The sequence below is a fragment of the Oncorhynchus mykiss genome, chromosome 15 (genome assembly GCF_013265735.2).
Source record: "Oncorhynchus mykiss isolate Arlee chromosome 15, USDA_OmykA_1.1, whole genome shotgun sequence".
Lineage (NCBI taxonomy): Eukaryota > Metazoa > Chordata > Actinopteri > Salmoniformes > Salmonidae > Oncorhynchus > Oncorhynchus mykiss.
The window spans coordinates 42,144,534-42,288,712 of record NC_048579.1 but is presented as its reverse complement, the minus strand read 5'-3'; the positions used below and the strand labels follow the sequence as shown (position 1 = coordinate 42,288,712).

Here is a 144,179-nt window from a genome sequence, read left to right as displayed (position 1 = left end):
AAACATTCTCGATGATGATTTGTGCCGTCTCTTTATCAGAAGGAAGCTTAGCAAGGGGAATAAAATGAGCCGCCTTAGAGAACCTGTCGACAACCGTAAGAATAACAGTCTTCCCCGCTGACGAAGGCAGTCCGGTGACAAAATCTAAGGCGATGTGAGACCACGGTCGAGAGGGAATGGGAAGCGGCCTGAGACGGCCGGCAGGAGGGGAGTTACCGGACTTAGTCTGCGCGCAGACCGAACAAGCAGCCACGAAGCGACGCGTGTCATGCTCCCGGGTGGGCCACCAAAAACGCTGGCGAATGGAAGCAAGCGTACCCCGAACGCCAGGATGGCCGGCTAACTTGGCAGAGTGAGCCCACTGAAGAACGGCCAGACGAGTAGGAACGGGAACGAAAAGAAGGTTCCTAGGACAAGCACGCGGCGACGGAGTTTGAGTGAGTGCTTGCTTTACCTGCCTCTCAATTCCCCAGACAGTCAACCCGACAACACGCCCCTCAGGGAGAATCCCCTCGGGGTCAGTGGAGGCTACTGAAGAACTGAAGAGACGAGATAAAGCATCAGGCTTGGTGTTCTTAGAGCCCGGACGATAAGAAATCACGAACTCGAAACGAGCGAAAAACAGCGCCCAGCGCGCCTGACGCGCATTAAGTCGTTTGGCAGAACGGATGTACTCAAGGTTCCTATGGTCAGTCCAAACGACAAAAGGAACGGTCGCCCCCTCCAACCACTGTCGCCATTCGCCTAGGGCTAAGCGGATGGCGAGCAGTTCGCGGTTTCCCACATCATAGTTACATTCCGACGGCGACAGGCGATGAGAAAAATACGCGCAAGGGTGGACCTTGTCGTCAGAGAGGGAGCGCTGAGAAAGAATGGCTCCCACGCCCACCTCTGACGCGTCAACCTCGACAACGAACTGTCTAGTGACGTCAGGTGTAACAAGGATAGGTGCGGATGTAAAACGATTCTTGAGGAGATCAAAAGCTCCCTGGGCGGAAACGGACCACTTAAAGCACGTCTTGACAGAAGTAAGGGCTGTGAGAGGAGCTGCCACCTGACCGAAATTACGGATGAAACGACGATAGAAGTTCGCGAAGCCGAGAAAGCGCTGCAGCTCGACGCGTGACTTAGGGACGGGCCAATCAATGACAGCTTGGACCTTAGCGGGATCCATCTTAATGCCTTCAGCGGAAATAACAGAACCGAGAAATGTGACGGAGGAGGCATGAAAAGAGCACTTCTCAGCCTTCACAAAAAGACAATTCTCTAAAAGGCGCTGGAGGACACGTCGAACGTGCTGAACATGAATCTGGAGTGACGGTGAAAAAAATCAGGATATCGTCAAGGTAAACGAAAACAAAGATGTTCAGCATGTCTCTCAGGACATCATTGACTAATGCCTGAAAGACAGCTGGAGCGTTAGCGAGGCCGAAAGGAAGAACCCGGTATTCAAAGTGCCCTAACGGAGTGTTAAACGCCGTCTTCCACTCGTCCCCCTCCCTGATGCGCACGAGATGGTAAGCGTTACGAAGGTCCAACTTAGTGAAAAACCTGGCTCCCTGCAGGATCTCGAAGGCTGAAGACATAAGAGGAAGCGGATAACGATTCTTCACTGTTATGTCATTCAGCCCTCGATAATCTATGCAGGGGCCCGTCCTTCTTCTTAACAAAAAAAAACCCCGCTCCGGCGGGAGAGGAGGAGGGGACTATGGTACCGGCGGCAAGAGCTACAGACAAATAATCTTCGAGAGCCTTACGTTCGGGAGCCGACAGAGAGTATAGTCTACCCCGGGGGGGAGTGGTTCCCGGAAGGAGATCAATACTACAATCATACGACCGGTGTGGGGGAAGAGAGGTGGCCCTGGACCGACTGAACACCGTGCGCAGATCGTGATATTCCTCCGGCACCCCTGTCAAATCACCAGGCTCCTCCTGTGAAGAAGAGACAGAGGAAACAGGAGGGATAGCAGACATTAAACATTTCACATGACAAGAGACGTTCCAGGAGAGGATAGAATTACTAGACCAATTAATGGAAGGATTATGACAAACTAGCCAGGGATGGCCCAAAACAACAGGTGTAAAAGGTGAACGAAAAATTAAAAAAGAAATGGTTTCGCTATGATTACCAGAAACAGTGAGGGTTAAAGGTAGCGTCTCACGCTGAATCCTGGGGAGAGGACTACCATCCAGGGCGAACAAGGCCGTGGACTCCCTTAACTGTCTGAGAGGAATGTCATGTTCCCGAGCCCAGGTCTCGTCCATAAAACAGCCCTCCGCCCCAGAGTCTATTAAGGCACTGCAGGAAGCTGACGAACCGGTCCAGCGTAGATGGACCGACAAGGTAGTGCAGGATCTTGAAGGAGAGACAGGAGTAGTAGCGCTCACCAGTAGCCCTCCGCTTACTGATGAGCTCTGGCTTTTACTGGACATGAAGTGACAAAATGACCAGCAGAACCGCAATAGAGACAGAGGCGGTTGGTGATTCTCCGTTCCCTCTCCTTAGTCGAGATGCGGATACCTCCCAGCTGCATAGGCTCAGCACCCGAGCCGGCAGAGGAAGATGGTAGTGATGCGGAGAGGGGGGCAACGGAGAACGCAAGCTCCTTTCCACGAGCTCGGTGACGAAGATCAACCCGTCGCTCAATGCGAATAGCGAGTTCAATCAAGGAATCCACGCTGGCAGGAACCTCCCGGGAGAGAATCTCATCCTTTACCTCTGCGCGGAGACCCTCCAGAAAACGAGCGAGCAAAGCCGGCTCGTTCCAGCCACTGGAGGCAGCAAGAGTGCGAAACTCAATAGAGTAGTCTGTTATGGATCGATTACCTTGACATAGGGAAGACAGGGCCCTGGAAGCCTCCTCCCCAAAAACAGATCGATCAAAAACCCATATCATCTCCTCCTTAAAGTCCTGATACTGGTTAGTACACTCAGCCCTTGCCTCCCAGATTGCCGTGCCCCACTCACGAGCCCGTCCAGTAAGGAGAGATATGACGTAGGCGACACGAGCAGTGCTCCTGGAGTAAGTGTTGGGCTGGAGAGAAAACACAATATCACACTGGGTGAGGAACGAGCGGCATTCAGTGGGCTCCCCAGAGTAACACGGCGGGTTATTGATTCTGGGCTCCGGAGATTCGAAAGCCCTGGAAGTGGCCGGTGGATCGAGGCGGAGATGGTGAACCTGTTCTGTGAGGTTGGAGACTTGGGTGGCCAGGGTCTCAACGGCATGTCGAGCAGCAGACAATTCCTGCTCGTGTCTGCCTAGCATCGCTCCCTGGATCTCGACGGCTGAGTGGAGAGGATCCGAAGTCGCTGGGTCCATTCTTGGTCGGATTCTTCTGTTACGGTGCGTGAATGAGGACCCAAAAGCGAATTAACGTAAACAGAGCTTCTTTAATAACAAAACATACGTAGGCTCAGATGGACCGGCAGATTCCGACAGGACAGGACAAGGTTGCAGCAAACATGACGATAGTCTGGTTCAGGCATGAATAACACAAACAAGAATCCGACAAAGACAGGAACAAAAACAGAGAGAGATATAGAGGACTAATCAGAGGGAAAAAGGGAACAGGTGGGAAAAGGGGTGACGAGGTAGTTAGGAGGAGACAAGGAACAGCTGGGGGAAAGAGGGGGAGAAAAGGTAACCTAATAACGACCAGCAGAGGGAGACATGGTGAAGGGAAAGGACAGAAACAAGACACAACATGACAATACATGACAGGGACTAATAATAAGATAAACAATGTAAAGCATACAGGATCTGTAGAATGTATATAGGTTCGGAGCTTTTGTGAAATAGCATAGTTACAAATAGAAATCAAACTGGTTGGACATCAGAAATAGAGGAAGGACTACGAACAAACAAGAGAGAACTATTGTAAAGTAGACTGTGTCTGTAGAGTATATATAAGATGTATGGATTGAAGGTAGAAGCAGAAGTGTTTATTAGTTTACTCCAATTGGGGGATCGGTATATAAAGGTATATTCTTTAAAAAAGTATGTATGTCTATATAGGTATGTGTATGTATATATATATGTGTATATATATGCATGCGTGTATGGATATATATATTTACCCCAAAAAACATGATTGGAAATGATGCAGACAATTACATTGGAAGCAACTTTCTTTCGGCAATATTAAGCTGATCCACCCTAAAAAAAAGAAAGACAGAATCGTTATTGTCTTTAACGGAGAAAAATACCAAAGAACGCACTCTCATTCACGCGCTTGGAAACACCACAGCCAAAATGGCAGCCACCTAGAAAAACTACAATTTCTGGCTCATATTTCCAAAATCCAGCCTGAAACTCTTTCTAAAGACTGTTGATATCTAGTGGAAGCCGTAGGAACTGCAATCTGGGAGGACTTCGCCTTATAATAAAAGTGACAGCCATTGAAAATAGTGATCGGCCTAATTTTTTGGGGGGGGGGGATTGGTTGTCCTCAGGGTTTTGCCTGCCATATCAGTTCTGTTATACTCAGTTCAGTTATACAGACATGATTCTAACAGTTTTAGAAACTTTAGAGTGTTTTCTATCCAAATCTACCAATGATATGCATATCCTAGCCCATATATATCCATGTCCAGCCTGTAGATAGCCAAAGAGAATTTACGAAAGCACCCGAATGTCCATTGAGAAAGCACAACGACTATACCATGTAGCTAAGCTAAGAATGATGAGAATAATAAAGTCAATAAACATTGGGTAGTTAGATAGCCTACAGTTAATATACTGACAAGTTTGATGTAGAACTACTAACGTTAGGTAGCTAGCTAACATACCGGTACGTACTGCTGTAATGATATGATATGCTATGTGGTTCATAAGGACAGCGTAGCTAACAAATTGTCAGACAACAAAACGTGTAAGGTAACTTATTTGAAAAGGCATTACTTTATTACATTGAGTAGCAAGTTACCCCTTGTTCGTTAGGGTAAATCTGGTCTGTGATAGGAGTGGGGGTTTTCACACCTAGCTCGGCTATCGTGTCCAAGACATCGTAGTAGTGCAGTGGTTTGCTCACATCTTGTTTATTTTTTGTATTTTTCGTCCTTTTTGTATATATTCCAATTTATTTTTCATTCAAATCAAATCGGTTTATATAACCCTTTGTACATCAGCTGATATCTCAAAGTGCTGTACAGAAACCCAGCCTAAAACCCCAAACAGCAAGCAATGCAGGTGTAGAAGCACTGTGGCTAGGAAAAACTCCCTAGAAAGGACAAAACCTTAGAAGACACCTAGAGAGGAACCAGGCTATGTGGGGTGGCCAGTCCTCTTCTGGCTGTGCCAGGTGGAGATTATAACAGAACATGGTCAAGATGTTCAAATGTTCATAAATTACCAGCATGGTCAAATAATAATAATCACAGGCAGAACAGTTGAAACTGGAGCTGCAGCACGGCCAGGTGGACTGGGGACAGCAAGGAGTCATCATGTCAGGTAGTCCTGAGGCATGGTCCTAGGGCTCAGGTCCTCCGAGAGAGAGAAAGAAAGAGAGAATTAGAGAGAGCATACTTAAATTCACACAGGACACCGGATAGGACAGGAGAAGTACTCCAAATATAACAAACTGACCCTAGCCCCCCGACACATAAACCACTGCAGCATAAATACTGGAGGCTGAGACAGGAGGAGTCAGGAGACACTGTGGCCCCATCCGATGACACCCGGACAGGGCCAAATAGGAAGGATATAACCCCACCCACTTTGCCAAAGCACAGCCCCCACACCACTAGAGGGATATCTTCAACCACCAACAGACAAGGCCGAGTATAACCCACAAAGATCTCCGCCACGGCACAACCCAAGGGGGGGCGTCAACCCAGACAGGATGACCACATCAGTGACTCAACCCACTCAAGTGACGCACCCCTCCTAGGGACGGTATGAAAGAGCCCTAGTAAGCCAGTGACTCAGCCCCTGTAATAGGGTTAGATGCAGAGAATCCCAGTAGAATGAGGGGAACCGGCCAGGCAGAGACAGCAAGGGCGGTTCGTTGCTCCAGAGCCTTTCCGTTCACCTTCACACTCCTGGGCCAGACTACACTCAATCATATGACCCACTGAAGAGAAGAGTCTTCAGTAAAGACTTAAAGGTTGAGACCGAGCTTGCGTCTCCCACATGGGTAGGAAAACCATTCCATAAAAATGGAGCTCTATAGGAGAAAGCCCTGCCTCCAGCTGTTTGCTTAGAAATTCTAGGGACAATTAGGAGGCCTGCGTCTTGTGACCATAGCATACGCGTAGGTATGTACGGCAGGACCAAATCAGAGAGATAGGTAGGAGCAAGCCCATGTAATGCTTTGTAGGTTAGCAGTAAACCCTTGAAATCAGCCCTTGCCTTGACAGGAAGCCAGTGTAGGGAGGCTAGCACTGGAGTAATATGATCAAATTTTTTGGTTCTAGTCAGGATTCTAGCAGACGTATTTAGCACTAACTGAGGTTTATTTAGTGCTTTATCCGGGTAGCCGGAAAGTAGAGCAATGCAGTAGTCTAACCTAGAAGTGACAAAAGCATGGATACATTTTTCTGCATCATTTTTGGACAGAAAGTTTCTGATTTTTGCAATGTTACGTAGATGGAAAAAAGCTGTCCTTGAAACAGTCTTGATATGTTCTTCAAAAGAGAGATCAGGGTCCAGAGTAACACCGAGGTCCTTCACAGTTTTATTTGAGACGACTGTACAACCATTAAGATTAATTGTCAGATTCAACAGAAGATCTCTTTGTTTCTTGGGACCTAGAACAAGCATCTCTGTTTTGTCCGAGTTTAAAAGTAGAAAGTTTGCAGCCATCCACTTCCTTATGTCTGAAACACATGCTTCTAGCGAGGGCAATTTTGGGGCTTCGCCATGTTTCATTGAAATGTACAGCTGTGTGTCATCCGCATAGCAGTGAAAGTTAACATTATGTTTTCGAATGACATCCCCAAGAGGTAAAATACAGATAATCTTACAGATAAGATCTAAACTAGGCCAGATCTTGTCCGTGTAGACCAATTTGGGTTTCCAATCTCTCCAAAAGAATGTGGTGATCGATGGTATCAAAAGCAGCACTAAGGTCTAGGAGCACGAGGATAGATGCAGAGCCTCGGTCTGATGCCATTAAAAGGTCATTTACCACCTTTACAAGTGCAGTCTCAGTGCTATGATGGGGTCTAAAACCAGACTGGTTTAAGAGATATCATAACCGCCATCAATCAAATATTGTCCTGTGCAGCCATCTTCATCGACCTGACCAAGGCTTTCGACTCTGTCAATCACCGTATTGTTGGGGCGGCAGGGTAGCCTAGTGGTTAGAGTGTTGGACTAGTAACCGAAAGGTTGCAAGTTCAAATCCCCGAGCTGACAAGGTACAAATCTGTTGTTCTGCCTGTCGTTCTGCCCCTGAATTAACCCACTGTTCCTAGGCCGTCATTGAAAATAAGAATTTGTTTTGAATTGCCTAGTTAAATAAAGATAAAATAAATTGTTAGACTCAGCAGCCTTGGTTGACTGCCTCGCTTGGTTCACCAACTACATCGTAGACAGAGTTCAGTGTGTCAAATCGGAGGGCCTGTTGTCCGGACCTCTGGCAGTTTATGGGGGTGCCACGCAATTCTCGGGCCGACGATGTCGCTCTTGCTGCGGGTGATTCCCTAATTCACCTCTACGCAGATGACAGAGGTGTCTTTGCAGGGCAAGTTGGTCAGGATAATATCTAACAGGGTGCCCATGTTTCCTTGATCATTTGTGTGAGATTGAGGGCACCTCACACAAATTAGTTTAGACTGCTGGGGTGTTAAGCATATCCCAGTTTAGGTCACCTAACAGAACGAACTCTGAAGATAGATGGGGGGGCAATCAATTGACATATGGTGTCCAGGGCACAGTCTGGGAGCTGAGGGGGGTCTACAAACAGGCGGCAACAGTGAGAGACTTATTTCTGGAGAGATTAATTTTTTTAATTAGAAGCTCGAACTGTTTGGGCATAGACCTGGAAAGTATGACAGAACTTTGCAAGCTATTTCTGCAGTGGATTGCAACTCCTCCCCCTTTGGCAATTCTATCTTGATGGAAAATGTTGTAGTTGGGTATGGAAATCTCAACATTTTTGGTGGCCTTCCAAAGCCAGGATTTAGACACAGCAAGGACATCAGGGTTGGCGGAGTGTGCTAAAGCAGTGAGTAAAACAAACTTAGGATGGAGGCCTCTGATGTTGACATGCATGAAACCAAGGCTTTTTCGATTACAGAAGTCAACAAATGAGAGTGCCTGAGGACGCGCAGGGCCTGGGTTAGCCTCCACATCACCAGAGGAACAAAGGAGGAGTAGGATGAGGGTACGGCTAAAGGCTAGCAAAACGGGTCGTCTAGTGCGTTAGAGAATAAAAAGAGCAGATTTCTGGGCGTGGTAGAATAGATTCAGGGCATAATGTGCAGACAGGGTTATGGTGTGGTGCAGGTACAGTGGAGATAAGCCCAGGCACTGAGTGATGATAATCACAGGTGTTGATTGGGAGAGCTAGCTAAGACAACAATGGGTAAGACAACAACAGCTAATCAGCTAAGGCAACAACAACAGGTAAAATGCAGATGAATGGGCAGAGAGGGTCGGTTAACTACACACAGGGCCTGAGTTCGGGGCTAGGACCGACAGATAAACAAAGGTAAACAAAGTGGAGTACCGTGATAAATGAACAGTCCAGCAGGCATCAGCTATGTAGCCAAGTGATCATAGGGTCCAGTGTACAGCAATAGATGGAACAGGGAAGCCGCGGGGTAGTCGTTGCTATGGTAGCACGCGGGAGACAAGGCGTTTAAAGTTAGCAGGCCGGGGTAAGGAGAAGCGTGTGCTCCGACATCGGCAAAAGCAGACGTAATTCCAGCGGAGGAATTACGTCTGCGGACCAGTCGTGGCGGAGCGCCGTGTCGACGAAGGGACCTGGCCAGATGGCGAAAGAGGTATTGTAGTTGTGGTAATTTGGTTTACTAGCCGGGAGATGCACCTGGCTCAGGGCTAGCTTCGGGGCTGGGTCACTCAGTGGCAGCTAGCTAGCTGTGATGATCTGGAGAAATGGTCCAGGGTTTATGGCAGGAATCCAGCATTGTAGTGGAGAAAAACAGTCTGAGGCTGGCAGGTATTATCCAGGCAAAAAAATGGCTGGTGCCTGAACAGAGGGGAAAGGACACTAACAGTGGCTAACAATGGCTAAATAGCTTGTAGCTAATTAGCTTCTGATGGCTAGCTGCTGATGAAAGTAAGAACTTGCAACCTTTCTTATGGCTGCAGGGGCAGTATTGAGTAGCTTGGAGGAAAGGTGCCCAGAGGTGCCCAGAGTAAACGGCCCCCTTCCTCAGTCCCTGTTGCTAATATATGCATATATGTATTAGTAGTATTGGATAGAAAACACTCTGAAGTTTCTAAAACTGTTTGAATGATATCTGTGAGTATAACAGAACTCATATGGCAGGCAAAAACCTGAGAAGAAATCCAAACAGAAAGTGGGAAATCTGAGGTTGGTCGATTTTCAATTCAGCCCCTATTGAATACACAGTGGGATATGGATGAAGTTGCACTTCCTAGTGCTTCCCCTAGATGTCAACCGTCTTTAGAAACTTGAATGAGGCTTCTACAGCGTTGTGGGGCTGAATGTGAGCTGAATGAGCCAGGTGTCTGGCAGAGAGCCAAGTGCTGGTCATGTGCAATTCACATGATAGCAACCTGCGTTCCATTGCTTCTCTACAGAGAGAGAAATTCTCCGGTTGGAACGTTATTGAAGATTTATGCTAAAAACACCCTAAAGATTGATTCTATACTTACTTTGAAATGTTTCTAAGACCTGTAATATAACTATTTGAAGTTTTTGCTCGACGTTATGCTGGACCTGCACGAGCGTTTGGATTTGTATACCTAAGCCCTAACAAAAGTAGCTACTTGGACATAAATAATGGACATTATCGAACAAATCAATAATTTATCGTGGAACTAGGATTCCTGGGAGTGCATTCTGATGAAGATCATCAAAGGTTAATTATTAATTTGATCTCTATTTGTGCTTTTTGTTACTCCTCTCTTTGGCTGGAAAAATGGCTGGGTTTTTCTGTGAGTTGGTGGTTACCTAACATAATCGTTTGTGGTGCTTTCGCTGTAAAGCCTATTTGAAATCGGACACTGTGGTGGGATTAACATCAAGATTACCTTTAAAACGGTATGAGATACATGTATGTTTGAGGAATTTTAATTATGAGATTTCTGCTGTTTTGAATTTGGCGCCCTGCACTTTTACTGGCTGTTGTCATATCGATCCCGTTAACGGAATTGCAGCCATAATAAGTTTTAACTACCCTCCAAATGAGCTTCAATGACATATATCACTCCTTCTGTGGCCTCCAACTGCTCTTAAACGCTAGTAAAAACAAATGCATGCTTTTCAAACGTTTGCTGCACGCACCCGCCTGCCCGACTAGCATCGCACTCTGGACGGTTCTGACCTTGAATACGTGGACAACTACAAATACCTAGGGTTCTGGTTAGACTGTAAACTCTCCTTCCAGACTCATATCAAATGTTTCCAATCCCCAAATCAAATCTAGAATCGGTTTTCTATTTCGCAACAAAGCCTCCTTCACTAACGCTGGCAAACTTACCCTAGTAAAACTGATCCTCGATTTTGGCGATGTCATCTATTAAATAGCTTCCAATTACTCAGCAAATTGGATGCAGTCAATCACAGTGCCATCTGTTTTTCTACCAAAGCCCCTTATACCACTCACCACTGCGACCTGTATGCTCTAGTCGGCTGGTCATCCCCAAAGACAACACCTCATTTGGCCACCTTTCCTTCCAGTTCTCTGCTACCAGTGACTGGAACAAATTGCAAAAATTGGTGAAGCTGGAGACTTACATTTCCCTCACTAACTTTATAAATAGATATTGCCAGATGTTCACTGTTCAAGGAACAGGCCGTGGAAGCTTTATTGCTCGTAAAAGTGTCCATAACCAGAGGTAATTAAACTGTTCTGTGTTATTTTGCTCCATATCTGCCTGTCTTGTTGTACATGGAACCTGTCTCACATGCATTAACCTTTCTAGCGCAGGGGTTCGGCTAGCGGAGCACCTCGACAACATTCCGCTGAAAAGGCAGCTTGCGAAAATTCCAAATTAATTTTTTGAAATATGTCACTTTCACACATTAACAAGTCCAATGCAGCAAATGAAAGATAAAGATCTTGTTGATCTACCCATCTTGTCCGATTTAAAAAATGCTTTACAGCTAAAGCACAACATATGTTAGCACAACATTATATTAGAGCAACGCTAAGTCGAAAAAAAACACAGCCATTTTTCCAGCCAAAGGTAGGAGTCACAAAAAGCAGAAATATAGATAAAATGAATCACTAACCTTTGATGATCTTCATCAGATGACACTCATAGGACTTCATGTTACACAATACATGTATGTTTTGTTCGATAATGTTTATATTTATATCCAAAAATCTCAGTTTACATTGGTGCCTTACATGCAGTAATGTTTTGATTCCAAAACATCCGGTGATTTTGCAGAAATACTCATAATAAACATTGTGTTATTCACATGATTAAAATAGACTTCTCCTTAATGCAACCACTGTGTCAGATTTTTTTTTAAATTACGGAAAAAGCATAATCTGAGAACGGCGCTCAGAACCCAAAACAGCCAGAGGAATAGCCGCCATTTTGGAATCAACAAAGTTAGAAACAACACCATAAATATTCACTTAACTTTGATGATCTTCATCAGAAGGCACTCCCAGGAATCCCAGTTCGACAATAAATGACTGATTTGTTCCATAAAGTTCCATAATGTATGTCCAATTAGCCACGTGTTGTTAGCGTGTTCAGCCCAGTAATCCATCTTCATGAGGCGCGAGCATTTCATCCTGACAAAAACTCGAAAGGTTCTGTTACAGTCCTATAGCAACATGTCAAACAATGTATGGAATCAATCGTTAGGATGTTTTTAACATAAAACATCAATTTTATGGTTGTTACTAGATTCAATGGTTTTTTACTAGATTACTTGTAGTTTTTCATGTTTTCTGTCTGTAATTTTTTTGTAATGACTCTGTGTTGCCTATCTTGGCCAGGGCGCTCTTGAAAAAGGGATTTTAATCTCAATGAGCCCTTCCTGGTTAAATAAAGGTTCAATAAAAAAAATAAAAAATAAGGTTCCAACCGGAGAATTCCTTTGTCTTCAGAAAGGCACTGGAACAAGAGGTAACTCTGTCGGGAGCGCGCGTCATGAGACCGAGGCACTATTCCAGACCACTGACTCAAACAGGTCTCATGAGCCCCTCCTTTATAGCAGAATCCTCATTCAAGTTTCAAAAGACGGTTGACATCTAGTGGAAGCCCTAGGAAGTGCAACCTCATCCATATCTCAATGTGTACTCGGCAGGCCAAGCTTCGAAAAACTACAAACCTCAGTTGTCCCACTTCCTGGTTGGATTTTTCTCAGGTTTTCGCCTCCCATATGAGTCCTGTTATACTTACAGACATCATTCAAACAATTTTAGAAACTTCAGAGTGTTTCTATCCAATACTAATAATAATATGCATATATTAGCATCTGGGACAGAGTAGGAGGCAGTTCCCTCTGGGCACGCTATTCATCCAAAAGTGAAAATGCTGCCCCCTATCCCAAAAGGGTTAACTAAAAAAAACTTAAGATGTCAGCTGCTAATTTTCAGATTTACACCACATCAACACAGCCATTTTCACTGCACTATCCTATGCTATCTCTTGCTGCCAAGTCATGAATTCCCTGGGGGTTAGCCTTGCAATATCTAAGTGTTGCGACACATAGCCCTCTATATTTAAGTGTTTCAGGTACACTCCAATAGGTGTCTGCATCACATACAGTATCTTCTATTGACATTATCTTCTATTGTTTGTCCTCATGTGTCTGATTTTCAGCATAAAGTGCTCTGTAGCCACTTAGTGTGGACACCAGGTGAGAACACACTCACACAATAACAGTCTCTCTTCTCCACTTCATCCCTCTCCCCCTTCTCCCTAAATTCTCTAGGTTATATCAGCTGTTTTGGTGAACCCCTCCCGCATCTGAACTGGCTGACACAGAGGGCACAGCATGATCAGAGGTGAGAGGTCACTTGGTCAACAGGAAGTATTATTAAAGAGATGCTTTGCATTGAAATACAGACAGAGATGTAGTAGTCCCAGAGTTAATGATCCAAGGTCAGTTTTGCATTTCACCTCCTGATGATTATGTGACGGACCGTGTTAGAATAAAAAAAAACAAAGCTTAATCATGCTCTCTCTCTATCCATCTGTCTCTCGTCTGCAGAGATGTTTTGATGTGAGAGAGGAAGCCAGTCCGGTCATCGCCACCTCACCCGCTCTTAAGATGACCTTCGGGCCGACTGGGGGCCCAAGGCTGGTTAGGAGACACCACAATTGTGATGAACTAAGAGCATATAAGGGTAGCACTGTAATTCATGAATCATAGGCTCTCTGCCGCTGTTCTTACTTCTTTCCCTTTCTGTTTTCTACACCTCTCTCCCCACCTCGTCTTTCTTCCTCGTTTTATAATGCACACCATATGTGCATTGAAGTACAGATTGAACTTGTATTTATAATATTACAATTATCTTAATTATAATGCATTTATAACACCTGGATGATGAATTTCTTTCAATAAAGCGTTTCACATTCTCTGAAATTAAATATCTCATTGAAATACTGTCCTGTGTCCTCAGATTAATGCAATGAAAGGAGATAGATATGCATAGTTTTTTTTCTGTATATATGAATTACAAATAAATCATGTTTCTAATCTATTGCATAGATACAATGTGTAATCATTGATGTCCCAGGAGCAGGAGTGGTAAACACTGTTGAAGGGTATAATTGTAATACATACATGCAGACACAGAATCATTCAAATAATGGAGTTTGATATGACTGAAAAGGAATGTCTCCGAGAGTCATACCTGAACCGCAACTTTATTTGCCAAGGAAGAGTACATGATCAGTGAATATAATCAATGTAAAGGCTACAATGTGGGAATGTCATGCATGGCAATAACTACAGTACATTTTGTATATAGGACTTGCATCCTTGTGTCAGGCGTTGGGTGTTGCTGGTGCATGAAGTCAGGCGCAGGAGAGCAGAAATAAGTGAACAACACACTTTAATAAAGGCAAATGCACAAAGTAACAAACCCAATGTGCGAACAAAATAACGGTTGCCACTAAACACGGGTAAAACAGCACCCGGGAAATAAACCAGCCGGAAACGTACCGACCTAACAATAAACAATCACGCACAAAGACATGGGGGAAAACTGAGGGCTAAATACACAACACATAATGAGGGAAAAGAAACCAGGTGTGTGGGAAAACAAGGCAACACAAATGGAAAATGAAAAATGGATCAGCGATGGCTAGAAGACCGGCGACGTCAACCGCCGAAAACCGCCCGAACAAGGAGAGGCATCGACTTCGGTAGAGGTCGTGACTCCTTGGCACTATTAAGTTATTATATTCTGCTCGATCCATAGGCTTCATAAATGCCTTTCAAACTTGATGTTGATACAACAACTATAATAGCTGAGGTTCATAGATTGGTATGAATATTAGTTCAGAAGCTAACGTTTTAGGGTCTGTTGTAATAACATATTAAAACATGTAATGACGCATTCACTGACTGTTGTCTGCCTGGGCTTAACCATACAATTTTGGTTTGTACTCTGTGTTATACTCTCTCTATCTCTCTGTTTCTCAATATACTAACTGCACGGGAAACCCCCACCAGGGTGGGGGTTTAAGATAAACACACTGATAACCCATGAATATACACTGCTCAAAACCCTTTGGGATGGGCTACAAAGACAAAGAACTCTGTCAAGAACCAATGGGATGGGATGACAATGGGATGATGGGATGACAACAATGGGATGACAACAGGCTGGAGAGGACTGTCTATCACCTACGAACAACCAACCAGGAGCCAGGACTACTAGAATCTACCTACGTCATTTCAATGTATAAATATACTGCCCAAATATGTGTTACGCCCTCTTTTCCGAAAGCTCCCTAAGGGTTGGACGATAAGAGCCGTGCTGCACGTTTGCCAGATATCGCTATGCTTGATTAAAGGCCTCAAATATACCGTATCCGCCTTGTCCAGAGTCTCATCTTGGTCTTGTTTCTCCAATAAATAATCATTGACAGGTCCATACACAGATTGGCTACATATTGTAGCTAGCTACACATCCATAGGCATAGTTATTTTTATCCTCCACTACACAGTAAGCAAGTAAATAGTTAGCTAGCTATGTTACTTCAGCTGCATTGTAAGGCAAGCTTACACAATTGTACATTCAATTTGCAGTAAACACTTTAGCTAGCCTGATTCTTTACATCCACTGTTTCACAAGACGACAGCCTGGTTTGCTGGTTGTCTCAGGAGACCCTAAAACATTAAACAACATAAATTACAAATTCATTCTCCTAACACTAGCCAGCTGGCTAATGTTAGCTAGTCAGATAATTTACCAAAAACGCTATATAGCAAGTTAACTTTGACAAACAAATAAGCACAAACGTTTGTCTCTACATTCCTCTCAATTGTAAATGTTTTGCTTGACTCGTTATGACGTTATAATAACTTACATCTGGTTCCACCGTAATCTTTTGTCAGCCATCCTTGTTGAAGAACGACAAGGCAAGGGTGGTTAGCGTCAAAATTCGTCATTGGAACCACTCGATATGATTAGTCATAAAAACAACCTTAGAACACTCATTATGCGTTTGGGTCCCAACTCCCTCTTGTGGTGGTCTGGAGCAATGAAGCTGTGACGCTGGTGTAAGCTCAACTTTTAAAGGAGGAACCACTGTAGGTACACAGTGCTACAGTTGAACCTGTTAAGGGCCTAAACCTTCCTAGGCACGCAGTGCCCGCATTGCTACAGTCTAAGCTGTTAGTGGGCTAAATCTTCCTAGGCACGCAGTGCCTGCAGGAGCCTAGTCTAACTTTCAGGTGGCTAAACCCCCCTATCCATTCATTTGTATTCACCTTACGACTCTAGTCTTCCCAAGATGTCAGAATGAGTAGTGTAAGAACTTTGCCAACCATGTTTTTATGTGCCGGCTCCTGTTCCACTGATTCAGATTCTCCAGTTTGACTATAAATCGTTGTGAATCCTGCCGACAAAGCCAACTGTTAGGTGCTGAACAAACAAAGTAAAACATTAAAAACAAGTTTATTCACCCACTGGGTCATACATGCTAGAACCTTTGTGGGTATGGAAGTATATATGTGTGGGATAGGACCTTTCCTAACCACTTCATCTGACCTGACCTCGGCCGAATTCCCCGCTCCTCCCCAGTGGCGATTTTAGCAAGTAAATCTTGGTGGGGCAAAAAAATTATAATTTTGGGATGCATGCCAGCAAAGCCACTACACAACACAACACTGTACAATACATTAATTGCACTATAACGGTGACAAACGGTGCCCACAAACTGTTAGGGCCTACATAAAGCTGTCCCGACAGCAGTCCTAACACCTTATCACTGCTACACCTGGCGGAGCCTTGTCTGGCTGCGAAACAGTTCCTCATTTACTGCCTTTTAAAAATATGCTGATAGGGCTGACTTGCTTAAACAAATGTGGTTGCTACTGATTATTGAGATGTACAAACTATGGCATAAGGGGAAGACAAGCGCATAAGAGGCAATACGTAATTCCATTTAAGACATTCATGAGCGAGCTAGGACGGATGTAGTCAATATAACTATTTGTTCAGCACTTTTAAAATGTACAGCGATATAATTCAGAACATGGGCCGTTCTTACAGTGTTCTCGCTGAACACCAAGTCAGAACCATAGGATAAATAAAGGGGGCTTATAAGCAGACAATGAAATGTCAGGTATACTCCCTCTCTGGCGCTCTAGGTCACCAGGCTGCTCCTGGCCGGAAGGTGAGCGCATACTCAGCAGCCGTCTGATTCCCCTGCTGTAGCTGAAGCAGACGCTTACCTCCATATCTGCCCTCCGCGGGATGATTGAAAATGCATTTAAACAGAGCCATGAACCGCTCATAAGAATCTAGCTCTTCCTCTCCTCTCTCCCAGATCCTAATGGCCGACAGTCGAGTCCTTGAACCGGAAAAGGAGTGGAGAGTGGATAGATGGTGATGTTGTGGGAGGAGGCAAGGGTCAGATCCATAAAGTTTCTCACTGCGCCAGAATCCACTAAAGCTGTAGACACAGTACATGAGGGACAGTCAGCCAAAGAGTCTAGCAAGAAAATCTGAATCTGGAATACTCAGTCCTGGTCCAAGGGATGGAACTTCACGTGACTGTCCCTCTGCTCTAGTGGATCCCAGATTCTGAAGTACCGGACACCGCTGGATCTGGTGCCCTCCTTGCCCACAATACAGACAATAGCCCCAGCTGTATCCGTCTGCGTCGTTCTGCCTTGGAAAGGCGGGTGACCCCTACCTCCATGGGTTCAGGCTCTGATCCCGAGTACTTGCCGAAGGAGGGAGAGAAGCGCTGAGAATGCCGACACTCCCAGAGAAGGTTATCCAGGCGGATGGCCATCGCAATGAGTGCGTCCAGGTGTGAATCATAATGATTAACAGGTAATGATTAACACGTAAGGATGAGTGCCAGGTGTGCATAATGATGTTTCCCAGGACCGGTGGTTAGTATTCTGGCAATGTCGTACGCCAAAGGGGAGGAGCAGGAGAAGATGTGACAATACACCCCCCCCCCCCCCCCCCCGGCGAATGTGGAAATCACGGATGATGTTGGGGTCCAGAATGTACTCCACCGAAACCAAACATCGCTCCACTGGGCCATATCCCTCCAAGTCCACCAGATACTGGTGCCGGCCCCTACGACGTCGGGAGTCCAGTAGGGATCTGACAGCGTACACCGGACCCGTCTCAGCTGGTTCGTTGGGCTCCTACACCTCGGCCGGTTTGTCAGATTTCCGTGCCTCAGCGGAGGCGACCAGTCCTCTCCTGATCCCCGGGATCGTCCCTTTGGTCAGCGACCAATTTATTAGGGTGAGGCACATGGGCTACTAACAGCTAACTACACAACATACACTTAGTATTACTTTCTTAGCTACAGTTTACATATCTCCCTGGCATATTATATAATTTATGTAGCAGCATGCAATACATTTTTGGACTCACCTTGTTGTGCTGTGCTCACTTGAACAGGAAGGTGGCACGGCGGTCTTTCGTGGGCAAATTTTGTCATCAAACTTTGTCATTAAAGTCTGGCATTCTCTGGATTTATAGTGCTGTCAAGAACTCAAAGAAAAAAGAGCACTGTCAGTGATCTTCAGGTCGTAGCTCTAGAAAGAGGTCCGAGTTCCGAATGTACAATTCCGAGTTGGATGAAAGTTCAAAACGTATTTTCCCAGTCGTAGCTCGTTTTTCCCAAGTTCCCAGTTGTCATGAACTCACTAAAGTCAGATTTTGCAGTTCCCGAGTTAACATTTGTTCTGAGCGCGGCACAAATCATGCTTCATTGACAGCATGGCCAATGTTGAATGTTTATAATTTTAAATTAGGAAAAGAGACCCTTAATCTTAGACTTGGGACCACGCAGCCACTCCACTGAATAGCAGGCTAATGATAGCTTTGCAATGCTTGCAGTTAGCCACTGATTCCTTCCAAACCACTCATTGTGGAATTTGCGATTTCCAACTACCAACAGTCCAATCAATGCTACTGTAGAGATAATGTGATTTGACATAATTTTATCTGTGGCCAATGACCGTGAGCCTTCTTGGATGGGCACTTCTAATGTAACTCTATGGCAGCACCCAAGGGGCTTGAATTTTCTACCTCTGCCCTTAGACTTGGTGTTCACATTGAGTCCCCATGAGTGACAGAACACTGAGCCAATCACTGTGCAACGCTCCGTATTTTCTGCTGGTTTGCCCCACCACCACAGAAAGCACTGAGCTAGACTGAAACCTTTTGCATTTTGGAGCTGCCTTACTCAATAAAACAAAAAAGAGACCATGTTTGTATGCGGCTTTATAACTCAATGATATATATATATTTTTTAACATTGTTTGCAAACTGATATATGACACGTATTAATACCAAAATAACATGCAAAACAGGAGAGCCCTGCTGAAAGTGTAGGGCTCAGAGCCCCACCTGCCCTGAATGACGGTTCGCCACTGCGCCTCCCCAATCTCTGACTGTCCTATCTTATCAGTGACTGAAACCAGACTGTTGCCCTTTGCCTCCCTCCATAGGATACATAAGAGTTAACAATACCATGTTTTGACAGAATGTATACTTTCTGCACTCCCCCTTTCCATACACCTAGTTCTTATCCACCCTCCATTGACCCCAACATATACATTCATTATACATGTAAAGTAATCAATAAGTTCTCGTTTGGTAACATGAACAAGTATATTTCAAGCTAGAACCCAACAATGTGGATCATTGTCACATTATTTGATATACTGTTTACACTTCAGTAAAAAATAACACCATGGTTGCAATGAAAGGTAGATGTGTAAGTGTGTAGAATGTGTTTGTTTTTGGTCCAAGACGGTAACTTAACCAACTTTATGTAAATTAGACAAAATAATATTTTCTGAATAAAGGGTCAGGGCATAGCACTTTCCATTCAGCTTCAGGCAACTTTAATGTAGGGCTTGTAGTGACTACATCTATCCGTCACACCCAAACCAATGCAGCTCAGTGTTGCTTATCCAATGTTCACTAGATCTGTTAATGTAATTACAACCAACAAAATGTTTAGTACATTTTTATTAAAAGTCAATTCATTGTGGCTAAGTAATAATAGAGCTCATTGCAACTACAAAGATGTCTGTGTATAACTGGAAGAAAAAAATACAGACACACAATTACAAAGTGATACATTGTAAAGTAATACAGTATGTTCTTCATAATCCAAGACAGAATACAGGTTGACTTGATGGCTACATACACAGTACACTTGGAATTAATAATATCAAATATAGTATAGTGTCTGCACTGAAACAACTGATCCATTACGTAGTGTGGTAAATTAGTTTACATTTACCAAATCTCTTATTCTGAACGGACCCTTTCTACACCAGCAAAGATTCTGGTCATTGACTACAATTCCAATGTGCAAAGTAAGATGCAGTGCACTGTTGTTTATCTGGAATTGAGTATTGAACTAAGCCAAGCATCATGCTAAAATCTCTGATGCTGGAGACTCACATCTCCCTCACTAGCTTTAAGCACTAGCTGTCAGAGCAGTTTACAGATCACTGCACCTGTACTTAGCCTATCTGTAAACAGCCCATCTATCTACCTCATCCCCATACTGGTATTTATTTATTTATTTATTTTGCTCCTTTGCACCCCAGTGCACATTCATCTTCTGCCGATCTACCATTCCAGTGTTTAATTTCTATATTGTAATTACTTCGCCACCATGGCCTATTTATTTCCTTAACTTACCTCATTTGCACTCACTGTATATAGACTTTATGTTTTATTTTGCTCTACTGTATTATTGACTGTATGTTTTGTTTATTCCATGTGTAACTCTGTGTTGTTGTACAGTGAGGCAAAAAAGTATTTAGTCAGCCACCAATTGTGCAAGTTCTCCCACTTAAAAAGATGAGAGAGGCCTGTAATTTTCATCATAGGTACACTTCAACTATGACAGACAAAATTAAGAAAAGAAAATCACATTGTAGGACTTTTAATGAACTTATTTGCAAATTATGGTGGAAAATAAGTATTTGGTAAATAACAAAAGTTTCTCTCAATACTTTGTTATATACCCTTTGTTGGCAATGACAGAGGTCAAACGTTTTCTGTAAGTCTTCACAAGGTTTTCACACACTGTTGCAGGTATTTTGGCCCATTCCTCTATTCAGATCTCCTCTAGAGCAGTGATGTTTTGGGGCTATTTCTGGGCAACACGGACTTTCAACTCCCTCCAAAGATTTTCTATGGGGTTGAGATCTGGAGACTGGCTAGGCCACTCCAGGACCTTAAAATTATTTTTACGAAGCCACTCCTTCGTTGCCCGGGCGGTGTGTTTGGGATCATTGCCATGCTGAAAGACCCAGCCACGTTTCATCTTCAATGCCCTTGCTGATGGAAGGAGGTTTTCACTCAAAATCTCACGATACATGGCCCAATTCAATATTTTCTTTACACGGATTAGTCGTCCTGGTCCCTTTGCAGAAAAACAGCCCCAAAGCATGATGTTTCCACCCCCATGCTTCACAGTAGGTATGGTGTTCTTTGGATGCAACTCAGCATTCTTTGTCCTCCAAACACGACGAGTCGAGTTTTTACCAAAAAGTTATATTTTGGTTTCATCTGACCATATGACATTCTCCCAATCTTCTTCTGGATCATCCAAATGCTCTCTAGCAAACTTCAGATGGGTCTGGACATGTACTGGCTTAAGCAGGGGGACACGTCTGGCACTGCAGCATTTGAGTCCCTGGCGGCGTAGTGTGCTACTGATGGTAGGCTTTGTTACTTTGGTCCCAGCTCTCTGCAGGTCATTCACTAGGTCCCCCATGTGGTTCTGGGATTTTTGCTCACCGTTCTTGTGATAATTTTGACCCCACGGGGTGAGATCTTGCGTGGAGCCCCAGATCGAGGGAGATTATCAGTGGTCTTGTATGTCTTCCATTTCCTAATAATTGCTCCCACAGTTGATTTCTTCAAACCAAGCTGCTTACCTATTGCAGATTCAGTCTTCCCAGCCTGGTGCAGGTCTACAATTTTGTTTCTGGTGTCCTTTGACAGCTCTTTGGTCTTGGCCACAGTCGAGTTTGGAGTGTGACTGTTTGAGGTTGTGGACAGGTGTCTTTTATACTGATAAAAAGTTAAAACAGGTGCTATTTATACAGGTAACGAGTGGAGGACAGAGGAGTCTCTTAAAGAAGAAGTTACAGGTCTGTGAGAGCCAGAAATCTTGCTTGTTTGTAGGTCACCAAATACTTATTTTCCACCATAATTTGCAAATAAATTCATTAAAAATCCTACAATGTGATTTTCTGGATTTTTTTTCTCATTTTGTCTGTCATAGTTGAAGTGTACCTATGATGAAAATTACAGGCCTCTCTCATCTTTTTAAGTGAGAGAACTTGCACAATTGGTGGCTGACTAAATACTTTTTTGCCCCACTGTATGTGTCGAATTGCTACCATTATCTTGGCCAGGTCGCAGTTGCAAATGAGAACTTGTTCTCAACTAGCCTACCTGGTTAAATAAAGGTGAAATAAAAAATAAATAAAATGAATAAATAAATCATTCATAGCATACAAAACATACACTGCTCAAAAAAATAAAGGGAACACTTAAACAACACAATGTAACTCGAAGTCAATCACACTTCTGTGAAATCAAACTGTCCACTTAGGAAGCAACACTGATTGACAATAAATTGCACATGCTGTTGTGCAAATGGAATAGACAACAGGTGGAAATTATAGGCAATTAGCAAGACACCTCCAATAAAGGAGTGGTTCTGCAGGTGGTAACCACAGACCACTTTTCAGTTCCTATGCTTCCTGGCTTATGTTTTGGTCACTTTTGAATGCTGGCAGTGCTTTCACTCTAGTGGTAGCATGAGACAGAGTCTACAATCCACACAAGTGGCTCAGGTAGTGCAGCTCATCCAGGACGGCACATCAAGCTGTGGCAAGAAGGTTTGCTGTGTCTGTCAGCGTAGTGTCCAGAGCATGGAGGCGCTACCAGGAGACAGGCCAGTACATCAGGAGACGTGGAGGAGGCCGTAGGAGGGCAACAACCCAGCAGCAGGACCGCTACCTCCGCCTTTGTGCAAGGAGGAGCAATGCCAGAGCCCTGCAAAATGACCTCCAGCAGGCCACAAATGTGCATGTGTCTGCTCAAACGGTCAGAAACAGACTCCATGAGGGTGGTATGAGGGCCCGACGTCCACAAGTGGGGGTTGTGCTTACAAGCCCAACACCGTGCAGGACGTTTGGCATTTGCCAGAGAACACCAAGATTGGCAAATTCGCCACTGGCGCCCTGTGCTCTGCAGAGATGAAAGCAGGTTCACACTGAGCAGATGTGACAGACGTGACAGTCTAGAGACGCTGTGGAGAACGTTCTGTTGCCTGCAACATCCTCCAGCATGACCGGTTTGGCGGTGGGTCAGTCATGGTGTGGGGTGGCATTTCTTCCCTCCATGTGCTCGCCAGAGGTAGCCTGACTGCCATTAGGTATCGAGATGAGATCCTCAGACCCCTTGTGAGACCATATGCTGGTGCGGTTGGCCCTGGGTTCCTCCTAATGCAAAACAATGCTAGACCTCATGTGGCTGGAGCGTGTCAGCAGTTCCTGCAAGAGGAAGGCATGGATGCTATGGACTGGCCCGCCCGTTCCCCAGACCTGAATCCAATTGAGCACATCTGGGACATCATGTCTCGCTCCATCCACCAACGCACCACAGACTGTCCAGGAGTTGGCGGATGCTTTAGTCCAGGTCTGGGAGGAGATCCCTCAGGAGACCATCCGCCACCTCATCAGGAGCATGCCCAGGCATTGTAGGGAGGTCATACAGGCACGTGGAGGCCACACACACTACTGAGCCTCATTTTGACTTGTTTTAAGGACATTACATCAAAGTTGGATCAGCCTGTAGTGTGGTTTTCCACTTGAATTTTGAGTGTGACTCCAAATCCAGACCTCCATGGGTTGATAAATTTGATTTCCATTGATAATTTTTGTGTGATTTTGTTGTCAGCACATTCAACTATGTAAAGAAAAAAGTATTTAATACGAATATTTCATTCATTCAGACCTAGGATGTGTTATTTTACTGTTCCCTTTATTTTTTTGAGCAGTGTACATGCTGTCGCTACATAACATACAAATACACTGAGTTAAAAAATAAATAAATAAGAACACACCCCCTCCCCCCTTTGCCCTCAGAACAGCCTCAATTTGTCAGGGTATGGACTCTACAAGGTGTCGAAAGCGTTGCACAGAGATGCTGGCCCATGTTGACTCCAATGCTTTCCACAGTTGTGCAAAGTTGGCTGGATGTCCTTTGGGTGGTGGACTATTCTTGATACACACAGGAAACTGTTGAGTGTGAAAAACCCAGCAGCGTTGAAGTTCTTGACACAAACCGGTGCGCGTGGCACCTACTATCATGCCCCATTCAAAGGCACTTACATATTTTTTCTTGCCCATTCACCCTCTGAATGGCACACATACACAATCCATGTCTCAAACATCAAGGCTTAAAAATCCTTCTTGAACCTGTCTCCTCCCCTTCATCTACACTGATTGAAGTGGATTTCTTTGTGTTTTTTCCCTTTATTTAACTATGCAAGTCCGTTAAGATCAAATTCATATTAACAATGATGGCCTACCCCGACCAAACTCTCCTAACTTCCGGCGCCGACAGAGATGACCGCCTCGCTTCGCGTTCCTAGGAAACTATGCAGTTTTTTGTTTTTTACATGTTATTTCTTACATTGGTACCTTATTTCTTACATTGGTATCTTAGGTTTCATTACATACAGTCGGGAAGAACTACTGAATATAAGAGCAACGTCAACTCACCATCAGTATGACCAGGAATATGACTTTCCCGAAGCGGATCCTGTGTTCTGCTTTCCACCCAGGACAACGGAATGGATCCCAGCCAGCGACCCAAAACAAAGACGTCGTAAAAGAGGGAAACGTAGCGGTCTTCTGGTCAGGCTCCGGAGACGGGCACATTGCGCACCACTCGCTAGCATACTACTCGCCAATGTTCAGTCTCTTGACAACAAGGTTGATGAAATCCGAGCAAGGGTAGCATTCCAGAGGGACATCAGAGACTGTAACGTTCTTTGCTTCACGGAAACATGGCTCACTCGAGAGACGCAAAAGGAATCGGTGCAGCCAGCTGGTTTCTTCACGCATCGCGCCGACAGAAACGAACATCTTTCTGGTAAGAAGAGGGGCGGGGGCGTATGCCTTATGATTAACGAGCTAACTTGCTGTGAGCGCTTCTATCTGTCCCGGGATCCTGCCAGATTCCATATAGGGGGAGAGACGCGAAATCACAGCTAGCCTAGCTGGCACGGTGGTCTCAAATAGGAGCCGCTATTAAACGTTTCCAGCATTGCAGGAGCTGTATTTACCTTGCTTTGTTCCGGGACAATGTGGGCCGCGCTGACTTCCAATGTAGCAACTGTTTGCCTGCGGAGGACTACAGGAGTGAAGTAGCTACTCTTAGCAAGAAAGTAGCAGACCTACATAAGCTACTGGGGAACCCACGCCTACCTACTTTTTCTTTTACCCCAGTAGCCAGATGCTGATATGGTCTGGTGGAAGTTTGGCCGCCGTGTCGGCTCTAGGCAGGGTTCCATCCCCGAAGGGATCTCCCCCTTCCCTGGAGAACAGAGCTGATCTCGACCCAACCAACCAGCCATGGAAATACGTCACATGGAGGTATGTGACGTTGAAGGAGGGGTCGTCTTGCAACGGGGGTCTCCATGGAGATGATGAGCCCGGAACTGACACAGACAAGAAACAGCTCTGCCGCCCTGGATCCAGAGGTTCCGGCACCTTCGTCCTTGGTGGCTTCCCAATCAAGATCTGATCCGGAGGTACCTGCGTCTTCATCCTCGGCTCTGTCTCCCTCTCCGGTGGCTTCTACCTCGAGTTAAGCTCCTCGGAGCTCTGAGACCGGCCCATTCAACATCACCAGCTGTCATCATAGGCAGCTCTATGGTGAGAAACATCTCGGTCCCCAAGGCAAAAACCCTGTGCTACCCAGGAGCATGAGTACAGGACATAACAAGGCTGCTTCCAACTGTTCTACCACAGATCCCGAGAGCATTTCAAGGCTGCGTTGAAACAATGACTGGTAAATGATCCAAGACCAGCTCAGTTAATCCCTACCATTGTGACAATGAGTCGTCATAATGCTGCATCAAATGTACATGATCGTAGGGGCATTTGGTAAACACAATGTAAGTTATTTAATTTATGCACCCTAATTGCACTTAAAACATATGTTTATCCTACAGCTATTGTAAGCAGTTATCACAAGCCTATAAACCATAGTTACACTGTTAGCACTGAGGCGGTGTGCAATAGTAGGAAGACCACTTTATGCAGCTCACCCTGCACTATCAGCTCCAATATAAAAAACATGAGTAAGTCTACCTCTGATAAGCTTCCCAGTAAAGCATTAAAAACAATCAAGCAACCCAGAAAAGTGTTAAAAGTAGCGCATATTAACATATGTAGCCTAAGAAACAAGGTCCATGAAGTCAATTTTTTATTTTTTATTTCACCTTTATTTAACCAGGTAGGCTAGTTGAGAACAAGTTCTCATTTACAACTGCGACCTTGCCAAGATAAAGCAAAGCAGTGCGACACAAACAAAAACACAGAGTTACACATGGAATAAACAAGCGTACAGTCAAAAACACATTAGGTAAAAAATAAAGTCTATATACTATACAGTGTGTGCAAATGGCGTGAGGAGGTAAGGTAATAAATAGGCTATAGTAGCAAGTAATTATAATTTAGCAAATTAATACTGGAGCGATAGATGTGCAGATGATTATGTGCAAGTAGAAATACTGGTGTGCAAAAGATCAGAAAAGTAAATAAAAACAACATGGGGTTGAGGTAGGTAGATTGGATGGGCTATTTACAGATGAGCAATGTACAGCTGCAGCGATCAGTTAGCTGCTCAGATAGCTGATGTTTAAAGTTAGTCAGGGAAATAGAAGTCTCCAGCTTCAGCGATATTTGCAATTCGTTCCAGTCATTGGCAGCAGAGAACTGGAAGGTGGCCAAAGGAGGTGTTGGCTTTGGGAATGACCAGTGAAATATACCTGCTGGAGCGCGTGCCACGGGTGGGTGTTGTCATGACCAGTGAGATGAGATAAGGCAGAGCTTTACCTAGCAAAGACTTATAGATGACCTGAAGCCAGTGGGTCTGGCGAATATGAAGCAAGGGCCAGCCGATTAGCGCATACAGGTTGCAGTGGTGGGTAGTATACGGAGCTTAGGTGACAAAACGGATGGCATTGTGATAGACTGCATCCAGTTTTCTGAGTAGAGTGTTGGAGGCTATTTTGTAAATGACATCGCCGAAGTCGAGGATCGGTAGGAGAGTTTGGCAGCATGAGTGAAGGAGGCTTTGTTGTGGAATAGAAAGCAGATTCTAGATTTAATTTTGGATTGAAAATGTTTAATATGAATCCACATATTCTAAGTCAGAACTGTCCAGATTAGTGATGCTCGTCGCGGGTGCGGGAGGCGAACGGTTGAAAAGCATGCATTTAGTTTAACTAGCATTTAAGAGCAGTTGGAGGCCACGGAAGGAGTGTTGTATGACATTGAAGTTCATTTGGAGGTTAGTTAACAGTGTCCAAAGAAGGGCCAGATGTATACAGAATGGTGTCGTCTGCTTAGAGGTGGATCAGGGAATCACCAGCAGCAAGAGTGACATCGTTGATATATCCAGAGAAAGGAGTCGGTCCGAGAATTGAACCCTGTGGCACTCCCATAGAGATAGCCAGAGGTCCGGACAACAGGCCCTCCGATTTGACACACTGATCTCTGAGAAGTAGTTGGTGAACCAGGCGAGGCAGTCATTTGAGAAACCAAGGCTGTTGAGTCTGCCGATAAGAATATGGTGATTGACAGAGTCGAAAGCCTTGGCCAGGTCGATGAAGACGGCTGCACAGTACAATCTTTTATCGATGACGGTTAGGATATCTTTTAGTACCTTGAGCGTGGCTGAGGTGCAGCCGTGACCAGCTCGGAATCCGGATTGCATAGCGGAGAAGGTACGGTGGTTTTCGAAATGGTCAGTGATCTGTTTATTAACTTGGCTTTTGAAGACTTTAGAAAGGCAAGGCAGGATGGATATAGGTCTATAACAGTTCGGGCCTAGATTGTCACCCCCTTTGAAGAGGGGGATGACCATGGCAACTTTCCAATCTTTAGGGATCTCGGATGATACGAAAGAGAGGCTGAACAGACTGGTAATAGGGGTTGCAACAATTTTGGCGGATCATTTTAGAAAGATAGGGTCCAGATTGTCTAGCCTGGCTGATTTGTAGGGGTCCAGATTTAGCAGCTCTTTCAGAACATCTGCTATCTGGATTTGGTTGAGGGAGAAATGGGGAGGTTTGGGCAAGTAGCTATGGGGTGTGCAGGGCTGTTGACCGGGGTGGGGTAGCTAGGTGGATAGCATGGCCAGCCGTAGAAAAATGTTTATTGAAATTCTCGATTATCGTGGATTTCTCGGTGGTGACAGTGTTTCCTAGCGTCAGTGCAGTGGACAGCTGGGAGGAGGTGCTCTTATTCTCCATGGACATTGTCCCAGAACTTTTTTGGAGTTTGTGCTACAGGATGCATATTTCTGTTTGAAAAAGCTAGCCTTAGCTTTCCTAACTGCCCTGAAAAGTTGCATATCGCAGGGGCTATTCGATGCTAATGCAGTATGCCACAGGATGTTTTTGTGCTGGTCAAGGGCAGTCAGGTCTGGCTATATCTGTTCCTGTTCAACATTTTTTGAATGAGGCATTCCTATTTAAGCATGCTGAAATTCTGTGAAATAGCATTGTAGCTGGTCTAACACAATTTTTTCCAGAAGCTTACTAAGGGTTGTAACAGGCTGATTGGTTGGCTATTTGAGCCAGTAAAGTGGGCTTAACTATTCTTAGGTAGCGGAATGACTTTAGCTTCCCTCCAGGCCTGAGGGGAAACGCCCTCTAGTAGACATAAATTGAAGATGTGGCAAGTAGGAGTGGCAATATTGTCTGCTATTATCCACCGTAATTTTCCATCCAGATTGTCTGACCCCCAGTGGCTTTTCACCTCTTCATTTCTTGTCTTTCATTATTTGGTCCGTTATACTTGGATGTGTAATGTCAGCGTTTGTTGCTGGCACGTAATCCCTAAATTTGCTTATCTTGCCAATGAAAAAGTCATTAAAGTAGTTTGCAATATCAGTGTGCTTTGTGATGAATGAGCCATCTGATTCAATGAAGCGTTAGTAAAACTAAATGCATGCTTTTCAACCGTTCGTTGCCTGCACCCGCCTACCCAACTAGCATCACTACTCTGGACGCTTTTGACTTAGAATATGTGGACAACTACAAATACCTAGGTGTCTGGTTAGACTGTAAACTCTCCTTCCAGACTCACATAAAGCATCTCCAATTCAAAATTAAATCTAGAATCGGCTTCATATTACGCAACAAAGCATCCTTCACTCATGCTGCCAAACATACCCTCATAAAACTGACCATCCTACCCATCCTTGACTTCGGCAATGTCATTTACAAAATAGCCTCCAACACTCAATAAATACTAAATAATACTCAATAAACTGGATGCAGTCTATCACAGTGCCTTCCGTTTTGTCACCAAAGCCCTATATACAACCCACCACTGCGACCTGTACGCGCTCATTGGCTGGCCAAGCTTCATAGTCATGCCAAACCCACTGACTGCAGTTCATCGATAAGTCTCTGCTAGGTAAAGCCCCGCCTTATCTCAGCTCACTGCTCACCATAGCAGCACCCACCCATAGCACGCGCACCAGCAGGTATATTTCACTGGTCACCCCCAAAGCCAATGCCTCCTTTGGCAGCCTCTCCTACCAGTTCTCTGCTGCCAATATCTGGAACGAACTGCAAAAATCACTGAAGATGGAGACTCAAATCTCCTTCACGAACTTCAAGCACCAGCTGTCAGAGCAGCTCACAGATCACTGTACATAGCCCATATCTCTACTTGCACACTCATTTTCTGCACATCTATCACTCCAGTGTTTAATTGCTATATTGTTCTTATTTTTGCCACTATGGCCTATTTATTGCCTTACCTCCCTTATCCTACCTCATTTGCACACACTGTATATATACTTGTTCTATTGTATTATTGACTATGTTTGTTTATTCCATGTCTAACTCTGTGTTGTTGTTTGCACTGCTTTGCTTTATCTTGGCCAGGTCGCAGTTGTAAATGAGAACTTGTTTTCAACTAGCCTACCTGGTTAAATAAAGGTGAAATAAGGACACTCAACATGCACAGGACTTACACAAATGATTGATGATTGGCTGAGAGAAATTGATGATAGACTTCAGTGCAGCTTTTGACATTATCGATCATAGTCTGCTGCTGTGTTATGGCTTTACACCCCCTGCTATAATGTGGATAAAGAGTTACTTATCTAACAGAACACAGAGGGTGTTCTTTAATGGAAACCTTTCAAATATAATCCAGGTAGAATCAGGAATTCCCCAGGGCAGCTGTTTAGGCCCTTTGCTTTTTTCAATTTTTACTAACGATATGCCACTAACTTTGAGTATCCATGTATGTGGATAACTCAACACTATTACACGTCAGCTACTATAGCGACTGAAATGACTGCAACACTCAACAAAGAGCTGCAGTTAGTGTCAGAGTGGGTGTAAGGCATAAGTTAGCCCTAAATAGTTCTAAAACTAAAAGCATTGTATTTGGAACATAACACTCACTAAACCCAAAACCTCAACTAAAACTTGTAATAAATAATGTGGAAATTGAGTAAAGTGATGCTCTGCCTTCCTAACACTATCAACAAAGCAGGGACTACAGGCCCTAGTTTTGTTGCACCTTGACTACTGTTCAGTCGTGAGGTCAGGTGCCACAAAAAAGGACTTTGGAAAAGTGTAATTGGCTCAGAACAGGGCAGCACGGTTGGCTCTTGGATGTACACAGAGAGCTAATATTAATAATATGCATGTCAATCTCTCCTGTCTGAAAGTGGAGGAGAGATTGACTTCATCACAACTTTTATTTATGAGAGGTATTGACATGTTTAATGCTGTCTAAACTACTGGCACACAGCTCGGACACCCATGCATACCCCACTTGACATGCCACAAGAGGTCTCTTCACAGTCCCCAAGTCCAGAACAGACTATGGGAGGCACACAGTACTACTGTACATAGAGCCATGACTACATGGAACTCTATTCCAAATCAAGTAACTGACATAAGCAGTAAAATTTGATTTAAAAAACAGATAAAAAAAAAACACCTTATGGAACAGCGGGGACTGTGAAGCAACACAAACATTGGCACCAGCGCGCGCACGCACGCACCCACACAGTACTGTAGATATGTGGTAGTGGTGGAGTAGGGTCCTGAGGGCACACAGTGTGTTGTGAAATCTGTGAATGTATTTTATTGTATAAAATTGTATAAACTGCCTTCATGTTGCTCGACCCCAGGAAGAGTAGCTGCTGCTTTGGCAATTGAGCCGACATATTGTCTCTGCTAACACGGGAACGTTTACCTAACGCTGTAACACTGAACTTCCACGATACTGATTGATTAGAGCCCGTCTATGACAAGGTATAATGAATTTAAAGTAATGAGAAAACTATCCCTTTAAGCTGCTTTAGTAAAACTATCCAACAGAATGCAACTAAAAGAGGATATAATTAATTAAAGTGCATTTAGCGAGTTTCACCGTGTTAATTTATTCATAAGTATCCCAGACTACTCTGATAAATAGGGAAACAGAAGACCGAAGAGGACGCTCTATTCTTGGTGAATGACTCAATCATGACTTTACATTGTATAATGCACAGGTGTTAAACTCATTCTATGGAGGGCCGAGTGTCTACGGGTTTCTGCTCCTCCTTTGCACTTGATTGATGAATTAAGGTCATCAAATAGTAAGGAACTCCCCACATCTGGTTGTCTAGGGCTTAATTGAAAGGACAAAAAACAAACACCTGCAGACACTAGGCCCTCCATGGAAGGAGTTTGACACCCCTGATGTAAAGGGTTACAGTGCATTGCGAAAGTATTCGGCCCCCTTGAACTTTGCGACCTTTAGCCACATTTCAGGCTTCAAACATAAAGATATAAAACTGTATTTTTTTGTGAAGAATCAACAACAAGTGGGACACAATCATGAAGTGGAACGACATTTATTGGATATTTCAGACTTTTTTAACAAATCAAAAACAAAAAAATTGGGCGTGCAAAATTATTCAGCCCCTTTACTTTCAGTGCAGCAAACTCTCTCCAGAAGTTCAGTGAGGATCTCTGAATGATCCAATGTTGACCTAAATGACTAATGATGATAAATACAATCCACCTGTGTGTAATCAAGTCTCCGTATAAATGCACCTGCACTGTGATAGTCTCAGAGGTCCGTTAAAAGCGCAGAGAGCATCATGAAGAACAAGGAACACACCAGGCAGGTCCGAGATACTGTTGTGAAGAAGTTTAAAGCCGGATTTGGATACAAAAATATTTCCCAAGCTTTAAACATCCCAAGGAGCACTGTGCAAGCGATAATATTGAAATGGAAGGAGTATCAGACCACTGCAAATCTACCAAGACCTGGCCGTCCCTCTAAACTTTCAGCTCATACAAGGAGAAGACTGATCAGAGATGCAGCCAAGAGGCCCATGATCACTCTGGATGAACTGCAGAGATCTACAGCTGAGGTGGGAGACTCTGTCCATAGGACAACAATCAGTCGTATATTGCACAAATCTGGCCTTTATGGAAGAGTGGCAAGAAGAAAGCCATTTCTTAAAGATATCCATAAAAAGTGTTGTTTAAAGTTTGCCACAAGCCACCTGGGAGACACACCAAACATGTGGAAGAAGGTGCTCTGGTCAGATGAAACCAAAATTGAACTTTTTGGCAACAATGCAAAACATTATGTTTGGCGTAAAAGCAACACAGCTCATCACCCTGAACCCACCATCCCCACTGTCAAACATTGGGCCTGCTTTTCTTCAGCAGGGACAGGGACGATGGTTAAAATTGATGGGAAGATGGATGGAGCCAAATACAGGACCATTCTGGAAGAAAACCTGATGGAGTTTGCAAAAGACCTGAGACTGGGACGGAGATTTGTCTTCCAACAAGACAATGATCCAAAACATAAAGCAAAATCTACAATGGAATGGTTCAAAAATAAACATATCCAGGTGTTAGAATGGCCAAGTCAAAGTCCAGACCTGAATCCAATCGAGAATCTGTGGAAAGAACTGAAAACTGCTGTTCACAAATGCTCTCCATCCAAACTCACTGAGCTCGAGCTGTTTTGCAAGGAGGAACGGGAAAAAATGTCAGTCTCTCGATGTGCAAAACTGATAGAGACATACCCCAAGCGACTTACAGCTGTAATCGCAGCAAAAGGTGGCGCTACAAAGTATTAACTTAAGGGGGCTGAATAATTTTGCACGGCCAATTTTTCAGTTTTTGATTTGTTAAAAAAGTTTGAAATATCCAATAAATGTCGTTCCACTTCATGATTGTGTCCCACTTGTTGTTGATTCTTCACAAAAAAATACAGTTTTATATCTTTATGTTTGAAGCCTGAAATGTGGCAAAAGGTCGCAAAGTTCAAGGGGGCCGAATACTTTCGCAATGCACTGTATTTTTAACATGTCAGCCTAGTTGTATTATTCACATCCCTTTCCCCATGCTGGGCCTGTGTTGATAAGTATTCCATAAATAAAGTTACACAAGTTCAAACCGATCACTCATGAAGTTATGAAGTAATGTGAGGAAAGTTAGTGTGTCATGAGGGGAATATGGGTGTCCCCCCAAGCACAGTGCAAGGCCCTTTGCTTTCACAGGTATCATATCAAAGCAATAATAAACCAAACATCTTGAGTCATTTCTCATAGCTTCTATTTGAAATTGCATTCAACAGTATTTGGTGTGTGTGATAATAGGGGCAATGAAAACACACACATGTTTTCATAGCCCCTATTATTTACATTCACAATTAATAGTCATTAATTAATCCTGAAACCAAATGCCAGAAATAAAACTCCAATAAGACAGCTCAAACATATATTTTTAAGTAATAACACTTTGATATCAAAATAGTACACATTGTACAGCATGTAGTAATAATGTAATAAGTAATATGTCCTTGAGAAAAAAAAAAAAAACAGTTTCACTGTTCAACTTGGCAAGGAATAGATTATATCATATAAATATACACAGACAAGATCTGAACACACACTGACAACCTCAACATGCAAATCAATTGAAACTGTGGCCGGGATTCAATATGTATAGCTGAGCGTTAGACAGCCGACAATATGTTATCCAAAGACGTTTTCCCCGGCGTTCGCCGAGATCGCATTCATGGTCAATGCTAGCATGTCGACTCAAGCATCATTTACCTTTGAAAGTCCATTATATTGCGCTGCTCTAACGCGCCTTGGATTGAATCCTGGCCTCAGTCATGAATAAGTTCCCATATACACAGTCAGGGACAGGCTTGCATGAACCTTCCAAATGATATCTCCGCAAGATTCACAATATAGAAAACATTTACACCGATGGAGGAAACATGCTGACAATATGTTTGTCCATGACACACACACACACACACATAGTGTCTGAGTGACTATAACTCTTCCTTGGTGCTCTTGTTTAGTCCGTGTGTGCTTGTTGACATCGACTCATCCTTTAGCCACCTGTTGAAGACGGCGACGGGGTCGATGTTCCAGTGTTTGTGGAAAGAGATGGGCACCTGGTGGGCTAGGAAGTCTCTGGAGTAGTCTTCAGGTCGTGCCTGGAGGGACAGAACAATTATTTAAAAGCTAATATCGAGGTTATTGACTTGCATTGGTTGTGTCACAAATGCTAAAAAGTTTGCATTTGGAGACAAAACCAAAGCATGGATTGCTCTTTTATTTTGTCCATAGACTGCTTACCAGTGGTGTAAAAAAGTACACAATTGTCATACTTGAGTAAAAATATAGATAACTTAATAGAAAGTTACTCAAGTAAAAGTGAAAGTCACCTAATACATACTACTTGAGTAAAAGTCTAAAAGTATTTTGTTGTAAATATACTTAAGCATAAAAAATAAAAGTAAAAGTATAAATCATTTCACCATGTGTTCTCTTGATAAGTGCGTGAATTTCACAATTTTCCTGTTCTGATAAGCACTCAAAATGTAACGGGTACTTTGGGTTGTCAGGGAAAATGTATTGAGTAAAAAGTACAATATTTCCTGTAGGAATGTAGTGAAGCCACCGGACACCGCACTCCAGACTGTTGTACTACTCATAAACAGGGCTATTAAATACACTGGTACAATCAGAGAGAATTTCATAAACAGGGCTATTAAATCAGAGAGAATTTCAAAGACTAGTATCTTCGTTACCAAGGCCTTGCTACAACAATCAATGTTGAATTGTGAAATGTTGGTATTATCAGGTTAGAATAATGGGTAAACAGTATTAGGTCTTAAGTAACTTATTAGATAAAGGTAATGGGTTAGGGTAGTTGGTATGAGGTAAGGGTAATGGATAAAGGTATAAGGTAATGGCTGTCTCCCTCAGTGCGTTTTTTGATCATCCAAACGTTGTTATGTCGTGCAGTGGATGTACGACATAATAGCTAATACATATTAAGGATTTGCTATCTGAAGGGTGTTCTCACTTTACCACTTGTATAAATTAAGTTCTATCTGCTTTGATTTGAATTTGTCAGAAAAAATAGCAGATAGCAGAAAGTGCTTATTTGTCAAATATGCCATAATCTGTGGTCGAAGATGCCTTCAATGTGGTTAACAAAATTTGATTTGGATATTTTCACTCCATAATACTTGTCATTTGGGTATAGAAAATCTTAGATAACATGTTGTGTATAAATATGAACCAATTGCTTCATATTTTCTACAGTGCATGCCAGTATGCAGCGTTCCTATTGGCGTGGAATCTTCTTCGTAGCAGTGTTCAGACAGTACGAACAGTACAGAGCTACGACAGAACATTCTGACAGGCTAGACTTTTGTTTGGGACAATTTGGTGTTGTCGGGAGATCACAAGTGCAGTAAATCAGCTATTGTTGACCTTGCGACACCGAGCGACTCTGGAGCTCCCGTTTTTCGTGTACGACAATAACGATCATGAATAGTATGTGAAGCATGAATCGTGTCAATAAAATAAAACTGTGGGTTCCTGGCATAAGGGTAATGGGTAAGGTCAGTGTTTTACCTGGTGGAAGAGGGAGCTATGTGTGACAGGGAGCCCCAGAGCGTTGAGACACATCCCCAGCACCATGTCATCAGGGGCGTCATCACGGTAACACTTGCAGTCACTGGCCAGGAGCCTCACTACCGCTGCCCTACTGAACACCATCCTGACAGGACACAACACACACACACCCCAACACACATTAGCTTGGGGAGCGTTCTGGCACAGAAAATAGTTGAGCACCTAAGTGGACAATCCAATACATTATTATTATTATTATTATTATTAATATTATTAACGGCACACGTCAACATTACTACTCTGACCAACACAGTTCAGAGAAAACAAGGTGGATTGAACCTGTTAAAAAACATTATCCCACGTATGAATACAGCAATGTACACACAGTTAAGGGTAAACAAATATGTTTTGAGCAAAATAGTGGAGTTGGAGTAGGCCATTAAAGGAATTGATCTGATGGTGCCCTCTGTCATCGGCTTCCCCCCTTGCTTGAGGAACAATAGAGAACAGAAGAGAGACCCCCACCCCCCCATTTTTGCCATGTAAGAGGACACCTGGACCACCTACTGAGTAAATCAGGTGATAAAAGTTTGTGTTCAAAATGTCCAGTAAAGAGCGACCCTTAGCAGAGCAGTCTGGTTAATTTCACATGTACTGTACACACACATCCCACAAATAAGAATGAATGGCCTGATTGCAACGAAGATTCGGAACCTGCGGGTTACCTGCAAGTTGCCACTGGATTTCTTAACACGCTACTAAACGGGAGACTACAAGGAGCTCCGAGCTAAAACAAGTCTGGTTGCAATGAAAAAAAACCCTCTGCAATAAACTACTAGACCTGCTGATCTGACGCTGTTATGGTGTCAAACCAGCTTGATACTAGACAGTGAAAATGACATGGGAAATGGTCAGTCTGCCTTCACTTCCCGTCCCAATGAAAAATCATCCTATTAGGAACAAGGACATCGCAATATGAAAAAGATGAACGGAAGAATGTGACATATTACAACTGAAATAAAATGATCAGACTGGGAATGTCATTACGACAATTATAAATTTGCGAAAATAACGTTTTTGAAATCCAATTGTTAATTAATTAGCCGACCACATTGTAAATGAAAGTGATATTGATTGCAGCAATGTGTGTGATAGACAATATAAATATCATAAAATGAAACACTTGGCATCTGTTTCTTTGGATAATGACTTCCAAATAATAACAAATTACTCATCCTACCACATTTCCTTCCAATTCAGACATTGTTTCTTCAATAAAGTAGACTACAATAATGACTATTTTGTATAGTAGGTTCACTATTGAGTTTTATCAAGTTGTTCTACAAATAGCTTAAAATAAAATCATCTCCACTATCCTCACAATATAAGAATACAATATTATTTGATTCAAAATACGACACAATCACAATTTTGTTTCAAATATCAAATGTGTAGCCTTACAGCTCAGGAATATTTCCTTTTCCACTCTTGATAAGAAATGGGCATTTTCGATTCAGACAAGTAAAATCATTAATTGGTTTACATAAATTGGAAAGGGTAGGCTACATTGCCATAGTAGATTTTCCGTGGTAAACAAGGACATTAAATACTTTATTTCAGTTGTACAGAACGATTGTCAAATCGATAAATCACCCTTAAAATTGCAAGTTCCGATGATGCTACCCACCAGAGGGCAAAATCATCTTGAAAAATGTTGGTTGAATTAAAGATAAGAGAGACATCCGGAAACCAGGCTTCCCATCTGAAACGGTGCATACATTATGACAAAATTTATGACAAACGTTTTTGTTCACATTGGTCTTCGCCAGGGTTTTTTTTGGCTGTTCGTGGACACAATTATTTTTCTTGAGGTAAGCTGAACTTTGGTAGCCAAAGTCTACGCCCCTTCGTCTGTGATTGGTCAACAGTAAGGATTCTTCAATTAAGTGTTTGTCATTCAGCGAGAGACGACTTGTTTTCATGCAAATTTCACTTGAGAAATACTGCCCCAAACATCTTAGTTAGATGTAAAATTGCGCAACTAAGACATCGGCAAATTCAGACTATTTTGAGGAAGTGTACTGGCAACGGTGTCTTGAGGGACAAACAGCAAACCTAGTATGCAGACCCTTTATGGAAATGGTAAGTTGGTGGCGGATGATGGTTGCAACTGATATCAGCTGTAGGGTGATTTTAGCTCATATTGATGGTATTGATGGTTTAACGAGAGATCAACTGGCAATGATCTAGGTGGCCAATCGTGGTTGCAATAGGCCAATTTGACCACATTTATGTCGGTCTTATATTCAATTATTGTTATATTTTGATCTAATAATCCAGTCAAATCCATGGCAATGATTTGAAGTGAGAATGCAAAATTTTACCAGAAACTCATTACAGAGAAACAAGGCACAGGCCACTCAGAAAAAATACAAGTAGTTGAAGATAAGTATCTGTAGAGAAAACTGCAAACACGGGTGTTTGAGAGATTGCTAATGGATTTGTTCTAAATATAGTTCCTCCTGCAGTTTATACACAGTTCAACACCAACCCCACCACTACTACACTTCCTCTAAAACAGTGGTTCCCAACTCCGGTCCTCGAGTACCACCAAAAGCACACATTTTTGTTGTAGCCCTGGACAAACTCATTGAAGGCTCGATGATTCATTGACAAGTTGAATCAGGTGTGCTTGTCTGGGGATACAATAAAAACATGCACTGTTGGGGTAGAGGTCTTCATGGGTCCAAAAAGTTGGACCCGTTCTGAAATGGATCCGTGACTTTCCCACCCGACCCAATATGCATAAATGAATAAAACAAATAAATGGAGACCCGTTCCGAAATGGACCCGAGGACAGAGAGACCCATTCAGATCCGAGAGTAGAAATCAAGAGACCTTCGAATGCCAGAGCCATCAATAAACAAGCAATATTGGCCAAATGATCGACAGTTGTGTGCTTAAAAACTGTCTATAAAAATAAAGTTTTGTTGTGTTTCGATGTGTAGCATATTAAAAACTGTATAGCCTATTGTTTTATTGTTTTTTACTTTCCTAAAACAATAATTGTCCACCTCACGTTTCAGCTGTAAGAGATTTGAGCAGAAATGCATCAAGGCATTGCAAGCATATAGGCCTATAGGTATACTGTATGATAAAAAAATGTTCAAATATGAAGGAAGAGAAGCTTAGCCCTAGAGACAGAGAAAGATAGAGATACAGTGCCTTGCGAAAGTATTCGGCCCCCTTGAACTTTGCGACCTTTTGCCACATTGCAGGCTTCAAACATAAAGATATAAAACTGTATTTTTTTGTGAAGAATCAACAACAAGTGGGACACAATCATGAAGTGGAACGACATTTATTGGATATTTCAAACTTTTTTAACAAATCAAAAACTGAAAAATTGGGCGTGCAAAATTATTCAGCCCCCTTAAGTTAATACTTTGTAGCGCCACCTTTTGCTGCGATTACAGCTGTAAGTCGCTTGGGGTATGTCTCTATCAGTTTTGCACATCGAGAGACTGACATTTTTTCCCATTCCTCCTTGCAAAACAACTCGAGCTCAGTGAGGTTGGATGGAGAGCATTTGTGAACAGCAGTTTTCAGTTCTTTCCACAGATTCTCGATTGGATTCAGGTCTGGACTTTGACTTGGCCATTCTAACACCTGGATATGTTTATTTTTGAACCATTCCATTGTAGATTTTGCTTTATGTTTTGGATCATTGTCTTGTTGGAAGACAAATCTCCGTCCCAGTCTCAGGTCTTTTGCAGACTCCATCAGGTTTTCTTCCAGAATGGTCCTGTATTTGGCTCCATCCATCTTCCCATCAATTTTAACCATCGTCCCTGTCCCTGCTGAAGAAAAGCAGGCCCAAACCATGATGCTGCCACCACCATGTTTGACAGTGGGGATGGTGTGTTCAGGGTGATGAGCTGTGTTGCTTTTACGCCAAACATAATGTTTTGCATTGTTGCCAAAAAGTTCAATTTTGGTTTCATCTGACCAGAGCACCTTCTTCCACATGTTTGGTGTGTCTCCCAGGTGGCTTGTGGCAAACTTTAAACACTTTTTATGGATATCTTTAAGAAATGGCTTTCTTCTTGCCACTCTTCCATAAAGGCCAGATTTGTGTAATATACGACTGATTGTTGTCCTATGGACAGAGTCTCCCACCTCAGCTGTAGATCTCTGCAGTTCATCCAGAGTGATCATGGGCCTCTTGGCTGCATCTCTGATCAGTCTTCTCCTTGTATGAGCTGAAAGTTTAGAGGGACGGCCAGGTCTTGGTAGATTTGCAGTGGTCTGATACTCCTTCCATTTCAATATTATCGCTTGCACAGTGCTCCTTGGGATGTTTAAAGCTTGGGAAATCTTTTGTATCCAAATCCGGCTTTAAACTTCTTCACAACAGTATCTCGGACCTGCCTGGTGTGTTCCTTGTTCTTCATGATGCTCTCTGTGCTTTTAACGGACCTCTGAGACTATCACAGTGCAGGTGCATTTATACGGAGACTTGATTACACACAGGTGGATTGTATTTATCATCATTAGTCATTTAGGTCAACATTGGATCATTCAGAGATCCTCACTGAACTTCTGGAGAGAGTTTTCTGCACTGAAAGTAAAGGGGCTGAATAATTTTGCACGCCCAATTTTTCAGTTTTTGATTTGTTAAAAAAGTTTGAAATATCCAATAAATGTCGTTCCACTTCATGATTGTGTCCCACTTGTTGTTGATTCTTCACAAAAAAATACAGTTTTATATCTTTATGTTTGAAGCCTGGAATGTGGCAAAAGGTCGCAAAGTTCAAGGGGGCCGAATACTTTCGCAAGGCACTGTATGCCAGGGCCATGTTTCCAACATGCATTTCTTTATCCTGGTGAAATAGGCTACTACTGCTATACAGATATTGGAATAATAATAGGAGGCTATTTTGAAACATTTTCTACCAGAATATTTTTGTATAAAGATCAGCATTATATTGTTAGATTATAGGAGTAACTCTGGTAGGCCTGAAACAGTCTTCCTCACCTCAAGTTCAACTGACAGTTGGAGCGCCGGTGCCCACTGTCTTCATATCATAGGCCTGCAGTAGGGTTATAGCCTAATAATAGCCATACCACACAAAACCGTCACAAAAGTTTCTTATTTTTTATTTACTTAAAAAATGTTTAGCCCCTTTTTCTCCCCAATTGTGATCTTGTCTCCTCGCTGCAACTCCCCAACGGGCTCGGGAGGCGAAGGTCGAGTCATGTGTCCTCTAAAACATGACTCGCCAAACAGCGCTTCTTAACACCCCCAGCCATACCAATGTGTTGAAGGAAACACCGTTCAACTTTTTTTTATTTAACTCGGCAAGTCAGTTAAGAACACATTCTTATTTACAGTGACGGCCTAGGAACAGTGGGTTAACTGCCTTATTCAGGGGCAGAACGACAGATGTTTACCTTTTAAGCTCAGGGATTCGATCTAGCAACCTTTCGGTTACTGGCCCAATGCTCTAACCACTAGGCTACCTGCCGCCCCAGGAAGAGTCCAAACTTTTTCCATTTAAGAATGATGTAGGCCATGGCGTTCTTGGGGAACCTTCCATGCTGCAGAAATGTTTAGTATTCTTCCCCAGGGCACTAAACATGACTTGGTTTTTGCTCTGACATGTACTGTCAACTGTGGGACCTATGTGCATTTCCAAATCATGTCCAATCAATTGAATTTACCACAGGTGGACTCCAATCAAGTTGTCGAAACATCTTTAGATGATCAATGGAAACAGGATGCACCTGTGCTCGAAATAGCAAAGGGTCTGAATACTTCTAAATTTGAATTTTTTAAAATCTACAAAACGTGTTTTGCTTTGTTATGGGGTATTGTGTATATGTTGATGAGGATTTTTAAAAATGTAATCCATTTTAGAATAAGGCTGTAACGTAACAAAATGTGTCAAGAGGTCTGAGTACTTTCGGAATGCCCTGTATAAGATTTCCTAAGCCTGTGTTAACCGTAGACCTTATTTTCGGCATTTATCCCAAAACTCTATTAATTTCTCCCATGTGAATGGCTGAACAAACCAGAGGTAACTCATTTCCGAGTGGACCTTTAAGCTGGTGCTTAAAGCTAGTGCGGGAGATTCTGGGAGAGTCTCTAGCTTCAGTGATTTTTGCAGTTCGTTCCAGTCATTGGAAGCAGAGAACTGGAATGAAAGGCGGCCAAAGGAAGAATTGGCTTTGGGGGTGACCTGTGAGATACAGTGGGGCAAAAAAGTATTTAGTCAGCCACCAATTGTGCAAGTTCTCCCACTTAAAAAGATGAGAGACCTGTAATTTTCATCACTTTTTTTTTTCCCTCCAGAAAATCACATTGTAGGATTTTTAATGAATTTATTTGCAAATTATGGTGGAAAATAAGTACTTGTGAAGACTTACAGAAAACGTTTGACCTCTGTCATTGCCAACAAAGGGTATATTACAAAGTATTGAGATAAACTTTTGTTATTGACCAAATACTTATTTTCCACCATAATTTGCAAATACATTTATTAAATATCCTACAATGTGATTTTCTGGATTTTTTTTTCTCATTTTGTCTGTCATAGTTGAAGTGTACCTATGATGGAAATTACAGGCCTCTCTCATCTTTTTAAGTGGGAGAACTTGCACAATTGGTGGCTGACTAAATACTTTTTTGCCCCACTGTATACCTGCTGGAGCGCGTGCTACGGGTGCTGCTATGGTGACCAGTGAGCTGAGATAAAGTGGGGCTTTACCTAGCAGTGACTTGTAGATGACCTGGAGCCATTGGGTTTGGCGACGAGTATGAAGCGAGGGCCAGCCAACGAGGGCATACAGGTCGCAGTGGTGGGTAGTATATGGGGCTTTGGTGACAAAACGGATGGCACTGTGATAGACTGCATCCAGTTTTTTGAGTAGAGTGTTGGAGGCTATTTTGTAAATGACATCGCCGAAGTCAAGGATGGGTAGGATGGTCAGTTTTACGAGGGTATGTTTGGCAGCATGAGTGAAGGATGCTTTGTTGCGATTTCCCTTGTCAATTTCTTTTCACTATAATCTTTTTACTCTAACTTTCATTTTACCTAATTAAAAAAAGGCCTCCATCTGTGCAATCAAGAGTAGCCTATAGGCCAAGGCTCCTCTTACTCTCTCTCTCCTCAGCAGCAGGCGCACGTGAGGTGAGAGGCCGGGACCAGTTTCAGTTGGACATAAGCTATACGTTTTATTGAGTTGCAGTTAGCTGACACAGACAAGCTTGCGCAGTTCTCATCACATCAGACATATTCAATTATCAGAGGACAGGTCCAATCAGGCCTAGTCAGCAAATCTATTTTAGTTGCACATACAAGAGACATGTGACAGTTACATCAGATCTGACCCAGATCCGAGACAAAAGTAAGAATTTAGGACTTGGAACCGCTCAGGTCCCTGGGCGGGCCTCGGAATTTCGGGTCTGTTGGAATCATGAAAACCTCTAGTTGGGGGTCCTCGAAGATCGTAGTTGAAAACCACTGCTCTATAAAGATGGGTTCTGTTTCAATTAACATAAAATTCTGCATCCAAAATGTCTGTGTCAGAGATGTTAGCTGAGTCCCAAAAGGCACCCTATTCCCTACAGAGGATTAATACAGCATTTTTAACCAGGGCCATCAAAAGTACTGCACTATGTAGGGAATAGGGTGCCATTTGGGATGTAGAAGCTGTAAGTGACTCACCCCCCTCCTCCGGTGATGTAGCTGTAGCCTCCCTGGCCCAGCCCGTAGCCGTACCTCTCCCCTAGACACACCGGTTCAGAGGGGTTGTAACAGCTCAACAGCATCTGCAGTCTGGGCAGGCTGGGGAGGGCATACACTCACACTCATCAGGTACACATGCATGTACAAACAAACACGTGTGCATGCATGCACCATTCACGCATGCACACACACACACATATATTCTCTCTCATCACACAATACACACACACTGGTACAACAGGTAGGATATTCCTCATCAAAACCCCCCACTTAAATTTTGACTCCGCTGCTCTCTACATCTGGTAACTTAACTTCCACACTAAATAAAAAAGAATCAGTTTGCCGACTGTGCCCTCAGGAGGCAGTCTTGAAGAGTTCTTACGTTTTTTTTATTTGACAGTTTTTCACTGCATCAGGGGTTTTGGCATAAGTGAAGACACACATTTTGGAGGAACTATCACTCAGACACACCATCGGCCTTAGTGTCTGTCTGTGTGTGTGTGTACACGTGTGTGTGTGTGTGTGTGTGTGTATATACTGACAGCTTTACCTGATGAGTGTGTCATCATCCACCACCAGCAGCCAACTCGTCTTTGGCACCGCATCGCTGATATACCTCTCCAAGATGGCAAACGTCTTCCCACAATGACCTGTAGAACAACACACACAAAGTACCGTTTATTTTTCTGTATGACGCAAGATTGCATTAAAGGGCTGAATCTTAATTTGAGAACTAAAACTAGAATTTGAGATCTAGAACTAGAACCATTGACATCAATGCACAATTGAGGAAAATAATTGTGCAGGTCGATCACAATTTAGGGTTGACTGTGGGATATACAGTGCATTCGGAAAGTATTCAGACCCCTTCCGTTTTTCCACATTTTGTTAAAGTTACAGCCTTATTCTAAAATAAGTTGAATAAAACATTTTCATCAATCTACACACATTTTTGCAAATATATAAAAAATATTGGTCTGTGACAGTGGTGCGCAACTGGGTTATTTTCATTACTTTGCATAGATTCTTCATGATTCGTGACATGAACGGGGATCCCTGGACGGTTTATCTCATTGGGGATGCCTACTCGGGAGAACAGCATGACTAACTCATGTGCGATTCCCTTGGTGGCCATGGTGCGCAGGGGAATGGCTTCCGGGTACCTGGTGGCATAATCCAGAATAACCAGGATGTATTGGTGCCTTCCGTTGCTCCGTTGGTCCCACCAGGATTGTGTCACAATCGGTTTGTGTGCGTCTCATGCCCAGTCAATTTTTGTGACTCCAATCAATTTGAGTGTCTCTGTGCGTTACCTGATTCGGACATTTTCTGAAATTACAATGCAACAATATGATATGTAGGTCCTTTAAATGAAGCTTTCTGCAATATTACACATATTGCCATGGGGTGATGATACATCTTTGCAGTTTTAAAGTTAATTTCCTGCAATTCTACACATTTTGCCAAAACGTATGTCATGTTAATGAAATCGGAGTGAGAGTGACTGACAAAATCAATGGGGGCCCCTGGGCACCTGCTCTGCATGCTCGGTTGGTATTCAGCCAATGATTACTAGATACCTGGCTAGACTAACTTACCACCCAAAAATTATTAGCTGACATTTTTCTCAGTAAATTCATTGACTGACTGTCAGTGACTGACATAATGAGAACAATTACACCTTGTCTATTCTACTATTCTAACTTTCATCAGTAAGTTGAGACCCTGAGTTCTAAAAAATGTAATACAAATATTTATAATGAGGGATACCTGGAGGAAATTGGATCTCTTTTAAATAAAAATGGATGGCCTTCCCTTCAATAATTATATATTTTATTTTTTACCTGACCCTCCCTGCACGCTTGAAAAAAACAAACAAGTGACCCTGCCCTACACCAACAATAATAATTAAAACATATAGTGGATAGCAGAGAACACCATAACTCCTAGGACAGACCAGAGCCTTAGATATGCACTTTTAGAAACTGTTATTTGTCTTACAAGCATTACATGGCAACGTAGCAATTTTTTTAGCGTAGGGCTGCGGGCCAGAAGGTTGTGTGTTCTCAGAACGCAGAGGACAAGGGTAGGGTGAAAGATCTCCTTTGTACACTGAACAAAAAATATAAAAGAAACATGTCAATTGTTGGTCCAATGTTTCATGAGCTGAAATAAACGATCCCAGAAAAAGCTTATTTCTCTAATTTTGTGCACATCCCTGTTAGTGAGCATTTCTCCTTTGCCAAGATAATACATCAACCTGACAGGTGTGGCGTGTCAAGAAGCTGATTAAACGGCATGATCATTGCACACCTTGTGCTGGGGACAATAAAAGGCCACTCTAAAATGTGCAGCTTTGTCACACAACACCACAGATGTCTCAAGTTTTGAGGGAGTGTGCAATTGGCATGCCAACTGCAGCAATATCCACCAGAGCTGGTGCCAGATAATTGAATGTTCAATGCTCTACCATAAGCCACCTCCAACATCGTTTTAGAGAATTTGGAAGTACGCCCAACCAGCCTCATAATCGCAGAGCCGGGCTTCTTCACTTGCGGGATCGTCTCAGACCAGCCACCCGGAAAGCTGATAAATTCTGCACAAACTGTCAGAAACCGTTTCAGGGAAGCACATTGTGTTTATCATCCTCACCAAGGTCTAGATCTGACTGCATTTTTGTGTCTTAACTGACTTCAGTGGGCAAATGCTTAACTTCGATGGCCACTGGCACGCTGGAGAAGTGTGCTCTTCACAGATGAATCCCGGTTTCAACTGTACCAGGCAGATGGCAAATGCCGTCGTGTGGGTGAGCGGTCTGCTGATGTCAACGTTGTGAATAGAGTGCCCAATGGTGGCAGTGGGGTTATGGTGGGGCAGGCATAAGCTACAGACAATAAAAACCATTGCATTTTATCGATGGGAATTTGAAAACACAGAGATACCGTGATGAGATCCTGAGTCCAATTGTCGTGCCATTCATCTGCCACCATCATCTCATGTTTCAGCATGATAATGCACAGCCCTATGTCATAAGGATCTGTACACAATTCCTGGAAGCTGAAAATGTCCTAGTTCTTCCATGGCCTGCATGCTCACCAGACATGTCACCCATTGAGCATGTTTGGGATGCTCTGGATCGATGTGTACGACAGTGTGTTCCAGTTCCTGCCAATATCCAGCAACTTTGCACAGCCATCGAAGTGGAGTGGGGCAACATTCCACAGGCCACAATTAACACACTGATAAACTCTATGTGAAGGAGATGTGTCGTGCTACATGAGGCAAATGGTGGTCACAATAGATACTGTTTTTCTGATCCACGCCCCCAACTTATTTTTTTAAGGTACAGTGGGGCAAAAAAGTATTTAGTCAGCCACCAATTGTGCAAGTTCTCCCACTTAAAAAGATGAGGCCTGTAATTTTCATCATAGGCACACTTCAACTATGACAGACAAAATTAGATTTTTTTTCCTCCAGAAAATCACATAGTAGGATTTTTATTATAGATAATTTGATTGAAACCACAGGTGCACCTGATATTGCACATCCAGCAGAGAATCAGGGATGAGGGGTAGCATCTGGCAATGTAGAAATTTAACCTGTTGCGACTCTAGGGGCAGTATTTTCATTTTTGGAAAAAAAACGTTCCCGTTTTAAACTGGATATTTTGTCAGGAAAAGATGCTAGAATATGCATATAATTGACAGCTTTGGATAGAAAACACTAACAATTCCAAAACTGTAAAGATATTGTCTGTGAGTATAACAGAACTGATGTTGCAGGCGAAAGCCTGAGAAAAATCAAATCCGGAAGTGCCCCATATTTTGAAAGCGCTGCGTTCCAATGAGTCCCTATTGAGCTGTGAATGTGCTATCAACCAGCTTAAGCTTTCTACGTATTCCCCAAGGTGTCTACAGCATTGTGACGTAGTTTTATGCATTTATGTTGAAGAATAGCCGTAGGCGGCTACATTGCGTAAATGGTCTCCTGATGGCTCCCAGGGTGACTATCGCGTAAAATACAGAGGTAGCCATTACTCCAATCGGTCCTACTGAAAAACGAATTGTCCCGACGGATATATTATCGAATAGATATTTGAAAAACACCTTGAGGATTGATTATAAACAACGTTTGCCATGTTTCTGTCGATATTATTGAGCTAATTTGGAATATTTTTCTTAATCGATTACAAATTTCATGACTTTCCCCTAGACTAGATAAAAATTGAAAAATAATGACCCTCCCACATTTTTGTCCGGGTCCCGGTTCTGAAAATGTCTAACAGTCCCTAAGCAACCATTTATGTCGCTTATGCCTGGAGCCTGCACTGGATACCGATACCAGGTTAAGTATTACAATACTAGATACCAAAATGATAAAAATTCTAGCATTGATGTAATCGTAGACAGACTCACTGTAGGGCTCCCGAGTGGAGCAGCATCTCAGTGCTAGAGGCGTCACTATAGACCCTGGTTCGATTCCAGGTTGTATCACAACCGGCCGTGATTGGGAGTCCCATAGGGCGGCGTACAATTGCCCCAGAGTCGTCCGGGTTAGGGTTTGGCCGGGGTAGGGCGTCATTGTAAATAAGAATTTGGTCTTAACTGACTTGCCTTGTTAAATAAAAGGTTTTAAAAAATTAAAGAAATAACTGTAGATAATGGTGGCACTACTTCTGTTGTTAAAATCAGAGAAACCAATAATGAGATGGAGACATTAGACAAAAATCCTTCTGCAAAACCATAAATGAGACTCATACAAAGTAATTTTACAATTAAATCTCAACTGTTTTAAATGTAATTTGATACAAATCAGCATAAAATTGCTCATCCTAATGCCATAATATTGGGTCAAATTACATCAAAGTTCAAATAGGGTGCTACCATTTTAAGGCCAGCATCACACCCAAATATAGATTATTTTTATCTTAATCATATCACAATCAACTTTAACCATTTGAATGTGGACACAAATAAAATAGGTGTCTGGTCAAAAGTAGTACTCTATGTAGGGAATAGGGTGCCATCATCAGCCTCGGCTCTGTGGGATAGTGTGTGAAATACAGAGTGTTGGCGTCCAGATACACTCATTTACAGAAAATTACAGCACAAGCATTCCATTACACACCATTCCCTTCCCCATTGATATGTGAAATTGTCATAATTAAGATAAGATAAGAATCAGAATAGAGCAAGGTTAAAAGCTCACAACCCTATTCAAAGCTTACTTTGACCTCTTCTATCAAACTCAAGTCAATGGATGGTAATTTACTCCCAGAGCAGTGGTACTGGTTGAATCTGAGGTTTCCATTTTAATTCCTAAACTATCCTAAAATGTGGCCATTTCCACCTGATAAAACGAAATCCTGAATTAAAATGACCCATGTTGCAATCATGAAAAAACAAACAAACCTGGTCTTTGTCGTTTGACATTGAGAACCGTGGAAGAGATGAGAGCTGAAGTTTTAGTAAATGTGCAGATTCCGTATCTCAGTCACAAACAAGACACTCAATTAACAACCTCATAAGGAGTGGAAAAAAAGAGCCCCACAGCCCTTTGTTTCTTCCCAAATGTTATGATAGCAGGATCAGACAGGAAGCCAAATTATTCTTGTTTAAATAACACCACAATACAACGTGCCGTGCTTTGGTAGACTGGTATAACGTACCTTGCTGTACCTGTCGTATCAGACTCGCCATCTGCCAGAGTTAAAGGGACACTCCCAAATAAAGGTTTGTCAGACATGTCCATGTAATCTTAATAATTATGATCTAAAAGGCTAAACGGATCCTAGACTGGCACTCCTACTCTGAGATGCCCTGGACTAACTCACCTCTCTCTGTGTTGGGGACTCCTAGGTCAATGGTAGGTATGGAGGGGTCAGTGTGGTCACTGTAATACTCCAACAGAGATGCCTCTCTCTCCCACGTCTTCTTCACCACTGGGACTGGGGCAGGACAACAGGGCGACAGGTAAAACAATACAGCTCAACACTTTCACAATACAATAGTAAGTAGAATCAGGCTTCGGTACACAGAAAACGTGCAGCAATTATTAATAATGAATGTTAAACACATTTAGTCTTTTACAGAACTTTTTGAAATAAACATTTCAATAGATGTTTTTGAAGTTTTTTTCTTGTTCAATGTAAAAGAATTGGGACCTGTAAAAATAAAATAAAAACACAGAGAGAGTCAAAAGCATTAAAGGACTGGAGGCAACTGAGGGGGAAAAATAGTCAATTACAAAATACTATTTTTTCACATTCAACCCTCATGCCATAAATACATCTAATGTCCCTTTTAGTTATGTCTGTGTGTTAGTTGAGGATGACTGTAATTATAATCAGAGCAAGTAGCTGTGACCGACATGTCAGCTGGAGCTTATGTAGAATTTTCCAGATGGTTCCGAAATTCTAACGGCAAAATGTTATCCGTCTCATTAAGTTTTAATGGATTCCTGGTACTTCTGACCCAGCGTTGCTATGAAAGCTACATAACAGTCAGGCTGTCGGGGGGGGGGGGGTACCAATCCACCTCTACGCCGTGACAAAGCAAGTTTGTGACTGACATCTTGTGCTGAGAGTTAAACCAGGCCACCACAGAGTCAGTACTTTACCAGGCACACATCTCAAAGGCTAAATATGCCTTCCATCCCTTAGAAGAATAGAGCAAATGTTGACATTATGGACCCTGTCTGAGTTTAACCACCTCAGAGCTTCAGGTGAGCTTCAAATGTCTGACTCACCTCTCTCGCTATGAAACTTCTTGCAAGTTTTCACAGCAACAAAGATGTCTTCCTTCTTTACAGGCTCCCCCTGTAAGAAAAGCAGGAATATAAGAATTAGACATATTTTAGGGCCCAGAGTTTTTCCTGGGCAGGTCACATGATCAGGAATAACACTGGGCCCTAGTTATGGAACATACATCCCAAGAGGGGAGCTGTTATCATTGTTGAAGCACCACTAACTTTTTCAAATTCCCTGCCCGTGTTGAAGAGACCTTGTGAATCTGGACAAGTTCCTCCAGATGACACATGCGGTATTATTAGGTTATTATTTGAGAGTGAAATGTAAATTGACCATGTTAATTTAAGTGATCAGGTCTACTACATGTCTGTTTGTGGCTCTCAGGCTGATGCCAGAGGGAGGCCATACACCCTGCTTATAGTCTGTCCTCTGCCTCTCTGTGAGGCTCAAGGCTTTCTGCCTGTGTCTCAAATGGCACCCTATTCCCTATGTAGTACCCTACGTTTCACAAGGGCCAGTAGGAAATTGGCCAAAAGTAGTCAAATTGGCCCAAAGTAGTATACTATAAAGGGAATAGGGTGCAATTTGGGATGCAAACCTATGAGTTATCTCTGTCTTCTCGGCATATTAGAGCTCTGGCCAGGTTAGTGGGAAGATGTCGAGAAAAGGTAGGAGGGAGGAAGGGTAGGAGGGAGACTAAAAGGAGAGAGCCAGCATAGTCATAGATCAGATGGGGAGAAAGGGTAGGAGGGAGAGTAAATGGAGAGAGCAAGCATAGTCATAGATCAGATGGGGAGAAAGGGTAGGAGGGAGAAAGGTTAGGAGGGAGACTAAATGGAGAGAACAAGCATAGTCATAGATCAGATGGGGAGAAAGGGTAGGAGGGAGAGGAAATGGAGAGAGCAAGCATAGTCATAGATCAGAGGGGGAGAAAGGGTAGGAGGGGGGAAGGGTAGGAGGGAGACTAAAAGGAGAAAGCCAGCATAGACATGGATCAGAGGGGGAGAAAGAGAAGGGGGACGAAGGGTTGGAGGGAGACTAAAAGGAGAGAGCCAGCCAGAATAGTCATAGATCAGATGGGGAGAAAGGGTAGGAGGGAGGAAGGGTAGGAGGGAGACTAAAAGGAGATAACCAGCACAGTCATAGATCAGAGGGGGAGAAAGAGAAGGAGGGAGGAAGGGATGGAGGGAGACTAAAAGGAGAGAGCCAGCCAGAATAGTCATAGATCAGATGGGGAGAAAGGGTAGGAGGGAGGAAGGGTAGGAGGGAGACTAAAATGAGAGAGCCAGCCAGAATAGTCATAGATCAGATGGGGAGAAAGGAAGGGTAGGAAGGAGACTAAATGGAGAGAGCCAGCATAGTCATAGATCAGATGGGGAGGAAGGGTAGGAGGGGGAATAAAAGGAGAGAGCCAGCCAGAATAGTCATAGATCAGATGGGGAGAAAGGAAGGGTAGGAGGGAGACTAAATGGAGAGAGCCAGCATAGTCATAGATCAGAGGGGGAAGAAAGAGAAGGAGGGAGAAAGGGTAGGAGGGAGACGAAAATGAGAGCGCCAGCATAGTCATAGATCAGCAGGGGAGAAAGGGTAGGAGGGAGACTAAAAGGAGAGAGCCAGCCAGCATTGTCATAGATCAGATGGGGAGAAAGGGTAGGAGGAAGACTAAAAGGAGAGAACCAGCATAATCATAGATCAGAGGGGGAGAAAGAGAAGGAGGGAGGACGGGTAGGAGGGGGAATAAAAGGAGAGAACCAACATAGTCATAGATCAGGGGGGGAAGAAGGGTAGGAGGGAGGAAGGGTAGGAAGGAGACTAAAAGGAGAGAGCCAGCATAGTCATAGATCAGGGGGGGAGGAAGGGTAGGAGGGCAACTAAAAGGAGTTAACCAGCATAGTCATAGATCAGCAAGGGAGAAAGGGTAGAAGGGGGAAAAAAGGGTAGGAGGGAGACTAAATGGAGAGAGCCAGCAAAGTCATATATCAGAGGGGGAGAAAGAGAAGGAGGGAGGAAGGGTAGGAGGGAGGAAGGGTAGGAGGGAGACGAAAATGAGAGAGCCAGCCAGCATTGTCATATATCAGAGGGGGAGAAAGGGTAGGAGGGAGGAAGGGTAGGAGGGGGACTAAAAGGAGAGTGCCAGCATAGTCATAGATAAGAGGGGGAGAAAGGGTTTGGAGGGAGTACGAAAATGTATGCACTCTGGAATTAACTTTAATCAAATCGCATTTTAATGGGAAAAAACATGAATCGCTACATAATTTAGTAATTTTATGTCAAAACACATATCAAATTAGATTTTGCTTTACTACAATGTGAAAACAATTTAAACTGAGCCATGTTGGTTTAAAAAGCTGACTCTTCCAAATTAAAATGGATCACTTTTTTTTTTGAGCACTCACTCTGGTTAAGAGTGTCTGCTAAATGACTAAAATGTCATTTCAATGTATTAAAGTTAGAGAGGAATGGTAGGAGGGAGGAAGGGTAGAAGAAAGACTAAAAGGAGAGAGCTAGGATAGCCCTGGATCTCTCTCCCTTAGGGGAATGAGAGAGGAGAAAGAGTAAAAGGAGAGAGGGCACCTTGTTCTCTCTGAGCACTTTATGGAATATTCAGACCAGGCTGAAGAAAGGCAACACTTCCAGGGGTACAAGGCAGACACAATGAAAGGCATCAAGAACAGAGGGAATATATTAAGCGCATCTGAGCGCAAACTAATAGGCCAGAGCTCAACACAGTGGTTTGTGTTGGGTGGGCAGCGGCGGTCCTCAATGGCCATGTTGGCATCACATTTTTCAGCTCAACACAGTGGTTTGTGTTGGGTGGGCAGCGGCCGTCCTCAATGGCCATGTTGGCATCACATTTTTCAGCTCAACACAGTGGTTTGTGTTGGGTGGGCAGCGGCGGTCCTCAATGGCCATGTTGCTGGCATCACATTTTTCAGCTCAACACAGTGGTTTGTGTTGGGTGGGCAGCGGCGGTCCTCATTGGCCATGTTGCTGGCATCACATTTTTCAGCTCAACACTCCACACCTGATTCAAATGAACTAATAACTACTTTTTATTTCAGCCCACAATTGGATTCATCAGGTGTACTGCTGTGGGGCTGGAGAAAAGGTATGACACCAACACGGCTCGAGGGTTGCAGCTGCCCGCCGATGTGAGACGGAATTCCAGTATAGAGGCTGTAGCCTGCTGAAGAGTGTCTCACCCAGGAATGTAAAGTACTGGAAGAGGATTTGACGGTTGTTTAAAATATCGCTTGAGGGAGAAAAAAGATTTGAGCAATAAGGTCATCCTGAGATTCCTCTCCAACTTTCTGATAGTTTGCATGCATGAAGACTGACACAATCATTGTTCCTGGGGGGTGGAGCAGACTTGGGTCCAAAGCATGTATCCTTTCCCCCCAAAATACTTGGATTTAGTGGGTGGGGTTGGCACTTTTGGGACTATTCCATTGGTGCAATTCCATTTAAACCCCAATCAAGTGCACCAAGTAAGTAAGCTGAAACAAAAAAAGTACTATTATTTCGACCTAGATCTATGGTGAAGAATAGACCTGTGATGTACAGTATGCACAACTTGGTACCTACACACAGAGGAGCAGGTCTCCTGAGCGTGGTAGCACAGTGTTGGGCAGTGGGAGAGTGTTCTGGCTCAGTACACAGCTCTGGGACTGCCGTCAGACGAGGCCCTTGGCCATTCTCCCAGATATACAGAGCTACCTGCAACAACATGGGAAGATACTGTTACTGTTTTTTTCAGCTGCTCATGCAAACACATTTTCTTCTAGAAGCAAGCCAAAGTCGGTAGCTGAAGTCGACGCCCCTTCATCGGTGATTGGTCAACAGTAGGGATTCTTCAATGATGTGTTTGTTGTCATTCAACGAGAGACAAATGTTTCATGCAAAAACAATTCACTTGAAAAACACTCCACCAAACGTCTTAATGTAAAATTGCGCGACTAAGATCTTCTCGACAAAATGTCAAAATTATGACAGATTTCTTGAGTCAGAATTAATCTAAGTTGACTATTTTGAGGAAGTGGCTACGGCGTCTCAAGGTGGACAAACAGTACTATTGCAGCCTTTTCTTGTTTTTCATGCAAAGGTGGTATGTGAGACGCCAGCCATACCGAAGCATGCAGAAGGCTTTACGGTCACATTGGAAATGACTGTATAAAATACTAATACAACAAAATATTTTGTTTAACAAGAAATATATATTTTTTAAAAGATGTCAAAATTATTTGCACCCTTCTGTTCAATACTTTGTGCACCCTCCAGTTGTGAGGATAATGGCACTTAGCCTTATTCTATAATGTTTTATGAGATTGTAAGAACACACTATTGCTCTATACAGAAACCTTCCTGATCCTTGATATCCTTCGGTCTGCGTTTATGGACTGCCCTCCGCAATTCAAACCACAGGTTTTTAATGGTGTTCAAGTCCAGAGACTGTCCAAAATGTAGATTTTGTGGTCAATTACCCATTTCTTTGTGGATTTTGATGTGTGCCTGGGGTCATTGTCTTAATGGAAGTTTCATTTGCGACCAAGTTTCAGCCTCCTGACAGAGGCAACCAGGTTTTTGGCTAAAATGTTCTACTACTACTAGAGTTCATGAGGTCGTTAACCTTAAAAAAGGGCCCCAGGACCAGTGGAAGCAAAACAGCCCCAATAACATCAAAGATCAACCACCATATTTTACAGTATGTATTAGGTTATTTTCCGCACATGCATCCTTCTTTGCACCCCCCCCCCCCCAATCTTCTTCACTGTGCGTGGGGACAAGATGTGTTCTCTACCAGGCAAGTGTACCACTGTTCCAGTGGTTTTAAACTACTTCAAACCCAAATAGTGGTAGGTGGTATATTTGGTTTTTCAGTTGTTTTCATGTCCTCATTGCCTGATTTATGAAAGTCAACAACCATTTGTCTCTTTTCATTTGTGAGTTCTTTGGATTTTACATACGTGTTACCTCTTCTTTTTTTTTTATCCCCCAGTGAAACAGGAAGCCATGAAATGCCACAATACAGTTCTGTAAATTGAGATGAATTAAAAGGTCCTGCACAGCCAAAATCATGTTTTGCTTCTACATTGATAAAGTTTGATCATAAAGTTACTGGTCGCCTCCCCCATGTCAAACACTTGAATTCAGGTGGGATTATTAAAAGGAATTTTGTGACATCACAAAATCTCTCATTTTAATACACCAGTGGTAATATCTTATTCTCTTACCTAATTTAAATTATTACCACATTGTAACCAACATCGCAGAAGGCGTGTTCGCAGAGAGGTGTGGTTTACATAGCTAAGTAGCTAGTCTACTGGTGCCAAAATGTAACTTCAGGGTGTCAGCGAATATAATTAGAGGTTTTGTGTGCGCTTTGGGGACCTTTAACAGAATGTGACTGGCAGAACGTTTGTTGTATGTGGAAGGTGAGGGCTGCAGTAGATATCTCAGATAGGGGGGAGTGAGGCCTAAGAGGGTTTTATAAATAAGCATCAACCAGTGGGTCTTGCGCTGGGTACACAAAGATGGCTAGTTTACTGGGGATTATAGAGTGCAGTGATGTGTCCTACCGGTGATCTATAAATTACATCTCCGTAACCTAGCATAGTCTAGATTTACCCTTAGCCTGCAGCTTCGATCTGTGCTGAGAGTATGTCTAAAAAAATAGCAGTACAACATTTCTTAGAGTCAAGGGCAGTGGCGATATCATTAAGGTTGCAGTGACACATCCATAACCTGAGCAGAAACCAGATTGCATACCAGAGAGAACACTATAGACATCAAGGAAGACAGTCAGGTGATTATTGACAAGTTTTTCCGGCAGGGCAGGATAGAAATGGCCTATAACAGTTAGGATCAGCTTGATCTCGCCCTTTAAATAAAGGCTGCCTTCCAAGCATTGGGAACATCCCCAGGGAGAAGAGACAGGTTAAAAAATTAAGAGATAGGCTTAGCGATGATAGGGGCTGCAACATTAAAGAAGGAAGGATCTAAACCATCTGACCAGATGTTTTTTTAGGGTCAAGTTTAAGGAGCTCTTTTAGCACCTCAGACTCAGTGACCGCTTGCAGGGAAAAGCTGGGGGAAAAGATGGAACGGCACTAGGCCTAGTGGCATTAGAAGGGCTGGGAGATGAAGCTTTGGACGGGCAAAGAGGCATTGCTGAGTCAAATAGGAATCTTGACTTAATGAAGTGGTTATTAAAGAGCTCAGCCATTAAACAGGGGACATGGGTTGGGAACCCCGTGAGGTGAGATGGCAATAACAGGGGACATGGGTTGGGAACCCTGTGAGGTGAGATGGCAATAACAGGGGACATGGGTTGGGAACCCTGTGAGGTGAGATGGAAGGCGTGCATGGTGAGACTTTTGGAATTGACTGTTGGATACGCCAGTTGCCAGCAAAAGTTTTTTAATGGGATCTCTCCATACGTGGCGTGGGATTCTGAAATATCTGACCTTTTCCAACAGTCTGACTTTAAACATCTGTACGAAAACTAAATTAAGGGAGACATAAACAATATTAAAAAAACAACTGAAGATGTCATATGAAAAGGAATGGGTGGAGGACATTAATCATTAACCTAAATTGAGAATCTTTTATTTGATTAAGAACTATTTCATGTGTGAGGGATATGCTATGTACAGCCTACTAACTAGCAGGAGATCCCTATGTGCACAGGTAAGATAAAGGATTATTGCCCCTGTGTATTGAAACAGGACGGTATTGTGATGAAATGGAAGAGGAGAGACTTTGTAACTACTGTTACCTTGAAGAGGTAGAGAATGAAATTCACTCAATACTCTATTGCACTTTTTTTTACCACGATTTACATGAGTGAAAAGCCAGGTATACCATGACATTTTGTGGCTGAGTGATGAAGAAAAAGTGAAATGTATTTTTGTCCATTCTTATATTCACGTTTGCTGAATTTTTAGATAATGCTTGGAATAAGAGAAAAATGGCAACCTATAATGAAATTACATATTTAGTTCTAGACGTAGAGAACCAGTCAAAAGTTTGGATACACCTCCTCATTCTATGGTTTTTTCATTATTTAAACACTATGATATAACACACATTGGATCACGTAGTAACATTGCACACTTGTCATTCTCTCAACCAGCTTCATTTGGAATGCTTTTCAACAGTCTTCAAGGAGTTCCCACATTTGCTGAGCAGTTGTTGGCTGCTTTTCCTTCACTCAACTCATCCCAAACCATCTCAATTGGGTTGAGGTCAGGTGATTGTGGAGGCCAGGTCATCTGATGCAGCACTCCATCACTCCTTTGTCAAATAGCCCTTTTGGGTCACTGTCCTGTTGAAAAACAAATGATGGGTTGGCATATCGCTGCAGAATGATGTGGTAGTCATGAAGCAAGTCGCTTCTCCTTATGTGTGTCCTTTAGTAGTGGTTTCTTTGCAGCAATTCGACCATGAAGGCCTGATTCACGCAGTCTCCTCTAAAAACATTTGATGTTGAGATGTGTCTGTTACTTAAACTCTGTGAAGCATTTATTTGGGCTGCAATTTTTGAGGCTGGCAACTAATGAACTTATCCTCTGCAGCATAGGTAACTCTGGGTCTTCCATTCCTGTGGTGGTCTTGGGGAGAGTTCTCTTTTCTTTGTGAAGGGCAGGGCGCCCTGGAATGGGTTCGCCCCAAGAGAACAATAGAACAATATATGTAAGGAGGTATGTAAGGGAAGTCGGCAAGTCAGATCCGTAACTTCGGGATAAGGATTGGCTCCAAGGGCTGGGTCGGTCGGTCTGGGGTGCGAAGCAGGGCTCGAGCCGCGGCTGGGGGAGCAGTTGTCTAGCTGTGAAACAGTTCATTCAGCCTCATTTACTGCCTTTTAAAAAAACATAGCTGATATGGCTGACTTGTTTAAACAAATGTGATTTCTACTGAGATGTACAAACTATACAAACTATGGTAAAAGGGGACGACAAGCGTAGGGTGTTGGAGGCTATTTTGTAAATGACATCGCCAAAGTCGAGGATCGGTACGATGGTCAGTTTTACTAGGGTATGTTTGGCAGCATGAGTGAAGGATGCTTTGTTGAGAAATAGGAAGCTGATTCTTGATTTAATTTGGGATTGGAGATGCTTAATGTGAGTCTGGAAGGAGAGTTTAAAGTCTAACCAGACACCTAGGTATTTGTAGTTGTCCACATATTTTAAGTCATATTTTAGTTTCACTTGCATTTAAGAGCAGTTGGAGGCCATGGAAGGAGAGTTGTATGGCATTGAAGCTCGTCTGGAGGTTAGTTAACACAGGGCCAACGAAGGGCCAGAAGTATACAGAATGGTGTCGTCTGCGTAGAGGTGGATCAGAGAATCACCAGCAGAATCACCAGAGCGACATCATTGATGTATACAGAGAAAAGAGTCGGCCCAAGAATTGAACCCTGTGGTACCCCCATAGAGACTGCCAGAGGTCCGGACAACAGGCCCTCCAATTTCACACACTGAACTCTATCAGAGAAGTAGTTGGTAAACCAGCCTTGGTTTCTCAAATGAGAGGCAGTTGGGTCTGCTAATAAGAATGTGGTGAATGACAAAGTCAAAAGCCTTGGCCAGGTCGATGAATACGGCTGCACAGTAATGTCTCTTGTCGATGGCGGTTATGAAATTTATTTAGGACCTTGAGCATGGCTTACAACAAGAGCAAACAAGAGCAAACATTTAGCTACCAAAATAAAAGTGTCTTTCAAGCTCAATGCCAATATTTATACCAAGTCATTATCTGCTGTTAGCTAGCTACTGTTTAGGAAGGCTAGCCTTTCAAGAAAGCTAAAGTTAGCTAAGCTTGATACCAATTCTGTTTTTGAAATTAAAGATAAATGACGTACTCTGAATTGTTTTATTTTCATGGAGTAATGGTGACTAACCCCACTGTAGCGACTGTGTTGGTATCACAATCTGGGGTGTTAACTACGTTGCTATACAAGCGTTAATTGACATGGTAATAGCCCGATAGTAATTGCTGAAATGTTGAAAAAAAACGGACCCCTCTGACACTGTACGTTAAATTATGACGTAACGTACTGCACACATTATGCAACTCATTCTGTGTCAGACAGCCTCTTTCCACCGGGTGTAGCGCTTCTCTCGCAGTTTAAAAACAAGAAAGGGACAGGGTAAGGGGGATACCTAATCAATTGTACAACTGAATGCATTCATTTTTTGCAGCATCATGACTCTCAAAAGCTGTTGTTTACTTCTGAAGATAACTTTAGCGCCACCCTAAAAATCTGATTCAAATTCGACACAAACCTTCAAATAGGTATGTAATGACACATTATACACATTCTTTATAGTGTTTTATTTACATTTTAGGAGGTGATAAATTGGATAGATCGGGTAAAAAAAAAAGCTTTTTCCTCACTTCCCCACCCGCCATTTTTAAAAAGACCCGACGGAACTCATTGCCTCCTTCAATCATGCAGAGACGGGCAGCATGAAGGTCTCGTCTTTGATTTTGCTGAAAAGGGGAGAAATTGTGATTTACCATGGTATTCATATTACAGTTGACCTAAAAGTATTACGTTTTCTGGGCGCTAAAATAAGGTAAATTGTACGGAATAGTGCGATGTACAAAAGTGCGTTAGTTTCCGCTAACATTAGTTCACTAATGCTTAACAAGTTGTCATGGCAGATTATTTAGTCAATGGTAAATGTGTGATTTGTACCAACTTTACAATAAGTCTCAAAGAAACGTAGCTAATTAAAATTAAGAAATTATACATATAGCACACAAAAGCTATTTTTAAACAAGAATAAAGATAATATCTCTCAATAACATGAACTAGCATAACTACAAATAATGTATGAATAAAAAAACTAACATACTGTTAATATTAATTAAGCCTTTACTAACATGAAACTGTCCCAACAGACCATTTTATAAATGAATAGTTTAGATGCTGGGACTAAAGGTTATATATTAACTAACATGAAATATCAGCTTTATAAATCATTTATTCATGCATTTTTGATGGCTTAGTAAACATACATACAAATAATTAATACTTCGAAGATATATAAATTAATGATTTATTCTGCTTAACTAATGCATTAACTAATGTTAATATATCCTTATTGTAAAGTATTATTCCCTGTCTTTCATATCTGAGGCTGTATCCATGAGGCAGAGAAATGTGACAGGCAATGTGAGTCCAGACAGTTGGAAGAAAAACCCAGCCGAGAGAAGGATTGAGAGAGTGGGAGGGAGAGAGAAAGTCATACAGTGAGTGCTATTCTATTTCTCCCCTGAATGAAGGACGGAAGATGCTCTGAGATGAGGCTTAAAAAAAAGAAAGAAGGAAGAAGAAAAAGAAAGAAGGTTTAAGTTACAAGACCAGAATGTCCCTCAGACAACAATGTGACAGCCAGCTGGGCTTAAGGAGGAGGTAGCTGGAAACTGCTTCTAATGGGCTATTGTCGGATGTAATGAGTTTGTGACACCAGGTTATATTTAAATTATAGCATCTACTAGGCTTAAGACAATGTTCGTGTATAGAATCTCCTGTCAACAACAGCAGGAAAGGACAGGGGACAGCAGAGAAGGATAATACAAGTTGAAGAATATCGAGTTTATGACACTGCACATTCATCCAATTGGCGACAGATTTTCATGAGAACATTCTAGAATTCTCATAAAGAAACACACCAGTGGTGTGTTTCCACCAATTGGACTTGTTGCAGGCAAAAACCATGGCGTGATGATTTAGTGTGCACACAATGTACATTGAACAAAAATATAAATGCAACATGTAAATTGTTGGTCCCATGTTTCCTGAGCTGAAATAAAAGATCCCAGAAACCTTCCATATGCACAAAAGCTTATTTCTCTCAAATGTTGCACACACATTTGTTTATATCCCTGTCAGTGAGCATTTCTCCTTTGCCAAAATAATTCATCCACCTGACAGGTGTGGCATTTCAAGAAGCTGATTAAACAGCATGGTCATTACACAGGTGCATCTTGTGCTGGGGACAAAAAAAAAGGCCACTCTATGCAGTTTTATCACACAACACAAATGTCTCAAGTTTTGAGGGAGCATGCAATTGGTATGCTGACGGCAGGAATGTCCACCAGAGATGTTGTCAGAGAATGGAAATTTGAATACACAGAGATACCGTGACAAGATCCTGAGGCCAATTGTCGTGCCATTCATCCGCCATCATCCCCTCAAGTTTCCGCATGATAATGCACAGCTCCAAGTCACAAGGATCTGTACACAATTCCTGGAAGCTGAAAATGTCCCAGTTCTTCCATGGCCTGCATACTCCATAGATATGTCACCCATTGAGCATGTTTGGGATGCTCTGGATCGACGTGTACAGCAGCATGTTCCAGCTCCTGCGAATATGCAGCAACTTTGCACAGCCATTGATGAGGAGTGGAACAACATTCCACAGGCGTCACGACTTCCACCGAAGGTGGCTCCTCTTCCTGTTCGGCCGGCGCTCGGCGGTCGTCGTCACCGGTCTATTAGCTGCTGTTGGTTAATGTTCACCGGTTTCTTGTTTGGGGTTTGTTTCAGGGCTATTTAAGCCTTCTATGCCCGCCTGCGTTTGTGCGGGTTTGTTCTCTGTTCTGTTTGTGGATGGTTGTGTTTGGTTATTTTTTGGAATGTTTGGTGTCCTGTTTGGGTCAGTCATTATTTTCGCCTGTTGTTTTTGGTGTGACCTTACTTACCAGAATAAATACTTGACAACAGGCCACAAACAACAGCCTGATCAACTCTATGCGAAGGAAATGTGTCTTGCTGCATGTGGGAAATGGTGGTCACACCAGATACTGACTGCTTTTCTGATCCACGCCCCTACCTTTTTTTAAGGTATATGTGACGAACAGATGCATATCTGTATTCCCAGTCATGTGAAATCCATAGATAAGGGCCTAATTAATTTATTACAATTGACTGATCTCCTTTTAGGAACTGTTACTAAGTAAAATCTTTGAAATTGTTGCATGCTGCGTTTATATTTTTGTTCAGTATACTTTTACCACTTAAATTTTCATGTACCGAATACAAATCTAAAGTTCAATGTGTTTCCATCGCATTTTCAACTGTACCGATAGTTTTGTCACAAAAACTGTTCCATTAAATAGTAAATGTGCATACTCTGATCTTGGCATCTGCACTCTAGCCAACAGCTCTCAGATACAGTGCCGGAAGGCTAGTCTACATGATGACATTATTATGGATAAGAGCAAGGATATTTGTATTTGTCAAATAGCAGTCAAGCATCATGTCACCAGAATAAGACCCTCAATATTTTTTGGGCAAGAGCATCAAGATCACTGTGCGCTTTCACCACCCTGTGAAGTTCATCATAACTTATTTAATCTATAGCCTAATAGACTGAATGGTTTCCTGATTCGTAGTGGGAGGACCGCACACCATATCATTGCGTGACTTCAAGTTTATCTCAATATGCTATTATTTCAATATTTGCGCATAAAAAGGCGTTTCCACCACCATTGCACACATAATTAATCTTAGACACAAAAAGATCCTACCATGTTGAATGAAAAAATTATTTGTCTGCATTTATCAAATTGTACCGAAACGTCCTGTTTCCAACAGATCTGTCATGATTAGTTTTATACGGTACGACTTTAAGTGCATATAAAACTGTGGATAGAAACGTGGTTAGTGACACACATTATGATCCGATAACAACATCTGCTTTACTCCATGCCATCATAAACTGTAGCCAAAATATTAAACTAATCATTTAAATTACTCTTTAATTAAAAGCATTTTCAGTAGAACCAAGCATTTCGCTACACCCGCAATAACATCTGCTACATATGGGTACGTGACCAATAACATTTTATTTGAACTCTTAACAATAATGCGGTCGTATATAAATCTTACCTCATGCTTCAGATCGATAGTGAAGTCAGACTTGAGTGGATCATCTCTCACTTTGTTTGCGAGCCTGGAACATCAAATCACTGTCTATTAGAATGTGCATTTAGAATTGAATAAAATATGATTATTTTCCCTAGACCACTAGGAATGTAACAATGATTGATGATATAATGAAAAAAACATTATATTGTCCAGCAGAGAACATCATTGCTGATATGTGGTTGCTATTCAGGTTTCTAAAGACCACTAGGGAAGAAACATGATCTATGTTAGCAGTGAATACTATAGGTCAGGTATTCCTAAACTATACCCCCCAGGGGTACGCGCAATGCCGTCGGGGGTACGCCAAATAAAAATGTGATTCACGTAAAAAAAATATATTACAACACCTACTATTTGAAGGGTTTTTCTTTATTTTTACTATTTTCTACATTATTGAATATTAGTGAAGACATCAAACCTATGAAATAACACATATGGAATCATGTAATAACCAAAAAAGTGTTAAACAAATCAAAATATATTTTATATTTGAGATTCTGCAAATAGCCACCCTTTGCCTTGATGACAGCTTTGCACACTCTTGGCATTCTCTCAACCAGCTTCACCTGGAATGCTTTTCCAACAGTCTTAAAGGAGTTCCCACATACGCTGAGCATTTATTGACTGATTTTCCTTCACTCTGCAGCCCAACTCATACCAAAACATCTCAATTTGGTTGTGGAGGCCAGGTCATCTGATGTAGCACTCAATCACTCTCCTTCTTGATAAAATAGCAATTACTCAGCATGGAGGTGTGTTAAGTCATTGTCCTGTTGAAAAACAAATGATAGTTTCACTAAGCCCAAACCAGACGGGATGGGGTATCACTGCAGAATGCTGTGTTAGTCATGCTGGTTAAGTGTGCCTTGAATTCTAAATAAATCACTGACAGTGTCACCAGCAAAGCACCCCCACACCATAACACCTCCTCCTCCATGCTTCACGGTGGGAACCACACATGCAGAGATCATCCGTTCAGCCAAACCGCGTCTCACAAAGACACTGCGGTTGGAACAAAAAATCTCCAATTTGGACGAAAGGACCAATTTCCTCCGGTCTAATGTCCATTGCTGGTGTTTCTTGGCTCAAGCAAGTCTCTTCTTCTTATGGTGTCCTTTAGTAGTGGTTTCTTTGCAGCACTTCGACCATGAAGGCCTGATTCACACAGTCTCCTCTGAATAGGTGATGTTGAGATGTGTCTGTTACTTGAACTCTGAAGCATTTATTTGGGCTGCAATTTCTGAGGTGCAGTTAACTCTAATGAACTTATCCTCTGCAGCAGAGGTAACTCTGGGTCTCCCATTCCTGTGGCGGCCCTCATGAGAGCCAGTTTCATCATAGCCCTTGATGGTTTTTGCACTTGAAGAAACTTTAAAAGTTCTTTACATTTTCCAGATTAACTGACCTTCATGTCTTAAAGTAATGATGGACTGTCATTTCTCTTTGCTTATTTGAGCTGTTCTTGGCATAATATGGACTCAGTCTTTTACCAGATAGTGCTATCTTCTGTATACCCCCCTATCTTGTCACAACACAACTGATTGGCTCAAACGCATTGACAAGGAAAGAAATTCCAAGGTAGGGTTAAAGGATGGTAGAGGGAGACTAGTGTTTAAAGGAGGGTAGATGGAGACTAGTGTTTAAAGGAGGGTAGATGGCAGCGTTGAACCCTAGTCTCCATCTGTAATTCAAACAACAACAAAATGGCCACTGCCACTTTTTGGTAAACAGCTGAGCGATGTGCCTGAAGAAATGTAATCACTCTCTCACGTATAGTTCTAACTATGTTTTAAAGCTATGACGTGTTTGTTTTCAATTGACATTGTTTACAAACAATGGAGTAAAACAAGCTTATATTTTGGGTTCTGATTGGATAAGACAGTTGAATGAGGCATTCATAAGTTATAGTTTCCAAGAAGAAATAGCTATATAGTTAATTTAGAAGTCGAAAAATGTATGTACAAATCACAGATTGCAACTATAAAGAAAGGTAGATGGAGACAACAAAAGTTAAATGAAGTTAGATATAGATTAGGACCTGACCTGTCAAGCAGGGGGATGCTAAGGGCCCAGGCAGCAGAGAAGTCTGGGTATTTAAAGATGGAGGGGTTCTCTGCAAAGGCGTAGTGGTGGATGATGGTCGACTCCTCGTCATGGAGAGGTTTACCCAGGAACCACTCCTGAGGGATGGATGTGACATCATCAGCATCATGATGACATAGCTGCTAACGCGCCACACATCTGGGCTGTATTCATTGAGATTAAGAATTATAAACGTTGCAGAAATAAATGTAATAAAAAGAGCAAGCTTTATTCCCAATTCGACATGACAGGCAAATGTACGTACGTCTTTGTTAAAAAAAACTACTGCTTCCATGCATACACTTCTTTTAATCTGATAAACGGAAGCATACAGTATCTCTGAGGGGAGTCTACCAGTTATATTAGTAGTAGTTGTTTTTAAAGTACCCAAAACTATTTTCAGACTTTATTTGACCATGGTAAAGATGGTCCCTGCGTTAATACTGAATCGAATTCACCCAAAATTGAAGTCACACATACAGTGTGTATACAAAGTGAGTCATAAGGCCACCTACATCCTCTCCTCATCCCTGATACAGTGCTCGGAGCAATGTGTGTACCCCGCACAATGACACCGCCTGTATATAGCCTCATTATTTTAATTTTAGTGTACATTTTTTTCATCTTTTTTTTTAAACTTTAGTTTATTTAGTAAATGTTTTCTTAAAACTGCATTGTTGGTTAAGGGCTTGTCAGTAAGCATTTCAGGGTAAGGTCCACACCTGTTTTATTTGTCGCATGTGACAAACTACAATTTGATTTGATTTGTGTGATGAGATAATAATGAATTCTATTTCCCACTTGGAATTGGGATCCCTTACAGGTTCCAGGCTGTCCCGGCTAGCAGATGGAAGGTTCACTTAATAATTATGCATCGTTTTTCAGAGTGAGAATAACTTGGACCTCGGTTCTCTGTTTAGGTCTGGTGTACCACCGGGAGGTGGAATTAGTTTGATGGTGTTCATTGGACGGTGTCGGGATGTACTAATCAGGATGGCCGTTGGATGATTTTTGTCTCTTTCTCATGCTTTGGTTTAAAGCCTGTTTCAACTGTCGAGGCTTATCAAAATACAAATCTTAGTAACAAAAACATCATTTGTGAATTCCCAAGATTACACATTTTATGTTTGACAGTAGGAGAGTAATTTGAAAATCTTATAAAACCTACACAAATTATTGATGGTAACAAACTCCAGAAAGTTTAAGCATTCACTTTGCTGCAGTCAATAGGATGTTACTTTGAAAAAAATGAGGCAACACTATCAACTGTCGTTATCTGGTTTTATCCTCACAATCCACTTATTAAAAACAAAAATTGATATTAACTCAATAACACTGTGGAGGACAAAACCTGTTCTATTGGCCTTCTGTTTCTGGTTTAAAACAAGTCGCTAATCAACCGGCAACACCTGGATCCTGAACCTCAGGGAGAGAGCAGCTCTGGAGACGAGCGCGGAGTAAAATTGTTAATATCACCTTAATAAGACACAAAACACTCCCTGCATCTGTGCTGCTGCTAAAAAACAATCATAACATCATTATTATCAATGGGCCTCCGGTGAGCCGGGCGGCTAAAGCTGCTCATACTGTGTTTGTAAAAGAGTCCATTGTTAATCCCAGACTCTAGTCACTGCGGTTGGCTAGGGTCTGAGTTTCCGAGACTAGGTCCAGCCCACTGACTCTATTACAGCAGCTGAGACAGACGGCTAGTGCTCAGTCATTGGCCAAGGAGAAGTGATGTACTGTGATTAAGGTACCAAGTAAAGGTAATTTGGGCCAAAATGTTAGTATGAGATCCATTAGACACTCTGTGGCACATACAAGAATGCCAGTGTACTGGAGTTTAGGCTTCACATCTAAAGAGTGAGAGAGAGACAGACAGACACACACAGAGTGGTCATTAAGTAGAGATATAATTATTACAATCCTAAATCTGTGGGTCACTTACTTTTCTCCTGTCAAACTTCCTGAGGGCCTGGAGCAGCTTGGTCACCTTGACGTTAGTTTCCTCTTCCAGAAACACCAACCAGGATGAGTTCTTCCCAAACAACGAGGAGAGGCTAAGGAGGCAGAAACATCGTCAGGGTCGCCAGACCTTTACACAGCTTATTGAACCAGTGGATACATTCATGATATGACCTATTTGTTTTGATCTTGTAGCAAAAGGCCAGCCTCGTCCTAGATCTGTTTGTGCTCTTGCCTACTCCATCATTGTTGTCATTGTTTGGCATGAAAATTCAATAAGGAGTTAGCAAGAGAGCCAAAACAGACTGGCACCCAGGCTAGCAAAAGGTCGAACAGGGCATAAGGTGACAGCTATAGGTCATATGGTATCATATGGTAGGTAAGGTTATACAATAGGAGAAACAGTCATTCAAACTAATTAACTATTGTGTTTAGACCTTGTAGTATATCATGCTGCACAAAGTAAACACAACTTTCATAGAACCTCAAATATTGCTACAAGGTTATTTGCGAAAAAATGGTTAGTAAAGTTAGCAATTATTTCCCCCTCTTTTTTTACCTGACCCTATCAGATGGAGACAGCCATACGCTTTTCAACAACGGATTTGATAAAAATGTCATATTTAAATGACAACCAATGTAATTTGCTAACGAAGCCTCATATTGCAGAAGCCATTTGACAAACATTTGAGTGCTGAAAGAGACGAGTAGATCAGGAACAGGCGTACCTCTCGATGGTCAGCGTGCGAAGCTGCACACAGCGTGCAATTTAAAATGGGCTACAGATATTGCCTGGGGTTATTCGGCATGCAAAATGACTTGCAGATCAATGACTGTCAACATAATTACATTCTTAGTTTGACACTGAAGGAGAGGACACAGTTGTCACAAAATATGAGCGATATTTTCAGAAGGTAAAAATAAAGTAATTTGAGCCAACAAAAAAAAAAAGAGCAGCCGATTCGTAAAGTTTGAATAGATTTTGACTGATAGATGCTACATTTGGATTGGTTTGGGATCCCGCAGGCCATGCACTCATATCTTAAACATTTGAACCGGGGACCAATGCCTACCGGTGAATCGTTATGTCCCTAACTGTACTTTATGGAATATGGAAGTCTTTGTGGATGTTGCGGCTCTTTTGAAAGCTGACAGGCCCAAGCACTTACTAAGGCAGCAGAGGAAGGATGCTCCAGTCTCCCTCATTGTCTGTCAGACTGTGGAGGAGCAGGACTGGAGGGGGTGTCTGAAAAGAAAAACGGTGTTTAAGTCAAGCCAGAAAGGGAAACCCTTGTTACTGTACAGCAGTGGGACCTCTGGAAGTCTTTACTGTACAGCAGTAACATAAAGACGTATTTAAGAGTAACCAAGGGAGTCTTAACTTAAGAGCAGAGTAGCTAAGGAAGTCTTAACAGAAGTAACCCAAGGAAGTCATTTCTTTAGAGTAACTAACAAAGTATTTACTTTAAAGCTAAGAGGTAGTCAATTTAGAGCAGAGTAACCAAAGGAGTCGTTAGTTTACAGCAGGAGGAAGGACAACCTAAGGAACCTTTGGAAGGACAGTCCTCAAAGAGTCTGGTTTTAGTTAGAGACAGCAGAGACACATGAGACACATTACGATAAGTAGCATATATAGAAAAATGTGAATTTTGAAATGAAATAAGTTTGCTAATATGGGTGACTGTTTATTGGACAATTGATGGCTACAATCATCAAACTACTAGTAGTAGTTTAAAGGATCATGTTAGAAAACGGTGGAGCACATTGATGCTATGAACTTATCGCATCAATTCAGGCAATTTATCACAATATGGATTTTTTTCCATATCACCCAGCTTTACTAAGTACCTATACAATGGCTATTCTAAAACAAACAAGCTGTGTGAAGCCTAATGGTACTGCCCTATGCACTGCTCGAAAAATTGCTTTTGGAGATGAAAACACAAACTTGGTTTCAATCAAACCTTCTCTGATTCTGAGTTGAAGGGCATGTGAGGTAATCAGTAGTGCCCTGAGGTAGTCTCACACAGAGAGGAAAACAAGGGTTCATGACTGTATCCACTCCACTCAGCAGACTGGAGACCAAGGGGGACCATGCTGCTCACAGACACACAGCCTCTCTCCAGATTGATTTAAATACTCATGCTACTCAACAGCAATGTCCCACAAACACCTACCATCCCACCATCATAGTACTGGACTGTAACTCATTAACCCTAGTCTGTGTCCAGTGTGTTAGCCATATTAGTCAGCCGGGGGTTTGCCAGCAGCTCCGTCAAGCCCCATATACACACCAACAACATAACGAGGCTCATAATGGTATGTTCACCCATCTAAACTTGACTTTCAACTCACCTTAGGTAGTAAGAAATAAGTCCGTTCAAACACCAGGCAGGCGGCAAGGCCAAAAAGCCATGGCTTTACGCCACTTCTAAAAAAACGATTGCCAGATTTGAGAGGAGAGTGGCATGAGGAAGCAGAGTTTGGGTGATGGCCACTGTGTGTGTGCAGACTCATAATCAGCAGCAGACTATTTGCATTGAACCCCCCCTTTGTTTTTACACTGTTGCTACTCACTGTTTATTATCTATGCAGTCACTTTACCTCTACCTACATGTTCAAATTACCTCAATTAACTCAACTAACCTGTACACCCGCACATCGACTCAGTACCGGTACCCCCTGTATATAGCCTCGTTATTGTTATTTTAGTGTTTTTTTTATTTTTATTTTATTTTTTAAACTGCATCGTTGGCTAAGGGTTTTTGTAAGTAAGCATTTCACAGGAAGGTCTCTACACCTGTTGTATTTGGTGCATGTGACAAATTATTTGATTTGATTTGAGCAGGAGAGAGATAGAGAGAGACAGAGACAGAGCATGATGTGGTTGTGGAGAGTGTGGACATGGAGCAGAGCAGAGGAATGGGAGGCTGATTGAGAGGTGACTCAGGGTCAGAGAGACACAGCCATCACAGAGACACAGTATGCTTTAATCATGGAGTAGACTAGGTGGGATGTGTGTGGCAAGGGTGGGGGAGCTTGGTCCCAAGACTCCAAAACTGCCAAGCTACAACAGCCACAGCCTCCTTACTCATCAAAATCAAACTTTATTTGCCACATGCGCCGAATACAACAAGTGTAGACTTTACCGTGAAATGCTTACTTACAAGCCCTTAACCAACAGTGCAGTTCAAGAAGAATAAAATATTTACCAAGTAGGCTAAAATTAGAAGTAATAATAAAAAGTAACACAATAAGAATAACGAGGCTATATACAGGGGGCACCGGTACCGAGTCAGAGTGCAGGGGTACAGGCTAGCTGAGGTAATCTGTACATGTAGGTGGGGGCGAAGTGACTATGCATAGGTAACAAACTAACAGCGAGTAGCAGCAGTGTACAAGAGGGGGAAAGGTAGCCAAGGGGGGGGGGGGGGGGGGGGGGGGGGGGGGGGTCAATTGTCTGGTGGCGATTTTTATGTATTATATGGCTTGGGGGTAGAAGCTGTTGAGGAGCATTTTGGTCCTAGACTTGGCGCTCCGGTACCGCTTGCCATGCTGTAGCAGAGAAAACAGTCTATAACTTGGGTGACTGGAGCCTCTGACAATTTTATGGGCTTTCCTCTGACAACGCCTCCTGGATAGCAGGAAGCTTGGCCCCAGTGATGTACTGTGCCGTCCGCACTACCCTCTGTAGCGCCTGAGGTGGAATAGGTTTTGTTGTGCCCTCTTCACAACTGCCTTGGTACGTTTGGACCATGATAGTTCGTTGGTGATGTGGACACCAAGGAACTTGAAACTCCCAACCCATTCCACTACAACCCCGTTGATGTTAATGGGGGCCTGTTTGGCCTACCTTTTCCTGTAGTCCACAATCAGCTCCTTTGTCTTGCTCACATTGAGGGAAAGGTTGTTGTCCTGGTACCACACTGCCAGTTCTCTGACCTCCTCCCTATAGGCCATCTCATTGTTGTCGGTGATCAGGCCTATCACTGTTGTGTCGTGAGCAAACTTAATGATGGTGTTGGAGTCGTGTTTGGCCACGCAGTCGTGGGTGAACAGGGAGTACAGGAAGGGACTAAGCACACACCCCTGAGGGGCCCCAGTGTTCAGGATCAGCGTGGCAGATGTATTGTTGCCGACTCTTACCACCTGGTCAGGAAGTCCAGGATCCAGTTGCAGAGGGAGGTGTTTAGTCCCAGAATCCTTAGCTTAGTGATGAGCTTCGTGGGCACTATGGTGTTGAACGCTGAGCTGTAGTTGATGAACAGCATTCTCACATAGGTGTTCCCTTTGTCCAGGTAAGAAAGGGCGGTGTGGAGTGCGATTGAGAATGTGTCTTCTGTGGATCTGTTGGGGCGGTATGCGAATTGGAGTGGGTCTATGGTGTCCGGGAAGATGCTGTTGATGTGAGCCATGACCAGCCTTTCGAAGCACTTCATGGCTACCAACGTGAGTGCCATAGGGCGGTAATCATTTAGGCAGGTTACCTTCGCTTCCTTGGGCACAGGGACTATGGTGGTCTGCTTGAAACATGTAGGTATTACAGACTCTGTAAGGGAGAGGTTGAAAATGTCAGTGAAGACACTTGACAGTTGGTCCGCGCATGCTTTGAGCTGGCTCAGCAGCTTTGTGAATGTTGACCTGTTTAAAAGCTTTGTTCACATTGGCTACCGAGAGCATTATCACACAGTCATCCAGAACAGCTGGTGCTCTCGTGCATGCTTCAGTGTTGCTTTCTTCGAAGCGAGCATAAAAGGCATTTAGCTTGTCTGGTAGGCACGCGTCACTGGGCAGCTCGCGTCTGGGTTTCCCTTTGTAGTCCGTAATAGTTTTCAAGCCCTGCCACCTATGGCGTTCTGCATTAGCATCGAACAGCCCCCGTGATATGCAGCTGTTCAGGGAAGCTAGAAACCATTATACACAGGCAGTTAGAAAAGCCAAGCCTAGCTTTTTCAAGCAGAAATTTGATTCCTGCAACACTAACTCAAAAAAGTTCTGGGACACTGTAAAGTCCATGGAGAATAAGAACACCTCCTCCCAGCTGCCCACTGCACTGAAGATAGGAAACACTGTCACCACTGATAAATCCACCATAATTGAGAATTTCAATAAGCATTTTTCTACGGCTGGCCATGCTTTCCACCTGGCTACTCCTACCCCGGTCAACAGCACTGCACCCCCCACAACAACTCGCCCAAGCCTTCCCAATTTCTCATTCTCCCAAATCTGCTCAGCTGATGTTCTGAATGAGCTGCAAAATCTGGACCCCTACAAATCAGCCGGGCTAGACAATCTGGACCCTTTCTTTCTAAAATTATCTGCCAAAATTGTTGCCACCCCTATTACTAGCCTGTTCAACCTCTCTTTCGTGTCGTCTGAGATTCCCAAAGATTGGAAAGCAGCTGCGGTCATCCCCCTCTTCCAAGGGGGTGACACTCTTGACCCAAACTGCTACAGACCTATATCTATCGTACCATGCCTTTCAAAGGTCTTCGAAAGCCAAGTCAACAAACAGATTACCGACCATTTCGAATCTCATCATACCTTCTCTGCTATGCAATCTGGTTTCAGAGCTGGTCATGGGTGCACCTAAGCCACGCTCAAGGTCCTAAATGATATCTTAACCGCCATCGATAAGGAACATTACTGTGCAGCCGTATTCATTGATCTGGCCAAGGCTTTCGACTCTGTCAATCACCACATCCTCATCGGCAGACTCGACAGCCTTGGTTTCTCAAATGATTGCCTCGCCTGGTTCACCAACTACTTCTCTGATAGAGTTCAGTGTGTCAAATCGGAGGGTCTGCTGTCCGGACCTCTGGCAGTCTCTATGGGGGTGCCACAGGGTTCAATTCTTGGACCGACTCTCTTCTCTGTATACAGTGCCTTGCGAAAGTATTCGGCCCCCTTGAACTTTGCGACCTTTTGCCACATTTCAGGCTTCAAACATAAAGATATAAAACTGTATTTTTTTGTGAAGAATCAACAACAAGTGGGACACAATCATGAAGTGGAACGACATTTATTGGATATTTCAAACTTTTTTAACAAATCAAAAACTGAAAAATTGGCCGTGCAAAATTATTCAGCCCCCTTAAGTTAATACTTTGTAGCGCCACCTTTTGCTGCGATTACAGCTGTAAGTCGCTTGGGGTATGTCTCTATCAGTTTTGCACATCGAGAGACTGAATTTTTTTCCCATTCCTCCTTGCAAAACAGCTCGAGCTCAGTGAGGTTGGATGGAGAGCATTTGTGAACAGCAGTTTTCAGTTCTTTCCACAGATTCTCGATTGGATTCAGGTCTGGTCTTTGACTTGGCCATTCTAACACCTGGATATGTTTATTTTCGAACCATTCCATTGTAGATTTTGCTTTATGTTTTGGATCATTGTCTTGTTGGAAGACAAATCTCCGTCCCAGTCTCAGGTCTTTTGCAGACTCCATCAGGTTTTCTTCCAGAATGGTCCTGTATTTGGCTCCATCCATCTTCCCATCAATTTTAACCATCTTCCCTGTCCCTGCTGAAGAAAAGCAGGCCCAAACCATGATGCTGCCACCACCATGTTTGACAGTGGGGATGGTGTGTTCAGCTGTGTTGCTTTTACGCCAAACATAACGTTTTGCATTGTTGCCAAAAAGTTCAATTTTGGTTTCATCTGACCAGAGCACCTTCTTCCACATGTTTGGTGTGTCTCCCAGGTGGCTTGTGGCAAACTTTAAACAACACTTTTTATGGATATCTTTAAGAAATTGCTTTCTTCTTGCCACTCTTCCATAAGGGCCAGATTTGTGCAATATACGACTGATTGTTGTCCTATGGACAGAGTCTCCCACCTCAGCTGTAGATCTCTGCAGTTCATCCAGAGTGATCATGGGCCTCTTGGCTGCATCTCTGATCAGTCTTCTCCTTGTATGAGCTGAAAGTTTAGAGGGACGGCCAGGTCTTGGTAGATTTGCAGTGGTCTGATACTCCTTCCATTTCAATATTATCGCTTGCACAGTGCTCCTTGGGATGTTTAAAGCTTGGGAAATCTTTTTGTAACCAAATCCGGCTTTAAACTTCTTCACAACAGTATCTCGGACCTGCCTGGTGTGTTCCTTGTTCTTCATGATGCTCTCTGCGCTTTTAACGGACCTCTGAGACTATCACAGTGCAGGTGCATTTATACGGAGACTTGATTACACACAGGTGGATTGTATTTATCATCATTAGTCATTTAGGTCAACATTGGATCATTCAGAGATCCTCACTGAACTTCTGGAGAGAGTTTGCTGCACTGAAAGTAAAGGGGCTGAATAATTTTGCACGCCCAATTTTTCAGTTTTTGATTTGTTAAAAAAGTTTGAAATATCCAATAAATGTCATTCCACTTCATGATTGTGTCCCACTTGTTGTTGATTCTTCACAAAAAAATACAGTTTTATATCTTTATGTTTGAAGCCTGAAATGTGGCAAAAGGTCGCAAAGTTCAAGGGGGCCGAATACTTTCGCAAGGCACTGTACATCAATGAGGTCGCTCTTGCTGCTGGTGAGTCTCTGATCCACCTCTACGCAGACGACACCATTCTGTATACTTCTGGCCCTTCTTTGGACACTGTGTTAACAACCCTCCAGGCAAGCTTCAATGCCATACAACTCTCCTTCCGTGGCCTCCAATTGCTCTTAAATACAAGTAAAACTAAATGCATGCTCTTCAACCGATCGCTACCTGTACCTACCCGCCTGTCCAACATTACTACCCTGGACGGCTCTGACTTAGAATACGTGGACAACTACAAATACTTAGGTGTCTGGTTAGACTGTAAACTCTCCTTCCAGACCCATATCAAACATCTCCAATCCAAAGTTAAATCTAGAATTGGCTTCCTATTTCGCAACAAAGCATCCTTCACTCATGCTGCCAAACATACCCTTGTAAAACTGACCATCCTACCAATCCTCGACTTTGGCGATGTCATTTACAAAATAGCCTCCAATACCCTACTCAACAAATTGGATGCAGTCTATCACAGTGCAATCTGTTTTGTCACCAAAGCCCCATATACTACCCACCATTGCGACCTGTACGCTCTCGTTGGCTGGCCCTCGCTTCATACTCGTCGCCAAACCCACTGGCTCCATGTCATCTACAAGACCCTGCTAGGTAAAGTCCCCCCTTATCTCAGCTCACTGGTCACCATTGCATCTCCCACCTGTAGCACACGCTCCAGCAGGTATATCTCTCTAGTCACCCCCAAAACCAATTCTTTCTTTGGCCGCCTCTCCTTCCAGTTCTCTGCTGCCAATGACTGGAACGAACTACAAAAATCTCTGAAACTGGAAACACTTATCTCCCTCACTTGCTTTAAGCACCAACTGTCAGAGCAGCTCACAGATTACTGCACCTGTACATAGCCCACCTATAATTTAGCCCAAACAACTACCTCTTTCCCTACTGTATTTAATTTATTTATTTATTTTGCTCCTTTGCACCCCATTATTTTTATTTCTACTTTGCACATTCCCCCATTGCAAATCTACCATTCCAGTGTTTTACTTGCTATATTGTATTTACTTTGCCACCATGGCCTTTTTACCTTTACCTCCCTTATCTCACCTCATTTGCTCACATCGTATATAGACTTGTTTATACTGTATTATTGACTGTATGTTTGTTTTACTCCATGTGTAACTCTGTGTCGTTGTATGTGTCGAACTGCTTTGCTTTATCTTGGCCAGGTCGCAATTGTAAATGAAAACTTGTTCTCAACTTGCCTACCTGGTTAAATAAAGGTGAAATAAAAAAAAATAAAAAAATAAAAACATCCGAAGAGGGTCAGGGCCAGTGTAGTAGGATTCAATCTTAATCCTGTATTGATGCTTTGCTTGTTCGAATGTTCGTCTGAGGGCATAGCGGGATATCTTATAAGCGTCGGATCCCGCTCCTTGAAAGTGGCAGCTCTAGCCTTTATCTCGATGCAGATGTTTCCTGTAATCTATGGCTTCTGGTTGGGATATGTACGTACAGTCACTGTGGGGACGACATCGTCGATGCACTTATTGATGAAGCCAATGACTGAGGTGGTGTATTCCTCAATGCCATTGGATGAATCCCGGAAGATTTTCCAGTCTGTGCTAGCATAACAGTTCTGTAGTGTAGCATCCGCGTCATCTAACCAGTTCCGTATTGAGCGAGTCACTGGTACTTCCTACTTTAGTTTTTGCTCGTAAGCAGGAATCAGGAGGATAGAACTGTGGTCAGATTTGCCCAATGGAGGGCGGGGGAGAGCTTTGCATGCATCTCTGTGTGTGGAGTAAATGTGGTCTTGGAGTTTTTTCCCCCTGGTTGCACATGTGACATGCTGGTAAAAATTTGGTAAACTGATATAAGTTTTTCTGCATTAAAGTCCCTGGCCACTAGGAGCGCCACTTCTGGGTGAGCATTTTCTTCTTTGCTTATGGCCTTACAGGTTCGGTTGAGAGGTCTTAGTGTCAGCTTCGCTTTGTGGTGGTAAATAGACGGCTACGAATAATACAAATGAGAACTCTCTTGGTAGATGGTGTGGTCTACAACTTATCATAAGGTACTCTTCATCAGGCGAGCAATACCTCGAGACTTCTTAAATATTAGACATCGGGCACCAGCTGTTATTGACAAAAAGACACACCCCCCCACCCCTCATCTTACCAGAGGTAGCGTCTCTGTTCTGCCGGTGCATAGAAAATCCCGCCAGTATCTCAGTGAAACATGAGATACTACAGTTTTTAATGTCCCGTTGGTAGGATAATATTAATAATAGGCCATCAATTTTCTTTTCTAACGATTGCACGTTAGCAAGGAGAATGGAAGGCATTGGGAGTTTACTCGCTCGCCTCCAGCTTCTCAGAAGGATCTCCGATCTTCGTCCCCTTTTCCGGCATCTTTTCATCAAGCAAAAGGCGTGGATCTGGGCCTGTTCCAGTGAAAGCAGGATATCCTTCTCGTCGGACTCGTTGAAGGAAAAAGTTTCTTCCAGTCCGTGGTGAGTAATCGCTTTTCTGATGTCCAGAAGTTATTTTTGGTCACAAGAGACGGTAGCAGCAACATAATGCACACAGTAAGTAAAAAAATAAGTAACACAAAAAGCCCCCCCAAAAAACACAATTGTTTGGGAGAATGTAAAACGTCAGCCATGTTCTTCGGCGCCATGATATGCACGCACACACAAAGTGACTGCAAGTGACACACAGCCACTTTTTATAGAAATATACAGCTGAATAAGTTTGACTATACACTGAGTATACCAAACATTAGGAACTCCTTCCTAATATTGAGTTGCCCCCCCCTTCCCCTCAGAACAGCCTCAATTCGTCAGGGCCTGGACTCTACAAGGTGTCAAAAGCGTTGCACAGGGATGCTGGCCCATGTTGACTCCAATGCTTCCCACAGTTGTGTCAAACTGGGTGGTAGACCATTCTTGATACACACGGGAAAATATTGTGAAAAATCCAGCAGCATTGCAGTTCTTGACACAAACCGGTGTGCCTTGCACCTACTACCATACCCACCATACCCCATTCAAAAGGCACTTAAATATTTTGTCCTGCCCATACATCCTCTACATGACACACATACACAATCCATGTCTCAAATGTCAATTTAAGGCTTAAAAATCCTTCTTTAACCTGTCTCTTCCCCTGAAGTGGAAGTGGATTTAACAAGTGACATCAATAAGGGATCATAGATTCACCTGGTCAGTCTAAGTCATGTTGTTAATGTATTGTATAACCCGTACATGACGTCCAGGTCCAGGGGGATATTGAGACAACACAGGGAGGCCAGCCAGATATATTACAGTTCAGATCACATCCAATCACTGTGTGATTATAAGAGTTTGTTTTGTCGATTGCTGAGGGACCCCTGTAGCCTGACGACTCACACTAAATTATTCCACTGCTCTGTCGTTCGCTACATTCGCTACATACTGAAGTCTGAGACTGCCATCATTGAAGTTGTTTGTGGTGACAAAGGGCACGAGGTGCTTTGTACAAAACAAAGTCCTCAGCGATTGGATCGTCTTTAACCAATCAGAGTATCAAAGCCAATGGCTCTTTACCCAAGTGTGTTCTGGCTCTGGCCCAACCCATCGGTTTCTGGACCAATCAGACGGCCCCGAATGTGTGGCATTCGGTGAAGGGTCAGGGAGGTACTCAGATCCAGACGCGTAGGAGAAACTAACATCCGTGGGTGTGGCGTAGCTTTTGGTCAGAGAAAAAAGTCTGGGTATCCAGACAAGGACCCCTGCTCTGCTCTACTGACCTTGCAAAGACATACATGGAAAATGCATCTCTAACATTTGCTTTTTATCAAGTTAACCTGAGTTTTCTGAAGTTTGCTATTGAGTGACCACAGTTTTCACTCACCAAATAACTAACTTGAACTGAGATTGGGTTAAATTACTTATGCAATACCCTGGTAGGTAACTGTCATATGTATTAGTCTATGTTCCAGGGTTCAGCTAAATGGACGGATGTAATGGTGGTTCTAACTAGGTGACATCTGAGAACAGGATAGGTTTAAAAAATGTAAATGATGTTCTCTTGGACTGCAGCTGATTTACATACTGAAGGCCTGAATGTGTTCAATTCAGGGCACAGTTTTTCTAAACATGTATTCAAGTCCAAAATTATCCTGTACTGTGTTAAATTCTTCTCCCCCCTTCAGATGTAGTCCCTCCTAATAAAAAAAAATAAAAAAAAACAGAATCAAGTATGCAACATATCACATTATATTTGCTAAAACAAATATTATATAATCCCATGACATTTGGTCTAAATACGGTCTTCCTCTATCTTTCTAAAACAGGATTGAGACAACACAGGATCATTTTGATCTGGAATAAATGTTTTGAATAATGCTGACAGAATACAATATGATGTAGTCTGTTTAACAAAGACAACCATGGTGATGTGTTTCATTGCATTACACTACTGGACAACAGACTATGCTACCAGTACCTAGTTTTCTCTACCGTTCAGAAGGGGCTGCGATCTGAGACAATGATCGTTTCCTTCATATCAAAAGCAATACTGACACCATGTGGCAACGAGCATGGACTGCACTGGTGCCTCTCGGTTAATTGACGCTGATTAAGTTTATTGTGAAAAGACATATCATTTATTTCCTTGGTTGACTGCAGTATCGATACAGAACTGAAACTCTGCTTGTTAATTAGATGTTAAAGGAACAATCTGCAGTTCAAACAACAACAAAGCAAACACCCCATCACTGTTTTGGTAAACAGCTGAGGGATGGGGCTGGAGAAACGTAACCACTCTCAATGGTTCTATTTAATTCATTTCAAAGTCTAGCTTTCTCGCTCACAAGCCCGCACTGCTATTTGATCTTGCATCCTCTGTCTCGCAAACACAGCTGACCACCTTCTTGAAATACTTCAGGCAGAAGCGTCAGCGAAAAGCAATTCAATGGCACGGATGGCGGTATTTAAACATAAAGTGTTGAACTTGACTCGGTTACACTAAGCTGATGGTTTTCCACTCTAATTATTCCAAAAGTGTAACAGATATGACGGCTGTATGCTCCACAGGGAGCGTAGAGGAATAAGTAGGGAAGTAACAGCCATGAGCCATAGAGAAGATGGTTGAAGTTAAGGGGATGCTGTTGTTTTTCGAAAAACCTGTGTGTGTATATATTACTATCCTTGTGGGTCCTGGAAATCCACAAAAGTCCCCACAAGGATAGTAAAACAAGGAATTCTCCATCGTGGGGACAATGAGGACAAAGGCTATTTTAGGCATAGGGGTTAGGTTTAGGGTTCCAATTAGGGTTAGAATTAGGGTTAGGGGTTAGGGAAAATGGAAAGGAAGTCAATTGTAGTTCCCCAAAGGGATAGTAAAACATTTGCTGTGTGTGTTTCTTTAAGTGGTGCTGGTGGTACCTGTGTGAGGCTCTGAGTCTGTTGTAACAGGTCTGCTCTCTGTCTCTCCGCCCAACTCATGTGGAATGAGTTACTCTGGCTCTGGATCACAAATACTATCTCTCGCAGGTCTGCAACAAACAGACAGCACAGGAACAGATCAGAGAGACAGACACACACATCAGGTTAGAAAACACAGCACAGGATGTGAAGTAGCGCCACACCAACACAACACATTCCCTTTCTTAAAGATATTCTAGGGATAATTAACAGCTCTCACTACCTTACTCTGACCTCCATTGTAGACTATCACCATCCCATGAATAAAAGTTTCATTTGGCCTGAGTGACAAAGTCCATTTATGTCACACACACACACACACACACACACACACACACACACGAACAGTAAATGATGATCAGTCAGATGGAGTTGGCTAATGCAGTGACAGAACCCAACAGATAGCTGAATCAGCCTAAAGCCCAGCTGTCCACTGTGTGCGGCAGAGGCAAGATGGGCAGAAACAAGATGGGCAGCCTAGTAAATATTATTGAGTATCTCCAGTGTGTAACGAGCCCGAGGTTAACGGGGAGCCTGTTGTAGCCGCTCGACAATATCTCTTTAACGGCCTCGATCGCTCTTTAGAGAAGTGGGCCGCCTCGGCGTGCGACACGTTTACATATCATTATTGTGACCTTTATAGGGCCCGTATTACAGGCCCCGCTAATGCAGTCGGGCTTCATGTGGAATCCATTTACAGAATAGTAATGATGGCATGGGGGCTTTCCCTGTGTGACGAATCACATCGGTGGCAATGGGAACGACTGTAAACTACATAAGCTCTCGGTCTCTCGCTTGCCAACGGAATAACAACCTGGCTAAAGGATTAATGGAGTGAGGAACGTGTGCAATTTTCACCCATCATACTGTTCAATGGAATTACACCCAACAACCCTCATCCAATCCCCTAAACTGTCTTTGACAAGTTTGTGATGACTGGAAACACAGTTGTCTCACACATTGGGAAAGCAGGCCACATCCAGCTGCTGTACTGACTGACTGGATGGATGGAACATGGGATTTCAAACCCGCACCCTTCCTTGAGATTGTTAGATCATTACCCTTACCAGGATATAAACCAGCAACCTTCTGGATAGTAGTCTGCCTCTCTAACCTCTTGAACTGGTCTCTGAATCTCTGGACCCTAGGCTACTGATGTCAGCCTATAAACACAGAATATGTCTATGGTGCTGCCCCAGTAGGGCAGCAAGCCACATCCAGGTGTAGACACTAGAGACTACATAGAAGTCGGCTTGGCCAGGTGTACTGATTGACTGCTTAGAGAGGTAGCAGGTGGCACTGGTGCTCCCAACTTAAAGTTAGGAGCACCTAAAATAATGATTTTTTATTGATTGAGATGCAGCCTATATTGGGCCTATATGTGGTGGTGAGTCGTCATTCAGGGAAGGTGGGGCAAATCCACATGGTTTGGTTTCAATACTTCAAAACCAAAGGGTAGGTGCAGGTAGTCAATAGACTGGTTTTGGTTAAATTGTGAGTTTATTAAATGGATCAAATTTGGAGCGGCAGTTTATTTTCCTGTGAGAGCGAAGTGGTTTTTAGCAGAGTGGTTAGAAAGGACGTGGAGGGCTAGAGCGGTGCTCCATGAGCGATGAGCAGGGTTTCCAATAGCTCCACTCACATACTCTGGTTCTGGTCAAACAAACACAGCAGACAGACCGATTGGACGTGGAGGGCCAGAGCGGTGATGAGCAGGGTTTCCAATAGCTCCATCACATACTCTGGTTCTGGTCAAACAAACACAGCAGACAGACCGATTGGACGTGGAGGGCCAGAGCGGTGATGAGCAGGGTTTCCAATAGCTCCACTCACATACACTGGTTCTGGTCAAACAAACACAGCAGACAGACCGATTGGACATGGAGGGCCAGAGCGGTGATGAGCAGGGTTTCCAATAGCTCCATCACATACTCTGGTTCTGGTCAAACAAACACAGCAGACAGACCGATTGGACGTGGAGGGCCAGAGCGGTGATGAGCAGGGTTTCCAATAGCTCCACTCATCACATACTCTGGTTCTGGTCAAACAAACACAGCAGACAGACCGATTGCCACGTTGGACATTTTAATTAGCCGCTTAAGTATTTGCACAGAATGTGGTCATAAAGATATCCGGCGGGAGGTTTGTTTTTATGTCAAGCTTTTTTAACAAACATTAACACGGGGGGTTTTAAACACAAACAAGTCATGGCAGCCAGTGACAGGTCTATAATCTTCCTCTGGCTAATGGTGGTGGCAGAGCGACACGGGGAGGTTTGTTTTTATGTAAAGCTTTTTTAACAAACATTAACACGGGGGGTTTTAAACACAAACAAGTCATGGCAGCCAGTGACAGGTCTGTAATCTTCCTCTGGCTAATGGTGGTAGCAGAGCGACACGGGGAGGGAGAGGGGAAGGAGAAAGAGCTGATCTGAGTACACTGGATGACACTTGAACCCATTCCCACACAGGGCCTGAGAAATCAGCAGGGGGTAAACACTGGATCGGTGTCTTTTTAACGTAGTGTGTGTGTTGCTCTGAGTGTGCAGCCTCTCTCCCCACCCTGGTTCACCACACCCCATCAAAGAATCCCAATAGATCAAGAGGCTTTTTTCCCCCTTTCTCCTATATACGCACACACACCGCCCTCCTCTGAAAGATCAACTTAGAGACAATCTGTCTCTCATACCTTCACACCACCTCTAAAAGCCCTTCTCCTGAGTCCGCTTAGTGTGTGTGCTGTCTGTTTGACTCTGCGCCTGTGTGTGATGTCTGTTTGACTCTGCGCCTGTTTGTGTGTGTGTGTACACATGCTGGTGTAATGTATTCTAAAGCCCTAGATGCCGTTCCACAACGGCTTAGCCTTCTGATACTGCAGCGAACAGCAATAATACAACAGCTGCCTGTGACTAGTGCGAGGATCAGATAAGCTACGTGCCAATCTCTCATTGTGTAGATAATACGTCCCCCCATGCCAAAGCAGAGGAGAAACCGGGGGTAAAAAAGAAACTAATTAAGAGTGAATTCACCGTCCCGGACGCCATACTAATGGGTTTCGATTAATCATCAAACAACGGAGAGGAAGGCAGCGTCCCAAATGGCATCCTATTCCCTACATAGTGCACTACTGTAGACCAGAGCTCTACAGGGCCTGGTCAAAAGCTGTGCACTATGTAGGGAATAGGATGCCATTTGGGACACACAGGATGAGAGGAAAGGATAAATCCTAGTAGTCTCCCCTTCTAACCTAATCTCCATCAGACCTTGTCCTCGCGTCCTATCCCTTTAGTCGCAAATGCTTTTCCACGTTCTTCTTCAAATGCCCCGACAGCCACAGCAGGCAGGCCCAGGGGAAGTGAGTGATCGATACATTTATTGAATTACGGCTGATTTGTTGATTTGAAATGGCGGCTCCCATGCCAAAGACATCGCAAAGCACAGAGAGATGCCTCTCAATGACAAACGGAAGTGGATTTTTCCGCTCTGTTCTGTGATGTATTTTGGCTGAGAGGGTTGTGCAGTGATGCCTAAGGGGAGAGAAGGTGGCTAGGGAGATAGCGGTGTCCCTTGGCACTGGTCATGCCGTCACACGGACAATCACGGACAGAAACACACAGACACACAAATGCTTGCACGGACGCACGCAAACGGACAGACGTGCAGGCACACACCCACACACACAGAGTCGTTAACCTCACACCATCAACAGATTATTTATTTTACCAGATCTTTGTCTGATCACAGAGCTGGCAAGCATATGAGTCTGCCGTTTGTTTCTCTCTTCTTCCTCTCGCTCTGTATTCCATGGGGCAGGGGGAAGGCAGTCCATCGATAAAAAGACAGTATCTGCCCTCAGATATATTGCCTGGAATGAGACGTGAGAGAGCTCTCCATTCTTATACTATTTCTCATCACATGGAGCCAGCCTTCCTACACTATCATCTCTGCTCAATGGCAAAAACACACTCACCCTCTCTCCTCACCGAAGGCACTGGAGTGTGTCGGAGTTGATATTCGTGTGAGTGAGAGAGAAATAGAAAGAGATGGAAAGAAGAAGACAGAAAGCAAACCCAAGTGTGTTTGTGGTGATGATCAGTGGACTTTACACAAGATCAGATAATGCGGAGGGACAGGATGGCAGGGGGTGAGGGGACAGGGGAGCATGAGGGTAGAGAGGGAGGGTGGCAGAAGGTACGGGGGAAGAGAAGTGCGTTCCCCCCTGGGATATCCTGCAGCGCCTATCATCCCCATCAGTGTCACGGAACAGAGAAGGTGTGAGATCCACTACAGCTCACTGGCATTTAACCCTTCACACAGCTAAGGGCCCGACACTTTCTCCACCCCCCCCCCCCCCCCCCCCCCACCCCCACCCCACCACTGTTAAACACACACACAGCAGCACACCTGGGGGAAAAATAAAAAAGGGATGAAATAGTATGGCTAACTGTGTTACAGCTATAGCGGTTTGGCCTGCCAGAAAATTGTGACTGCAAAAAGCAGACAATACAGAGAACGGGAAAGATCAAGGCAGGTCAATCATGCGATTTCAATTACAGCGATTTCTTTGGCAAATGAAAATCGGCTTCTGTTGAGAAAGACGGAGATCTACCGCCACCGGTGAGGCCATTAGCATGTTGTGAACAAAGAATGTGTCATTACAGATGCAGAGCTGTCCATTGTAGCAATCAGTGCAGAGAGATGTCAATAGCTTATTTCCATAAGCGGCGGGACCAGCGTCCTCACCGCCGATGCTGATTGGGTCTGTGTAGGAAGCTTCCACGCTCCGATGGCTCGCATCATTGGGCTCCCCCAGACAAGACACTTTGGAATTATCCTGCTCCAGAATTATCCATCTCTCCATAAAAACTAACTTCATGTTTCTCTCTCTCTTGCTAGGGATCCAATTGGGAGCTCCTAGGAGATGGGGCACACAGGAGAGCATTGAGCTGCTCAAGCGTGTCCATTATGCCAGATAGCGCCACAATCAAGGTACACATTCAATATGGCCATCTTTCAGGCCTACTGAGGGTTCGATTCAGTCGGATGGAGAGTATTTATATTCTACCGAGGGGCGTTTTGGCAGGCCACCAGCCCATGTGTCATATAGCAAGTGCAAACGATTTCCTCTCATACTGAGTTTTAATTGCCTGGTGCAGGGATCAATAGAAGCGCAGTGTGTTTAACTTTCAGCTTACAGCGGGAAAGGTCAGTGTCATAAATATCTCTCCGTGATTTGGAGAGGGGGAGTTAGGGAGCTAGGGGACAGAGAGAAATAGAGAATGACCTTATTACCACTCTCAGAAAGAGAGCCAGCCAGACTCAACACCTGAAGTTTGGAGAGGGGTCTGTACGCCTACTTTAATCACACTCATTATAAATGCTGCAGTCCAGGTCTCCATGGAAAACTCAGCAAATGAGTGTTGAAGGCAGCCTTAAACCCCCTACTTTGCATTAATAATTAAGGACCCAGAGGCTATTTAGTTCTAACAGATTCCAAATCCTCACTCCCATCATCTGCTTTTAAACCTCAACGCCTTTTAAGAGTACTGTGGATGAAGACAACATCATCATCGTCACCACTTAGTAGGAGAGAGGAGAGAGGAGAGAGGAGAGAGAGAGAGAGAGAGAGAAAGAAAGAGTAAGAAAGAGTAAGAAAGAGAGAGAAAGAGTAAGAAAGAGAGAGAAAGAGAGAGAAAGAGAGCGAGAGAGAGAGAGAGAGAGAGAAACTAGTGTGGGATATTGTTTTTAATATTTTGTGTTTGGTGGGAGTCATCGGTGCTGTCTTGATCACAGAAATAAAGAGCAGGTCAGATGAGTTCAGGAGAAAAACAGAAGGCAAACCGAGTTGGAAGACAAGAGTGGCAAGAGGCGAGATTTGCTTTGTATGATTTTTTCTCTCCAGAGGCACACACACAGCCGAGTACTTTTGACAAGTACTCCCACAGTGGCCCTGATGTTTAGTGTGTTGAAACATGTTAGACTATCATAAGTTGCTACATATTTTAGAGGAGAGCTTTTGGCTACAGTATGGTTTCTGTCAGCAACTTGTGAGCAGGCCTCCTAGGAGGACACAATGGAGGAGATCTCTAATCATGAGCTGGCTCCCTGCCAACACAGTCGCATGTACAGTGTGGCAAAAAAGTATTTAGTCAGCCACCAATTGTGCAAGTTCTCCCACTTAAAAATATGAGGCCTGTAATATTCATCGTAGGTACACTTCAACTATGACAGATAAAATTAGAAAAATAAAATCTAGAAAATCACATTGTAGAATTTTTTATGAATTTATTTGCAAATTATGGTGGGAAATAAGTATTTGGTCAATTATTAGGAAATGAAAGACATACAAGACCACTGATAATCTCTCTCGATCTGGGGCTCCACGCAAGATCTCACCCCGTGGGGTCAAAATGATCACAAGAACAGTGAGCAAAAATCCCAGAACCACCTTTTGCACGCCCAATTTTTCAGTTTTTGATTTGTTAAAAAAGTTTGAAATATCCAATAAATGTCGTTCCACTTCATGATTGAGCACCACTTGTTGTTGATTCTTCACAAAAAAATACAGTTTTATATCTTTATGTTTGAAGCCTGAAATGTGGCAAAAGGTCGCAAAGTTCAAGGGGGCCGAATACTTTCGCAAGGCACTGTAGTGAATGACCTGCAGAGAGCTGGGACCAAAGTAACAAAGCCTACCATCAGTAACACACTACGCCGCCAGGGACTCAAATCCTGCAGTGCCAGACGTGTCCCCCTGCTTAAGCCAGTACATGTCCAGGCCCGTCTGAAGTTTGCTAGAGAGCATTTGGATGATCCAGAAGATTGGGAGAATGTCATATGGTCAGATGAAACCAAAATATAACTTTTTGGTAAAAACTCAACTCGTCGTGTTTGGAGGACAAAGAATGCTGAGTTGCATCCAAAGAACACCATACCTACTGTGAAGCATGGGGGTGGAAACATCATGCTTTGGGGCTGTTTTTCTGCAAAGGGACCAGGACGACTGATCCGTGTAAAGGAAAGAATGAATGGGGCCATGTATCGTGAGATTTTGAGTGAAAACCTCCTTCCATCAGCAAGGGCATTGAAGATGAAACGTGGCTGGGTCTTTCAGCATGACAATGATCCCAAACACACCGCCCGGGCAACGAAGAAGTGGCTTCGTAAGAAGCATTTCAAGGTACTGGAGTGGCCTAGCCAGTCTCCAGATCTCAACCCCATAAAAAAATCTTTGGAGGGAGTTGAAAGTCTGTGTTGCCCAGCAACAGCCCCAAAACATCACTGCTCTAGAGGAGATCTGCATGGAGGAATGGGCCAAAATACCAGCAACAGTGTGTGAAGACTTACAGAAAACGTTTGACCTCTGTCATTGCCAACAAAGGGTATTTAACAAAGTATTGAGAACAACTTTTGTTAATGACCAAATACTTATTTTCCACCATAATTTGCAAATAAATTCATAAAAAAATCCTACAATGTGATTTTCTGGATAATTTTTCTCATTTTGTCTGTCATAGTTGAAGTGATGAAATGATGAAAATTACAGGCCTCATCTTTTTAAGTGGGAGAACTTGCACAATTGGTGGCTGACTAAATACTTTTTTGGGCAGGGACAACAGTTCACTGCATTGATTTTCAACAGACGAGGAGGCAGATGCAACTAGGAGAGGAGGGTGGCGGGTTTTGGAAGAAAGTGTACAGTACAGGCTGTAGATGCCCGTGTATCACACCTTCTGTACACTCATTGAGGTCTGCCCCTTGGTGCACACTCAGCATCAGATGCTCCTTCTGAAGAACTCAGAACTGTTGCAGCCACACAATGTCTTCTTGATCTCTGTCCAATGTTTGCCAATTGGATACCCATACATGCTCAAAAGTAAATAGGCCAGTGAGTTCAGAGAGTCCTAGCCTGATGCACATGCTTTCATTTAACAGTTTTTCGAATTCCAACCCCACAAACAATATCCTGCGCTTTCAGACTAGCTTAGCCTCCCTGGTGTGACAGAGCAAATTACAATGGCAGTGCCAGATTGCTCGGTTTGTTCAGATAACAGTGTCTGTGTGCGTTTCCATTCGGCTAAGGTGCCAAATGAGGGCATTATAAACTTGTTTTCATCTGCTTTTGTTTCCGCCTTGACCCAGTTGATTGAGCAAGCCAGCAGAGGTCTCGAGTTTCCCCTCCAAAACTCCTTGGCGGCTTCCTGGAGCCCTCCCCTCGATCGGAGCACTCTGCTATTGTATTAGAGCTCTCAAGCATGAAAGGCAAACATCAGATCCCTCCATTCGCTCTACTTATGAAATGTCTGCTGCCATCAAATTAAGAAGAGGAGAACTCCATTGAATAGCAAACAAGTGCAAAGCTGTATTGGGTTCATTCAACTTCCCAGGGTTAACTTTCCGCGCCACGATATCCTTCTTTAATAAGACAGGAATTCCTTTAACATCAAACAGATATCATTACGACCATTCACAAGATTTCTCCTCTATACTGTATGGGAGGGGATTTAATATCTACCAGACAACAGGATGTCTCTCAAAAATCCCTCGTTTAACAATGACGGGGAATAAGGTAGCATAGTAGTACAGAACAAGGCCTTCTCTTGCTCGTCTAAAATGTAAACATTGAGACTGTTGTGATACGTCAGTGTAAAGCCTCAGTGATTTGTTAATTCCAGTACATCTCATGCTGGATTACCCTCATTAGTGCAGATGCAGCTGAATATAAAACACATATCGCACTACAAATTGTGACCTACATGAATTAATATTGGCCAAAACACAGATACCATACAGCTCTCTCTGAAGGACTGTGTTTAAAATGCAGAAAATTGCTGATCAAAATAAATGTTCTACTACAGTTTTACCATGTTACTTTGGCCAAGTGTTTTTTATTTGCATGCAAAAATAATTTCTAAGAGGCATACTTTCAGTTTTTCCAAACTCACTCGCAAATACATTGGGAAAGTATTCAGACCCCTTGTCACGATTCCCTCCGGTACTTTCCATGCACCAGTTTCAGAGGTCTACGTCACCGGCCTCTAGGAACTGAACTGTGTCTATACACACACACCTGGTCCCCATTTCCTCACTGATTTATATTTGTATAAATGTGCCCTTTGGTTCACCAGTGGGTTGTTGATTATGTCTCTGTTGGTTGTGTGAGTACCTGTGCCTTGTTGTTTTGGCTTTCGTGCCGCTTGTGTTGTGCAGATGATAGCGGGTCTCGTCCTGTGTTGTATCACTGTGCATTTGCGTTTTCAGGTATTGTCCCGTGTATTTATTCAAGGTACTCCTAGCTCTTTTGTTTGGGTTTCAACCCTGTGTTTTGTATAGTGTTTGTTTGGTCTATAGTCCTAAAATGTGGCTATTTTTTTTTTGTTGTTGAACTATTACACATTCCTGCGCCTGTCTCCTGGTCCATTATGTCAACATGACACCCCTTGACTTTTTCTACATTTTGTTACATTACAACCATATTCCAAAATGGATTAATTAGTTTATTTCCCGCATAAATCTACACACAATACCGCATAATGACTAAGAAAAAACGGGTTAATTTATTAAAACTAAACAACTGAAATTTTACATAGAGTACCAGTCAAATGTTTGGACACAGCTACTCATTCAAGGATTTTTCTTTATTTTTACTATTCTCTACATTGTCGAATAATAGTGAAGACATCAAAACTATGAAATATCATATATGGAATCATGTAGTAAATGAAAAAGTGTAAACAAATAAAAATATATTTGAGATTCTTCAAAGTAGCCACCCTTGGCATTCTCTCAACCAGCTTCATGAGGTAGTCACCTGGAATACATTTCAATTAACAGGTGTGCCTTGTTAAAAGTTACATTTGTGGAATTTCTTTCCTTCTTAATGCGTTTGAGCCAATCAGTTGTGTTGTGACAAGGTAGGGGGGTATACAGATGATTTGGTAAAAGACTAAATCCATATTATGGTATGTACAGTTTAAATAAGCAAAGAGAAATGACAGTCCATCATTACTTTAAGACATGAAGGTCAGTCAGAGCAGAAAATTTCAAGAACTTTGAAAGTTTCTTCAAGTGCAGTCGCAAAAACCATCAAGCACTACGATGAAACTGGCTCTCATGAGCACCGCCACAGGAAAGGAAGATACAGAGTTACCTCTGCTAAGTTCATTAGAGTTAAAACCTCTCTGGGATATTCGGGATGGTAGCGTCCCACCTCAACAGACAGTGAAAGTGCAGGGCGCCAAATTCAAAACAACAGAAATCTCATAATTAAAATGATTTTGTATTTTGGCACCATTTTAAAGATAAACTTCTCTTTAAGCCAGCCACAGTGTCTGATTTCAAAAAGGCTTTATGGCGAAAGCACACAAAACGATTATGTTAGGTAAGCACCTAGTCACAGAAAAACACAGCCATTTTTCCAGCCAAAGAGAGGAGTCAAAAAACAGAAAGAGATAAAATGAATCACTAACCTTTGATGATCTGCATCAGATGACACTCATAGGACTTCATGTTACACAATACATTAATGTTTTTTTTGATAAAGTTCATATTTATATCCAAAAATTTGAGTTTACTTTGGCGTGTTATGTTCAGTAGTTCCAAAACATCCAGTGATTTTGCAGAGAGCCACATCAATTTACAGAAATACTCATCATAAATGTTGATGAAAATACAAGTGTTATACATGGAACATTAGATAAACATCTCCTTAAAGCAACTGCTGTGTCAGATTTAAAAAAAGCTTTACCGAAAAAGCACACCATGCAATAATCTGAGTACAGCACTCAGACAACAAAACAGCCAAACAGATATCCGCCATGTTGTGCAGTCAACAGAAGTCAGAAATAGCATTATAAATATTCACTTACCTTTGATGATCTTCATCAGAATGCACTCCCAGGAATCCCAGTTCCACAATAAATGTTTGATTTGTTCGATAAAGTCCCTCATTTATGTCCAAATACCTCCTTTTTGTTTGCACGTTTAGTACACAATCCAAAATCAGGACGCGCAGGCAAGTCCATGCGAAATATCAGATGAAAAGTTATATTACAGTTCGTAGAAAAATGTCAAATGAAGTATAGAATCAATCATTAGGATGTTTTTAACATAAATCTTCAATAATGTTCCAACCGGAGAATTCCTTTGTCTGTAGAATTGCAATGGAACGCAAGCTAACTATCACGTGAACGCGTGTGGTCAGCTAAAGGCACTCTGCCAGACCTCTCACTCAATCCCCTCTCATTCGCCCCCACTTCACAGTAGAAGCATCAAACAAGTTTCTAAAGACTGTTGATATCTAGTGGAAGCCTTAGGGAGTGCAATATGAGCCCACAGACACGGTTTTCGATAGGGAATGAGTTGAAAAACCTACAAACCTCAGATGTCAACCTTCCTGGTTGGATTCTTTCGCAGGTTTTTGCCTGCCATATGAGTTCTGTTATACTCACAGACATCATTCAAACAGTTTTAGAAACTTCAGAGTGTTTTCTATCCAAATCTACTAATAATATGCATATATTAGCAACTGGGCCTGAGTAGCAGGCAGTTTACTCTGGGCACCTTATTCATCCAAGCTACTCAATACTGCCCCCCAGTCTCAAAGAAGTTAACTGCACCTGAGATTTAAGCCCAAATAAATGCTTCAGAGTTCAAATAACAGACACATCTCAACATCAACTGTTCAGACAAGACTGCGTGAATCAGGCCTTCATGGTTGAATTGCTGCAAAGAAACCACTACTAAAGGACACCAATAAGATGAAGAGACTTGCTTGGGCCAAGAAACACGAGCAATGGACATTAGATGCTGCAATAATTGATGTGTCGGGGGGCTAGGGTCAGTCTGTTAAAATCTGGAGTATTTCTCCTGTCTTATTCTCCGGTGTCCTGTGTGAATTATGCTCCCTCTAATTCTCTCTCTCTTTCTCTCAGAGGACCTGAGCCCTAGGACCACACCTCAGGACTACCTGGCCTGATGTCTCTGATGCTCTCCCCAGTCCACCTGGTCGTGCTGCTGCTCCAGTTTCAACTGTTCTGCCTATGGAATAGGCCACTGTGTTCTCGTGGACTTTCAATGCTGCAGACAATTTTTGATACCTTTCCCCAGATCTGTACCATCGACACAATCCTGTCTCGGGTGCTCTACGGAAAATTCCTTCGATCTCATGGCTTGTTTTTTGCTCTGACATGCACTGTCAACTGTGGGACCTTATATAGACAGGTGTGTGCCTTTCCAAATCATGTCCAATCAAGTTGTAGAAACATCTCAAGGATGATCAATGGTAACAAGAGGCACCTGAGCTCGATTTCGAGTCTCTTAGCAAAGGGTCTGAATACTTATGTAAATAATGTTCTCATTTATTTCTAATATAATTGACCAAATTATACAAACCTGTTTTTCTTTGTCATTACGGGGTACTATGTGTAGATTTATGATGTAACCCATTTTAGAATAAGGCTGTAACATAACAAAATGTGGAAAAAGTGAATAGGTCTGAATACTTTCCGAATGCACTGTAAGAAGGAGGCTTGTGCTACCGGTGCTGGCACATGCGCAGGTCAAAGACACAGATACGTTTGTTTTATTGAATCGTCATGGTCACAGAAAGCAATGTCTGTTCTGTGACATGTTTATGCGATCCTGAATCAGGAAGTGGGCAGTTCCGTTGTTTAAATTTTATTTTGTACATTGTCATATAACAACAAGTAAGAGGGTATTGTACAGTGCAATCATACGGTCTGCAATATTGTTTGAATCAAGGGAGACATTTTAGAAGATTAGATGAGCAAACAGCTGAATAAATTCCTACTTTCTGGACCTTTAAAAGTGGTCCTTTCTATTGAACCATTTCTGGATGCATGGAGAATAATCAATGAGACTCACCTAGCTGGCTGTCATAGAGGACTTCCTCTGAATCCTGGTTCTGAGAAGAGAGAGAGAGCGAGAGAGAGATAAAGACTTATTAGAAGGCTTAGTGGCAGGGTTTACTTTTCATTTGAATGTAACAAAACAAACCAGCAGCTCCAAACAATTCATTTCATGTGACAGTCCCACTGTCCCAGTATTAACACTCCCCTAATTTCACTGCATTGTGTAAAAGAACTGTAACAACTACTGGAGAAGGAATAGGTCTATTTAGCAGTCTCAGGGGAGGATTCAGCATAACAGAATGTAAACACACCGGGCCATAGCCGCAGGAAGTCATTTGAGGGTGGGGGTGCTGCACTGCCGCCGACGGGGGTGCGATGCAGAACAAAAAAAACATTGCCCACACTGAAGATGTCTACATGGTCCGCTAGTACAGATCTAGTAAAGGCCCACTGTCCTACTTTTGTAGTTGAGTTTGATAATTATCTGTACAAAACACTTAATCTGTTAACACTTGTGGAATATAAAAATACTTGCTGTATACAGTATATGTTCTCCAGTTTCTTGAAATACTTTGCAAATGCAACTTATTGCTATGTGAAAACTGAAACGGTCTATTAATCATTTTTAGACTTTAGTAGATGCTCTCATCCAGAACAATTTACAGTTGTTAATGCATACATTTTCATATTGGTCCCCCGTGAGAATCAAACCCACAAGCCTAAGCGTTGCAAGTGCCATGCTCTACCAACTGAGCCAGATCATCACAAACCACTTGATGTCTCAATGTACTTAATTACTGTATTGGTCATTGTTTTTCTTCATGGTGATGGAAAGGCTACAGGTACAAACCTAGATGACCAACCTATGTACAACACAGTGCATTCATAAAGTATTCAGACCACTTGACTTTTTCCACATTTTGTTACGTTACAGCCTTATTCTACAATTGATTAAATTGTTCTACACAATCTACACACAATAACCTATATTGGCAAAGAAAAAACAGGCTTTTAAACATTTTTGAAAATATATTCAACAAAAAAAACTGAAATATGACATTTACATACAGTACAGTAAGTATACAGACCCTTTACTCAGTGTTTTGTTAAAGCACCTTTGGCAGAGATTACAGCCTCGAGTCTTCTTGGGTATGATGCTACAGGCTTGGCACACCTGTATTTTGGGGAGTTTCTCCCATTCTTCTCTGCAGATCCTCTCAAGCTCTGTCAGGTTGGATGGGAAGTGATGCTGCACAGCTATTTTCAGGTCTCTCCAGAGATGTTCGATGGGGTTCAAGTCCAGGCTCTGGCTAGGCCACTCAAGGACATTCAGAGACTTGTCTCGAAGCCTCTCCTGCGTTGTCTTGGCTGTGTGCTTAGGGTCGTTGTACTTTTGGAAGGTGAACCTTTGCCCCAGTCTGAGCAGGAGCAGGTTTTCATCAAGGATCTCTCAGTACTTTGCTCTGTTCATCTTTCCCTTGATCCTGACTAGTCTCCCACAGCATGATGCTGCCACTACCCTTCCTCAACTTGTATAACCTAAAGTTTGTTACTCATGTACTGTTGTTTAGCGATGCTACAGTAAATGTAGAAACCTCTCTGGGTTATTGGGAGGAATAATGGCCGATTCGCCATGTCATTAGTAGTTCCTAATTGTGTGGTTTTTTTAGTGCCTGTAGCATCCAGGGCTCCTTTGCTCCAAGCACTCGGCTCAATTAAGACAGTCAGAGAGCAGTTCCTCCATCGTGGCTGTCAAGTGCCTGTAGCTGCCTGCAACAGACCATGGAGGAATGAGGAAATCAATCACAGCATTGAAGAGATGTCTTTTCACCTCCCATCTTTCAGAAGAAGACAGGTCTCAGTCTTTGGGGAGGAAGGAAGACTGTATAGCCTACAGTTCTGGCAAGTCTCAGGAACTCTGCAGCAAGAGCACAGCGGTATTAATAGATAATGAGGAGGGGAGATAGAAATATATTTTTTGATTTATGACTACCTCTAGACTAACAATTACTCCACTCCTGGGCTTGGCAGGCCCCTTTGGAAAGCAGCACAATTTAAACAAGTCGTAAATTCACAGTGAGGCAGATGTGGCACTTTTTTTGGCATCACCGGGGAGACAAGCGGAGGGGTGGGGACAGTGAATGGAGCCATCGGAGGAAATCCATCTATTAACCTCCCTCAGGAGATGACCACTTGCAACCATTAGAACAACACCGACCAGCAATGGTAATTTAGCTCATAGAAAGAGATGTCCTCCCCCTGCCTGACACCGGTCACAACAGCACCTCTCTCTTAGTCATCTGTCACTCGCTTCTCCCTATTCCCTTCCTTCCAATATTCATCAAACTTTAATGGGAGTTTCTGACAAGTACTGTATTTGGCAGAGACATTTGAATAACAGGAGGCTAAGATTGAAGACGAGCGGGAGGGAGCGAGAGAATTACAAATCTTCTATGATGCTTGTTCACTTGCATGCACCTTTTGTTGTCAGATATGGGTGTAATCAGAGTGAAAGGCATACTTATGCATCGGAACACAAGACAACATCCAGAGCTAATTTAATTCAGTGCCATTGGTGGATAAAAAGACATTGGCTTATTTGGGCTCAGTAGCTTAAGTCAGTCAGGCCCATGGGTTTCTCAATCCTCGCGCTGCCATCCTCAGGCTGCATTATATGAGATGATTTGCCTATATATTTCTTATATATTATATCATCCCATCCCCTGCCTCTTAAAAGCCTGGAGGCATCTGTATCTGCAAAAAGTGATTAACCATTGTGAATATCCCAGTGAAAAAACAAATTGCACGGGTCACTGGCATTTGCTTCATTTTCAGCAATTAACTAACCAGCACAGAAACTAATAATTCCAGAGAGCAGGATTATTAAGTTAAATCAGCTAACTGCGATAAACAGGCACATACCTCTTGATTTTTCAAGTTGATAAAGCTACATTTGTACATTGGTTGTTGTTGTCAAGTCAAGTATACCTTAACAATTTTAAGTTATTTAATTTTTAGGGCTATGCCCCTTTTTTCTCCATTTCCTGCCTGACTGACGTGCCCAAAGTAAACTGCCTGTAGCTCAGGCCCTGAAGCCAGGATATGCATTTAATTGATACCATTGGAAAGAATTGTTTGAAGTTCGTAGAAATGTTAAAATAGTGTAGTAGAATATAACACAATATATATGGTAGGATAAAATCCAAAGAAAAACCAACTAATTTTCTTTTGAGAGAGACCATCCTCTTAGAAATGCAAGAGAAAGGTCATATTGAAGATTAGCTCCCTGGATGCAATTCCAATTGCTTCCACAGGGTGTCAGCAGTCTATGTTCAAGGTGTCAGGCTTGTAACTTCAAAAACTAATAACAAATAACAGTTTTAGTAGAAGGACACAGTCTTATAAATCTGTGTTTGAGGCGCCATGAAGAAATTACGCACCTGCTAAAATAAGTTTCCTATTGAACATACTTCTTTACGAAATAAATATTATAGTTTGATTACATTTTAGGGTATCTGAGGAGTAAATATTTTGACTTGTTGAAACAAAGTTTTGGGGTATATTTTCAGATTCCTTTCTCTGCAAGTTGAACGAGTGGATTACTCAAATCGTTGGCGCCAACTAAACAGACTTTTTGGGATATAAAGAAGGACTTTATCTAACAAAACAATGTTATAGCTGGGACCCTTTGGATGACAAATCAGAGGAAGATTTTCAAAAAGGAAGTGAATATTTCATCTTTATATGTGAATGTATGAAACCTGTGCCGGTGCTAAAATATTTTGATGTGGGGCGCGGTCTTCAAACAATCGCATGGCATGTTTTCGCTGTAATAGCTACTGTAAATTGGATAGTGCAGTTAGATTAACAACAATTTAAGATTTCAGACAATATAAGACACATATGTACGTAAATGTTTAAGATCCATAATATTTATGATTATTTATTTGAATTGTGCGCCCTCCAGTGTAAGCGGAAGTTGTCCCGCTAGCGGGACACCGATCCTTATTGAAGCAATTCTGGACAGTCAGCTGGCCAACTCATTGATCCAGCTTTCTGCCCCATGAAGATGGTAAATATATAGTGCCTTCAGAAAGTATTAACACCCCTTGACTTTTTCCACATTTTGTTGTGTTACAAAGCGGGATTAAAATGTATTAAATGTTTAATTAATTAAACGATATACAGAAAAAAAACGCTATAATGTGAAAGTTATATAACATTTGTAATATATATATATATATATATATATATATATATATATATATATATATATATATATATATATATATATATATATATATATATATATATATATATATATATAATAATAAACACTAATATATCTTGATTAGATAAGTATTCAACCCCGAGTCAATACATGTTAGAATGTTAGAAGAGCTTTGCACACCTGGATTGCACATTATTCTTTTAAAAAAGTATTCAAGCTCTGTCAAGTTGGTTGTTGATCATTGTTAGACAGCCATTTGCAAGTCTTGCCATAGATTTTCAAAACGATTTAAGCTAAAACTGTAATTATGCCACTCAGACATTCAATGTCTTGGAATGATACTCCAGTGTAGATTTGGCCTTGTGTTTTAGGTTATTGTCCTGCTGAAAGGTGATTTTACATCCACTAAGTTGACTGTGCCTTTAAACAGCTTGGAATATTCCAGAAAATTAGGTCAAAATTAGGTCATGGCTTTAGATGCTTCTGATTAAGCTAATTGACATAATTTGAGTCAATTGGAGGTGTACCTGTGGATGTAGTTCAAAGGCCTACCTTCAAACGCAGTGCCCCTTTGCTTGAGATCATGGGAAAATCAAAATAAATCAGCCAAGACCTCAGAGAAAACAAAAATGTTGACCTCCACAAGTCTGGTCCATCCTTGGGAGCAATTTCCAAAAGCCTAAAGGTACCACGTTCATCTGTACATACCCCAAGCGACTTACAGCTGTAATCGCAGCTAAAGGTGGCGCTACAAAGTATTAACTTAAGGGGGCTGAATAATTTTGCACGCCCAATTTTTCAGTTTTTGATTTGTTAAAAAAGTTTGAAATATCCAATAAATGTCGTTCCACTTCATGATTGTGTCCCACTTGTTGTTGATTCTTCACAAAAAAATACAGTTTTATATCTTTATGTTTGAAGCCTGAAATGTGGCAAAAGGTCGCAAAGTTCAAGGGGGCCGAATACTTTCGCAAGGCACTGTATATATATATAAGATATTGGGGTGGTGTGAAAAAGGCGCTGTCTCACGAGTTCTCGAAAGGGGTTATCAATCCTGATTGCCAACGTGATCAGTGACTCACGGTCCTCTCATAGTTCCCGAGAGGCCAATTCATCCTTGATGGAGTTAGACAAATCCTGGTGGAAAGCGGTGACCAGGGCCTCTGTATTCCACCCACTTTTGGCCACTGGTCTGGTCCCTTGGTGGATGTTGAACAGTCGGCTGGCCATCGCCCACACCAGGGCCTTGCAAGAGAGTAGAGAGATGATGTAGGCAATCATGGCCCGATCGGTGTGGGACGAGGAGGACTGTACACACCTTGTTTCTAGGATGGTCTCTGCCGCCCTCTGGTGACATTTATATATGTACGTATTAATTTATTTTATTAATGTACAGTGCCAGTCAAAAGTTTGGACACACCAACTCGTTCCAGGGTTTTTATAATATTTTACTATTTTCTACATTGTAGAATAATAGTGAAGACATCAAAACTATGAAATAGCACATACGAAATCATGTAGTAACCAAAAAAGTATTAGAAAATATATTTTGATATAATATATATCTGAGATTCTTCAAAGAAGCCACCATTTGCCTTGATGACAGCTTTGCACACTCTTGGCATTCTCTCAACCAGCTTCATGGAGGTAGTCACCTGGAATACATTTAAATTAACAGGTGTGCCTTGTTAAAAGTGAATTTGTGCTCAAATAAGCAAAGAGAAACGACATTATTTTAAGATATGAAGGTCAGTCAATCTGGAAAATTTCAAGAACTTTGAACGTTTCTTCAAGTGCAGTCCCAAAAACCATCAAGCACAGGACACAGGAGTGATGGTTACTGATAATGGGCCTCTGTACGCCTATGTAGATATTCAAAAAAAAAATGCAGTTTCCAGCTACAATAGTAATTTACAACATTAACAATGTCTACACTGTATTTCTTATCAATTTGATGTCATTTTAATGGACAAAAAATTTGCTTTTTAAAAAAAAACAAGTACATTTCTAAGTGACTCCAAACTTTTTAACGAAGTGTATATACATGTTTTTGTTGTACTTTACCCCTTTTTCTCCCGAATTTCTTGATATCCAATTGGTAGTTACAGTCTTGTCCTATCACTGCAACTCCCGTATGGACTCGGGAGAGCCGAAGTTCAGGACCCGCTTAACCTGGAACTCGGAGGAAACAACGTACAACTGGCGACCGAAGTCAGCTTGCAAGAGCCTGATGTCATTTTGCAGGCCGCCGGTACGCCACGAGGAGACCCTAGAGCATGATGGGACAAAGAAATGCCGGCCGGCCAAACCCTCCCCTAACCTGGACGACGCTGGGTCCAATTGTGCACCGCCTCATTGGTCTCCCGGTCACGGCCGGCTGGGATCGGACCTGGGTTTGCGGTGACACCTCAAGCACTGCAATGCAGTGCCTTAGACCGCTGTGCCACTCAGGAGACCCTAATTAATGTATAAATGATTTATTCTGTCTGAAAGGAAGGCAAAGAATGCAGCACATTTTTATATATTTATTTTATACAATATTCTTCCCATATAAACGAATCTATAAACAATATTCTGCTCATATGAACACATTTATTTTAGGGCAAAAGTGAACCAATATATGAGAATCTTCAGACAGGTTTAAGGGAGATACCCCACGAAAGAGATACGAGAGCATTCACGAGTGCACACGTTGTACCCCAGTCTCGCATGCACTGATCCCCCCTCTACCATCAACCCTACACCCACACAAAACATGAACACACAAGCTGACAGTGCTCTTTCTCTGTTTTTCCTCTGTCTGCCTTAGCACCAGCACAGTCTCTAAAGCAGAAGAGAAATGGCAGATTATTGCTCTGCCACCGAGTGAATCAGAGGACGATGATACATTGAATGGACAGTGTGTGTGCCCGCGCGCGTGTGGCCTCTGTCATTCTGTTGTTCTCCCCAAGACCCAATCCTGTAAGACTGCAATGAGAGAAAACAATAAACCAACTACAACCCACCACTAAAAATAAGACAGTATTACGGTATTAAGCCCCCTGGAGTCACACAATGACGTCATTTAGAATATTGAATAGCTCCCCGTGTGTTTATGCTAGAGACCGTTTCTTACAGTGGCTACAACTCAATCCCTTCTTCCCGCCAATATAAAGTTTTCCCCCATTTACTAACATGGGCTTGTGAAAGCGGCATTTTTCTAAACACGAAAGGATCCGGACAAGAAAATCCCCAAAAATGTGTTGTCTGTAAAACCCGAAAAGTGTGAGCCACAAAGTCACCACCATTGACAGAGTAGACTCTCACTAACAATGCAATGTTGGTTGTTTGGCTCTATGATAGTCATAAGCTTTAGGGCATTCGTCTGAACTCCGTAGCGGATTACCTCATTTTGAAGAGGTCTTCTCACAAAACCGACTGTGCAGACCGAACCGTTGGAGCTACAAACTAATATGTCACCAATATCCAAAAAGGGAGACTCATGAACACAAAGGTGTTGGTTGTTCTGCTCTACGGTGCACAAAAGCTTCAAGGGAGTTTGTTAACGTAATTTCATTATTTCAATAGGTTTTCATTAATTGAATTCACTTAATCTATTTTATGAGAATATGTAAGATTCTTGTTTGCATAAAATAGATGGAGACCAGTCTTATCAATAATAGATAATAGTATTTATTCTCGGAGCGCGCTACCATGTTACCACGAACAACAGTTTATATACAAAATATGAAGTCATTGATGAATGAATCTCCTCCCGACCGAGAATAAAGCAAGTTTAAAAGTTCATTCCAACTCACTAACACACACACAGGACACACAACATAACTGAATTAACTCTTGACCCCTCACCATTATCGATCACCACTTAGCTGACAGTTCTAATTAACAGAAAACCTAGGAATGCACTCACTGCCTTATCTAAAACACCCCAGAGCTAAGTTTTGTCGGTTCAACCATAGGGTCATTAACCTATCTGCTTACTTAACCCAGAACCCATTCCTCCCCAGACTAGTTGGAATGGTGTTCATTAACTTTAATTACTCCTTGTCCGTGCCACATAATCCCTTCTTATGTTCTCATATTGTTAATCAGATATAATAAAACAGAGTATACGTTTACTTAGTTACAGTTCCATTTAAAATGAGGATATTGTTTAGTCATTTATTCATAAGATTCCTAACAGAGTTGTCTGAAGGTAACCCAGTAGCGAGCTGTAAAAATTGCAAACTGCATAGAGGGTATAATGTGCCACAAATAACATGACCAAACATGTTTTTTATTTCAGCGTTTTCTTATATCGCTCAGATATAGGACAGACACTTCAAAACCTTGTTGCTTAGAAGTTCTTTTTTTTACTGTCTGTTTTGCCATGTACCAACGTGTTATTCAATGCGTTTCTATGGGCTATAGCAGTGAAGGCCACATTTAATGTTTCATCAAATCATGTTGTATATATTTTTTATATAATTACAGGGGTCCTAAAATTCTAAATTAAATGACCATCCTAAAAAAAATCCATATGTTAGCTTAGTAGATATTGTCATTTAAAGGGACAACTTTGGCCCTCCTAGACCCATCACTCTGAGAATATACTCCAGTCACTAGGAAAGCTATAAATAGTTTTACTAATCCATTGTAAAGGCCTTAAAAAGGACTCTGTATTGCAGAAAAGCAATTAAGCAATCTGAATATCCCTCTGCTTGGCTTCAGCAAAAGTGTGGGGGGTCATTTCACCCCCAAGCATTTCACCCTGAGTATTGCTGAATCAAGTCTATGTGCAGTTGCTATCCATTGTTAATGCCAAGGGACACCGGTCTATTCAGAGCACATTCCAGGTGTGCACCTCTCTGCAGACCTCATACAGGCGGGTTGGCATAACACTGGCGTGCAAATCTCTCTCACAGTCCATTATTTGATGGACTGTGGCAGAGAGCACTGATGTCAAATCTAGCAGCATTTTTGCCATTATCACAGAGATGGATTGTTCTCGGCTCACAGAGCTCTTTTTGCTTTTTGTCTGGAGCCAGAGTCTGCTCCCAGCCAGGGCTAGAGCCCAGATAGCACTCTGTCGGGCTGTCTAGGCCTGGTCTGGTAATCTTATCTGACAGGACGGGCCCAGGAACCCGGTGGTGTTAAAAAACACATTAAACTGAGTCCACACCACTCAGCTCATCTCATAGGCTTAGATAAATCTCTCAGTAAAGCTCTCTCCCCTGGAGTGGTTATCCATAGAGTGGAGGAGGAGTGAGAGTGTTGGCTACTGCAATGAAGATACAGAGAGATAAAGCCATAGAGACGGAGGCTGACTGGTTGTCTGTAACTCTGACACCCATCACATGTTAGCCTCAAAACTTGGCTAGCAGCACCATGTAGGACTGATTGACTCTAGTCTGTTAATCTACAGTGTCTGTTGACATGGGAACATTTATCTGTATAGCCCTCACCCATGGCACAGACAGGGCTGGAAAGGGATCAGAGGCTACAACTGTGTCTCAAATGGCACTATTCCTTACTACAGGCACATAGTGCACTACTTTTGACTAGAGCCCTATGGGAAAAGGGTGCCATTCTAGGATGCAGCCTATACATCTCATACATACTACACATCTATAATACATGTATTGCCATCTATATATAATTGGGGTTACAGGGGTTGAGAAAGATCAGGGGCATTATATCTAGGAGAGGCTTGGAGAGAAAGTAGTTCGATATTATACTGTCAGCCACGTCTTCCAGAGCCTGGTTAATATGTGCTACCCAATCAAAGAGACCTGCTGATGCTGAGACCTAGTGTTTATCCCAAATGGCACCCTATCACCTATATAGGGCACTACTTTTGACCAGGACCCATAGGTCTCTGGTCAAAAGTAGTGCACTATGTAGGGAATAGTGTCATTTGGGATATACACCCTAGTTTCCTCCTTCAGATCATAGAGTAGGGATGGATTTTTCTCAACCACCCGTATTCAATCTAAAAGCCTCCACTCACCTGGGGCAGTGGTGCTACTGTGATGTCACGTTAGAGCTGCGTTCACCAACTTCAATTATTCAAGGCGGATGATTCCTCTGAATTTAGATATTCATATGTTCATACAAGAAATTATGTAATTGGAGTGGGGATTTTGAAAAAATGATGTATGGATATTAAAAAAGTAATGTGTAATTTTTACACAGAAAAGGGACAACTTGCCAAAGTGTATTAGAATGTTAGGAGACCGTTGAAACCATACAATACTAAAGCACCTATTTCTCAGGTTAAGGGAGAACTAACTTAGAGTTCTTTAAATGTCTAACAACAATCAAGAATTTTACAAAATAAGGGCAGTGAAAAATAAGTGAAGAGAATTACCATGTCAGAAACAAATGTAGGGAAACCTCCAACGCCAACACTTCCTGATATTAGGTAAGCAGTTATAGATTGAGATGAATCCGCTGGCTGGTTATAATAGCAGGGTTAACAGTGAATGCTGTATCTCCATGGCTAAATACAGGGTCTTGATCACTAGGCATGAAACAGAATAACATTTTCCGAAACAGGAAGGCACTGAATTTTCGTTTTCCTTTGCACAATGTTTTGAAACGTTTGGCTACGGTGTGCCCAAATTAACAGGGCCCAGGATGTGTCCAGGATGCATTTAGAATCTTAAGAATTTTGATCAAGTTAGCAGACGGTCCAAATTCCCTGTTATTGTGTCCACAGTCTCTGTGTCCTACTGAACTGTTGTGGTGCTGTACTCCTACATCTCAGCCACATAGGAGTCACTACTTGGAAGACCATTGACCCAATGGAAAATATTGAAGGACAGTTTCAGTATTTCATTTATAATTCACTGTATCACAATTTCAGTGGGTCACAAGTTACATACACTAAGTTGACTGTGCCTTTAAACAGCTTGAGAAATTCCAGAAAATTATGTCATGGCTTTAGAAGCTTTTGATAGGCTAATTGACATAATTTGAGTAAATTGGAGGTGTACCTGTGGATGTGCCTCTTTGCTTGACATCATGGGAAAAATCTAAAGAAATCAGCCAAGACCTCAGAAAAAAAAATTGCCGACCTCCACAAGTCTCGTTCACCCTTGGGAGCAGTTTCCAAACACCTGAAGGTACCACGTTCATCTATACAAACAATAGTATGCAAGTATAAACACCATGGGACCACGCAGCAGCTATACCACTCAGGAAGTAGACGTGTTCTGTCTCCTAGAGATGAACGTACTTTGGTGCGAAAAGTGCAAATCAATCCCAGAACAACAGCAAAGGACCTTGTGAAGATGCTGGAGGAAACAGGTACAAAATTATCTATATACACAGTAAAACGAGTCCTATATCGACATAACCTGAAAGGCCGCTCAGCAAGGAAGAAGCCACTGCTCCAAAACCGCCATAAAAAAAAGCCAGACTATGGTTTGCAACTGCACATGGAGACAAAGATCGTACTTTTTGAGATCGTACTGTTGTTCACAACTGTGAAGCACGGGGGTGGCAGCATCATGTTGTGGGGGTGCTTTGCTGCAGGAGGGACTGGTGCAATTCACAAAATAGATGGCTGCATGAGGAAAGAAAATTACAGTGGGGCAAAAAAGTATTTAGTCAGCCACCAATTGTGCAAGTTATCCCACTTAAAAAGATGAGAGGCCTGTAATTGTCATCATAGGTACACTTCAACTATGACAGACAAAATGAGGGGAAAAATCCAGAAAATGACATTGTAGGATTTTTTATGAATTTATTTGCAAATTACGGTGGAAAATAAGTATTTGGTCACCTACAAACAAGCAAGATTTCTGTCTCTCACAGACCTGTAACAACTTCTTTAAGAGGCCCCTCTGTCCTCCACTCGTTACCTGTATTAATGGCACCTGTTTGAAAAAAAGCGTGTGCGAGCAAAGAGACCTACAAAACTGGCTCCGTTGCATCAGCTCTGTCAGGAGGAATAGGACAAAATTCTCCCCATTTATTGTGGGAAGCCTGTGAAAGGCTACCTGGAACATTTGACCCAAGTTAAACCATTTATAAGGCAATGCTACCAAATACTAATTGAGTGTATGTAAACTTCTGACCCACTGGGAATGTGATAAAAGAAATAAAAGCTGAAATAAATCACTCTACTATTATTCTGACATTTCACGTTCTTAAAATAAAGTGGTGATCCTAACTGACCTAAGACAGGGAATTTTTACGAGGATTAAATGTCAGGAATTGTGAAAACTGAGTTTAAATGTATTTGGCTAAGGTGTATGTAAACTTCCGACTTCAACTGTATATATATATTTGTTGCGCTGCTTTGATGAAATTCCCCACTCTATCTAGCCTACATCCCTCTATTGTGTTCTGTTCAGTACCAGTCAAAGGTTTGGACACACCTAGTCATTTAAGGGTTAATATGGAATCATGTATGTGTAACAGTATAACTTTAGACCGTCCCCTCGCCCATACCCGGGCGCGAACCAGGGACCCTCTGCACACATCAACAACAGTCACCCTCGAAGCATCGTTACCCATCGCTCCACAAAAGCCGCGGCCCATGCAGAGCAAGGGGAACCAATACTTCAAGGTCTCAGAGCAAGTGACGTCACCGATTGAAACGCTATTTAGCGTGCACCGCTAACTAAGCTAGCCGTTTCACATCCGCTACATATGTAGTAACTCAAAAAGAGTTAAACAAATCAAAATATATTTTATATTTGAGATTCTTCAAAGTAGTCACCCTTTGCCTTGATGACAGCTTTACCCACTCTCGGTATTTTCTCAACCAGCTTCATGATGTAGTCACCTGGAATGCATTTTAATTAACAGGTGTTCCTTGTTAAAAGTGAATTTGTGGAATTTCTTTCCCTCTTAATGCGTTTGAGCTAATCAGTTGTGTTGTGACAAGGACGATACAGAAGGACAAGGACGAATACAGAAGATAGCCATATTTGGTAAAAGACCAAGTCCATATTATGGCAAGAATGAGTAGCTGTGTACAAACTTTTGACTGGTACTGTATATCAGTGGAGGCTCCTAAGAGGAGGAAGGGGAGGAACATCCTCTTCAGTGAATTACATTTTTTTTTTTTTTTTTTTAAATAGTGAAACCTTTTTAGGTAACTATACTAAATCTATTCACATCACCAAATAATTGATTAAAGCACAATCTTTTGCAAGGAAGGTCTATAGTAGCATCAACAGCACTCTGTAGGGTAGCGCAATGGTGGAGCCAGAGGACAGCTAGTTTCCGTCCGCCTCTAGGTACATTGACTTCAATACAAAACCTAGGAGGCTCATGATTCTCACCAATCAATCAATCAACTTTATTCAAAAAGCCCTTCTTACATCAGCTGATGTCAAAGTGCTGTACAGAAACCCAGCCTAAAACCCCAAACAGCAAGCAATGCAGGTGTAGAAGCACGGTGGCTCGGAAAAACTCCCTAGAAAGGCAGGAACCAAGGAAGAAACCGAGAGAGGAACCATGCTATGAGGGGTGGCCTCTTCTGGCTGTGCCGTAGACCTACACAGTAATTATGACAACTTCCGGAGGACGTCCTCCAACCTATCAGAGCTCTTGCAGCATGAACTGACATGTTGTCCACCCAATCAAAGGATCAGAGAGTGAAACTAGTATTGAAAGTATAAAGCTATAGCTAGCTAGTACTGCAGTGCATAAAATATGGTGAGTGGTTGACTCAGAGAGAGAAAGACAATAGTTGAACAGTTTTGAACAAATTAATTTCTTTAAAAATGAAGGAGAAGCAAGAGAGAGAGTGAGAGCTAGCCATATTACATAGTATTTTCTTTATTCCAATTTCACTTAGCTAGCAAATGGAGCTAGCTACAGTAGTTTAGCCTACTCAAACATCCGGCTCAAACAGATAGGGATGCTATGTTAGCTAGCTGGCTATCCAACACTGGAACACTTCCAGGTCAAGGTAAGCTTTTTGTTTTATTAATTTATTAACAATATTAAAAAAATATTCATATTCATAGTGGCCCCTAGCTTCAAGAGGTTACCTCTTGAAGCTAGGGGGCACTATTTTATGTTTGGGAAAATAACGTTCCCAAAGTAAACGGCCTATTTCTCAGGACCAGATGCTAGAATATGCATATATTGACAGATTAGGATAGAAACCACTCTAAAGTTTCCAAAACTGTCAAAATATTGTCTGTGAGTATAACAGAACTGATATTGCAGGCTAAAACCTAAGGAAAATCCAATCAGGAAGTGCCCCTGTTTTTGAAACCTCTCTGTTGTTATGCATCCATATTGCCCATTTAAAGGGATATCAACCAGATTCCTTTTTCTATGGCTTCCCGAAGGTGTCAACAGCCTTTAGACATAGTTTCAGGCTTTCATTTTGAAGAATGAGCGTGAACGACCACATTGCGTAAGTGGATCGGTGGGGGCTCTAAGAGTGAGTTGTGCGCAAAAGAGAAAGGCGGCCATACTCCCGGTCCTAGTGAAAAGCCAACTGTCCCGGTTGATATATTATCAAATAGATATTTGAAAAACACCCTGAGGTTGGATTATGATGTCATTACCATCTACGATGACAGTCAATTATTGTCAAAATACGATGCTATTGTAATATCGCCCAACCCTAATGAGCATGTACGTGCACGCCTATAAAATAGATGAAAGTTGCACAGGAATGGAAATACATCAGTGGCTAGGTTTCCATCCAATTGCCGACAGATATTCATGTGAATATTAAAAAATCTGCATGAGGAAAATGTGAGTGATGACATATGCACTATCATAAAAAAATAAACATTTAAATATCAAATTCAATTGTTGAGTTAAATATCAAATGTGCCTACTCTGGTCTTGACACCTAGCCAACATGAGATTATTATGGATAAGAACAAATATTTTTATTTAGCGAGGACCACTCCGAGTCGTAGTGGGAGGACCACGCCATATCACGGCGTGACTTCATTTCGATATGATCGTTTTTACACTGAACAAAAATAAACATGTTTCATGAGCTGAAACAAAAGATCCTAAAAACATATTTTTCTGAATTTGAATGCAGAAATGTGCTTCCATCCCTGTTAGTGAGCATTTTTCCTTTGCCAAGATAATCCATCCACCTGATAGCTGTGGCATATTAAACACCATGATCATTACACAGGTGCACCTTGTGCTGTGGACAATAAAAGGCCACTCTAAAATGTGCACTTTTGTCACACAACACAAATCCACAGATGTCTCATGTTTTGAGGGAGCCTCACAAACACAGACAACGTGTAACCAAGCCAGACCAGGACCTCCTCCATTGGCTTCTTCACCTTCAGGATCGTCTGAGACCAGCCACCCGGACAGCTGATTAAACTGAAGAGTATTTCTGTCTGTAATGTATACAATTCCTGGAATTGTTGCATGTTGCGTTTATATTCTTGTTCAGTATATAAATATATATTTTTCCACCTCAATTTCTCCCATATTCTCCCCATTAATTTTACAGACACAAAAAGATCCCAGCATGTGGAACGAACAAATTATCGGTTGGCATTAATCAAATTGTACCATAACTTCCTGTTTCCATTACAGCTGTCGTGATTTTGTTTTATATGGTAGGACTTCACTCACATAAAAACTGTGGATTGAAACGTGGTTAGTGAAATAGATTCACAAAGCAACCAAAGTTTGGAGTCAAACAAAAATCCTTTGAAGTTTAAACCAGTGGTCAAAAGCTGTCTGTTGCCTGTGACTGCAGCTTGAGCCGTGGGGGCAAACGAGAGTCAACCGCTCGCTGTCTCTGGGTACAGTCTCCTTCCTTTAGATTTCACAGTAGTTTTTTTTTTATACATCTGGCGACTTTTTTCTCTACCTGGCACCGTTTTAAACTGATAAAAGACCAATGAAAAAACATGATATAAAAACTGTGAACGTATGTGGGGGAGGACACGAGTGGGAGAATGCAGAAGTGGAAGGCAGAAACTACTGACACTAGGTAAACAGAGTGAGAATGTCGAAGCAGTGTGTGAAGCGAAGCAGCTCTACCATGAGCACTTCTGTCAGAGTTCCCCTCACACTGATAACAATTAGAGTGACTGAACACCCTCATTATTTATTGAGGTGAGTACACAGGACTGATTGAAAACAAAAAAAGGAAAAGAGGAAAAGAACAGCAAGAGCAACGGTAAATACGTGAGAGAGAGAAGAGATAAAAAGCGTAAGGATTTGTAGCAATAGTGTGATTTGACCCGGAGGCCATTGATCAAGTGGTTGTTTGAAACCTTTAAAAAGGGGTTGATGAGGGAACTGGGTAGAAACATGAGAAGCATTCCAATCAGCCGAAATTAGCAACAGGCACTCAAAATAAAGTCAGAGTCAAATTACTATAATTGGGGCACCATGATGCAATGAAGCAAAAAAAAGCATCCTTACCTGGGAGCCTGGTCTTGTGCTGCCGATGACAATGTTGACAGGAACTGCAAAGAACAAGACAAAACGTGACACTGAAATCACTTGCTTATTAATTTACCCTTTATGTAACTAGGCAAGTCGAGCCAATTAGACTGGTTGATGGCAATGTACACCAAAGATATCGATTGGTCCGAGGGCTTCACGGTCACGACTCTGCTCAGTATAGAGGAACCTGCCTAATGAAACATCATTGGGGCCCATCGTAGCAGGATATTTAACAGTCCCCTCAGGGAGGAAGCTCTTTCCTGTGTGTGTGTGTGTGTGTGTGTGTGTGTGTTGGGTTTCTGATAGTACTGTTGATGAACCCATACCGTACAAATTTGCGCAACCGCGGCATTCAAACGAGGCTGCAATGAAAACTAAATGGGACTGTAGATGGGACTGTAGTTTCTGTGCTGGCATCAAAATCTGGGGTGTGAACTACGTTTCTATTCAAGCATTGTTTGACATGGTAATAGCCCGAAAGTATTGGAGAAAAGTTGAAAAAAACTGACCCCTATGACACTGTACGTTAAATTGTGACGTGTCATGACGTAACATACAGCACGCATTGTGCAACTCATTCTGTGTCATACAGACTCTTTCCATTAGGTGTAGAACAGGGTGAGGGGGATACCTAGTTAATTGTACAACTGAATGCATTCATTTCTTGTGTCATCACTGCAAGCCATCATCTCAAAAAATGCTGTTTACTTCTCTGAAGATAACTTTAGTGCCGCCCTAAAAACCTGCTTCAAATTCCACACAAACCTTTAAAAAAATACAGTAAATTGTACGTTACAGCGCGATGTACAAAAGTGCGTTAGCTGACTATACGCGGTGTGTGTGCACCACCTGTCATCTATGAAAGTTTGTAATTAGACCATGGAGAGCCTATATCTCATTTTAACGCAATCGATTAAAAGTAAAAGGGGAATTCGCATGAGGATTCCAAATCAATACTGAGGATCAAAACAGCAGATTGGAGAATATACACTGCTTAATTAAATATTCTTATTAAATACTTTTTTCTTTACATAGTTGAATGTGCTGACAACAAAATCACACACAAATTATCAATGGAAATAAAATTGATCAACCCATGGAGGTCTGGATTTGGAGTCACACTCAAAATTAAAGTGGAAAACCACACTACAGACTGACCCAACTTTAATGTAATGTCCTTAAAACAAGTCAAAATGAGGCTTTGTAGTGTGTGTGGCCTCCACGTGCCTGTATAACCTCCCTACAACGCCTGGGCATGCTCCTGATGAGGTGGCGGATGGTGTCCTGAGGGATCTCCTCCCAGACCTGGACTAAAGCATCCGCCAACTCCTGGACAGTCTGTGGTGCAACGTGGCGTTGGTGGATGGAGCGAGACATGATGTCCCAGATGTGCTCAATTGGATTCAGGTCTGGGGAGCATCAATGCCTTCCTCTTGCAGGAACTGCTGACACACTCCAGCCACATGAGGTCTAGCATTAGGAGGAACCCAGGGCCAACCGCACCAGCATATGGTCCCCACAAGGGGTCTGAGGATCTCATCTCGGTACCTAATGGCAGTCAGGCTACCTCTGGCGAGCACATGGAGGGCTGTGCGGCCACCCAAAGAAATGTCACACCATGACTGACCCACCGCCAAACCGGTCATGCTGGAGGATGTTGCAGGCAGCAGAACGTTCTCCAAGGCGTCTCCAGACTGTCACATGTGCTCAGTGTGAACCTGCTTTCATCTGTGAAGAGCACAGGGCGCAAGTGGCGAATTTGCCAATCTTGGTGTTCTCTGGCAAATGCCAAACGTCCTGCACGGTGTTGGGCTGTAGGCACAACCCCCACCTGTGGACGTCGGGCCCTCATACCACCCTCATGGAGTCTGTTTCTGACTGTTTGAGCAGACACATGCACATTTGTGGCATGCTGGAGGTCATTTTGCAGGGCTCTGGCAGTGCTCCTCCTGCTCCTCCTTGCACAAAGGTGGAGGTAGCGGTCCTGCTGCTGGGTTGTTGCCCTCCTACGGCCTCCTCCACGTCTCCTGATGTACTGGCCTGCCTCCTGGTAGCGCCTCCATGCTCTGGACACTACACTGACAAACAGCAAACCTTCTTGCCACAGCTCGCATTGATGTGCCATGCTGGATGAGCTGCACTACCTGAGCCACTTGTGTGGGTTGTAGACTCCGTCTCATGCTACCACTAGAGTGAAAGCACCGCCAGCATTCAAAAGTGACCAAAACATCAGCCAGGAAGCATAGGAACTGAGAAGTGGTCTGAGGTCACCACCTGCAGAACCACTCCTTTATTGGGGGTGTCTTGCTAATTGCCTATAATTTCCACCTGTTGTCTATTCTATTTGCACAACAGCATGTGAAATTTATTGTGAATCGGTTTGCTTCCTAAGTGGACAGTGTGATTGACTTGGAGTTACATTGTGTTGTTTAAGTGTTCCCTTTATTTTGTTTAGCAGTGTATTTCTACACTGGTCAGTTGGACATTAGCAGGCTGCTGTGTGTGTGTTGGGGCTACTAACAGTTTCAGATCTAAATGTATGCTCCTGGCAATCCGTAAAAAACAAATAAAGACAACTGTGCCGTCGTGAAAATAAGGAAATTTAAATGATTTATACTTTTACTTTTGATACTTAAGTATATTTTAGCAATTACATTTACTTTTGATACTTAAGCATATTTAAAATCAAATACTTTGACATTTACTCAATTAGTATTTTACTGGGTGACTTTCACTTTTACCAGAGTAAATTTTCTATTAAGGTATCTTTACTTTTACTCAAGTATGACAATTGGGTATTTTTCCCACCACTGACAATTTCTGAGCTTTTCCCACCAGAACACTTTGGAGGAGCAGTGACCAGATATCATCTGGCCATTTTAGGGACATGGCAATCTGCTCAAACAAAGTCAAATACAATTCCACCTCCTTTTCGTTGAAAGGTGGTACAGGCTGTTCCGACCAAGATCAAACTCCGTAGAGGGTACAGGGTGGCCTGACTGGATGTAGAGTGCTTCCATATCTACAGTGCCTTGCGAAAGTATTCGGCCCCCTTGAACTTTGCGACCTTTTGCCACATTTCAGGCTTCAAACATAAAGATATAAAACTGTATTTTTTTGTGAAGAATCAAAAACAAGTGGGACACAATCATGAAGTGGAACGACATTTATTGGATATTTCAAACTTTTTTAACAAATCAAAAACTGAAAAATTGGGCGTGCAAAATTATTCAGCCCCTTTACTTTCAGTGCAGCAAACTCTCTCCAGAAGTTCAGTGAGGATCTCTGAATGATCCAATGTTGACCTAAATGACTAATGATGATAAATACAATCCACCTGTGTGTAATCAAGTCTCCGTATAAATGCACCTGCACTGTGATAGTCTCAGAGGTCCGTTAAAAGCGCAGAGAGCATCATGAAGAACAAGGAACACACCAGGCAGGTCCGAGATACTGTTGTGAAGAAGTTTAAAGCCGGATTTGGATACAAAAAGATTTCCCAAGTTTAAACATCCCAAGGAGCACTGTGCAAGCGATAATCTGGAAATGGAAGGAGTATCAGACCACTGCGAATCTACCAAGACCTGGCCGTCCCTCTAAACTTTCAGCTCATACAAGGAGAAGACTGATCAGAGATGCAGCCAAGAGGCCCATGATCACTCTGGATGAACTGCAGAGATCTACAGCTGAGGTGGGAGACTCTGTCCATAGGACAACAATCAGTCGTATATTGCACAAATCTGGCCTTTATGGAAGAGTGGCAAGAAGAAAGCCATTTCTTAAAGATATCCATAAAAAGTGTTGTTTAAAGTTTGCCACAAGCCACCTGGGAGACACACCAAACATGTGGAAGAAGGTGCTCTGGTCAGATGAAACCAAAATTGAACTTTTTGGCAACAATGCAAAACATTATGTTTGGCATAAAAGCAACACAGCTGAACACACCATCCCCACTGTCAAACATGGTGGCAGCATCATGGTTTGGGCCTGCTTTTCTTCAGCAGGGACAGGGAAGATGGTTAAAATTGATGGGAAGATGGATGGAGCCAAATACAAGACCATTCTGGAAGAAAACCTGATGGAGTCTGCAAAAGACCTGAGACTGGGACGGAGATTTGTCTTCCAACAAGACAATGATCCAAAACATAAAGCAAAATCTACAATGGAATGGTTCAAAAATAAACATATCCAGGTGTTAGAATGGCCAAGTCAGAGTCCAGACCTGAATCCAATCGAGAATCTGTGGAAAGAACTGAAAACTGCTGTTCACAAATGCTCTCCATCCAACCTCACTGAGCTCGAGCTGTTTTGCAAGGAGGAATGGGAAAAAATGTCAGTCTCTCGATGTGCAAAACTGATAGAGACATACCCCAAGTTCAAGGGGGCCGAATACTTTCGCAAGGCACTGTATCTCGAATGGCATTCTCACATTTTTTATGTTTGGCTGCACCTCGTCTTTCCCTCGAACATTAGTTTCTGTTGCTCCAACTTTGCCTTTAGTTCTGACTCCCTCAATTGCCTGTCTACGGGGTGTAGTCTTCCACCTGCTTGACCCTCAATGATGAGCAGATTTGCCTTTGTATATTTATCTAGCATCTCCCATGTATGGTTTTTCACAAATGTTTCCAACTTAAAGTCCATGGCTTTAAAAAAAATTTTTAAGCCTGCGTATTAATGCAACTTTTAAAAAGATTTCTCCAACCTTATAACACCTCTGGGTGGATGTCAATGACAGAAACTCTACTACAAAAATTGTCTCTTGAACACTCAAATATCTGGGCACAGCAGAGCTTCAGGGAAGGTTATTAGAGCGTGGGAAACAAGATCCCGGACGAGCCCCCATTTTGTTTTAAATAATATCTGTGGTTTAAAGATCGATACCGATATATCTGTAAAAGCCAAAAAAGGCCAACATCAGCAGATAATATCGGTCAACCGATATATCAGTCTGGCTTTAGTTTGGTGCCTAGAGAACACAAGGTTTCTATTAAAGCGTTGATCGACATGGTAACGGCTCTATAGTATTGGAGAAAAGTTGAAAAAGACTTTTACATCTTGACGTGTCATAACGTACAGCACACTTAAAGCTACTATTTCTGTCTTACAATCTCTCTCCACCAGGTGTAGCACTTCTCTCATCCTTTAGAAACAAGAAATGGACAGTGACAGGGGTAAGGGGGGATATCATGTCATTTTATGAGTCATCATTGCACGCGATCATCATTCTCAAAGCAGCTGTTTACTTCTAAGATCACTTTAGCACCGCCCTAAAAACCCGATTCAAATTCGACAAACATTCAAATAGGTATGTAATGACACATTATATAAACTCTTTAGTGTTTTGTGAAAAAAGTGAAAAAAGCAATTTACCCACACGACATCTGTCCTTCTCATTATCACGCATTAGTTTCACTTCCCCACCCGCCATTTTTAAAAAGACCCGACGGGGCTCATTGCCTGCTTGAATCATGCAGAAACGGGCAGCGTTTAGGTCATGTAATTGATTTTGTTGGAAAGGAGAGAAATTGTGCTTTACAAGTATTGACATTACAGTTGATCTTGAAGTATTTTTGGGGCGCTAAAATAAGGGCAATTGTACGGACCAAGGCGATGTACGAGTTTACATTATATGTCCATTCAGAAAGTTTCCTAAAGTAGCCTGAATGGACTCCATCCATTTAATAAGAATCCAAAACTCCTGCCATGACTTGATCTTGTAAAAGGCCTATTTTCAGTAGCTTATGCTATATTACTTCTCTCATTACGCCATCCTCTATTTGAAGAACATATACTAATGCCACTGCCATCGAATGAAAGCAGCAGCAGGGTTAGGTACGTTCTGCAAATATTTAGGGGAAAGTGGGAGAAATCAGACTTCATGGTTTTGGCGTCGAAATAGAATCCAGATTAAAACATTTTATATTCAGAAAATCCAACAGACAAGGAAGGCATATATCTTTACTTTGACTCTGTCATGCTGTGTCAATGCAAAAATGTGACAGATTCAGGTCCAGTCTGGCATTTCTTAATTTGTAGATTCATAAGTAACCTTAATAATAATAATAATAATAATGAAATGCCATGATAATAACGAAATGTAACGGCTTGTTTCAAATAGGTTTTTATTCAGAAGCATCCATGTAAACAAGTTTACAAACCAAACTGCAACCTCCCTTTTTTTAGGCCTAAAACAACGGTAACATACTGTACATTTAAACAAAATGTACATGTAAAACAAAATGTACACATGAAACAATACAAAAAAATCTATGAAAAAGGAAAAACCAGTAACGAAGTGTAATGCAATAGTGAAATCGCACATTTCTTTTGAGTCTGATAGCCTATGCGTTAAATTGTGTTTGTACAAAAATGGGACAATCCTCTCCTATCGGACATTTCTTAATTTTTATACTAGATTAATAGTTAGAGGTAAAAACTTGAATAATAATAATGAAATGCTACTGATAAAGTGTAATGGTAATAGGGAAGTTGCAGAGAAAAGCCACCCTGAACTGTTATGTCAATGACCGTGTACATTGGCCTGGCCAATTACCGTAACCTCAAATTCCACAGCCGTCACAGCCCTATAGCTGACGCCACCCCATTCTTTCTGCATACATCTTTTAATATGAATTCCACAGCCGTCACAGCCCTATAGCTGACACCACCCCATTCTTTCTGCATACATCTTTTAATATGAATTCCACAGCCGTCACAGCCCTACAGCTGACGCCACCCCATTCTTTCTGAGTTTTTGGAAAACGTGGTCGCATAGGGAGAGGGAGATTTAGCCATAATTCTGTTACCAAACTTTGCCTCTGCACAGATCTTCCATTACGTGTGTGTGTGTGTGTGTGTGTGTGTGTGTGTGTGTGTGTGTGTGTGTGTGTGTATGTATGTATGTATGTATGTAAACTCTTTTTCAACCACTCCACAAATGTCTTGTTAACAAACTTTAGTTTTGGCAAGTCGGTTAGGACATCTACTTTGTGCATGACACAAGTCATTTTTCCAACAATTGTTTACAGACAGATTACTTCACTTATAATTCACTGTATCACAATTCCAGTGGGTCAGAAGTTTACATACACTAAGTTGACTGTGCCTTTAAACAGCTTGGAAAATTCCAGAAAATGATGTCATGGCTTTAGAAGCTTCTGATAGGCCAATTGACATAATTTGAGTCAATTGGAGGGAAAATCAGCCAAGACCTCAGAATTTGTTTTTAACCTCTTGCAGCTCCTCCTCTACTTTGTGCAATTTCCACCTGAAGACATACCCAAATCTAACAGCCTGTAGCTCAGGCACAGAACCAAGGATATGCATATTCTTGGTACCATTTGAAAGAAAACATTCTGAAGTTTGTGTAAATGTGAATTGAATGTAGGAGAATAACACACAATAGATCTGGTTTAGATAAAATGAAAAAAAACATACGTTTTTTATTTTTATATCATCATCTTTAAAATGAACAAGATAAAACAAACATTCAGATAGGATGATGGTTCAGAGAAAAATATAAGAGGGCAACAGTACGTGTGCAAAGTTTCAGAATGATAACTTCCAAAATGAGTGTGCTACATGACATGAAGTCACCCAGGTGTCCCACACAAGTAGCCCAAATGTACCCAAGTGGCCAAATTGGTGAAGGTATACATTTTGAAACAAATAACTATATACAAAATACCAAAATGGTATTCTAACACACACACCCCCCAAAAAATGTAGGAAAAAAAAATTTGGAAAAATTATGGATTTAAAAAAAATGAAAAAAATAAATAAAAATATATATATCACACATTTACAAAATAACATGGGTAACTATTTACACACTTTCAATATTTGGAAGACCCTCAGTCCTCTATCAAATCAAATATATTTATATAGCCCCAGCCTAAAACCCCAAACAGCAAGCAATGCTGAGCATCCTGACCATTCATGTGTGGGGTTGCTTCTCAGCCAAGGGAGTGGGCTCACTCACAATTTTGCCTGAGAAAACAGCCATGAATAAAGAATGGAACCAACACATCCTCCAAGAGCAACTTCTCCCAACCATCCAGGAACAGTTTGGTGACAAACAATGCCTTTTCCAGCATGATGGAGCACCTTGCCATGAGGCAAAAGTGATAACTAAGTTGCTCGGGGAACAAGACATTGATATTTTGGGTCCATGGTCAGGAAACTCCCCAGACCTTAATCCCATTGAGAACTTGTGGTCAATCCTCAAAAGGCGGGTAGACAAACAAAACCCAACAAATTCTGCATTGCATTGATTATGCAAGAATGGGCTGCCATCAGTGGGGCCCAGAAGTTATTTGACAGCATGCCAGGGCGGATTGCAGTGGTCTTGAAAAAGAAGGGTCAACACCGCAAATATTGACTCTTTGCATCATTACGAAATGTTTGTAATTATACTTCAGTATTCCATAGTAACATCTGACAAAAATATCTAAAGACACTGAAGCAGCAAACTTTGTGGAAATTAGTGTGTGTCATTCTCAAAACTTTTGGCCACGACTGTAGAGGCTGTGAGCAAGCGATTCGGTGGCATTCTCTCTGAGCCTCTTTACTGTGTCGCCACCATGCTCAATGCTAGGTACAAGGACCGCTACTTCGATGCAGACAAGAAACAGGGTATACGTGAAATGTTACAAACACAGCTGAACAAGATGGAAATGGACAGAGTGACTGCGCACAGAGGAAGAGAGGCCACGGACAGACAGAGCTGAAACTTCACTGGTTGACATGCATGATGAATTCCTGGTTGAGACTGAACAAATGAACAACGAAACAGCACAGCAAGTAAGTGAAATAAATAGATTTTGATTATGTTTTACTGGTAAACATACGTAAATGGGGACATACATAAATGTCAACAAAATAACTTTTTGGTCTCTGTGTGTGTTTCAACTATTTCCCTGAACTAGAATGCTTAAAAGGCCGCTAAAATTATAAATATCGGTATAGTTTTTTTTGGCAAGGAAAATATTGGATATCCTGTTTGGGATAGGGGGCAGCATTTTCACACTTGGATGAAAAGCATGCCCAGAGTAAACTGCCTGCTACTCAGTCCCCAGTTGCTAATATATGCATATTAATAGTAGATTTGGATAGAAAACACTGACGTTTCTAAAAAAAAACTGTTCGAATGATGTCTGTGAGTATAACAGAACTCATATGGCAGGCGAAAACCTGAGAAAAATCCAACCAGGAAGTGGGAAATCTGAGGTTTGTAGTTTTTCCAACTCTTGGCCTATCGAATACACAGTGTCTATGGGGTCAAATTGCACTTCCTAAGGCATTCACTAGATGTCAACAGTCTTTAGAACCTTGTTTAATGCTTCTACTGTGAAGGAGGGGGGAATGGGAGCTGAATGAGTCAGTGGTCTGGCAGAGTGCCATGAGCTCGTTACGCGGGTTCACGTGAGAGTTGTTAGCTCTGTTCCATTGCATTTGTGAAGACAAAAGAATTCTCAGGTTGGAACATTATTGAAGATTTATGTTAAAAACATCCTAAAGATTGATTCTATACTTCGCTTGACATGTTTCTACGGACTAATGGAACTTTTTGACTTTGTCTGCTCGTGCGTCATGAATTTGATTACTGGGCTGAACGCACTAACAAAAAGGAGGTATTTGGACATAAAGATGAACTTTATCGAACAAATCAAATTTATTGTGGAACTGGGATTCCTGGGAGTGCATTCCGATGAAGATCATCAAAGGTAAGTGAACATTTATAATGTTATGTCTGACTTCTGTTGACTCCAACATGGCGGATATCTGTATTGCTTGGTTTGTTGTCTAAGCGCCATACTCAGATTATTTCATGGTTTGCTTTTTCCGTAAAGTTTTTTTAAATCTGACACAGCGGTTGCATTAATACATTAAGGAGAGGTATGTCTTTAATTCTGTGAATAACAGTTGTATCTTTTATCAATGTTTATTATGAGTATTTCTGCAAATTGATGTGGCGCTCTGCAAAATCATCGGATGTTTTGGAAGCAAAACATTACTGAACGTAACGTGCCAAAGTAAACAGATTTTTTGGATATAAATATGCACTTTATCGAACAAAACATACATGTATTGTGTAACATCATGTCCTATAAGTGTCATCTGATGAAGATCAAAGGTTAGTGATTAATTTTATCTATATTTCTGCTTTTTGTGACTCCTATCTTGGAGGTGGAAAAATGGCTGTGTGTATTTTTGTGACTTGGCTCTCATAATCATATATTGTGCTTTCGTTGTAAAGCCTTTTTGAAAATCGGACACGATGGGTAGATTAACAAGTTGTGTATCTTTCATTTGGTGTATTGCACTTGTTAATGTATGAAAGTTACATATTTCTAAAAAATATTTTTGAATTTCCCTGCCTTTTCAGCGGAATGTTGTCGAGGGGTGCCGCTAGCGGAACCCCTAGCCATAAGATATCGGTATCGGACAAAAATGTAATATCGGTGTATCCATAACTGACACCTACAGTACGGCTGAAACACACACACACACACACACACACACAGTCCTACAGTATGGCTAACAAACACACACCGCCCTGAAGTAAGGCTGAAACACACTGACATCTACAGTATAGCTAAAACACACACAGTCCTACAGTACGGCTGAAATACACACACAGCCCTACAGTATGGCTAACAAACACACACCATCCTGAAGTAAGGCTGAAACACACTGACACCCGTCAGAGACTTCCATCACCCAAGTCAGACTGTTTCCTCTGCTACAGCATGGCACGCGGTAACGGAGCGCCAAGTCTAGGACAAAGGCTTCTTAACAGCTTCTACCCCCAAGCCATAAGACTGCTGAACAACTAATAAAATGGCCACCGGACTATTACATTGACCCCCCCAACCCCTCCATTTGTTTTGTACACTGTTGCTACTCGCTGTTTATCATCTATGCATAGTCACCCCTACCTACAGGTAGAAATTAAACTTGAGGAAACCATTTGTATGTCTCTGCGTGAGGTTTAAAGGTAGTTGCTAACTAGCGTTAGCACAATTTCTAACTAGCATTAGCACATAGACTGGAAGTCTATTGTAACTGCTAGCAAGCTAGTCATGGCACTAACGCTAGTTAGCATTGGCTCACGTAACTACCTCTAACTTCTTTTAAACTGGATGCAGAGAGAAAAAAAAAATGGTATCCAAGTTCATCTGACTAGGGCAATAGATACAGTAAAGGGCATCATTGCCAAAATCCCAAAGTATCCCTTTAACCACTCTATGAAATGATCATAAACGTGACGTGAATGGCCAAATTCTGAAATTACAAAATGGGCAAAATTATTTCCAAAATCTGAGTACCACTGCATATGATTGTTAAGAGGATCTCAAAAAAATGAAAAAAAATAAGGGTTTTCACTTGGATTTTTAATAGCACACAGAGAGGGGGCCAATTTCACTTCCAGCTTGTCTTGTTTCAGTTGATCGGCTTAGAGAGGAAGGGGTGTTACAGTAGCATGTAAATTATTCCAAAGATAAAACTACAAAAGTTGGGAGCGTGAAATCCCTGTCTTGTTGAATAGTTGAGAAATGGGAAGCGGTCTAAAATCCACTTAATGATGGATTAATCAGAGTATGTAACACAAACAACCCAGCCCAGCTCTCTGCAGGAATACATCAAAGTTCACTCCCCATTCTGTTACATCTGTCGAAACTTGCCATCTTTTCATGGCAGTCCCTAGAGAAAGATGGGCGACGACAGACAAAGGGGGAAAGCCATTTGAATTGCACATGCTCGGCGTGCACTGCCTGCATGATGCCACTAGCGCTACTGATAAGCACCTCACTACACACCCTGCAGTAAAATTAGGTTAGCCTTGTTGTTTTCAACAATGTCTCCACTCTCCAACTCACTTACAATGAGAGAGACAGCTCAGTACTCCCTTTGATATTTTAGCAAAGAGCATGGTCTAAGAGAGAGGGGAACTATGTTAGAAACCTTTTCATGTGTCACCACATTTCATGCATGCGTGACCTCCTGTGCCTCAAAGCGATTTCCTCTGACTGGTCGTGATGACAATTTGTTCAGCTGGTTGCCCTTTTATTTCTCAGTGCAACGGCAAACCTTTTAAGAAAGCCACCTTATTAGAACTGTTTTCACCTTCAACCCACAGTGAGAGGACTAGGAATAGTTTCTATACCCATGAAAAATTCAGTGTTAGTGTTAAGGTCAGGGAAAAACCAACAAGGTAGGCCCTATTTCATGAAAATGTATTGATTTTGTGAGGACGTCCTATCGATCATGGTTGGTAGCACACACAAACACACACACAAAAGTAAAAATATAGAATGAATCACGCTGCTGATGAAGAAGATGAGCATGAACTACACTGGGTTCTATACTAGGATGAGGGAAAGTGCTTTATGGTAAAACTCTGACTGTCACCAGGGGTTAGAACATATCCAGCTGCTCCTCAGATTAAAACTGATGTCATTGCTTTAGAAGCTTCTGATAGGCTAATTGACTTCATTTGAGCCAATCAGAAGCTTCTAAAGCCATGACATAATTTTCTGGAATTTTCCAAGCTGTTTAAAGACACAGTCAACTTAGTGTATGTAAACTTCTGACCCACTGGAATTGTGATACAGTGAATTATAAATTAAATAATCTGTCAGTAAACAATTTTTGGAAAAATGGCTTGTGTCATCCACAAAGTAGATGTCCTAACCGACTTGCCAAAACTATAGTTTGTTAACAAGAAATTTGTGGAGTGGTTGAAAAAGAGTTTTAATGACTCCAACCTAAGTGTATGTAAACGTCCAACTTCAACTGCACATACACAGTGCATTCGGAAAGAATTCAAACCCCTTCACTTTTAACACATTTTGTTACGTTAACACCTTATACTAAAATTGATTACATTGTTTATTTTTATCATCAATCTACACACAACAACCCATAATGATAAGCAAAAACAAGTACATTTTTTATTGCACATTTATAAATGGAAAAAAACAAACATATCACATTTACACAAGTATTCAGACCCTTTACTCAGTACTTTGTTGAAGCACCTTTGGCAGCGATTACAGCCTCGATTCTTGGGTATGACGCTACAAGCTTGGCACAACTGAATTTGGGGAGTTTCTCCAATTCTTCTCTGCAGATCCTCTCAAGCTCTGTCAGGTTGGATGGGGAGGATCGCTACACAGCTATTTTCAGGTCTCTCAAGAGATGTTCGATTAGGTTCAAGTCCGGGCTTTGGGTGGGCCACTGATATTTTCATCAAAGATCTCACTGTGCTTTGCTCAGTTCATCTTTCTCTCGATCCTGACTAGTCTCCCGTCCCTGCTGCTGAAAAACATCCCCACAGCATGATGCTGCCACTACCATGCTTCACCGTAGGGATGGTGCCAGGTTTCTTCCAGGCATGACGCTTGGCATTCAGGTCAAAGAGTTCAATCTTGGTTTCATCAGACCAAAGAATCTTGTTTCTCATGATCTGAGAGTCCTTTAGGTGCCTTTCGGCAAACTCCAAGCGGACTGTCATGTGCCTTTTACAGAGCAGAGGCTTCCGTCTGTCCACTCTACCATAAAGGCCTGATTGGTGGAGTGCTGCAGAGATGGTTGTCCTCCTGGAAGGTTGTCCCATCTCCACAGAGGAACTCTGGAGCTCTGTCAGAGTGACCACTGGGTTCTTGGTCACCTCCCTGACCAAGGCCCTTCTCCCCCGATTACTCAGTTTTGGCTGGGCAACCAGCTCTAGGAAGTCTTTGTGGTTCCAAACTTCTTTAATTTAAGAATGATGGAGGCCACTGTGTTCTTGGGGACCTTCAATGCAGTAGACATTTTTTTGGTAGCCTTCCCCAGATCTGTGCCTTGACACAATCCTGTCTTGGACCTCTACAGACAATTCCTTTGACCCCATGGCTTGGTTTTTGCTCTGACATGCACTGTCAACTGTGGAACCTTAAATAAACGAGTGTGTGTCTATCCAAATCATGTCTAATTAACTGAATTCACCACAGGTGGACTCCAATCAAGTTGTAGAAACATCTCAAGGATGATAAAAGGAAGCAGGATGTGCCTGAGCTCAATGTCAAGTCTCATAACAAAGGGTTTGAATACTTATGTAAATAAGGTACTTCTGTTTTGCAACTAATAAATTAGCAAACATTTCTAAAAACCTGTTTTTGCTTTGTCATTATGGGGAATTGTGTGTAGTTTGAGGAGGGAAAACATTTATTTAATACATTTTAGAATAAGGCTGTAACTTAACAAAATGTGGAAAAAGTCAAGGGGTCTGAATACTTCCAGAATGTACTATATATATATATATATATATATATATATATATATATATATATATATAGTGCATATACAGTGCATATACAGTGCATATACAGTGCATATACAGTACCGGTCAAATGTTTGGAAAAGCCTACTTATTAAATGGTTTTTCTTTATTTTGACTAATTGTCTACATTGTGGAATAACAGTGAAGACATTAAAAACAGGTATCTGTTATAATGAAATAACACATATGGAATCATGTAGTAACAAATGTGTTAAACAAAACTAAATATATTTAATATTTGACATTCTTCAAAGTAGCCACACTTTGCCTTGACAGATTTGCACACTCTTGGCATTCTCTTAACCAGCTTCATGAGGTAGTCACCTGGAATGCATTTCAATTAACAGGTCTGCCTTGTTAAAAGTTAAATTGTGGAATTTCTTTCCTCAATGCATTTGAGCCAATCAATTGTGTTGTGACAAGGTAGGGGTGATATACATTAGATAGCCCTATTTGCTAAAAGACCAAGTCCATTTGTGACTCACCACCTGGATTAGGTTTTAGTGCAATCTGTAAACATGTATACAATGACTGTATAAAACATTAGGAACACTTGCTATTTCCCTGACATAGATTGAACAGGTGAATCCAGGCAAAGGCTGTGATACCTTATTGATGTCACTTGTTAAATTCACTTCAAAATCAGTGTAGATGAAGGGGAGACAGGTTAAATAATCATTTTTACACTTGGAGACGAATGAGATGTGTGCCATTCTGAGTGTTAATCGGCAAGACTCAATTTTTATCTGTCTTTGAACGGGGAATGGTAGTAGGTGCCAGGTGCTCCGGTTTGAGTGTCAAGAACTGCAACGCTACTGGGTTTTTCACATTCAACTGTTTCCTGTGTGTATCAAGAATGGTCCACTACCCAAAGGACATCCAGCCAACTTGACACAACTGTGGAAAGCATTGGAGTCAATATTATAGTCCATGCCCTGATGAATTGAGGCTGTTCTGAGGGGGTGCAACTCAATATTAGGAAGCTATGCCTAACGTATTGTACACTCAGTGAATTTTATGAAATTGTTTTATTGTTTCATTCACACCTGCATTGTTCGAGCTCAGAGCTTAAGTATGTACACTGCAACTACATCTGCGACCATGTGACTAAATAAAAATATAATTATAAAAAAATCCTCAGATTTAGCCTAGGCCTAGTTCACAGTTAGATGCAGTGTGGACATAATGGGTTGTGTCACGCGAGAAGTCTCCCACTGCCGATCGATCATAAGTAATGCTGTAACATCGAAATATCAAAATGTATGTTCTCTCGTCAGGTGCTGTGCCCTGGACTATGAATCTAAGTCAATGTCACTGGTAATTAATAGGAACACTCACACCAAGGCCAACTTTTACTTTGTTGACTCGTGTTAAAAGTCATCAGACAAGATGCAGGATCTCGCAATAACCTTTCCCTCAAGAAGTTAAAGAACCTTGATTAAGAAAAATAAATCCTGTCAAAAGTTAGGCTAATGAGCTGGGTTAGGGGACTTAAAGTTAAGATTCCTCCATCTTCATTGAAGGCCTACTTTGTGATATTTACGACCGTTTTTGACTATTTAAATGAAAATCGGAGAGAAAATTGAAAATCAGAGCTGCTTGAGGCGCAACTTTTACAGGCAAACTAAATTAAAGGAACAATATATAATATTTTCTGGATATTTCAATTTAAGATATACCCATTTACTCATAAAAAAAATATAGTTTAATGCTCATAGACGCGGAAAGTTTTTGAACAGGGGATACTGACCAAATGAATCACCTTTATAATAAAGCATTGCATGCAGACTTACAATACAATTCCTAATGTGATGAGTAGCTTAAGAAAAGGACAAGATTCAATAACAGTATCACTGCAGCCTAAGTTCATTTAATAATGGGTGTTTGAAAAAAGCCTGTGTTGTGAACAGTGCACACATTTCTTTGACTGGGAATACTATCTACTAGTCACAGATAGCTTACAAAACAAAAAAGGTAGGGGCGTGGATCAGAAAACCAGTCAGTATCTGGTGTGACCACCATTTGCCTCATGCAGCGTAACACATCTCCTTTCACATAGAGTTGATGAGGCTGTTGATTGTGGCCTGTGGAATGTTGTCCCACTCCTCTTCAATGGCTGTGAGAAGTTGCTGGATGTTGGCGGGAGCTGGGACAAATTGTTGTACACATTCAAATAGCCAATCGATAAAATGCAATTGTGTTTGTTGTCAGATGATGTTGTCAGATGATGCCGCAGGTAAAGAAGCCCGATGTGGAGGTCCTGGGCTGGCGTGGTTAAACGTGGTCTTCAGTTGTCCGGTTGCACATATTTCCAAATTCTCTAAAACGACGTTGGACATTTAGTTCCTGCATTCAGCATGCCAATTTAACCCTCCCTGAAACCTTGAGACATCTTTGGCGTTGTGTGAAAAAACTGCACATTTTAGAGTGGCCTTTTGTTGTCCCCAGCACAAGCTGCACCTGTGTAATATTCATTCTGTTTAGTCAGCTTCTTGATATGCCACACCTGTCAGGTGGATGGATTATCTTGGCAGAGGAGAAATGCTCACTAACAGGGATATAAAGAAATTTGTGCACAACATTGTGATTCGGACTGGGTGGGGTTTTATCGGGGTTGCCAGGCAGTAAAAAAAAAAATATGTCAGCACACCTTTTAGCTTACTCAGCAGCAGTAGCTGCAGACACTAGCGGCACCAGGATTCACCTTTTAGCGTACTACAGTTCTCTCTCAGCCGCAGCAGCTGCAGACACTAGCAGCACCAGGATTCACCTTTTAGCGTACTACAGTTCTCTCTCAGCCGCAGCAGCTGCAGACACTAGCGGCACCAGGATTCCAATATTGGCTGGGCCAGAGAAATTTGTGGCCTTGATTAAACATATTTTTCCAATGATTGACATTTTTTAAATTGCGATATGAATAGGCTGATGATGATCCACAAGACCAGTATCAGAAGAAGCCCATATTCCAATGGCATCTGTTAACGCTGATACATCCTAACAAAATACACCCTATGACCACCCTGCGGCTGCTAATGTGCCTTGTTGGACCTTGTAAACTATCGAAAGTAGACCCATAACTGATCCCAATGTTTTCCTAATCAAACATGCATTCAAAACACGGGTCTTTTGACCTGTATGAAGAATGGGACAAAGGAGCAAAGTGTATCTGTACGATTGATGTTTGATGAGTATTTACCACCCTATCTAAAATTGGGATATATAAGATACAATGCAAGAAGTGTAAAACGTTTGGCCATGTGTCAAGTGTTTGCAGATGGAAGGAATATTTTATTGAATGTTGCAACTGTGGTGGGGATCATATTTGCGAGCATGCGCCATCGTGCATAAATGGATTTTGCCCCCCCCACACCAAGCGCGATCACGACACGCAGGTTAAAACATCAAAATAAACTCAAAACCAATTATATTAATATGGGGACAGGTCGAAAAGCATTAAACATTTATGGCAATTAACCTGCTTGCGTGCACTTGCTAGCTATTTTGTCCTGAGATAAACATTGGGTTGTTATTTTACCTGAAATGCACAAGGTCCACTACTCCGCCAATTAATCCACGCATAAATGGTCAACCAAATTGTTTCTAGTCATCACTCCTCCTTCCAGCCCTTTTCTTCTCTTGACTTTATATTGCGATTGGCAACTTTCATAAATTAGGTGCAGTACCGCTACTGACCTTGTTCGTCTTTCAGTCACCCACGTGGGTATAACCAATGAGGAGATGGCACGTGGGTACCTGCTTCTATAAACCAATGGGAGAGGCAGGACTTGCAGCGCAATCTGCGTCGCAACAACTATTTTAGATCTTGGCAACGCAGACACTTGTTGTCGCGCGCGAGCAGTGTGGGTGCAATAATTGAATATATATAGATTTCAAAATGTATTTTGCAACGCTCGTGCACGCGATGCGACCGATGTAGTCAGCCTGTTAGGGTGAAAGAGATTGAGGTATCAAGGATCAGGGCTGTACAGCAAATCTCTTATGTGGAGGCGGTGAAGAGAGTTTAAGGGGCAAGAGGCCCCAGTTCTGAAGATATGGAGGTGGATGCACCTCAACCAGTTGCAAATGGTCTACGTTTCGGATCTTTATTATCCACCTGTACAGTAGGTGGCGGAATGCACATATAATTGTTGCCAACGAGATTATACCAAAGAAGAAGAAGTGCATTTCTTGAACCTCGACCACGAAAAACTTCAGTCTCTGCATGGTCAATGCAGCACATGCAACAATGATGACAACGGTGCTGTTTTCACGTTGCTTCTTAATATAAATCCACTAGCGTTCTATAATTACACTACTAGTTTGTGATTCTTACATCTGCAAACAACTAGTTTCTCCTTTCTTAGCAAGTTGGGCCTAAATCTTGTTAGCCTCTAATGCTAATCATTAATGCTAATCACTAGCTAGGTAATAAATGTACTGCGTCAGAGCAAACATAATTAGCTATTCAACCGGATAATACCAGACCTAAATCTGACTATTCAACTTTACTATGGTTTGCTGAGCTAGATGCAGGTATCCTATAGCCCCCTAATAGGCCAACATCTCATTTCAGAGAAATATCCAAAATGAGACTGACATTAAATGTGGAGAATTGATACCTTCCAATTTAATTAATTAAACATGACTATTAATAATTGCTTAACAACACAAGGCTACAACTAAAATCTACTGAAGCTATAGGCTATTTATTCAATCGGTTTGCCAGCTCCAGGTAGGCTACACAATGGCTGTGGCGATATCGTCATTTCAGGCTACAGTAGCCTACAACTGCATATAAAGTATAGCCTACTTGATGGCCAACAGATGCAACTGTATCATTCTCCACATTTAATGTCAGTTTCATTGTGTGGTTTTTCCCATAACAGAAGCACGCGAGAGAGTTCCATAACTTCCATTTAAAATGTCCACTTGCTCAGCGCTCGAGAACCAAGAACTGTGCATGCGTAAAACCCTTCACTTGATACGGTATTCCATAAGGAAAACCAACATTCAAATGCAGTTTACTTTAAACCACCTCCATTTACTTTATCTACACATTCTAGTGCCCCTAAAGTTGTTTTCCAGTTTTTAGCACAGTTTTATATCAGTTCTATCGTGTTCATATGTTTTATGGCAAAGGGGTTGGAAATTGGTGTCTGCATACTGGCAATCTAAACAGCCTACCTACAACTGGTAAAACGTTTTTACTACGTGCACTGGTGCTGCTCGGCTGGCTGCTGAAATTCTCTCTCAACTGGTGCTCTCGACACACACAATTTTGTCCATATCGCCCAGCCCTACATTATTGCATGTTAAATGTTTCTGACAAGTGATAGATGACAAACAAATAAATGAGCTACCACCCACACTTGCCTAGCTAGAGATCAATTAACCAAATATACAGACAGGGATACAGTAAAAACAAAATCACATTGATTGATTATTAGACAAGTCACAAGCTTTTGGTCAGGAGTACGACATGATTGATTATCAGACAAGCTTTTGGTCAGATGTAGGACAGGCTAACTTGTTATGCAACATAACATGGTAGAAAATGTTTCTGATCAGCTAATATATAAGCAAACTAGAATAAAGATGATCATGAGCATTCACCTCAACTTAGCTAACATTTTACCAGCCTAATTGTTACCAAAGAGCCAAACGGAGATTCAGTGAATGCTAAAATCTGACATTGATTGATTTATCAATACGAGTCCCCCATGCTTGTCCCAAAGCAGTGCGAACGGTGCTGAAATGATCATCTAGGTGACCACACATGATTATTGCTTTAAATTAGTATAACGGTAGAATATGACTTTGGGAGTTTCCTTTCAAATCGAGTACAGCTTTATGAACAAAGACGCAATGCAATATGGAATTTTATTAAATAGTTTTAGGAATGGCGTCGTGTCCGAGGGAAGATCGTCAAAGACAGATGATGTGATGGCAGGTAGCCCTATGCGGGTCTACTGGCATCGAAACCCCCCAGCTGGGGGAATGGAGTTCCAATGACAGACCTTAAGGTTGTTATAGCTGGTGGTGGCTGTACAGGTGGATGGTTGTCAAAAACTGTTGCTGAAAAACAGCAAATGAGAGAAATACACTGCTCAAAAAAAATAAAGGGAACACTAAAATAACACCTAGATCTGAATTAATGAAATATTCTTATTAAATACTTTTTTCTTTACATCATTGAATGTAAAGACAACAAAATCACAAAAATTATCAATGGAAATAAAATTGATCAACCCATGGAGGTCTGGATTTGGAGTCACACTCAAAATTAAAGTGGAAAACCACACTACAGGCTGATCCAACTTTGATGTAATGTCCTTAAAACAAATCAAAATGAGGCTCAGTAGTGTGTGTGGCCTCCACGTGCCTGAATGACCTCCCTACAATGCCTGGGCATGCTCCTGATGAGGTGGCGGATGGTCTCCTGAGGGATCTCCTCCCAGACCTGGACTAAAGCATCCGCCAACTCCTGGACAGTTTGTGGTGCAACGTGGCGTTGGTGGATGGAGCGAGACATGATGTCTCAGATGTGCTCAATTGAATTCAGGTCTGGGGAACGGTCGGGCCAGTCCATAGCATCAACGCCTTCCTCTTGCAGGAACTGCTGACACACTCCAGCCACATGAGGTCTAGCATTGTCTTGCATTTGGAGGAACCCAGGGCCAACCGCACCAGCAAATATTCTCACAAGGGGTCTGAGGATCTCATCTCGGTACCTAATGGCAGTCAGGCTACCTCTGGCGAGCACATGGAGGGCTGTGCGGCCCCCCAAAGAAATGCCACCCCACACCATGACTGACCCACCGCAAAACCGGTCATGCTGGAGGATGTTGAAGGCAGCAGAACGTTCTCCACAGCGTCTCCAGATTGTCACGTCTCTCCGTCTCATGCTACCACTAGAGTGAAAGCCCCGCCAGCATTCAAAAGTGACCAAAACATCAGCCAGGAAGCATAGGAACTGAGAAGTGGTCTGTGGTCCCCACCTGCAGAACCACTCCTTTATTGGGGGTGTCTTGCTAATTGCCTATAATTTCCACCTGTTGTCTATTCCATTTGCACAACAGCATGTGACATTTATTGTCAATCAGTGTTGCTTCCTAAGTGGACAGTTTGATTTCACTGAAGTGTGATTGACTTGGAGTTACATTGTGTTGTTTAAGTGTTCCCTTTATTTTTTTGAGCAGTATATTTAAACCTGGAATCCTTAATGGTGAAACTGCCACATCCGTTTGGGATATAAACAACAAAGAAGTTACTTCTAAAAACAAACACAGTTTGTTTCCCTCTGACATCATTGCTCACGCAATAGAACAGCAGAATATGTACTTAACATTTTTTTTAACCACACTTCTCAACGCACCTCACCTCCATTTCGTCCACAAAAAAAAAAAAACGATAACAAAGTTGCTGGGGCTGTACTTTTTTACTGATTAGTTCCCCTCTGTTTATTTCGCACTCAAACATCCACATGGACAGTGAAAACACTAATATTGTTCTGCAGACAGACAGACTCCCTAACCGGCGGATTTAGAATGTGGACAACCACATACACACCGAGCAACCACCCTTTCAATTCAACTGTGGGAATTTCAAATCCAAACAAGGAGAGTTCTCAATCCCCAGGGGGGAAAAACAGAACCAATCAAAACTCAAGCCAATTTCTGTGTGAATAGTGCACCAACAAACTGAATCTTCACTGTGTAGCACGTGAGTCCTGTTAACCAGGCTTTGCATCCATAGCTCCGCCTATGAATTTGAAAGTGGTTACATTTCCTCATCCCTCAGTTTTTTACTTAACTAAATGGCAGGGTCAGATCTGCTTGAACCACAGCAAGGCAATGATCTGCTCATACGTAGGTAGGAGCCGGAACAGCTCAGAGGAGCAGGAACCATATCCTGTTTCTGTAGCGTGAGGCAGTTTGATGTACAAATATACCCCCTGGACAGGATGCTAGTCTATCGTGGGACCTTACCCCTGCCAATCCATCTGCTGAGTGCCAAGCAGAGATGCATTGGGACCCATTTTTTACAGTCTTTGCTATGACTAGGCCAGGGATCTAACTCCCAATCTTCCAATCTCAGGCAGGACAATAATCACAAGGAAGTGAGTTGGTTGCCCACACAATAGGCTAATCTACAAAACTGTGGTGTTACAAATACATTCTTGTAAAATCTACTCCGTTCACTTATACCATTCAACAATTACATTAATGCTCATGAGGCTGTTAGTACAGCGTGGACAATTAGTGAGATAATCTGTAACCACTATGGTGAATAATGAATAGCAGACCTGGGTTCAAATCTTATTTGATTAAATCCCCACAAGAGCAGAAATTCAATTTTTTGCAGCTGAAAGACGATGCCCATAGTTTAGCCTACCCATGATGTTGCACGATAATTTAAGTCAATAAGTCATTGTTTTAAGTCAAAGTATGACATATTTGTGGTTGAATTGGGAAATCTGTAGTGGAAACTTCTGATATGTTCCATGCCAATGCCGTGTATTTCCCATGATATGATGTGCTAATACTTTTCAGTCTGTGGTTCTTTTGAGGGCTGGGTTTTATTTGAACGTTACCACCCACCAGCATGGCATTGTTTATTAATTAGAAACACCAGCAAAGTTATTCCTCTTCACAAGTCGCATCTGAGCTGAGCAATATAATAGATCATCTTTAGCGGAGCCAAACAGCTTTCACCGTAGCATACACTTGACTGCCTGAGCCATGGAGCAAATTAAAACATGTTTTAAAACCTCCACTTTTTTACCAACAAATTATTACAATCCATTGGATAGCGTCAAGGACTATGCTTAATCTGTGTCCAGGAAACCTGCCCCTCAAATATTTAAAGATGTCAAATAGTATTTGAACCCAGGTTTGCTGAATAACATTCTTATTTAACAAATATTATTTAGTCAGGTTCATGGATCTTGATCATATTGATACCTATGGGTCATACATGTATATGACAAGTCTTACAATGCATAACCACATCATAATGCATTATTCCTGGCTGCAGTCTTTAGGTATTGCTAATCTGTTACCTGAACTTTTATTGGCAGAATAATGATGCAATATGAGACCTAATTTACAGTTAGCCGCTGTGCTAATTGCGACGCACATGCATCACGTTGAGCTATTGGTCGGAGTAATCAATGAGTACAATGTAGCTATTCAAACGTAACCGCACAGTTACAATTTAAAAAGTAATTTTCATAGAATGTAAGCTAACTTGCACACCATAAACTGCGCACTCAGCAGCCAGCAAAACACTGGGGCGTATTCATTACAGAAACCGTTTACCGTAAGAACCAAACGGAAGCAAACAGAGCCAAAACCAGAGTTTATATTGGACAAATTAATTGAGATCCCTCCCCGTTTCGTTCCGTTGACTCCCGTTTAAGAAACGTTTTGCAAAAGAATCGGCGTAAAGAATATGCCCCTGGTCAGGAAGTTTAGAATGTTCTCAATATACAGTAGCTAGCTTCCACAGCTTGTTCTTTGCTGTCGTAGTAAAAACATGCGTTTGTGCAATTCACAAATAACTAAAAACACAATTTAACACCAGCAGTCGTTCGCGACTGTGTAGCTTCTCCAATTAGGAGTTTCTAAGTTCCTAACCTGATGCAAATATGCGCAATGTCCAGTCATTTGCTGACTAGCTACATGGCTAGCTAGCGTTAGCTCTTCCAAGATGTGCAACACGGTGTCCCCATAACAAGACATATGGAGCCACCGTGCTTGCTCTACTCTCTGCTTAAAGCAGCCACTTGCCACACAAAGCAACAGTACAATGTGCATAACTCCAAATAGAATGGCAAGTTAAACAATACTTACCGAACAACAGAAAAATGAAATAAAAACCAACTGTGTGTCTGATATCTTGGTTGTCGGGGATCATCGTGCAAGACGGAGAGATGCTGAAGTGTGTGGAAGTAAGCTGTTGACAGCCTCCGGTGTGGCTTTGACAGTGTTTGGAATGGAATGTTTTACTTTACCCACAATCTTTCGGACTAAAAGGCACGCGAATGTTGTCACCTTCCCCTCATCTGGTGTGGCTCAGGCTCGCGCTCTTGTGGCCAAATGCTGCACTGTTCACAGTCGTGCGGACTAGGCTACAATAACACAAGCACTTCGTTTTTTGGGGTGGACACAATTGTATCTATTAAAACTTTCAAAGCGAAACAAATTAAATGTAAAATGCTGTCTTTATTTATATTAATATTTGACTAGATGATAGCCTGCACAAATAGCTTTGCAACATAGGCTAAGCATGCACGCTTCATTAGGCCTATTTTATTTTAACATTTTATACAATAGATTTCGATAGCTACATTCATCATGTCTACAATAATAGAGATTCAATCAATCTCTATTTATGTCTGTAGGGGTAGTGCTGAAATATTTAGGCCTCAATCGGGAATCCCTGGAAACATGACCCCATTGGCCCCATGCAGTATTTGGTGGGCACGGGCTAGCCCACAACAAGCCCAACACAGGCGAGCCCACACCAGCTCAAGACAGGCTAGCCTTTCACACCAGCCCGACACGGGCTAGCCCACAACAAGACCAACACAGGCTAGCCCACACCAATCCCAAATACACCTACACAAGCCCAACAAAGTCTAGTCCCCACCAAGCCCAACAGGGCTAGCCCACACCAATCCTAAATCTACCCAACATGGCCCACACCAGCCCAACAAGGCCCAGCCCCTACCACAACAGAGGCAAGTCCCCACCAAGCCCAGCTAGAGGCATTTTAATATTTGAGGGCGTGGTTTACACACAGTTATTTTTGTGCAACCATTTTGTGTGATCCCCACATTTTATTTTTATTTCACACTGCCAATGATGAAGTCTTTAAAAATACTTAAATAAGTGTATGTACCATATGAGAAACTTAGTCTTCATGTAATTTCATTTAAAGTGTAGCCTCACACAACTCTGAAATATGGTCCCTAACATAATGTTTTCTTTCTCATTGCTTTTAATGTATGAGAGGTTAGCTGTAATGAGGTTTCTTAATACTGTCGGAATGAGACTCATATCTAGCCTTTTGTAATTAGTTAATTGTTTATTGGAAGTTGTGTTTATGCCTAGTTCCCACCCCTCCCCAAATTAACAGAATGTATAAACAACTTGAGGAGATTTCTGCTGCGGTCCACATGCTTTTGAGTTGCAGTGCATTCTTACGACTGTATTACATTTCTCCCTACAATGCTGTTGTATCATTTGGATCCAAAAATAAAGCTGTGGGTGGGTAACAGCCACAAATCAGATAATAATTGTGTCTATAGCCACATTTACAATGTGGTTCTCTGTTGGACACACAAACACTTGACATGTTCCATTTCATCATCCATAATCATTCACAAAAATTGTGCTATAGGCCTTTACCCTCAAACCTGAAGTCAAACATTAAAAAACAATTTTTGCTAATTTCACCCAGAATTACAAAATTATAATATATATTGGTTTCCTTTCCCTGTAAGCAGTATATGGAAAAGGTAAGACCACAATTCATGCTTTGGTTTTGATTACCTGGCCACTATGCTAACTTTTTAACACGTGTGGCACAAAACCAATGCAAGCCAATATCCCAGCTTTTTTCACACTTTGCAGCAGTTGGAATGAACAGTGTTGTGGTAACAGTGTTATCTGTGCGCAGGTGACATACTTGGGTGAAAAGCAACAGCTAACAGCCATGCTCCTGACCAAAATTAAGGCTACAGCCAAAACCAGTCTGCAGAATAAATTGACTGATTGTGTTCTCTTAAATCTTCCCATGCTCCAGAATAGAGTAGAATCACCAGCCCTCAAGGTTCAAAGTACTGATGAATTTATTTTCTACAGGTAGGTAGTTGATAAATTGATATGATTGGCCAGGGAGTTCACTCACCTACTGCTCCAGGTCTAAATCCATCCCTGATTAGAAGGCAAGAATGAAAACCAGACATGTTTCAGCCCTCTAGGACCGTATTGAATACCCCTGGTCTAGATCAATTTCTCAGGTCTCCATGATAATGAAGGTTATATACTTTGGAGGCCTTGAAAGTGAGTGTACTATAAAATGCTTTAACCAATCACCTGTTTTTGTCACATTCTGAACTTAGTTCTTTTGTTATGTCTTTGTTTTCTGTTGAGTGTTTGTATCTGCACCAGACAGAACTGTTTCAGTTTCGTTCGTTCACTTTGTTGTTTTTGTTCCGTGTTCATTTACCATATTAAAAATATGGACACTTACCACGCTGCGCATTGGTCCTCCGATCCTTCCTACTACTCCTCGTCAGAGGAGGAAGAAGACCGTTACAGAATCACCCACCACCAAAGGAACAAGCAGCGTGGTATCAGGCAGCAGCGGACTCCTGGACATGGGAGGAGATACTTGACGGCAAGGGACCCTGGGCACAGGCTGGGGAATATCGCCGCCCCAAGCCAGAGCTGGAGGCAGCGAAAGCCGAGAGGCGGCATTATGAGGAGCTAACACGGCAGCGCGGCTGGGACGAGAGGCAGCCCCAAAGATTTCTTGGAGGGGGCACACGGGGAGTGCGGCTAAGTCAGGTAGAAGACCTACGCCAACTCCCCGTGCTTACCGTGGAGAGAGGTGGACCGGGCAGGCACCGTGTTATGCCGTGAAGCGGTGCGCAGGCATAGCCCGGTGCGTTACATCGCAGCGCCTCGTATCAGCCGGGCTAGAGTGGGCATCGAGCCAGGTGCCATGAAGCCGGCTCCAACTCCAATTGCCTCCAACTGCTCAACAACACCACAGCAAGTATCATGGGAAATGTATCCTTCTCCTCTGGAAACATGCTCCATTAATTATACTGTACGAGGAACCGTTAGTATCCTTCTGTCTTCTGTCTCCCTCTAGTTGCTTTGAATTATGGCATACAAAGAGGACCTCCCATCAGCCAATGAAAACCCCAAGATAGTGGTCTTCATTGACATGGGACATTCAGCCCTCCACGTGTCTGCTTGTGAATTCATGGGCAAGTTAAAGGGATGGACAAGTAAAGTGAAACATGGCTTTAGCCAGGTAATTTATGCTAACGTGTCTAACTTAAACTCTTATGATAAGTGCCATGGGATCTTTTAGTGAACACAGAAAGACAGGACAGGACCCATTTAACATTATATCCGGATGACAGCGCACTACACATGGAAATGTCCCCAATCACTGCCCTGGGGCATTGGGATCTTTTTTTAGACCAGAGGAAAGAGTTCCTCCTACTGGCCCTCCAACACCACTTCCAGCAGCACCTGGTGTCCCATCAGGGACCGACCAGGACTGATCCTGCTTAATTTCCGTGGCAAGGCAGCAGTGGGGTTCAGGGTGGTGTGTTGCTGGCCAAGGTTAGCTGAAGTTTGTATTGGCTGTTTAAAGGAAACTGAACCATGGATTACAGTTTATCCTGGTCTATAGACTACTTTCAGGATGAGGAACCATCTAACATTAAGTTGTAAAATACTTAACTTCCTCTTTCAAGGAAAACATGTCTGTTCATGTCTGGTAAGCTTTTTAAAACGTTTTTAAAGTTAATAAAGTATTATTTAGGGTCATTTCACTCTGTTGCAAAACATTTTCTCCTGTTTTATTCCAACTGAACATACCCAGACCCAGATCCACAGTCAACTCTTGATGAACAGGTGTGGTCATGGCAACACAGTCTCTTAAACTCACCAGGAGGTCTTGTTCAATAGGCACAAAATGGTAGAAAAGGGACCAAAACGGAATAAAAGAAAGGTACTATTTGAACAAAGTCTGATAAGAAACACTTGTTTTTTCTGTTTTTAAACTGCTTTGTTACAGTGTGCCCTAATGAACACGATCCAGTGTCCTGTTCCTTTGTGGAATGACTCTGAGCTATTGGCTGGTGACCAGTGTTCTGTTCCAGGGCCAAGTTCAAGGACCTGTATGCCGACCTGCTGAGAGCGAGTGTGTGTGTTCCTCTGGTGGCATTAATGGAACAGGCCCCGTTGCAGTTTGGAGACATTACAGCAGTGGAGGTTGTGGGAGGAGCCACCCACATCTCCACTATGAAAACACAGATCCGCAAGTTCTTAAAAAGGTAATTCAGCACTACATTCAAAGCAGATGAGGCAGATGCCAATGGTTGTGCATATACACTATAATACAAAAGTATATGGACACCCACATTTCTGCCCTGGTCAACTTTAAGTGGTGTTATTATGAAGTGGAAACGTAAAGAAGCAACAACGGCTAAGCCATGAAGTGGTAGGCCACACAAGCTCACAGAACGTCCTCGGTTGCAACACTTACTACCATGTTCCAAACTGTCTCTGGATGCAACGTCAGCTCAAGAACTGTTCGTCGGGAGCTTCATGTAATGGGTTTCCATGGCCAAGTAGCCGCAAACAAGCCTAAGCTCACCATGCGCAATGCAAAGCGTCAGCTGGAGTGGCTCAGCCTCTGGAGCAGTGGAAATGCGTTCTCTGTAGTGATGAATCACACTTAACACTACAACATACAATAACATTCTAGACGTTTCTGTGCTTCCAACTTTGAGGCAACAGTTTGGAGAAGGCCTTTTCCTGTTTCAGCATGAAAATGCCCCCATGCACAAAGCGAGGTTCATACAGAAATGGATTGTTGAAATTGGTGTGGAAGAACTTGACTGGCCTGCACAGAGCCCTGACCTCAACCCCATCAAACACCTTTGGGATGAATTGGAACACTGACTGCGAGCTAGGCCTAATTGCCCAACATCAGTGCCCCACCTCACTACTGCTATTGTGGCTGAATTGTGACAAGTCTCTGCAGCAATTTTAAAGCATCTAGTGGAAAGCCTTCTCCATATGCCCATGATTGTGGAATGAGATGTTCGACGAGCATGTGTCCATATACTTTTGGTCATATAGAATATACTGAACAAAAATATAAATGCAAGATGCAACCATTTCAATAATTTGAGTTACAGTTCAGATAACCATTTGGGAGCCAGTGTTACGGCCGTTGTTGGTGGTGGAAGAAGAGGAGGACCAATGCACAGCGTGGTAAGTGTCCATATTGATTTAATAGAACAATCGAACACTGAAACAAAACAATAAAGCGACAACGAGCGAAACGAAACAGTCCTGTACGGTGAATACACAAAACACAGAACAGAAAATAATCACCCATAACTCAAGGGTGAAAACGACGATCCCGCAAGTGAAGTAGCCGAATGTGGAGGTCGTGGGCTGACATGGTTACATGTGGTCTGCGGTTGTGAGGCCGTTTGGACATACTGAAACATTTTCTAAAATGACATTGGAGGTGGCTTATGGTAGAGAAATGAACATTCAATTATCTGGCAACACCTCTGGTGAACATTCCTGCAATCAGCATGCCAACTGCATGCTCCCTCAACTTGAGACATCTGTAGCATTGTGTTGTGTGACAAAACTGCACATTTTAGAGGGGCCTTTTTTTGTCCCCAGCACAATTTGCACCTGTGTAATGATCATGCTGTTTTATCAGCTTCGTGATATGCCACACCTGTCAGGTGAATGGATTATCTTGGTAAAGGAGAAATGCTCACAGGGATGTAAACAAATGTTGCCATTTTTACCCCGATTAATATGCTTTTGTGTGTTTGGAACAGTTCTGGGATCTTTTATATAAGCTCATGAAACATGGGACCAACACTTTACATGTTGCGCAAAACATTTCAGTGCCCCCCCCCCCCCCCCCCCCCTCTTGACTGTGCAAAGAAACATTTAAGTTTTGAAATTGTGCAAATTTACAGCTAATTTCCCGCAAATCTACCCAATGTGTCATGGTTTGGAGATACATTTTTGCAGTTTCTAAGCTAATTTCCTTTAATTCTACACATTTATGTAATGACATGTCATTTTAATAGGATATCTGAGTGAGAACTTAATCAATGTGGACCCACTAGAGATCAAGGTACCTGGGCCTGGTCGGTATTCGGCCATGATTACTACAAGTTTAGATAGCTGGCTTAACGAAACAATCTAAAAATGGTTAGCTGACATGGCTAATTGAATGAATATTAAGAGAAAAACTGGATACTTTTTGGGGGGTTGGGGGCCCCCTAGCGCCTGGAGGCCCTAAGAGACGGCTTACTCGAGCTGATTGGAACGGGCCCTGATTGCTAGACAGACATTTTCATGTCTTGAGACAGATTTTCAAGACGATTTAAGTCAAAACTGTAACTAGGCCACTCAGGAACATTCAATGTTGTCCTGGTAAGCAAATCCTCTATATATTTGGCCTTGAGTTTTAAGTTATTGTCCTGCTGAATGGTGAATTTGTCTCCCAGTGTCTGTTGGACAGTAGACAACCACAATTTCCTCTAGGATTTTTCATGTTGCATGTGCTTAGCTCAATTCCATTGATTTTATCAAAAAAAACTCCCTAGTCCTTGCTGATGACAAGTATATCCATAACATGATGCAGCCACCACCATGCTTGAAGATATGAATAGTTGTATTCAGTGTTGTTGTGTTGTGTTAGATTTGCCCCAAACATTAGGCTTTGTATTCAGGTCAAAAAGTGAATTTCTTTTCCACATTTTTTGCAGAATTACTTTAGTGCCTTATTGCAAACAGGATGCATGTTTTGGACTATTTTTATTCTGTACAGACCTTCTTTTCACTGTCATTTTGGTTAGTATTGTGGCGTAACTACAATGTTGTTGATCCATCCTCAGTTTTCTCCTATCACAGCCATTAAACTCTGTAACTGTTTTAAAGTCACCATTGGCCTCAATCTCTGAGCGGTTTCCTTCCTCTCCAACAACTTAGTTAGGAAGGACTCCTGTATATTTGTAGTGACTGGCTGTATTGATACACCATCCAATGCGTAATTAATAACCTCACCATGCGAGGACAGTTATTCAGTGTCTGCTTTTTTTTAAACCCCTGAACGTATTTACGCTTGACATAACAAAGGTGTTGAGTACTTATTGACTCAAGACATGACAAAAAAAATCCACTTAGACATTGTGTGTTATGGTGTGCAGATCATTGGCACAAAATCTCAATTTAATCCAGAGTCAAGGGGTGTGAATACTTTCTGTAGGCACTGTATCTGGAAAGGCTGCAGGTCAATCTGCAGTTCAAACAGCAACAAAAGGTTACCCCGTCTCTGTTTTATGTAAACAGCTGAAGGATGGGGCTTGAGAAATGTAATCACTCTCAAATTCATAGACAGAGCTATGGATGCAAGGAATGAACATCTATGAGAGCCACATTATAGTTTTGACCATGTTATGAGGCTGTACAGCATTTGTTTACAATAGGGCGTTAGGTAATCTATTCGTTAAGAGTATTGGGACAGTAACTGTAAGGTTGCTGGTTCAAATCCCTGAGCTGACTAGGTGAAACATCTGTTGTGACCCTTTGCAAGGCACTTAGCCATAATTTATCCTGTAAGTGGCTCAGGAGAAGAGTGTCTGCTGAATGAGTAAAGTGTAAAACAAGCTTATATTTTGGGTTTTGATGGGGCTTGACAGTTGGTCTTCAAGAATCAATGGGAATCAATTAATTCAGCATACAGTATATATAATCAATTTAAAAGTCCACAAATCAATGTAAAAACTGCAGATTGCCCCTTTAAGAATTTATCAAATTGTTAGATAAAAACAGAGTTAGACATAAATACTGATCTAATGCACTTCTGGTTGTTAGCCCTTCTTTTCTTTGGAGTGTGCTATGCTCTCTCCGGCAGTTAGTGTGCGAGTTCTCCATCATAGATGTCATCCCTTTCGTGATATCGCTCTCCTTGAGCACTGAGGGTGACGAGACAACATTGTAAGCAAGAACTTCACTGGGGCTACACAGAAATACCTATCCATGTCTCTAAATGTCTCTACAAATCATTGGTTTGATTCATTAAATGTGTTTGTTTTAACTGCTCCATATGGTACAGATTCAGAAATTGTTAGTTGGAATTGAGCTAAATCTGTTTCTAACAGATGCTGGTATTTATTATTTTAATCTCCAAATATCATGAGGTGCTTTGAAAAACAATTACCTTCCTTTCTCCAAAGTGACAAAAAATATATTTGTTAGATATAAATACTGAACTTGTTTTTGCATCAATTCCACAATGCGGTTAGCTTATAACAGCTAAGACCGCTATTTCTTGTCCTGGAATCCTACTTAGCAGAACGGTGGAAGCCTGCTTGACAGAGCCACTAAGCTGCTAGCCATCAACGAAGTTAGTCCCAGATTAGTTTTGCATGGAGCTCTTTTTGTCTGGAGAAGTAAATGAACAGTTCCAGCACTGTAGGAGCTGTTTCTATTATGCTTGGTTTCGGGACAAACTGGATCACTCGGCAATTGTTTGCTTGCCGAGGATTATAGGATTGAAGTGGATTCCTTGATCAAGCAGGTCGCCAGCCTACGAAAGAAACTGGGGAAAACGCAAAGTGGAATGTTGACCTATTCTATGCAGGTGGCTGGACGGCGTTCACGCTTGTTGGATGCATCTCTCGCCTTGTTGTTTGTCGTTATCCGACTGGCTGATGTTGCCCAGTGTTCGTTTGCCAGTGGAGCCACCTCCTGCCTCTCCTACCCCATCAGATAGCAGAGTCGAAGAAGCACAGCAAGAGAAGCATGCCTATCAGTGATGGTTGCATGTCACGAGCCGTGGAAGCGGGAGACAGCAGCCTCCTGCAAAGCAGGCTACACTCCCAACGAGAGGCCCGGAGCGGATACAAACAAAGAATATATTCTCTGCCCTGGAGTCTTATCTTCCTGTACATTCGTCGCTGCAGGTACCTGTGTCTACGGCCGCTGTGCCTACTCCATCGACGTCGGCAACCTTCCGCCCCAATTCTGTATCGAGTGGAGCTCCGTCATCTGTAGGAGGCCTGCACCAGGCGCCAGGAGCTACGGGCTCAAGTTACCCTGCCTCTCACCCGTCCGAATCCTATGAAGCGTGTAAGATTTTTGTCAGCTCCATTGTAAGAAATGTCACTGTTTCTGGTGCAAAAACAGTGTCCTATCCCGGAGCTGGAGTAAATTACATTACTAAGCTGCTCCAGAATGTTCTATGTCAGGACATGGTAATCGATTCTATCATAGTGCATGTGGGTTTTAATGACATTATGAAGGGCAGCTCTGAACTGTTGAAACTGGATTTTAAAGCACTGTCATGACGCTAGTCCTTTCAGTGAATTGGCTAGCAGAGATGTGAACAACCCGCCCCCCTCCCCCTGCCTGTTAGGAAGCAGTTTTACGACTTTACAACCACGTTGTTTGTGACCTCATGAAAGACAATACAGCCACATTACGCCAACTCTGTTTATACAGGTTCCTCAGTTATGAGGCTTGCATCTAATTATTGTATAAAATGAATGAGTAAAGATAAAACTATTTGCGAAATTATGTAATGTGATGTTAACCTTTAAAATTAGAAAATTGTCTTCCTGTAAAGTTTAACTAAGTCAATAGCCATGCCCAAGTGAGTAGACATTGGTTGGAAATGATGAACCAACCCCTTTTCTACATTTCTATAAGAGCCCCCGTGACCCAAAGTCACCTAAGTTCCAAATAACAAGAGGACTTGTCCTCCACGTTGAAAATGGCTAATTTCAACTCTACAGACTAGGAAACGTGAGCGCTTGCTCCACATGTGAAATGGTATGAACTCTGAACTATTGATCACCTAAAGAAGAAGTGCATATTAAACTAGCAAATATCAGACTTATGGTGGAAATTACAAGGTTATGTTATAATACTTTTGCATCAAATGGTTGTTTTATGCAACAGAATAAGGGGTTGTTAGAACGTGTGTGTTCTACACAGGATGGCCCTCTGGGAGATAACGCCGACAAGAGATTTATGATGTCTTTTGGGTAATAAAACCTAAAGAGAT

At 42.3% G+C, this 144,179-nt stretch overlaps 1 protein-coding gene across 2 annotated transcripts; it reads right to left on the bottom strand.

Moving 5' to 3' along the window:
• Positions 1-33,699: 33,699 nt before the first annotated feature.
• Positions 33,700-134,422, bottom strand: LOC110490086 (beta-1,3-glucosyltransferase). 2 transcript variants are annotated; one of them, XM_021563238.2, is made up of 15 exons: positions 134,168-134,421; positions 109,964-110,007; positions 93,374-93,413; positions 80,451-80,560; positions 68,702-68,778; positions 67,516-67,627; positions 65,529-65,665; positions 63,447-63,510; positions 54,131-54,262; positions 50,545-50,614; positions 49,631-49,744; positions 44,348-44,447; positions 43,777-43,896; positions 36,047-36,191; positions 33,700-34,614 (listed from the first exon to the last, which is right to left on the bottom strand). In XM_021563238.2, exons 1-15 carry the CDS (start codon positions 134,229-134,231, stop codon positions 34,447-34,449), a joined length of 1,497 nt encoding a protein of 498 aa, XP_021418913.2. In that variant the 5' UTR covers positions 134,232-134,421; the 3' UTR covers positions 33,700-34,446. The 2 variants fall into 2 exon arrangements, with proteins under 2 accessions (XP_021418913.2, XP_021418914.2); XM_021563239.2 differs by lacking the exon at positions 54,131-54,262 and having other exon boundaries at positions 134,168-134,422.
• Between the last annotated feature and the right edge of the window lie 9,757 nt (positions 134,423-144,179).

Bases quoted from the DNA above. Each gene is read 5' to 3' on its own strand.
- LOC110490086 (XM_021563238.2), bottom strand. From the start codon at position 134,231: ATGATCCCCGACAACCAAGATATCAGACACACAGTTGGTTTTTATTTC. The intron at 93,414-109,963 runs GTAAGGATGCTT...CTCTCTTCTCAG, and splicing joins GCACAAGACCAGGCTCCCAG to AACCAGGATTCAGAGGAAGT. The intron at 80,561-93,373 runs GTGAGTCTCATT...TGTTTGTTGCAG, and splicing joins CCTCTATGACAGCCAGCTAG to ACCTGCGAGAGATAGTATTT.